At 43.3% G+C, this 142,856-nt stretch overlaps 4 protein-coding genes and 1 long non-coding RNA gene across 17 annotated transcripts; 2 read left to right on the forward strand and 3 right to left on the reverse strand.

Annotated features, from left to right (window-relative positions):
- Nucleotides 1-229: 229 nt before the first annotated feature.
- On the reverse strand, nt 230-21,689 carry C1QTNF2 (C1q and TNF related 2). Of its 3 annotated transcripts, none has more exons than XM_047731197.1 (3): nt 21,565-21,689; nt 4,673-4,925; nt 230-1,098 (listed from the first exon to the last, which is right to left on the reverse strand). In XM_047731197.1, exons 1-3 carry the CDS (start codon nt 21,682-21,684, stop codon nt 485-487), a joined length of 987 nt encoding a protein of 328 aa, XP_047587153.1. In that variant the 5' UTR covers nt 21,685-21,689; the 3' UTR covers nt 230-484. The 3 variants fall into 3 exon arrangements, with proteins under 3 accessions (XP_047587153.1, XP_047587154.1, XP_047587155.1); XM_047731198.1 differs by having other exon boundaries at nt 21,501-21,590; XM_047731199.1 differs by lacking the exon at nt 21,565-21,689 and adding an exon at nt 10,435-10,456.
- A 38-nt stretch (nt 21,690-21,727) lies between these two features.
- Nucleotides 21,728-27,826, forward strand: LOC125100771 (uncharacterized). The gene is made up of 2 exons (XR_007127649.1): nt 21,728-21,807; nt 26,335-27,826. It is a non-coding gene; the product is annotated as an uncharacterized LOC125100771 (long non-coding RNA).
- Nucleotides 27,827-36,909: 9,083 nt separating this feature from the next.
- On the reverse strand, nt 36,910-43,088 carry FAM200C (family with sequence similarity 200 member C). Its single transcript, XM_047731101.1, has 2 exons — nt 42,638-43,088; nt 36,910-39,319 (listed from the first exon to the last, which is right to left on the reverse strand). The coding sequence occupies exon 2, from the start codon at nt 39,268-39,270 to the stop codon at nt 37,486-37,488; it is 1,785 nt and encodes a 594-aa protein (XP_047587057.1). The 5' UTR covers nt 39,271-39,319; nt 42,638-43,088; the 3' UTR covers nt 36,910-37,485.
- A 1,487-nt stretch (nt 43,089-44,575) lies between these two features.
- SLU7 (SLU7 homolog, splicing factor) lies at nt 44,576-61,096 on the reverse strand. Of its 2 annotated transcripts, none has more exons than XM_047730863.1 (16): nt 60,942-61,096; nt 58,436-58,621; nt 57,017-57,170; nt 56,600-56,680; nt 56,144-56,308; nt 55,177-55,245; nt 51,308-51,355; nt 50,988-51,119; nt 50,618-50,715; nt 50,380-50,447; nt 50,106-50,245; nt 49,069-49,230; nt 47,183-47,287; nt 46,963-47,034; nt 46,735-46,851; nt 44,576-46,141 (listed from the first exon to the last, which is right to left on the reverse strand). In XM_047730863.1, exons 1-16 carry the CDS (start codon nt 61,076-61,078, stop codon nt 45,962-45,964), a joined length of 1,914 nt encoding a protein of 637 aa, XP_047586819.1. In that variant the 5' UTR covers nt 61,079-61,096; the 3' UTR covers nt 44,576-45,961. The 2 variants fall into 2 exon arrangements, with proteins under 2 accessions (XP_047586819.1, XP_047586820.1); XM_047730864.1 differs by having other exon boundaries at nt 60,932-61,057.
- A 3,321-nt stretch (nt 61,097-64,417) lies between these two features.
- On the forward strand, nt 64,418-71,639 carry PTTG1 (PTTG1 regulator of sister chromatid separation, securin). 10 transcript variants are annotated; one of them, XM_047731408.1, is made up of 6 exons: nt 64,418-64,521; nt 64,928-65,028; nt 65,366-65,550; nt 66,842-66,935; nt 70,615-70,773; nt 71,504-71,639. In XM_047731408.1, exons 2-6 carry the CDS (start codon nt 64,938-64,940, stop codon nt 71,578-71,580), a joined length of 606 nt encoding a protein of 201 aa, XP_047587364.1. In that variant the 5' UTR covers nt 64,418-64,521; nt 64,928-64,937; the 3' UTR covers nt 71,581-71,639. The 10 variants fall into 10 exon arrangements, with proteins under 10 accessions (XP_047587364.1, XP_047587368.1, XP_047587369.1 ...); XM_047731412.1 differs by having other exon boundaries at nt 64,422-64,521; nt 65,369-65,550; XM_047731413.1 differs by having other exon boundaries at nt 64,435-64,525; nt 65,369-65,550.
- Nucleotides 71,640-142,856: the final 71,217 nt, after the last annotated feature.

The following is a 142,856-nucleotide window of genomic DNA, read 5'->3' on the forward strand; positions in this document are numbered from 1 at the left end:
CTTCAGATTTGTAGACTTTATGTAAGCAGACTTAAAAAAAGATGAAATCTAAAAAAAAAAAAAAAGTCACTCTCTTCCTCATCTTCTTATTATTAAAGCAATAAATAATTTCTATTACATTTGACCATGGTACGTGCATCTCCATCCAGGCATGGTAATTATATGCTTTGATTATTTATTTGTAAATTGCATCTCCTACTAGAAGTCCCACAAGGACAGAGCCTCTGTCTTGTTCCCTGATGTACCTTCCAGAACACAGCATGGTGCCTGTCACATAGTAGATACTGAAAAAAAAATTAAAAGGAGTGAATGGATAGGTGGAAGGATGAACAAAAAAGCTTGGATTTAATGATGAAGGGGAAAATGGGCAGAGGAGGAATGTCCAAGGCTGGCAGTTCCCACACCCACCAGGCAGAGAGCTGAGGGGTCTTGTTCTAGAAGTCCAGGAGCTTGTTCCCTCCTTGGAGCCCCAGCACCCGCCTGTCTACACTTCATTGGGGTTGTCCTGGTCAGCGTAGATGAGGAAGCCTGTGAAGAGGCTGTCGGTCCAGTAAGGGTCATAGAAAAGCCCGTTCTGCTCTGAGTAGAAGATCTGCAGCCAGACCTCGTCACCCTGCTTCAGAGCCAGGATGGTGGAGCCTGAGGCCACATCGTGATTGCCGGTGTTGGCATCGAAGGTCCGGATGCGGTACTGGCCGTTGTGCACCAGACCGATGGCCAGGTGCTTGTTGGCCAGGGTGATGTCGTAGGTGAAGTAGTAGATTCCCGGCACGCTGCAGACGAACTTGCCACTGGACGCGTTGTAGTGGCCGCCCTCGTTCATCAGGATCTTGTCAAACTTGATGGGGAGCCGCTCCCTCGGGTAGCTCTTGGTCACTGCCACTGAAAAGGCTGACTTGGCGTGGCCGCTGCCGCAGCTGCAGGGGCCTGGGAGGCCCGGCTCCCCCTTCCTGCCCTTGGGCCCTTTCTTTCCTGGTGTGCCGTGCTTCCCTGGGGCACCACTGACCCCCTTGGGGCCGCGGGGGCCGGCCCGCCCAATGGCCCCGGCTTTGCCCTTTGGTCCTGGCTTTCCCCGGTTACCTGTCCGGCCAGGTAGACCTGGAAGACAGAGCAGCTGGTGTTAGGGAGGGACCTTCAGAGAACTAGGCAGAGGCCGTGGGCCTTGGCTTTCCATCCTTGGAGTGGGAGCCTTTGGGTAATGGAAAAGGCAAGAATGTTTTGGAGTCACATAGAAATGGGAGCAAATCCTGATGATGTAACCGGGGCACTTCTCCCCATCTTATCTGGAAAATGGGAATGGCGATACTTACCTTTCAGAACCACTGTGGGTCAGGACAAAAAGAATAACTTAAAAGAGTTTGCCCCCTTCCCTTTTCCTGTCTTCTTGGGAAGAGTCTGGTGTGTCTGTCAGATCAACCCTTTGACGGGCTGTGGTGGGAATGGCTTGACAAAAGAAGGGGAAGAAGCTTCTTGATGTCAACACACTGATCTTGGTACAAGCCCTGCCTAGTGCACGAGGTCCCTGTCCATATGGTAAGAGTTTCAGTGTAGCATTGCTCACAATAGCAAAACTAAGAATAACTAAATGCCCATCCAAAGGGAAAAACTAAAAAATTCTGCTCTGCCCATACTGTGCAATTCTATGCAGGAGTTAAAACAGTGAGGCAGATCTATGTGCGCTATATGAGGACTTCTCTCAAGTACGCTGTTAAGATGGAAAAGCAGGTGGCAGAATCTTTTTTGTTGAAAGGAAACCACACACTAACTAGTTCTATAACCATGAAGTTGCAGAGGAGAATGGCTGGCCCACAGTCAACACTCTGCGAATATAGTTGGCATATCCTACAGAACATTCCCCGAGTCACGTTTTCCTGTAGAATGCCCCTTGGTTTTTAATGCCTACATTTCATAAAATGTACATTTCTCTCAATATAATATTTTTTGGCCAATGATTATATAGTACACGTGTCTATTCATGTCCCCTAAATTCAATACAACCTTTTAAACGAAATAAGTGTGGGTAAGGATTTGAGTCACATCCAAACACAATGATATAACAGGTACAATTGGTAGACTGGTAGAATCAGGTGTAGATGTTTGAGAAGAGTGCTGAATGTCAGTCGAGGGCCTGCTTCTGAAGGTTGCTGGTGCTGAAAGTCATGCTGGCATTATTGTACACCAAGGCGACTCTGTGCTAGCCCCCAAATGAACGATCAGAAAGAAACGTTGTAGGCATCTTACATTCTAACAACGTACTTTGCTTCTTATGTGGATATAGGTAGGCACTTCACTGTGTTTTAGTTTTGAGTAAAGATGTAATGCATTTAAATTCTTCCTATTTTAAGAAATTGGGAAACAGATTCCCAAATAGCATTTTCTCACTGAACATCTAAGTGGCTGGCAAAGCCTGGTGTTACCACACACAAATGTAAATTATGTAGAAAAAGGCCAGGAAGGAGACACATCTAAGCAATTAATAGTAGTTACCTCTGGGAAGTGAGGAGAGGATGAGGAGGGTAGGAATTAAGGAGGTCTCTTGTTTTATTTGTATCGTTTGCATATATCGCAATAAGAATGTATTATGTATTACTTGTAATTAAAATTTTTTTAAATGCGGAAAAATTAAACTAAGATCACAAAGCCGTTCCATGAAAAAATGAAAAGAAGCAAACCTTATTGCCTTAATAGTGGCAGAAAGGACTGTGAGGAAGAATAAAAACGGAGTCATGGGGCACCTGGGTGGCTCAGTGGGTTAAAGCCTCTGCCTTCGGCTCAGGACATGATCCCAGGGTCCTGCGATCGAGCCCTGCATCAGGCTCTCTGCTCAGCAGGGAGCTGCTTTCTTCTCTCTCTCTGCCTGCCTCTCTGACTACTTGTGATCTCTCTGTCTCTGTCAAATAAATAAATAAAATATTAAAAAAAAAAAAGGAGTCATTTTGCACTGGAGTTTTATGGAGGAGATAGATAAAGGAATTTCTGAGGAAGTTCTACGGTGTGTAATGTGGTGTGCCTCTTTCCTGAGACTTTTTTGAGGAACTCCAGGTGAAGCTGATTTTACCTGTCAAGATTCTTCTGGAGACGGATCTGTATGTGTATGTGAGGGAGAGGATAGTTGGGTGGTTGCTACTGGTCCTAGGATGGCTCAGCTTTACTGGTCAGGACTCTGCACCTCTTTACACTGCCTTCCTTGCTGTGTTGTCCTAATTCTCAGCAGAGACTCCCTGCAGCACAGGAGAGATGGCCAAGAGCAGCCCCCAGCCTACATCCTCATACCTCTTGATCCAGGAGAAAAAGTCAATAGCAGAGATGCCCACTTACCTCTGGGACCTGCAAGATGAATGTCAGGGGAAGCTCTCTCCAGCCCTGCTTGGAGCCCAGGCCCAGACTGAAGCTACACTGGGGTCAGGGAATGCGATACCATGACACCCAGCGCCTGATACACTGTGAGACCTCCCCGAGTCAAAGCCGCCGTCATCATTGATATAGTTATTTGGGGAAGGAGGTGCCTTTGTAGGACTTGATTTGGTGTGGTGGGAAAAGGTCTGGATTTGGAGTCTGCTCCTGGCCTGTTCCATGAGCTCGGCATGTCAGTGAAGGGGTGACTACCATTTACTGTGTATCTACCTTGGGACTGAGGCTTCCCAGTCATATGTCATCTTTGTCATACCCGGTGAGGTAAGTTGCTGTCATCATCTCTATTGTAGAGATGAAGCAACTGAGGAATGGAGAGAAGGTAAATCATTTGCCAAAGCAGGTATGCAGGGCTGTGTCCCAAGTTCCGGTTCTCGCAGCCATGACGTGCTGCTCTCAGGGGACCCCCCCTTGACTCTCAGTTTCTCCATCTGTGGTATGGGGATAGAACCTCCTCACCAGTTGAGCAACATACTCATAATCACTTTGTCAACGTTAAAAGTCATTACGGCTCCCCTACTGCTTAAAATGTACACGTGGAGATGTTTGCTGACATCAAGGGCTCTGAGACATAAGGAATAACAGGCTGAAAGGGCCTGAAACGGAGACTATTTGGTCTGTCTTCTGGCTGTCTGGCTTCTCCTCCTTCAGGGAACTGCCCCTCATGACTTCCTGTGGTCAGACCCACTGGCGGGCCCATGACCCAGTCCTGGCAGGTGGTGGTACCTCGCCTCCATGGTCAAAAGCATTGGTCCGGGATCTGTATGTGATTTGGGAAGATTCGTCATCCTGAGATTTGCTCTATGGGTCAAGCCCATGAGGAGGTAGGAGCGAGCCCAGTGGTCGCCATTTCAAAACCCTTAGCCTTTGTGAGAACAAAACCAACACGAGAAGCAGAGACTTGACAACACATTTGAGCTTCCGGACCCAGACATTGAACTTCGCAGCTGCATGAGCCATTAAATTCCATTCAGGGCTATAAATTGAGTTTCTGTCACCTGCCACCAAAGGAATTCTGAGTAATATATCGGGAGACTTGCCTAAAGCAACTCAGCAAATCAATGCGGCAGCTAGGGAAGGAACATAAGATCTGGTACCTACTATTCCTTTCAGGAGAATACACGGCTCTGTTTTTTAAAGAGACATTAATTTGGTTTATAATGAAATGGGATTACTTTTAGTTTTTATAACTAAACTCCCTCTGTGTCAGAGGATGTCAACCCCAGGTAGGAACAGGAGGGGCTGGCGCTGGGCCTCTTACCTTCCTCTCCGTTGTCTCCCCGATCCCCGTCCTGGCCATCCTGGCCATCTTTTCCAGGAAAGCCCATTCTTCCTACCATTCCTGAGGGCCCTGGGGCTCCCGGGGGTCCAGGTGGGCCCTGGGGGCCAGGCAGGCTGCAGACAAGTTGAGGGGAGCCCTTTTGGAAGTCCCTGCGGGCAAAGGCTCCAAGCAGCGGGTCTGCTGCACAAGGGAGGGCACAGGCCAAGAGGACCCAAGGGATCATGGCGGTCACCTGTGGGAGGCAGAAGAGCTGTGAGCAGGCAAGTCCAGTCACTGGGTTGACTGGTGGGCAGGAGAAATGCAACCAGAGGAGGAGGAGGCAGCTGGGAGAAGTTCCATTATATTTCTCTCCTGCTCTCTCCTACGTCACATACAAGTAGCTGGACAGTGTCATCTTATCTTGAGGACATATTTGGGTGAACTGAGTCATGAACCTAGAATATACTTTGGAGAGGTCTTGAGGGTAAGGCCCTCATCACCACACTGTTGTCCTTCGGAGGAGCTGAAATGGAGGCAGGACCTAACAGCCCAGTCACACTGACTGGGAGGAGCCATGGGTGGAGAGAACCGAGCTACAATTTCATTCCAATATGTGGTACAAGTAGCCAGTTCCAGGGCAGAAAAACTTTGCACTGTCAGTGATGATTTGTGGCTCTTGCTGCTTCTGCAGGGGGGGTCAGGGGAGCACCAGGTGCGAACTGAGGCTTCAGTTCCAAGTCAAGTTGCCCCACACCCAAGCAGCCCCGGCTGCACCAGGAGCCACCTGGGGGCCAGGCACGGGCTTGGAGCGATCCATACATTACTAACTCACAGCATCCCTGCCAGACAGATACCGGGGAGGGAGGACAGGCTCAGAGACATGAGCAACAAGCCCAGCTCGTGCAAGCAGCAGGTGGCAGGGCTTGGGTTTGAACAAACTGGGCAGATTCAGAGTTTGTGTCCTTTTGCTGCTGGCAATAACACATACTTCTTTTTTAAGTGAAAAAAAAATTATTGAAACAATACACTTAACATTGTTTGTGAAGTCAAATAATACTCTAAGTCTTATAATGAAAAACTATGGTCTCCAGCCCCACCTCTCCTTAACCTCACACCCGACCCCACACCCTTTTAGTTATCTCCTCTGGCATTGATGTCCATTAATAGATAATATCCTAATAATGATTTTTTTTTATTTATCAAAAAAATTTTTAAAAAGATTTTATTTATTTATTTGAGTGAGAGACAGAAAGAGCAAGCACGAGTAGGGGGGAGGGTAGAAGGAGAGGGAGAAGGAGACTCTCTGCTGAGCAGGGAGCCCAAATCAGGGTTCAATCCCAGGGCCCCAGGATCATGACCTGAGCTGAGGGCAGATGCTTAACTGACTAAGCCACCCAGGTGCCCCTCGAAAAAACTTTTTAAATTAAGTATTAGGCTCCACACCCAAAGTGGGCTTGAACTCCTAATCCTGATAACAAGAGTCACATACTCTTTCTGCCAAGAAGACATCCAGATGGCCAACAGACACATGAAGAAGTGCTCCACATCACTCAGCATCAGGGAACTACAAATCAAAACCACAATGAGATATCATCTCATACCAGTCAGAATGGCTAAAATTAACCAGTCAGGAAACGACAGATGCTGGCGAGGATGTGGAGAAAGGTGAACCCTCCTACACTGTTGGTGGGAATGCAAGCTGGTGCAGCCACTCTGGAAAACAGCATGGAGGTTCCTCAAAAAGTTGAACACAGAGCTACCCTGTGACCCAGCAATTGCACTACTGGGTATTTACCCTAAAGATACAAATGTAGTGATCCGAAGGGGCACGTGTACCCGAATGTTTATAGCAGCCATGTCCACAATAGCCAAACTATGGAAAGAGCCTAGATGTCCAACAACAGATGAATGGATAAAGAAGATGTGGTATATATACACAATGGAATACTATGCAGCCATCAAAAGAAATGAAATCATGCCATTTGCGATGATGTGGATGGAACTAGAGGGTATTATGCTGAGTGAAATACGTCAATCAGAGAAAGACAATTATCATATGATCTCTCTGATATGAGGAATTTGAGAGGCGGGGCAGGGGGTCGTGTGGGTAGGGAAGGAAAAAAATGAAACAAGATGGCATCAGGAGGGAGACAAATCATAAGAGACTCTTAGGGTGCCTGGGTGGCTCAGTGCGTTAAGTCTCTGGCTTCGGCTCAAGTCATGATCTCAGGGTCCTGGGATTGAGTCCTGTGTCAGGCTCTCTGCTCAGCAGGGAGCCTGCTTCCCCGGCCCCCTCTGCCCCCCTCTCTGCCTCTCTCCTGCATTACATCTCCTGTTTTATGCATCCCATGTCTTTCTCTCTTTAATTAAAATTTTTTTTTAATTTTTTAAAAATACTTTATTTATTTCACAGACAGAGATCACAAGTAGGCAGAGAGGAAGGCAGAGGTTGCGGGGGGGAAGCAGGCCCCCTGCGGAGCAGAGAGCCCGATGCGGGGCTCGATCCCAGGACCCTGGGACTGTGGCTGAATCAGTCAGTAGAGTATGTGACTTTTTTTTTTTTTTTTGTATTTTGCTTTATTTATTTATTTATTTATTTATTTATTTATAATAAATAAAGCAGAGGCTTTAACCCACTGAGCGACCCAGGAGCCCCTAATTAAGAAAAAATTTTTAAGGCTTCAGTTTGGTGGCATATATCCTGTGACAGCTTCCTGAAAAGTAGTATGGGGAGTAATTAAAAAAAAAAGTTTCAAGTCTTTGGGCACCTGGGGCTCCTTGTTTAGCGGGGGAGCTGCTTCTCCCTCTGCCTGCTGCTCCCCTGCTTGTGCTGTCTCTCTCTGACAGATCAATAAAATAAAATCTTAAAAAAAATAAAGATGTATTTATTTATGAGAGAGACAGAGTGAGAGTATGGGGAGGGGCAGAGGGAGAGAATCTTAAGCAGACTGTCTGCTGAACACGGAGTCTGACACCGGGCTTAATCCCATGACCCGAGAGACCACAACTGGACCAGAAACCGAGTCGGACATTTAACTGACTAAGTCAGCATGGCTCCCTGAGATGATGCACTCCTAGACCCTCACTGTAAAGATGCAGACACTGAGGTCCAGAGCAGGAATAAGCAACTTGACCATGATCTCTCAACAAATTGGTTCAGTCACTTCACAATCAACAGCCTTTCTCTAAAGAATGAAACTTTCTAGGCGTGGAAAGTTTCTTGCCATGGGGAGAGCTCCAAAGGGTAGCTTGCTTTGTGACCCCGGGCAAGCCCTTTTCCCTCTCTGGGCCTCAGTTTTCCCACCTGAGCGAGAAGGGGTTGAACTAGGTCAGCAGTTCCCACATTGTGGTGTGGATCACCTCACCTGGAGGGCTTGTGCAAACCCAGATTGATGGGCCTCGCCCCCAGGGTTTATGATTCAGTCAGTCTGTGCTGGGGCTAAAAGATTTGCATTATTAGTGACTCTCTGAGTGATGCTGCTGCTGGAGGTGGTTCAGGGACCCACTTTGAGAACCATCAGCCTAGATGGTCGCTCAGGTTTCTTCATCTCGGATGCTGGGCCTTCCAGGCTTCGGCCTACCCTCTTGCAGATATGTAAGCCTTGCTGGCTCCACTCTGCCTGTGAGGCTTCTAGCTACCTAGCCAGAGCTTTCCAGCAATGGGTGCCAGGGTGCTGGCAGGTCTGGGTCCTGAAGTTCGAGTTTTGCCCCTGGACCTTCAACTTTGCTTTCCTTCAGACCTTGTTTTGCCCTGGTTCTGGAGCCTGTTCAGACTGCTGACTCTACCTCCCCTCCAACCCTCTCCAGCATCTCTACCCTTGGGAAGAGGTGACAGGGAGAGAAAATCAGGCCTTTCCTGTCAGGGAGACGAGGGAATGCCAGAGCACAGCACCGTCCTGGACCTAGGGGCCTGTTTGCGTTCCGGCACCAAGGCACCTTCTTTGGACCTTACGCAGTTTCTCAAGGTAAGTGTCATAGAGGTGCCCTGGCCAGGTAGTGCTGTCATAGAGGTAGCCCCTGGCCAGTGACTGCTTTCAATAAATAATATTACATCATATAGTAACACAATTAGTATCTTTTCAATTTCTTTGACCCTGATTAAGTGGAGAAAACAATTTCAATGTGGTGATAGTGTATCTTTAATGCCTCCCTAGTCCTTTTTACTATCCCTTTTTAGCCAAGAGCACTGTCATCTGTAGCAGTGCATACCCATTCTTAAAGCCCCCCGCCCCCAGCCCTAAATACTCACGGAGATCTTGGGAAGCCCCAGACAGGAATATGGTGCCAGGGGCCCAGGAAAGAGCATCTGCTATGACGTAAGGAAGGCCTATGGCCCCACATAAAGAAAGAGACTTGGATGGGGGCACAGGGGAGCTCTGGGCATCCAGTCCTCTGGAGAGGGGGGAAAACAAGACTTAGCAGGTGAGCGTAAGAGAGTGTTACAATTGAAACTTCTACTGGGTACCAGGACTCATGAAAGGCTGTATGCTAAAAGGAGTGGTCAGGCCAAAGCAAAAAACGGACAAAGGAACAGTGTGAGAGCCCTTTCCGTGATTCTTGGCACTCATATCAGATCAAGGATTTTAAAATGTGGCCCGTGTCACTGGGACGGAGATGGAGAACGGTCACTCCTCTGAAGCCTGTGTGAAAGGCTGAGATACTGGCTGGGTGGAAGGGGGAAGAGAGTATGGGAAGGGGCTGACTCCCTTCTTGCCTCCCTGGGAGGTGGAAGGTACCAGACATTCCCCGCAGGAGCCAGCCTGGGCCAGAGGGGTCTGGACAGAAAGGGAGGAGCCACAGCAGCAATAACCACACAAGGCAGACACCAGAAAGCCAGAAGCTGAGGGCAAGGCCTGGACTTGCCAGCGAAAAGAGAATGTGCGTGGCCCACTTCAAGGCTGTTACAGTCCAATATGGCGGCCCCAAGGAGCCGGCAAAAGGCCCCCACAAAAGAGGTAACTTTGATGTCTGCCAAGCCAAGGGAGCCAGAGCAGTCTCTGCCTAGACGCATGGGAGAGCCCTCCCGCTGCCTGTCCCCTTACCTCTCCTTCCTTCAACCTGGAAACAGGTGAGCTAAGAAAGGGGGCACATGGCCCTGCTAGCTTCCTATCTGGGCTGGGGGACAGGAGGAAGCCTCACCTTTGAATGAAGATTGAAGAAGTGATTCCCCGGGATTGGATGCCAGGGCCTGGGAGGTCCCTCCCTGGCTATATTACAAAGGGGCAGAGGAGGCAAAAATGTGTGTTTCTGGGGTCACCTGGGCTCCCCCTGGATGGCCTGAGTGACAGCAGAGGTGGTAGGTGGACCTGGAGAACGTGGTGAAGTATCATGTGCGTGATATACTTTTGAAGAATTGTGTCCTTGACCCTTCCAGGTACCAGGCATCTCCATCTCCATCCCTGGTCTGCTTGACAAGAGTCTTGGAAAACTGCCACTGCTCCTTGTGTGCTGTGATACATCTGGGTGCCCACAAGAGAAACTGACTCCTCAAAGCAGGTTGGAAATGGTCTGAAAAGTTGCCATCTGCAAACATTTTGGACCAGGGAGAGGGAGGAAGGAAGCGGGTGGGAATGGGTCTTCTAGGCAGAGGAGGTCCTGCAAACAGCTAGATGAAGAAAGGCAGGAAGGAGAGACAGCTAGATGAACAAGGAAGGAAGGAGAGGAAGCATCTGCTTCAGTTTATGAGCCCCCTTTTCTCTTCTGATGATCACTCTTGGCCACACAGCCCAGCAAGAGGGAGGAAGGTCTGCTGTCCCGCCTACCTCCGCTGGCACCAGCCTCTTTGGACAACAGGGGATTCTGCTCAGCGACAGCTGGCCCAGGGCAGACCCCAGCGGCTGGGTGGAGGCGCAGGGCTCTGGAACATGCACCGAGGAAGGGATTTCTCAGAGCTGGAGTCTGGCGGTTCCCGCAGTCTGAGCCAGGAACTGTTTTGGAAATAAAGGCGGGGAGACTAGATTCTGGAGGGAGAGAGAGGCTCCTTGCCTCCAGGGCACCTCCAAGAAAAACAAGGCTGTAAAAAATTCCTGCTCCCAGCTGGTGCCCCTGTTCTCCTGCCCTCCCAATTCTGGCCCCAGGCCAACTCTCCACACTATGGTGGTGAGACAAACTGGGTGTTGGGGGCTTGGAGGGGAGCCAGAGCCCCAAGTCGTCCATATAGGTTACCTCTACCAGGGTCTTTTAAATAAATTTAGAAATGGGTGGCTCAGTGGATTAAAGCCTCTGCCTTTGGCTCAGGTCCTGATCCCAGGGTCCTGGGATCGAGCTCCGCATCGCATCGGGCTCTCTGCTCAGTAGGGAGCCTGCTTCCCCCTCTCTCTCTCGGCCTGCCTCTCTGCCTACTTGTGATCTGCCTGTCAAATAAATAAATAAATAAATAAATAAATAAATTTAGAATGGCATACTTGGGGAGGTCCCCAAGGGACCAGCCCCTTTAGTTACAAAGAAACTGAGGCAGAGGCAAATGGACTTTACTAGATGCCTGCAATGTTCCAGGCACTGTATGAAGCTCTTTACATGAATTACTTTATTTGAAGTTTATAATAAACTCTATGAAGGTGGTAAACTTATTATGCTATTTTTCAGAGGAAGAAACAGGCTCTGCAAAGTGAAATGATTTACTTAAAGTTACACAATTGGAGCGATGGGGACCACATTCAAACCAGTGTCTGAGGGGATCTGAAGACCACACTTAATTAACTACACCTTGCGCTCTTCTCCTGGTATTTTTGTCCTGTTTTATACGAGAGGAAACTGAAGCTCAGGGAGGCTAATTTTCTCTTATTTACACAACTAGTTCGTGGCAGAAGTTATATTTGAACTTGGGTTTGGCTGACCCTAATGCCCAAACGCTTTCCATTATGTCAGCATTTCTTAGATTTTCATCTTAAATATTCTGAATCACAGAAGAGACTCTGAAGCATTTGCCAAAGCCACATGCAACAACAGAGAAATTTCTTTAATGTCAGTTTACACACACACGCGAGCGCACGCACACACACACACACACATACATACATGTATATATAATACATGACCTTGAAAATGTAGATGTGATATTTTTTCCTCCCTCAAGATACTTGAGTAAAGCGATGCTTAAGGAAAACCTCCTAACCTTTGAGAGGCCCACACTTGGCTTAGCCAAGGTGATGGGGTGGGGATGGGGGGCCCGTCCTGGGCCCCAACTTCCGCAAGCCCCTTTGGAGTGTTAACAGGGTGTCCCCCATTAACATCAGCAGAACCGAAAGACTAGGGTACACAAAGGCCATCTCCATCCCCAGCAGCTCATTCCTTGCTTTGACCCAGCAGGGCCCTCCTTCCCCCACATGTAGCCCCATGTGAAGCCAGAGGGACTGTTCAAACATAACTCAGCCACATCATTTCCTGGAGGGGCTTACTCCAGTTGTTGCTGGCCGTAAGGGCAGCAAACATTGGAAATCCTGACGTGGCCCACAAGGCCCTAAGTGACCCAGCCCCTGCTGCCACCACTGCACCCCTGCCAGCTCCCCCTGCATCTCTCTGCTCCCTCCCCCAGCCATGCTCCTTCAGGCCATGCTATTCCATTCTGCCAGCCTAAGAGCCCCACCCTCTTGGTTAGCTGGCTCTTTATCCACTGTGTTTCTGCTTAAAGGTCACTTCCTCCAAGGCCTTCCCTGAGGCGCCCTCTCCCACAGCTCTCCCTCCCTTTGGACCCCAGCTCCTTGTCTGCGCTTTCTAGCCCAATGATGCACCTCTATTCACTGGATTAGCTCGCTCCCCTGCCTACTGGGCCAGTTTTCTCTCCCATTAAAATGGAAGCCCAGTGGGGGCAGGGACTCCAGCAGACCTGCTGTAAGCCCACACCTTCCAACTTCCTTGACCACAGTGGGTGTGCAAGAAGCATTTGCCTCATTAATGAATGAGACATGCACTCTGCCCTCAAGAAAGTCCACACTGGCTCAGTGGGTTGAGGCCTCTGCCTTTCACTCGGGTCATGGTCCCGGGGTCCTGGGATCGAGCCCCATATCGGGCTCTCTGCTTGGCGGGGAGCCTGCTTCCTCCTCTCTCTCTGCCTGCCACTCTGCCTGCTTGTGATCTCTGTCTGTCAAAAAAATAAAATCTTAAAAAAAAAAAAAAAAAAAAAGGAAAGTCCACAATGAGGAGAACACAAGGCAATGGCCTAAATCAAAGGAATCCTTGGATCCAAATAAGTTTTCTCCAAAAAAAAAAAAGAACCAAAACAAAACAAGTATTCCCCCTTTTGAGGTTTTTCTAACTCAAAGAGGATCTAATTCTAATCCCTCCTTCCTTTTGGCCTTCTAGAGCACAGGATCCCCACTCCAGGCATGGCACTTACAGAGTATTTTATACGCAGTAGGTACTCCACAAATATCTGTCCAATTGATCAGAGGGGGGAAAAGTATTGATCCTTCCTCAGCTTTTCAAAAACTATCTTAGTTCCTGGGACACCTGGGTGGCTCAGTCGGTTAGGCATCCAACTCTCGATTTCAGCTCCGGTCATGATCTTGGGGTCATGAGACAGAGCTCTGTGTCAGGTTCCATGCTCAGCACGGAGTCTGCCCGAGATCGTCTCTCTCTCTCTCATTCTCTCTCCCCCTTTGCTGCTCCCCCTGTTTGCGCTGGCACACACGCATGCTCTCTCTCTCAAATAAATAAATAAACCTTAAAAGAACAAAACTATCTTATTTCCTAAATTCTTTCTGGTGGGAGTTGAATAAGAAGGCTGTGACAGTCTTCCTGCTGTAGGGGAAAAAATGTAGTTGATTAAACCTCCAAAATGAAGTCATGAGGTATTAAACTTGGAAGAAGATCTTCAGTCTGGTTTTAATCTGTCCAGTCCCTGGGCTTCTCATCTCTCAGTTAAGTAGCTAATGATTCATAAATACTCATGTCCTAGGAAGACACTGGGAGCTAATGAGCCCCAGCCTGCAGTCCACTGTCAGGGCAAGAGCCTTCCTCCTCCTATCTGCCCTTGGCCCTCAAGACACGGCCCCTGGTTCATTCCCAAGGACCCTCGGGCCAGACTGTGATGCAAGAAGGAAGAAGGAGCAGAAGTGGGGACACCAGTGTCTTGCTGACTACCCCTGAGTGTGGTCTGCTGGCAGAAACTCCAGAGCCACTTGTCCAGGCCGGATACTCTCTTCTGAGCCATCCTGCCTTGGAGACTAGAAGATCTCCCTTATGCTTAAATAAATCTGACTTGTTGGTTATCGGTGATGACACACTGGTAGGTAGGGTGGTGTTTAACTCTGTGATTAGGAGCCATGGGAAACCCACCCACTTAGTTTCCCCATCTAATGGAAATAATGGTTTAACCACCTCATGGAGTTTCTGTAGGAATAATGAGATAACCTACTGAAAGCTTCGAGCCCAGTGTGTGACTCAGTGACTGCTCAGCAGTTGGAGAGAGAGCTCTGCCTGAAATACCCACTAGCCCTCCCTCCTCCCCGTGAAGCCCACAGACCCTTGCCTGCCTCGTCCTTCAGGGCTCAGATCTAGTACCATTTCCTCAGAGGGAAATGTCTGGTCATGGGACCAAGAGTACCTAGCCCACTCCAGCTAGTTTGCTTTTCCTTCCCAAGCACTTGGACCGAGCTGTGATTATATAGGTATTGGTGTTTTGACCCACTAACAGTGTGCTTCCTCTGGCGCGGAAGGTCCAGTAAAGCAAGTCCCTGCCTATCTTGCTCTTGATCATGTCACCAGACCCCAGCACAGTACCACCCCCCACACAGGAGTGCTCAGCTCAGAGTTGTTCCTCAGCCTTGCACGAGATACCCCCTGTAATAAAAGGGTAACAGGATCAAAGCTTTCATTTGCTTTGTGCAGATGACAAAGCCACACTTGGCCAATGAGGGAGGCACAGCGAGATGACTGGTCTTGGACTGGAAGACGTGGGTCCCAGCGCTGGTTTTATAACTTGCTGGGTACGTGACTGTGGGGAAGTCATCTTTTACCCCAGCTTCCACATCTGCACCTATGAAATGGAGGTGGTAACACTCATTCTGTCTCCCTTCTAAGGCTGTTCTGAGACTCAAACAAGATAACCAACATTGTGAGCAAACAGGATACAAAAGTTTGTGCCTTGCTGGAAATTGTAATTGCCATCACTTGCCCCTGAACTAACAGCAAGCAGTCCTGACCTTCCACTAGGAGCCCCTGGAGTGTCTGGGGAGGCCGGTTCTGGCAGGGGGCTGCTGGGGATACCTGATTCTGACCCAGCCAGCAATTCTCCCAGACTTTGGAGTTAAAGGGGAAGAGCTGGTGGCTGGAATGGGGTACAGCTCTCTTGCAGATGAAGCTCCCTGAACATTCCCTTTGATGGGAGCGAGAATTCCATAATGAAAAACACCCCTTGCCCTCCCTGAATTCCAGGAAGTAGATTGGAAACAGCCCTCTCCAGCTTCTCTGAAAAGCTGACAGCCTGCCTGGAGGAGAGGGGCTGGCGACAGCTCCTCATGTAGGGCTCACAGAAAAGTCCCCTTTCCTGGGATTTGGAAACACTCGAGTAACCCAAGTCTAATACAGAAGATTAAAAGGCAAGGGGCCCACTTGCCAAGAGGTTTCAGAAACCATCCAATCTGCTGTTTTCTCCTACTACACTCCCTGCCTCTGGCTGGGTATAGAAAAAGAGGCCCAAGGACAAAGCGTGATCCAGTGAGATCAGCAAACACTCCTGAAGGCACATTGGAAGTTGCTATACCGTCCGCTATATACACCCAAACCTCGACCAACCGGCATGCGAGGTGCTATGCTGGACACGGGGCCCACCCCCCAAGGCCCCGGACGCTTTGTGTTGGATCCCAGCTGCTCGTGCAATGAGGCTCCCAGCCACCCAGCTTCGGAGCTGCCCACAGCTGTTTCTGCCACGGAGACGGAGGACTGCAGTGAGCCGGAAGAATGCAGCCGGTGTACCAGATGGGAGGGGAGGGAAGGAGGCCTGAGGGTGTTCAGAGCCCTGAATCCAGCTTGTCCCGGGGGCCAAACCCCAAGTGGCAGCCCAGAGGTCTGGGGAGCATGTTTGAGCAGCACCGTCCAAGAGCCACCGTTTGAAGTGGGTCTCATTGCCATGTTAAAAAGGTAAAAAGAAGCCGTGAAATTAATTTTAATATGTTACGTAGCCTTATCTCTCTCAAAGATCATTTCAACGTGTAATTAATGTAAAAATGATTAATGAGGCATTTTGCATTTGTTAATCAGCACTAAGTGCTGGCAACCCAGTGTGTACTTTCCCCTTGCAGCGCGTCTGCGTTCAGACCGGCCGTGTGGTGGCTGGGATTAGCTCTAAACCGAGCCACTTGAGTTGAACTAGCTGAACTCGCTGTGGGACCTTTTACAAATTACTTATTCTATTTCCCTCAGCCTTGTCCTCTCCAAAATGGGCACAACAATACTACTACTACTGCCTTGGAAGGTTGTTATGAGGACATAATGTCCCTAGACAAGATGTGGCCTGTGGTGAGGGGTACAAAAGCATGAGCTATCATTACTGCATTATTTCTTATCCTTCCAAAAATCAAACAGGATGATGGATGTTGAAAGTAAAGCACGATACAGAAATCAAGACCTTGTTCAAAACTGTAATTCTCACCACCGGCAGCTGAACTCATGAAGAGCAGTCCTGATCTCTGAGACCTGTGGCGTTTCAGGTGGAGGCCCCTGATGTCTTCTCTTTCTCCATTTTCATTTAAGCTAGGTTGCTTTGTGTTTCCGTCACTTCCCACCGAAAGCCAGGAGGCTTGATCTTTGCTCCGGGCCTGGCACTGCCTCCTGAGGGAAGGACGGGGGTGTCTGTCTTGGCCCCACACTGCTGAGACACCTGGTGTGTTCACGCTCCATAATGCACAGACAGGTCAATCAGTGGGACAGTGCTTAGCTCAGCCGGTGACAGGAGGCCACGTGGGATATCATGGGCTTGGTACCAAGGCTCGGCACGTGGATGCCCATAAATGGTGCCACTTATTGCCTCTGAGGCCAGACACTGGGATTCTGGAGATGAAATGATGTGGCTGCCACCCTCACAGGGCACATGATCAGGTTATACTGAGGGTCTAGCCTGGCCCACCCGGGTGCCCAGGATGGAAAGCAAGCCTTGAACTTCCTTTCTCTTTGAATCAGGCTCTCTTTCCAAAGAGCATCCAGGACCATGCAGAAGGCAAGGGAAGGGAACTGTGGGGTAAGACGATCCCTTGGAATCGTATAGAAGGGGCCACACTTAAAGACCCAGGAACTGAGGGAGGGAAGAAATTCTGAACTCTGAAGGGCTAGGGAGCAAAGGCTAAGTTTGCCTGGACTTCTCTGGGCTGCTGGTCTCCACGGAGCCTATTTTAGTCAGACCCTGACAGGCATTCAGGGTAACTCTAAGGATCTGACACAGGGCTGGCCTTCGAGAAGCACAGAGTTGGTCTTGTGCTTAGGATTCATCTTATAGATGTTTGACCTCTGCTATTGTACCCCTCTGGGCCTCAGTTTCCTTGTCTGTAAAATGGGAAAAAAACATATTGTAATGTCTTATTTAAGCCACCTGGATTTGAAATAGCATGATAGAAAAATATTTCTTCTTTCTCTTTACGCGTGGAATCTGAAATAACTCAACCCCCGCCTCCCAATTAAAAGTTTGTCAAGAACCTTGCAAGGCAGCATGACTTACAAGTCGTCAACTGTGCTTCCGCGAGAGCCACGAGACAATGCTAGTCTAGTAGGTAAGCAGAAGTACCTGCGATCCTCCAGCAGGCGAAGTGTAAAAGACACCAATTTGAATTATTTGAGGTCTTTACTCCCTGAGCAATTAAATTGCTCATACCTCCCTTATAGAATAATTGTGAATATCAAATGAGATGACATAGTAACCAGGCACCAGTAAGCACTCCGTAATGGTAGTGTTGTCCTGACATAATGATAATATGTGAAAACCATGTGAGATAGGATATAAGGGGAGGTTAAAGGATCAGACCTGGTTCTGCTGTTGCCTCATCTGTAAAATATGAGAAAGGTGAGCTGAGCGGTTGTGACAACAGCTTGTGTAAACAGCTCAAACGCAGTTTTAACAGCTGATAGGGGTTGACAGCAAGGCAACAAACGCTAAGGGGGCATTGTGTTTGTTTAAATTTGAAATTGTTGCCAAGGCAAAATGTGGGAGATTTTAAAGTCAAGATTTCCAGGCATAAGCAACGGAGTCTGCGGCTGGAGCCCGGTTCCCGCAAGGTGCAAAGCGCTCTCGCCAGCCCCCGGCCTCCCTGCCTTCTGCCTGAGCTCCAGGTCTCCACCCACTGAAAATACTGGTGGCTGGTCCATGCCTCTCCTGCCTTCTAGAACCTGAAGTCCGGAGTTGGAGCTGCACACTATTCCTGGCATCTAGAACCCAAGTCAGCTGTTCTGCAAACTCACCCTGGGGCACATTGAGGAGCCCCCGGAGCAGGAGCTGAGGCATACCCAGCACCCGCGGTGCCAGAGAGCTCCATGGGAGCCACGTATGGAGGGCGCGCCTGCCTGCCTCAGGCACAAAAGGAGGAGGAGGGAAGACGAGATGGACAGCACTGGCCCACTCACCGGAGAGAAGACTCCTGGGAACCTCGCTTCCAGCGAAGACGGTGCAGAGGCGAGTGACAGTGACCACAGTATGACAGAACTGTACCCACCCGAGTTGGTCACCAGAAAGGACTTTGGAGGGACTGAGCATGGGGGCAGCACCGATGACTGTTTGACAGAGGAGGTGAGAAGCGAAGGTATCCAAGAAAGAAGGGCCTTGGGGCCAGAGAAGAGATGGAAGCCGACCAGGAGCTGGTGTTCAAGCATTGGGAGAAGTAGTTGGGCTCACCAAAGAAGTTCAAAAGTCATCACCATAAACCTAAGAGCTTCACCTCTTTTAAACAGGTTAATAGAAGGTTGTTGAAAAAAGCAAAAGAATTTTTAAACAATCAAGATCTTTGGGTTTTCTTGAGAATCTAGGGGATCTGGCAACATTTGGCAAGGTGCGAATGGGCTGCCTCTTGAGGTGGAGTGTTAATGGGCTGAAATGTGTTCCCCCAAATTCATATGTTGAAGTCTTAATCCCCAAAACCTCAGAATGGGGCAATATTTGGAAGTTGGGGCTTTGAAGAGTAGAAAAGGGAAATAAAGTCATATGGGTGGGCCCTGGCATCCTCATAAAGCGATTAGGACACAACACACAGAGGGATGACCATGTGAGGGCCCAGCAAGAAGGTGGCCATCTGCAAGCCACGGAGAGAGGCCTCAGAAGGAACTAACCCCATTATCACCATAATGGTAGACTTCTAGCCCCTGGAACTCTAAGGGAATAACTTTCTGTTGTTTAAGTCACCAGGCTGTGGTACTTTGTTATGGCCTCCTTAACAGACCACGACGCAGAACCTATATTCCCCAATGTCCATAGCACTTACCACTCCCAGATGACATGCATTCTCGTTACTTTTGTGTCACACACAACCCCTGTCAGCATCTGAGTTGGCAATCCCTGACCCGGAGGGAAAGGATGTTCTCCACATATGATGTGTGTTCTTACTTCAAAGCTTCGACATTCATTTTCCCCTTTTGCTCTCCTCACAGTTCTGTAAGGCTGATACTATTGTCCTCACTTGGCTGGAGAGAAAACAGGGCTCAGAAAAGTGAAGTCATTTTTCCCAGGTCCAAGCTGGGAGGGGACCCAGGACTGTTGACTCAGGGTGCGGGGCTCCTGTCCCTCTGCCATGTGCTTGGGCATAGGACCCACAAACATAAAGCCTTAAAACACAGCAATGCACACATCCAAGGAGGCTTATTTTCTTGGAAAAAGATTTGACGTAGAATTCCTTTCAAAAGTAAATCTAGAATAGAATTTGAACTGAAATCTGCTTTATGCAGGAGTTCACCTCATGGAGGCAAAACCCGGTTGGCAAGCCTCTGACTGGGAGGAAGGGTGAGGGAGGCTGTGAGGGTGTATTCAGCCTATGCTGAACTTTCAGGAGCAGAAAGCAGCAGAGACTGGCACAGGAAGAAAGAAGGGTCAGTCCCCTGCGTCCAAGCAGCTGAGGAGGAGTAGCAAGATAGGGAAGAAGAGGGGGGTTTTCAGAGAAAGCAGTCACTTCCTGGGGGAACTCGCTGAATATTTGATGGAGGCAGAATAGCTTCTGAGAGGACCCCAGACTTGTGACACAAATCTCCATTTACTTGTGCAGTGACAAACTATGACACCGTTATGAGAACAAAGTCAGTCCAGACATGCAGACGGAAAGACGGCCAAGATACACCAACTGAAAAAGGCATGTTGCGGTATGGAATGCAAGGTATGATCTTTTTTAATTAAAAAGGACAACACACATTGGGGCGCCTGGGTGGCTCAGTGGGTTAAGCCTCTGCCTTTGGCTCAGGTCGTGATCTCAGGGTCCTGGGATCGAGCCCCGCATCGGGCTCTCTGTTCGGCAGGGAGCCTGCTTCCTCCTCTCTCTCTGCCTGCCTCTCTGCCTACTTGTGATCGCTCTCTGCCAAATAAATAAATAAAATCTTAAAAAAAAAAAAAAAAGGACAACACACACACACACACACACACACGGTAACTTCTGAAAAGACACAACTTCTTGATAAATGGGTTTCCTCTCAGAATTAGGAATAGGCTTTTACTTTTTACTTTATCCCTTCTTGTACTGTCTAAATTTCTTATGATGAGCACTGTTAATTTTATAGCATTTAAAACAAAAGGTGACCCTGAGCTTTAAGTATTAGAAGACAGGCAAAGCTAGTGCCCCTGCTAGGAGATGGAGAGAAGCCGGACTTCAGGAAGAAGCCAAGACCATGGTGCACCTGCTGTGTTAGAATGAAGGGTAGCAGTGATGTTCTAAGGGTGCTGGAAGGGCAATGTGGGCCTAGTGGATACAGTTACCAGATAACAGAATAAACCAGAAGAGAACTGTGTAAATGGGGGAGGGGGCAGACAGGGAGGAGAGGAGAGGACAGACTTTGAACAAGGCTAACTGAGCACCAGCCTTGGGTTGACATATATAGGATGTTGTTGCTATTGCTGCTGGTTCAGTGGGGGCAGGAACAGGGGGTCCCTGGGGGATGGTGGATCTATGGGGGTAGATTTTGAATGGTTCCAGGTAGGAGAGTTTTGTGATGGAAGAGCAGAGGAGGGTGGTGCAGGAGTTGTGCAAATGAGGACTGGGAGACCACTGGGGGTCACTGAGATACAGTCCTGGAATAGGGCAATGACGGCGGGGTTGGGGAAATATAAACAAAGTAACTAAGACAAGGCAAGTAGTTTTGGGGAAGGGAGTTGAAAGAATTGGCTGCAAACCTCAACTTGCCCTTAGTACCCTTTGAGCTCAGTTTGCCTGTTTAATAATATATTTAATTAAACAAGTGCTGTGAGAAGTAAATGAGATCACGCTCTCCGTAAATACGATCTAGGATTGTTAGCTCTGGTATTGGACTCAGACTCACCAGGGTTCAAATCCCTTTACCACCAGTTACTAGCTGTGCAACCTGAAGCAAGTCATTAACGTCTCTGAGCCTGGTTCCTCTTTGGCAGATGGGGATAACCTGTCGTCATGGAAATGAAACAACACACCAAATGGCTGGCAGAGCCTGTCACAAAATAGGCGCTCAATAAATGGTAGTGGTGTTCCTATCAACGGTGAAGCCACTTAGCACAGCGCCTGGCATACAGGGAGCACTCAGCACATGTTAACTCATGGTATAGTTCATAAGGCAGAGGTCGGGAGCTAGGAATCCCGGGGCTGGCCGGCCTGCAAAGAGGGTAAGTTTGCAGCACTCGACCTCCCACCCTCGCAGACCCCTGCCCCGGCCTCAGCACCAGCGAGCCCTCCCCTCCCACCTGCGCGCTCCCCCTCTGTGGGAGGGCGGCGGAGGCGCTGCGCGGGGAGCGCACGGACACTCACCCTCGCAGCCTCGGCCACGTCCAGGGGCTTCCGGAACCGCGAAGCTGTCGGCGGAGCTCGGCGTCCCGCCTCCTGCCGCGGCTGCTCTGCCGGCGCCCGCCCCAGGCATACTTTTCCCATCCCGTCATGGGCGGGAGCGCGCCGTCCCGGTCACGTGGGCCCGCCCGCGGCTCCGAGCGCTCCCTTCGGCCTCGGTTTGGAAAAAACTTCTGCGCTGGTGACGGCTTGAGCGTGTCAGTGCAGGTATCTGTGTGTAGAGCTTGTCAGCGTGTTTGAAGGTTTCCATGCACGAGAGTGATGCCTACCCAGGCGATTGCAAGGGTGTGGGTATTTGTGCGTGTGTCCGAAGAAACCTCTGAATTGCTTGCACGTGAGCATTCATCTCGCTTCCGACCAGAGGGTGCGTGTGGGCAGGACAGCTATAGCAGCGTAAATTCCCCGGGTACGGAATTTGCCTGTACTTGAGAGTGATTATGAATCGTGTGTGCATGTTTAGGGGTGTGTGTGTGTGTGTGTGCGCGCGCATTCCTAAGGCACGTGTCCAAACGTTCATCAGGGCTCCTGTATGCACATACACACACGTCCAAGATTGCTGCTGGCGGGGGGGGGGGGGGGGGGGGGGGGGGGCTGAAGTGCACTTCATTTGCTGGGTGTACACAACAGTGGCTGGATATCTGCGTGCTCCATACACGTTGAAATGTGCGTATGGGTGTGCACAACCACATACCAGTGTGTATGTGCATGATTTCTGGGTGGCATCTCTGTAGTGGCTCATTCTGGGTGTGTTTATATGTACATGTGCCTTGGTGTAGATTCCGTCCAGATGTGAGTGTGCACATATGAAATAGTGCCCTGCGTCCCAGTCCTCATATCCCTCCTCCCAGGAGGTAAAGCTTCCCCAGCTTCACTTACTCTCTGCCCCTGCCTCAAAGTCCCAGAATAGGCAGAGTTGCAAGAACCTGAACAGGTTGCAAGCAGACACTAGAAGAAAGAAAACCACAGAGGCTCGGCCTTAGCTTCTTCCTCCTCTTTCCACCGCTCTCTTCTATGAGCTTCCAGCATTTTACTCCGAGGCCAGAGCATCTGCCTAGCGGATGGTATATGACCCACATTCAGAATTTTAATGCAGATATGCATTTGAACTCTGCTGGTTCCACCACCTAAGTCCTTTACCTCATGGATGGTGTTTCATTTTCTGAAAAGTAGAGAGAGTAATGATTATATTATTGCGTTGTCTTTCCCCCTCGAAGGTGGGCCACTCCCCCATAAAGGTGTTTGGTAAGCCACTGAACTATGTAGAGAATTATTACTAATATTACATAAACAGTAGCTGAGGCTGAAAGTTAGCAGGCTCAATGGGTATTCATCCAACAAACATTTGATAAGCCTCAAAATGTTATCTGTCAGTCCCTGAGCCAGGTGCCGGCGATATGGAGGTAAACCGGAAATGTCTGGTGCCTGTCCTCGTGGAACTTGGAGTCTCATGGGGATGACACAAGTGGCTATAAGTGAAATGAGTATCACAGAAGAAGAAAACATTGGGTATGAAACTGGGTGTTCAGGGGAAGACCTGGTTCAAGCCCTGGGGGAGGGTTGGGACTTGTTTTGGTGTAGGGGAGTGTGAGCTCTAAATGCAGAGGAAAGATGACATGTGAAGTAGGGTTTAGTGTGTTGATTCATAGATGGCTGGAGAGGGGACTTCTGTCCGCCACTCCCTCTGGGTACCTTGGTCTGTTCCCAAATATGGTAGGAATGAAAAAGGTAAGGAAACCTTGCCTCGAATGCGTGGATGCCATTCACAACCTAAAGAGTTCCAGGAGAGAGTAGGAATCTCCATGTGTTACCCATGGGGGTCCACAGCCATAGAGTTTGAAATCCCTGACATGCTCTTGTTGGTAAGGAGATGGTTGAAGAGAAGTACAGGAAAGGGAAAAGAAGTACGGGAGAAGGACACCTGGGAAGCACTTAATACATGTTTAATGGCTGAATGAATGGGTGTGGATGTTCTTCCAGCTTTTGGGGGAGACCTGGAACTGAGGTCCCCTGAAACTGAGCAGAGTCCTTGGGGTCCTGTCCAGTGGTGATGGCTTCATGGAGTAGAAAATCCCAAATAATTGTGAAATGGCTGTTCTAGGAGCTGCAGGAGCTCCTTCAAGATGGAAAGGGGCTCAGAACTTCCTCGGTCTAGCCTGTTTCTGCCTTTAATTCACTCCACAAACATGTGTTACTTGTCTTGAGTGTGAGGACAAGGAGGTGAACATCTTGTTCACAGGGAATGAGAAGACAAATCAGTCTAAGAGGCATAATGCGGTAAGTGCTATCAGTAACATATAAAGTGTACAAAATGAGGATTTCCCTACTTGTTTGACTCAGCTTGATTCATTTTTAAAAAAGATTTTACTTATTTGTCAGAGAGAGATAGACCACAAGCAGGGGGAGCCGCAGGGAGAGGGAGAGGGAGAAGCAGGCTTCTTACTCAGCAGGGAGCCCAGTGAGGGTTTGATTCCAGGACCCTGGAATGATGACCTGAGTAGAAGGCAGACACGTAACTGACTGAGCCACCCAGGAACCCCTCAGTTCAATTCATTTCACGATGCCATTCGTGTCTAGAGATGAAGGACACCAAGACATTTATGGCCACAGAGAGCTGATAAGCCGGCAGGGGCAGCCACATGCTGGAGATGGCAGACTGGCTTGCTCCCCATCTGCCCAAACCTTTCTCCGTCTGCCTTCCTGTACTACAGAGGCTGAAAAACTAAAATCCCATTTCCCAAACTCCTTGCTGTTAGGGTTCCCGTCCTAATTTAGGGTTAGCCAGTCCTGTGTGCTTGTGCAAACCTGAATTCAACACTGAGTTAGGATAAACAACGGACTTTGGTGGAGAGGAGGCAGTAGCCAGGGAAAGGTCCATGGTGCTGCCGGTGACCTACAAGGGGCAAGATGACTCTAGAGTTTGGGCAGTAACTCCTGGTCCCGGCTTACACCTAAAATTATGTATTCCTGTAGCCAGAGAGTACGTCTGGTGACTCCTGGAACCTCAGCTTCCAGACTGTGGCAGAGACCGTATTCCCTTGGGCACGCAGAACACCACATGTTCTGGGAATCATTCTCGGAGGACCAGGCCAGGCCAGACATTGCTCTGCAAGTATTCTGAGTTCACTTGATTCTCTTTATTAATCCGTGTTTTCTCAAAATGGCTAGAACGATTTTGAACCTTCACATGAGCCCTGATACACTACGCTGTGATCTACAGATGTTGTGAGTGTCAGAGTCAGAGCAGGACACAAATGTGAGCAGAATAGCAGGGAGGACCTCCAGAGGCCCATCTCTGTTTCCTCTTTCCATTTCACCTCGACCCCATTCCAGTCCTATAAGCAACTTTCAAACCGATTAATCTATTGGTTAGATATCAAACAACAACTGTGCACAAGGCACTCTGTTTTTTGTTCCGGTCACGGCAGTGCACAAAACAAGGGAGCTCTCTGCCTCTGTGGTGCTCTTGAGGAGACAAGTGTCGAAGGAGCTCTGAAACTTAGAATTCTACACCGTGGTAAGAGTTACGAAGGAAAAGAAGAGGGAACTGTGGGAGAGAACAGCGGTGTGGAGTCTGTGAGAGACCTTACTTTCCTGGGAGGTCTGGGAAGATCTCTCGAGTAGGTAATGTTGAAGCTGTGTCACCAAGGATGAAAACGAGCCAGCCCTGCGAAGGTGGCAGAGGAGGAGGGCGAGAGGTGCGAGGCTGAAGGAGCAGTGTGTAAGGGCCACACTAGCCGTTCCCAACAGCTCCCTAATGCTCCCCTGGGTAATAGTCATAGCAGAGAGCCTCAGCCTCTTGGCGTTTCTGTAGCCTCACTAACCGGAAGTCCCCGTGATTTGACATGTTTCCAGCCACTTCTCTGATTTTTTTTCCTGTGTCAACATTTCTCATTCTCTGCATTATTGACGCTTGAGACTGTAAGTCTTCACTGGGGGGGACTCTCCTGGGTATTGCAGGACGGTTAGCAGGATCTTTTGGCCTTATTCTCCGGATGATGGCAGCAACCCCTTAGCCTCCATTTGTGACAACCAAAGATATCTCCAGACATTGCCAAATGTCCCAAGGTGGGCAAAATCGCCCTCCATTGAGAACCACTGCCCTATGGGTAGCCCTGTTTCGGTTGGGCTGGCTCCCAACTTCACCTTCACCTTTCACATGTCTGCACCTCCACTCAGGCAGTTCCCTCTAACCACTCTTCTGCCTCTCCACAAAGCCTTACCCATGTGTCTACTAGAAATTCACAGCTTTTATCTGCCCATTATCTCTCTGTCCACTGGGAAATTCCATCTGGGTGATTCTCATGTGTACTGGGTGGTAAGGAAAGAGTGGTCCATGTTGGTGCTCTGCCTGCCCTCTGGCTGCAGGAGTAGGGGTGTGTGGACCAGGCACCCCTTCCTTTTGTGCCCAGTTAAGGACCCAAATGGTGGGCATGAGATCCAAGCAGAGATCATCAGAATCTTCCCATGTGATTTCCATGAGATGGCACTTGCTTTTCTTCTGAATCTGTTAAGTGTAAAGAGAGAGCCCTGGGCTGCACTCACCATTCTTCCTGCCATTTGGAGAGAGCCTGCTTATGCGAGGAGCCAGTGACGTCAACATACAGATAGAAGCAGGTGCAAGAAACACTGACAGGTGGGAGAGAGAGAGTGCTCTGATCACATTATTGGAAATCTGTGCAGATACTTGCACTACAACATTCATGTTCTCATATTCATTTTCTCTCTGTTTTCAAGCCAGTGCGAGTTGTTCCTGTCAGTTACCCTGAGTTACCAAAGAGTCCTACAGTGTTATCCTTCAGTGCCCACTTCAAGTCTCTCCTCTTTCATGAAGAGCCTCTCAGTACAGAATCATTTGGAGAAAATGTTGTCCTTGAATTCCTAACTAGTGGTTTGCTGGAGACAGCCGCCCATGCTGTGCCTCTGTGCTTCTCTTTCCAATTCTGAGTCAAGGAACTTCATATTTGCGTCATAGTGGGAAAAATTACACTACAGAAATCAGCAAATGCTACAAATCAAGACTCTCTACCCCCAGCCGAGGCTCCAGCCTGTTCACCAGCACAGCACTGTCTGAATGCCATGTCAACTGGACCACCCACTCGGATATTAGTCATGTACCAATTTGTGACAGCTCTTGTTTTTTGAATGTGGTGAGGTGGGGAGGGCAAGGACCCCTGACCTACACTGCATCTGAATCTCCAAAGGAGGAAAGGTCCTGAGGAATAGTTTGGTCTGTGGTCTTCATTTTACACATGGAGAAAAAGAGGACAGACACCTTCAGTGACTTGGTAATTAGTTGTGAAGTCAAGGCAGAGAAAGTCCACAATCTTTTGACTTCCACCCATGATTAAAATGTAGGCCTTCCTGGCCTTCTTCTTTGTCCTTTTTCAGCCCTTCTTTTCTGCAATTTTGGCACAAAAGAGGGTTTAAAGTGATTGTTGAATCATTCCAAATAGCTAATGGCCAAGACCCAAATTGTCAATGCTTACTTTCAACAAGGGGCTTTGGGGCTGTGAAGTTCTCCAGGATGAGATCATTCCAGATGGGGTCTTCTTACTGTGGCAGCACTGGGGAGACAGCTGCTGAAAGAGAGGACTTGCTGTCCTTCCACAGAAAGATCGAGATGTTGGAGTGAGTGTTGGCTTCCCTGTGTATTATGTCACTTAGAATCAAACAAAATGATAGTTGAACTGCAAGGAAAGCTTGCAGACTATAAAAATTGAAAATACACAGTTTATGTTTGACATAGCTGTTCTGTTTCCACAACTTATTCTGGAAATGTGCATAAAGATATTCATTTCAACGGTGTTTGAACTAATAAAAGACTGGAAACAATCTGAATAGCTCGCCATCGGGAACTAATTAAATATGTACTTACACAGAGGCAAAACTCTATGTACTACTATAGAATTATCTGCAAGATACTTTGTTTAGTGAGAACGATAAGGAGTGGAACAGTGTGTATAGTTTGCTAGCATCCAAGTTAAAAAGAGGTGAGGAAAACACACAGGAGAACACATGACTGTATGAATATAATCTACCTCAAGTAAGATACACGAAACATCGTGACCCAAAAGGTTGTCTCTAGAGAGGAGAACTGGAAAATAGTCGTAAAAGAAGATTTATTATTCACTGTATGGGACAATTTGACTTTTAAAACATGGGAATCTCGTACTTATTCTATATCCCTCCCTCAATAATATAAAATAAAATAAAAGATTATACTGTGTTACAGTCCTTGGAAATTCTTCCTTTGCTCTGATGGATGAGTTGGATCTGCGGCTGTGCCAGAGCTGAGAGAGTTAAAATTACTAACCCTCCCCCTACAACTATATACTTTCTTAAAAAAGAAAAAATTCAGTCTGTTTGAGTCTTCCAAGTTTGGGATGACTATTTCTCCCATTTTATACAGCTGAAGGAACGGAGGCAGGGAAGCCGGCCATCTTCCCAAGCTTATGGGGCGAGCAGGATCCAGAGATGCCATGTGAGCTCAGCTCTTGTTCAGTCATAGGTTCTTCTGCGGGGGCCACGTGCAGCTGGGCGATGGCTTCCGCAAGCACAGGGTCTTTGTGGGAGGGAAAAGAAGAACCAGAGAGCTCGGAGAGGCTCCTTTGGCCCAAGGTCTCAGTAGAGTTAAAGCCCTGAGCCAGCAAGATTCCTAGCATGAACGAAGTCAGACCAAAACAGTTACCACTTATATTCAACAGGAAATGACCCAGAAAAGATCCAACCACTTTCCAGATGTAACTTGAAGGGCCTCAGTTGGAAGGACATTCTGGAATCTAATGCAAAACGCTCTTGAGGATGTTTCTCAAGCCGGTGTGGAGACCAGAAAGGAACAAGACATTTGATTTGAGGGAAATGCCCTGCTAAGAAAGTCTGAGCCTTCTGCTTTAGGGAATCAATGTTTGAGAGAGCAGCATAGGAATGAGTATAGAAACCAAGGCCTTGCCATGTTCTGCCAGCATAATGTGGGGAGGGGCTGTGAGAAATAAAGGACCTATCCCTGCCTTTTGTCTGGAAAGCAAAGCAGAAATCCTAGATTGAGGAGACGATGCACGATTAGACTGCATAAGTGAGATTTAGCTAGTGGCTAGAAAGACATTTTTTGTCTATCAGCTGTTGTACAGTGAGCAGAGACTAATTTGTCTAAATCTTGTATTTCGAAAGACCTCCAGATTTCTCTGAAGACACTTAGCTCTACAGGTCTCATCCACTTATTTTATGATTGGCATAATAAAAAAAATCATTATATGTGCTCCTGCTTGTGAAGAAAAAAGGTTACACATACACACACCTAACCTCTGGTTAGCAGAAAAGAGAGAACAGAGGCACTAGTTCAATGATATAAGAGAAAACAACCAATTCCGAGAGTGAGACATTCTTTCAAATGTCATACAAAATTAAAAGGTGTTTAATAAAATTAAGAAGATGTTTTGGGAGCAATTGGAGAAACCTTGAATATGATCTGGGTGTTAGTGTTAGGGAGTTACTGTCAGATGGATGCTGAAGTATGCAGAGGAGAAGAACACAGTGTTGGAACTCACTTTAACATGGTTCAGAACACGCGCGCGCGCACACACGGTTATTACGTTATACTCTCTTAGCTTCGAACTCTACTGGCTCTACGTCAAGGCTGGGACTGCTAATTCTTTCCCCTTTGCCAGCTGGTCTTCTGTTAGTCAGCCAATAGGGGCACTAGAGGGAGACTGGAAGTCTAGACTTGGCCAGGAACTTGCTCCTTTCTGTTTTGCTTCCTGTTACTGTCAGTGTCACCCAAACAACAGTTCCTCACGCTGGCAACGACAGAATTTTTTCCTGTGGGAGCAGCTGGTTCAAGTTTCCATTTTTTCCACAATCTCAGAACCAGCCTCATTATGCTTCTTCACACATACAGGTTTCAGCTGGCAGATGTCTTTCCTGTCCCAGCCCCATGGGTCCCTTTATCCGAGCTTTTATCCGAGCTCTTCTTTCTCCCAGCTTTTGGGCTGGTTACTGCTTTCTGCATTTACTACAGTATTTCCTTTGCCTTTCCAGTTTTCTAATGTCTGGTTAACAATTCTTTATATTAAATTCTGACTGTGAATGTAATTGGTAGAGTTTGTGCCCCCTGACTGAATCTTGACTGATGCAGAAATTGGTACCAGAAGTCACAGGAAACAGACCCTCAGAGATGAAATTTTTTAGGTGTTTGGATTTGTCTCTAGACCTGAGTGCACTATTGAGCTTCTTGTCATGGAAATGGGATGCTGGTAACCCATGCCACAGAGTGGCACTGATTAGTCAAATTATTGGCTGTAGATCATTCTGCTGAAGAACTTCCTGAGATCAAGTGGCTGACTGGGATAATGATGACTAGGAGGATTGTGGGTGGGATGCCTTCTTCTGTGGGCACTGGAGTGCTTACAGAAAGAAAATGACACACTCAGCTCTTGAAAGTCTCAGCTCAAGTCCTGGTTAGGGAGATTCTAAAAAGTATCTCAAATCTCTTGTAGCTGCAAATTCAGATGCAATATTTAACTGTGAGGGCTGCAGAATTTAAATGTAAATTGAATTCACAGCCTATGTCTCTCAGTCAAGTTGGGATGAGAACTGGGACAGTGTCTAATTCTAAGACTTGGAATGAAGACATCTGCATGGGCTTGGATGAAGCTAAAAATCTTAACCCCTAAATCACTCTGAGCCTTCCTTGCCTTCACCCTCCATGACTGAGATTAGGCTTCCTTTGCTTGAAGTCTTTATATTAACCTCACCTGAGGCAGACGCTTTTCAAGGAGATGCCTTTACTCTGCAAGATCTACTCTACTACCCCTTATTGCCACTAGACCCATAACTAGAGTCAGATTCAGCATATTACAAGGAAACAAGTTCAGAGTCTGATCCTGAAGAAAAGATTTTATAATTCAAAATAACTGCAAGATTTTTTTCTAATTTACATAGGCAGAAACCTGGTGAATATGTGTGGAATGGGATTCTGAGAGCATTAGACCCAAGAAGGCAGAAGATAAAAGGCCAGATTTACTGATATGGGTGTACTTATCAGGGATTCTCTATTTAATGTGTTAACCTATATTAAGAATTTGCTTATTTGGACTCAGTAGTGACCTACATATAAGAATCAGTTTGAGATTCCAGAACTTCCCCGGCATAATGTAGAGGAAGGAATGAAAAAATGTAGGGAGAGAGAAGTGTCGGAGTAGACATATTATGTGTGACCTTCAAACTTCTGCCACTACTGTCCACTACTACATGGTTCAAGAGGACCTAGTGGACACTCCTTCATTAAGGTAGCAAGCATTACTGATCAAGCATCAGTATTCTTGAGAATCTCTGCGATGGCTTTTCTCTTTAAGCTGGTGTAAAAGGTGCTGTCACCAATTCATTGCTGTTCATTAATTTCATCTGGATTGAAGAGTAGAGTAGCAGAGACTAAGCAGCAGTGCTTAGTCACTAGAAATAAGGGGAATGTGTTTAACATAATACACAGCAGGGACAAAATGGCCATCAAAATGTTTTGACCAGGGCGCCTGGGTGGCTCAGTGGGTTAAGCCGCTGCCTTCGGCTCAGGTCATGATCTCAGGGTCCTGGGATCGAGTCCCACATCGGGCTCTCTGCTCAGCGGGAAGCCTGCTTCCCTCTCTCTCTCTCTGCCTTCCTCTCCGTCTACTTGTGATCTCTCTCTGTCAAATAAATAAATAAAATCTTTAAAAAAAAAATGTTTTGACCCTCAGGGATCATTGACAGTAGCTGTTGATGGTTACTTGTATGTGTCAATTTGGCTGGGTCGCTGGGTGCCCAGATGTTTGGGTAAACATTATTCTGGGTGTTTCTGTTCTCAGATGAGATTAACATTCAGATGGTGGTGGACTTTGAGTAAAGCAGATTGCTCTCCAAAATGGGAGTGGGCCTCATCCAATTAGTTGTAGGCCTGAATAGAATAAAAAGACCAAGCTTCCCAAGCAAAAGGGGAATCTCTAGCAGACTGTCTTCAGACTGGATCTGCTTTCCTGCCTGTCCGGCTACTAGCCCACTCTGCAGATTTGGGACTTGCCAAGCTTCCATAATGATGCGAACCAGCTCCTTATACTAAATCTCTTCTATGTACATACACACATGTCCTATCGGTTCTTTTTCTCTGGAGAACCCTAATACAGTAGCTAGTTGGTACAGTGGACCTAGGAATAAAATAGATGGGAAGTCTATGAAATATTACTTGGTCTACACATTAGGAAAAACTCTAGGTCTGGTGTTCAGAAGTCTGACTAAAGTCACTACAGAGAGAGAGACTCTCCTCCGGTTTCTAGACCTAAGCCAGCTCTCATTCCCAGAACCCCTTGACTGAAGGATATGCTGAGTTCTCTTAAGAACTCCACAACACTGCCACAGTATTTACTATACACCGTCTTTCAAGACTTCCCCAGAGACCTGCAGTCTTTAATAGGGTGACTGTGTACCGAAAAAAACCCTTCAGATCTTTTGGACGTTAATAAGCACTGGCCCTGAACTGGCAGGAATTTCTGGGACTCTAAAACCGTATTCTGGTCCACCAGTTAAAGTGGGGGCTAATGGTGGTCAGGTGATGAATGGAATATTGACCCAAGTTAAAATTACAGAGAGCCCAGTAGGTCTGTGAACCCAGTGGTTACATCTCCAGTTCTTGAACGTCATTGCATTAGACATACTTAATTACTGGCAGATTCCCCAAATTTCCTCTCTGATCCATGGACTGAGAGTTATTGTTGTATAAAAGGGCCAAGGAGAAGCCCCTAGAAAATCCCTCCTTACCAAGCCAACAGTAATAACACATCCTTAGAGGAAATTGCAGAGATTAGTGCCACCACCATAGGCTTGGTATCTTCACATTTCCACTTAAATTTGTTTGTCCTGTGCCAAATGTCAATGCATCTGAGAATTACTACGGATTACTGTAAACTTACACAGGTGATGATTCCTCTTGCAACTGCTGCTCCAGATGTGCTATCTTTATGAGAGAAAATCAACATAATCTTTGGCGTTTCATGTACCATTAGTGATCTGGCAAATGCTGTTTATACCCTCTCTGTAACAATCTGCAATGGCCACCAGAAGCAGCTTGTTTCTACCTTGCAGAACTGAGACCGCCTTTATAGTTTTCCCTTAGGGCCACCTCAGCCTCCTGTCTGTCATAATCTGAGAGATCGTGATCATCTTGATGTGTGACAGTCCCATCACACTGGTCCACTTCACTGATGACATGTAGATTGGACCTGGTAGGAAGGTAGTGGCCAGTACTTCAGATGCCTTCGTAAAATGCACGGGAGGTGGGAGAGTGGGAGGTAAACTCCATAAAAATCCAGGGATGCATGCACCTTGATGAGATTTCTGATGTGCTCATGGTCCAGAGCATGTTGCTATAGTTCTTTCCAGGTGAAATGTAAGTTGCTGTACCTTGTATCACCTCCCACTGCGACAGATGCTTGATCCTTGGTGGGCTTTTTTGGCTTTTGGAGGCAACACATACCACGTTTGAGTGTATCACTCTGACCCATTTACCATAAGACTGCTGGTTTGAGTGGAGTGGAAAAGGCCCTGTAGCAAGTGTAGGGCTAGCTATTCTGCCCCCTGAAACTGAAGACCAGTAGATTCAATGACATGAAGTGTGGCAAATAAGGATTCCGTAAGGAGCCTCTGGCAAATGCTAATAGAAGTGAAGCAAATAGCTCTAGGGCTTGGGAGCAAATCCATACCCTCTTTTGAAGCTAACTGATTTTCCTTTTGGAAACAGCTCTGTTTCACAGCACTGGTTGCTGTGTGATTCAGCAAGCCGTAAACTGGAATGTGCACCGCAGCCCCCTCTCATCAAGCGGCAGTGGTATATAAGGGAGAGAGATCCAGTAGGTCTAGAACGCAGAAGCAAGCTGCCTGAGTAGGTGGCTCAAATTCTTTGACACCTACTCCTGTTACAAGTCTTCCTTTTTCTCAGTCTTTAACTTTGGCTGCATGAGGAGTTACTTTTGACCAGCGGACTAACAAGGAATTTAAGTCTGGTTTATAGTTTATTTTGCCCGCTAGGCTGTGCAGCTGGGAGCTGCAAAGTCTGCTGTAGCATTAGAATGTCAATCAGGTGCGTCTCTTAAAGATCCTAACGCAGGGAGTCTTCCAAAGAATTCTGAGCTGTACAACTGCTTGTCTGCTATGTCTGAACTGGGCACTACCCAGAAGTATGCATCGAAACTCTAGAGTTCAAGGGCAGTAACTAATGGTTGGATGATTGTTCAGGATTTGGGAAGAACAGATATGTACGACAAGTGACGAGGTCTGGAGCGAAGTATATAAACGGACCTCTCGGAATAGGCAGAGAATTGAAGGTTATTTTGCTCCTGGCTAATATTCACCAAAGGACACTGTACATCCATAAGAATGTACTTTATAAACATGCAACTATAGGTAACATAATTGACCATGGGCCCCAGCTGTTGCTCTCTGAAGTTCATCACACCTGTGCTGATTCATGCTTCCCAGCTGGGCTGCTTCCAGCAAATGACTGAGAGTAACAGGAATACTAAAGCGTATAGGGGTCACTTGTGATAGGTGGCCTTGGCTTGAGGACTCCTCGAAGGGCTTGCTGAACCTAAATTAAGACAGAGGAGGCTCTCAGTATCAGGACAAGATGACATACTTTGTAGCTAGCTATTAGTCAGCTTCTTTTTCTAGCCATCCTAATGACTGTTCAGTGGGTCCACGGACAAGAGTGGCCATGTTGGCAAGGACGGAGGCTTATACATAGGCTTAGCGACATAGACCTCCTTTCACCAAGACTGACCTACTTACTGAGTGCCTGACCTGCCAACAGCAGAGACCAGAGACCAGTACTGAGCCCTGATATGGGCACTTAGTGACAGGTTACTTACATTAGATCCCTTCTATCATGGAAAGGACAGCAATTTACTCTCACTGGAAAAGACACATTATCTGGGTATGGCTTTGCTGTTGGCACCTCTGTCAGCCTTACTGTCATGGAATAGCAAAGGAGTATGTGCTGACCTATCCACCCACTTCAAGTAGCCCTTGGTGGCTTAGAAAAACTAGTTGAGATGTCAAACATCCATATGCTCAAGTCAGTTTTGGAGAAAAAGCTCCTTGTATTTTCTCTTTCCCACCCTCATTTCCCAATGCTCCACCACAGTTCTGTTTGCCAATTTTGAGCCAGCAGCGGCTCAGGTGGGGCAGTTTTTCTTAAAAAAAAAAAAAAAAAAAAAGAAGAAAGATTTATTTATTTATTTTAGAGAGAAAGAGCACTAAATGCAGGGAGAAGGGCAGAAAGAGAGGGAGAATTCTCAAGCTGATTCCCCTCTGAGCACGGAGCCCCACATGGGGCAGGATCCCAGGAGCCCAAGATGATGACCTAAGCTAAAATCAAGAGCCTGCAGCTCAACTGGCTGAGCCACCTAGGCACCCCTCAGGTGGGGCATTTTTAATGTGAGCTACAAATACTTTTTCTAGAGATGTTTAAAATAAGGTATTTGGCAAAATCTATGTGGTTAAATTTATTTTCAACCAATCATGCATAGAGAGTGACATCTGCTGGTCATAAAGATTATGTCTTTATCCTGATTCTTTTTTGCAATTGACCAATAACCTTAATTATATGACCTTATAGAAAAAATATAAGACAATTATCTCTTTCTTGGGAGAAAAAGAAACCAACACAAGACTTGTAAGTGCCAATGTATGTACCATTGCGGGAAATTTTTTTAAACTAAAAACAACAACAACAACAAAAAACTAAGTTTCTTCTTCATTTTAGCAGATATTGCAGTCTCTGTAACTTGATCAGGGAAAATAAACTGCTGTAGAATTTGAGAAAATAAATTAAAAACCGTTGTAGAATTTGAAAATAAATTAAAAACTCAGCTATTCCCTTTAAAATTGCCTTTGGATTTTTGTTTCATAGCAGAAATGAATGAATTTAGTTTAAGAGAGAATTCTAGTGGACTTAATGAAAGACTGGCCATCAAAGGTCATTTGCTTCTGGCAGTGCATCCTAGTCCTGCTTTTTTGTATTGTTAGGTTGCATGCTTCATACATGCCTACATTGCTCCCATCCTTCTTCCTTCCTATCTCTAGATACACTCACATATGAAACTTTATACATACTCTTCCACATTTATTCCTACATTAGCTTTGGAAATTCTTCCCACTGCTTTTGATGTTAGATCATACTAGAAAAAAATTAGGACTTATATTTTATAAATACATTTTTAGATGAAAGCCACGTATTTATGTTTATTGATAAAAGTATTTTGATGGATGGTGATCAGGTCGAGTTTTGCGTAGACAATACAAACTTCAATTTGTAGTACTCAGGTGATAACTCTTAGTCAGATTCCATTCCCCTTCAGTCTTTTTTCCTCCAATTTTTCACTATTATAAAAATGCTGCAATTTCCCATTTTATAAATAAAATCAGGATATCCCTGACTCTTCCCAGAAAAATCCCCAATCAAAGGGCTATGATTAATCAACAAAGGAACTAAAATTAATACTACCATAATAAAAAATTAGGAATAGTAGGAAAGGAAATGAACATTTTATAAATTCAGTAATTACCTATTATCTAGAGGAGTCAGTATATAACTTCTAAAGCTGATAAATCAATACCGGCGTATGTGGGGATGCCTGGCTGGCTTAGTTGGTGGAGCACATGACTCTTGGTCTCCAGGTTGTGAGTTCGAGCCCCATACTGAGGGTAGCGTTTGCTTAATTAAAAAACTAAAAAACTGAAACACAGAACTGGCATATGTGTTTGGTATAAACACATTACTTAGAGATAAACAGAAAAGGTTAAGTAATTGGGCAGGAAAGGGACTGTGGCTTTTCATTATAGGACTCATATTTTAGCCTACCACTTCGATAAAATATTAAAGTTTTGAAATAAAAATGTAAATTTATTAATGTTTAAAAATATATTTTACCAAATCATTATCTAGAAAAAGTATATAAATTTAAATTCCCACAGGAAATTTTCTGATGGCTTCGATTTACCACAGTGACTTCATGTCAATTTATTTATTATTTATATTCTGGTCCACTCAAAAGCTTTGAACTAAGTTAGGAAAATTCACATAGCTTAAGATGTAAAATAAATGAGAAAATTGGGGTAAAGGGAAAATAAGATGAGAACAGAAGCCCAAAGAATCCAACAGAACTATCTGGAAGCTGGTTGAGAATGAAGGCCCAGACATGCTAAATCAGAATCTCTATGGCAAGGCTCTTTTTAGCAGCCCCAATGACCTGGAGTCCTGCTGTAATTTAAAAAAAGACAAAGAGTGACTAATAGGCTATTAGGACATTTATTAATGTCATGGTATTTAGAGCATGGGAGTGAGAGGACTGGATATTATAAGACTACTTCCAAAGAATACATTTAAAAGTAAATCTTATATAAACTAGAATCATCCCTTCTCCCACTATAACATTTCACAATCCTCTTCTGATCCCATTAATCTCACTCACAGAGATGTGGGGACTCAGTCTGTCGTTTTGTCCTTCAACTTTTACTTTTAACATGAAGATCCATTTTCTAGGAGATCTTCTCTTTTCGATGGGCTCCATTCCTAGCCTACTGTACCACTTAGCTGGATACTCTAGGGCTTATGTGTCTTTTTATGTATCATATCAGCAGGTTCAACAGATACTTTGAAGAATTCTATGTATCCACCAGGCGAGACTTCATCTTCTCTGTTGCCTGTGTTCTTATTACCAGAAGAACTGGGAAAATTAAAGTTACAGATGCTAAACTTTTTCTTGGGGTTTGGTAGACCGTAAATATAAAAGAGACACAATTATAGCTTAATTTTACAATGGAATTAAAAATATATTAAAAATTATACATTAAAAATGTATCGGCTCACAGTGACTTCTGCTGTAGCTGTAGCTTCTGTTCAATGATGTCTGAGAAACGAGGAACTTTTTTTGAAATAGCCACACGGATGTCATCATTCATGTTAAAGCAGCTTCTGGACTTTGTCTTAAAATGTAAAAGTGATGAAAATCCCAATTCACAAAGGTATGTAGTTGCAAATGGTATAAGGATTTCTAGAGCTGTCTTTGCCAGGCTTGGAAACACTGTGAATTGAGCACACCAGAAATCCTCAAGCTTCATTGTCTCAAATTCCATTAGGATTTGGCCACTAGCTCGCAATTCAGCAAGATCAGTTTTCATCAAATAACCATCATCGACAAAATCCAGATTAAAAAGAAACGGATCCAGTATCCACTTACTTGCCTCAGCAAGATCGCCGACAGAAAAGTACCCGTGGAAGAAGCTGCTCAGCTGTTGCAGGTGCAGTGGTATTTCAGCTGCAATGCTTGCTGCCTCGTTGTCTGAAACAATGATTTCTTCAAGAAAAGGAAAGTTGGTAAAATTTCTTTTCTCAAGTCGCTTTAGCCAAAATGGAAACTTCCTAACAAAAGCAGATAACTTTTCTCTGGCTGATACTGTGTTCATCCCGGTCCTTTGCATAGATGCACTAAGTTCATTCAGGTGTTTGAATAAATCTGCAAGGTACGCTAAGTGAACTTTAAACTCTTTATTTTCGAAGCCATCGACTAAATTACTGCTTTGGTGGTGGAGAAACTGATTTACTTCTTCATACATTTCAAAAATGTGGGTGAGTATCTGACCTCGGGAAAGCCATCTCATTTCAGTGTGGAAAAGGAGGACACTATACTCGATTCCAATTTCTTCAAAAAAAGCCTGAAAGAGGCGATGATTTGGAGCTCGTCCTTTGATGAAATTTATTACCCTCACCACAGTAAACAGAGCATCTCTCAGTTTTGTAGGCAAGGTCTTTGTGACAAGTTCATGAGGATTCAACAAACAATGTGTGATCACGATATGAGGTGCCTCCTTTTTCACACAAGCAACAAATTCTGAATTTGCTCCTAGCATAGAAGAGGCACCATCAGTACAAACAGAGCCACATACATCAAATGCTATCTTATGCTTCAGAAAGAAGTCTCTGAAGAGATTGAACACATCTTTTCCTTTCATTGTTAACTGCAATGGTTCACAGAATAGAAATTCTTCTATGATCTCTCTTTCTTTTATGTATCGTACAAATGCCATTAGCTGACTGCAGTCACCCATGTCTGTGGTCTCAGCAAGCTGAATACCCACTTTCAGAGGACTGGCTTGGATGTCTTCTAGAACTTGCTGTAAGATATCCTGGCTCATTTCATCAATTCTAGAATGGATCACATCATCTGATAAGGGTACCTGTTGAAGCTTCTTCTGTGCATCTGGGCCCAAAACTATTTGTGCTATTTCCAACGCACAAGGTTTCACTAGTTTTTCAGCTATTGTATGAGGATTCTTCTCCTTGGCACATAAATATGCAAACTGATAAGATGCTTGTAATAGGGCATCCTCGTGAGATGCAACTCCAAATGCTTTCAAGGTTTCACTCCGATCAGATGGTGCTGGCATATGTTTCAGGCTATTGAGATCATGCCCACCTACACCACCATGCTGTCTGTTAAAATGGTCAGACAATTTGGATGGTCTGAGGTCAGCGTTTGAAAATATCGAGTTACACAACACACACTGTGGGCGCTGAGTTCCATCAACCTCTGTTGTACAGGTGAACCAGTAACGAACATAGTCGTCATCCCATTTGCGTTTCTTCGACATGGCACCCCCAAATTCTCAGGCAGTATTCCAGAGATGCTGCAGAATTTTGCTTTGGGAGCAAAATATAACCCACACATTAAAAACCACGAGCTGACCGAATAAAAACAAAGCCACATCACATGCCATTTGTACAAGACACGTCCTGTAACACGTCAGTTGAAAGTAAACCATGAGAGCATGACGGTCCAACTTAGAACTATCAACTCACAGCTAATGCCCCAGAATAAATGACTTACCAGTAAGCTACATTTGGGAGATTTACACTCATGTAGGTGGTGAATACCTATAAAACCTCTATTGGTGAACTGAAGTTATGGATTAATTTGTTTTCAGTGATGTACGTTCCAAGCAAATCTGGTACATTTTGTATTCCCTAAAAGGGCATCTCAACTATACTACCCCCTCCTTCCATTCTCCGCCAGGGATGGAGACACATAGGCAGTTATGAACAAGTGAATAGAGAAGGGAGTAATTCACTAAATACTCTTAAGCAGGAGACATTTTGACGTAGTGGCCAGTTCATTTTCATAGTTAAGGATTAAACAGGTCTGTAATACTATCTGATCCTTGACTGGCTCTGATTCCAACGTAAGCAGACAATTTCAAGCGGGTTGGATTAAGTAGCCTTTGACACAGAAGGAGGATACAAATTTGGCTCAGAGCTTCCTTGCGGCTAAAGTGTAACACACTACCAAACCATGATTCATATTGTCCATACAGAGAAGCAAAACAGGTTGTTCAGGAGAAACACAAGTATTTTTGTTACTGAGACTTCAGAAAAATGTCTCTCATAGGACACCCTTAGTTACAATAGGAATTTCATGATGCTTTTTCATATAGCTACCCATCAATAAAAGCAGTCAAGAAAGAAGCCATAACAATGGAATGAAAATAAGCAGTATTCCCAAGATTAAATTTGTTTTAATCTGAGGACAGGGATTAGAAGGTAATGGTTCCTAGTTCAGCAAATGGAGGAATCAGTGAAATCTTTCGATAAAATGTAGATTCATCGTGCCCACTCCCAGAGATTCTGATTCCCTAGCTCTACAGCAGGGGTGCAGAATCTGTATTCTAGATAAACATTTTAGATAATTCTTATAAATGATAACTAGAACAGTAATCTTTAATAAGAGATGCTCATCATAATCACTGGGAACCTCTTTGAAATTATACATCTCCCTCCCTTAGAACTAATAAATCATCTTTTCTAGAAGGAGGACAAAAGACTCTAAATCTTGGGGCAACTGGCTGGCTTAGTTGGTACAGCATGGGACCCTTGATTTTGGGGTTGTGAGTTCGAGCCCCATATGGGGCAGAGATTACTTAAAAAAAAAAAAGGTTCTAAATCTTGTCCAGGTGGTTCTAATACATAGTCTAGTGCATAGTCAGATTTAGAAGAATGAAAACATACCCTTCAGGCCAACCCCTAGCTTGCTGATATACTAGGTTGCTAGTTAACGCATTTACTTAGGTTGCTAAGTAAATGCGTTAATGGGCTTTTAAGTTTCTGAGTTGGTAACAACCTCCTAAGAAAGTTGAGGGACAGAAAGAAAGCTATGCCTTTTACTTTTCTTCCTCCTTAGCAATGAGCAAAGGTATAACCCACAGGTAGGCTCAAATTTACCTTTGAAAACAATTCTATCTTCCAGTAAACAAGTGATCCCCTGTTTCCAAAGTTCTATACTACAGAATGTGGCAGAAATAATTTAACAGGGACACATTTAAGTCCAAATGCCCACTTTGGCCATAAAAAACCCTCACAATAAGTAAGGCAAGAATATTAACTTCAAATGCTAACTTTCTAGTGGCTCTGCCACAATTAACTAGCTATAAAATGAACTTCTATATAAGTTAGCAAGTTGACATACCATATGGCTGTCTGGTATGAGTCAGTTAAAAACTGGAAGGTATCTGCCCATCAAGAAAGATGATATGAAGTTTAAAAGTTGATCTTAAACTTTGTCAAGTGATGATGATAGGGCCAACTGTTTAGAACCTCTCCTGACTGATAGTGTAATTATAACACTGTCATAAAAAAATGCTTATCTTTCTATATTCTCTTATGTGTATTTACCATGTATGTTTTGGGGAGCAGAAGTGAATGAAAAAGCTTTGCTTTAGTCTCATTAGAAATTGTTACAGGACCAGTTAAGAGTCCATTCCAATTCACCCTGACTATGCTACTCAACTATGTTTTGATTGAAAATTTACCTGTTTTGAACAAAAGAATTTTTAGAAAAATTCATTTGTAGTAGTCCTCCTCATCCCCCTCAAAAAGGGAGAGTAGGTGGCAAGAATTTTCAAGATTCTCAAAGAGGAATTTATTGCCCAAGAGGCTTTCTTGTGTTTTAGAACCTCTCAATTTTCACTTGCTCCTTAGTAATCACAATATCCTAAAATATGTAAACATTAAAAAAGCATCATTGCATTAAAAAATTGTTGTTAATTGGGGCACCAGGGCGGCTCAGTCGGTTAAGCATCCGACTCTTGATCTCAGCTCAGGTCTTGATCTCAGAGTTGTGAGCTTGAACCCCACTTTGGGCTCCATGCTGGGTGTGGAGCCTGCTTAAAAAATGGGGAGAAAAAAAGAAAAAAGAAATTATTGTTAAACAGATGTGATAATGGTATGTTTGTGTGAAAAAAGTACTCATTTATTAGAGATACAGACTTAGTTGTTTACAAGTGAAATGACTTTTGTAATTTCCTTTGAAATACAGTATACACACAAACAAAGTGGAGTGGAGATAGGAGACGTAAGATGGGCCTTGAGTTGTTAACAAAGCTGAATGATTGTTGTTACATTACACCACTCACTATGTTTATGTTATATGGGAAAAAGTTCCATAGTAAACAGTAAAACCAACAAAATGCATTATCTTATAAAATAGACATAATTTGCTTGATTCCTTTGAGAGTTAAGATGCGGAGTTAAAGACGTGATATAACTAAGTAAAATGTTTTTGCAAGTTTATGAGGCATAAGGGTAGATAAGGATCACAAAAAGTATCACAACTGAGGAAAAGCCGGTTAAAAGTGAACATTCACATAACTGAAATCTCTGGGAAATGCTAACATATATATTTCGCAGTGACAACACCCAAATGCAGTTGTAAACCTAAGACTCCAAATCAAACCCAGTTCAACTTCTATCTCGCCACTACCTCTTCCAGTCCAAGGGAGGTGCGGGTGTCTGGGGGACGGAATTTCATCAACACACTCTGCAGTTAAAGGCAACGGCCAGGAGAAAACGGAACAGTAGCTGAGCAAACGCTCCAGAGGCAAACGCCTGGGATCCTGGCTTTGTCACCTGGAGGCTGGGTCCCTTCCAAGCCTCGATTTCTCAAGTGGGGAGGACAATAGTACCTACCTTAGAGGGTTGTTGGGAGCTTTAATTATGAAGCATGCATGTAAGGAACATGCAGCTCGTAACTGGTAGGACCTGTTGGTGTATTAAGGACCGCGCGTTTAGGAAGCGGTTCGGGCGAGCTACGCGCGCCGGCGGCCAGGAAAGAAGACTCCGCTCGGTCTCCACCCGCCCGTCTCCAAGCCTGGACGCAGGCCCAAAGGATGCTCGGGCTTCTTTCAGGAGCCCGTCTCCAGCTCCAGGTCGCTCTCCGATCGGGCTGGGGTCCAGCCACTAGGCGCCGGAACCAGTCAGGGCGGCGGCTCTTCAGGTCCGGTCCCCGAGCAGGAACCCACCCGGCGCAGGGAAACAGAAGAGTCCGCACCGACCTCCACCCTGGCCGCGCCGGGGTTCCATCCGGGTTCTCCGTGTGGCTTCCCGCCCGCAGACGGTACGAGGTGTCTCCCCACACGCAGGCGCATTAGCCGCCGGCTGAGGACTCAGCAGGCTTGAGTAAAGAGCATGCGCGTTGTTTCTCTCCATTTTTTTTTTTTTTTTTTTTTTTTAAATTGTGTACGTAGCAAGGAGGGTTTTTTTGTGTCTGCCAGAAAGAATGAATCGTAGAATCGAAGGAATGGAAGGTATGGCAAAGTCTACGTAGCTCTTCAGAACACTGAAATAAATTTTTAACACTCCAGTAATTAGCATTTTCTATGTGTGATTAAGGAGTTAAGAGAAGCAAGCTCATTGAACTCCCAGATTAAACACTGAAGCAAATGCGACAGGCTGTAAACTCCATGAAGATACTCAGAGTGAAGAGCGTCTAGAGCTTGTGTCTTCTTGTCCATGCAAGTCCTCTCTTTCCATAAATTAGAGCGTGAGGATGAATTTCCTCAGGATCATCACTTTAGAGAAAAGAGCTTCAATTTTAAAATTCATTTTAACATGATCTTAAAATTATAAATCCGTATTAGAGAGATTTTATTTTTAAAAGATTTTATTTTTTTGACAGATCACAAGTAGGTAGAGAGGGCAGGGTGGGGGAGAAGCAGGCTCCCTGCTGAGCAGAGAGCCCCATGCGGGACTCAATCCCAGGACCCTGGGACGATGACCTGAGCCGAAGGCAGCAGCTTAACCCACTGAGCCACCCAGGCACTGTTAGATTTTATAGGAAAAATCCCAAAGCAGAAACTAGAAAACGTTGCTGAAAGAAATTCAAGCATAAACCTCCTGCTCGTTGCGGGTGGCGGTGGAGGGGGTACTTCCTTCCAGAATTGTTACAAACTTAATGAAAGAACGATTTATTCATTTTTGTATAGTCAGTATTGTAGAAACATGCCACAAGGTTGGGGAAAGGGGCACTATCAAAGAATGTGGGACAGATGCATCATTATCAGATGTTGAGGGTGAACCTGGCCAACTGAGGCCTGCAAAAGACCAGTCTTCCTGGTCCAGAAAGCAGGGTCTTAAATACTAGAGACAGGAGTAGGATTTAAGAGTCAGAGATACTTGGCTTTATGTCCTGGCCCTAACACTTTTAACTGTCAGGACTTGAGCAAGCTACCTGGAATTGTTAAGCCCATGTGCTTTTTGTAAGATAGATAGGGGCATTATCCATTACACCATGAAGTTCTTTTTGCAGAGGTAACATACAAAAAATTACAGTACAGTTTCAGCACTCAAAAGGCAGCTATTATTAATAAACACAAAGTTCACATAATGAATAATGTTCCAGGTGTTATCTTTGTTTTCCAAAATGGAGAAATAAGACACGAGTTCAGATATTATAGAAGTCTTCCTAAAATCAGTAAATTAGATTTCGCTGAAGAGAGAACAGAGAGCCAGAAAAGTCGACACATTTTTTGAGTTAAAGGATCCTGAAATTTTCTAATTCAAAATCCCTTGCCATAAACTACTTTTCTGCCAAATATCTGAAATAATACTATAAACCACTCAGTTAAGTATTCTCAATTATATATCTTTATTAACAAAAGATAAATAAAATACAAAATAGACATTGTCAGACTTTATGTTGAACCACTCCATATTATGGTAGGAGTATGAAAACGTAAGTCATTGACTTTCTTGAAATAGGTAAGAATGAGCTCTCTTTGCATTGCTGTTTGAACTTCGTACTAGTACTAGTCTGAATCTAACTACAGTATCCATAGTACTTGACAATTTGATTGTTACTCTTACCAGCACAATTTCTTAGATGGTAACTTAATGTGGTATCCTAGTGGGTTTTGGTAGCTTAGAAGCCAGTGAGCTGTTAAAAGCCAATTACTTATGTCAGGGTTTGAAACAGGCTGTTTTCATGATCCCACTCTCACTGTATTATCTTCACAATGTTCTTAGAAGAGGCCTGAGGATCATGGTAGTCTGTTATTAATAGCCCTATAAGCTATCCTTTTAATTCTCTGAAGAAACCTTCAATTTCAGGTTTTGCTTTCTGCAATTTTTATACAATTACAAGCAATTTTTGCTTTCTGTAAAGATTAGGTACAATGGATACTCTACAATCTTCTAAAATTTAATATTCATGATCATTACATAAAGGCAATCACAATTAAAACAACAAATAGTACCACAAACCATACTCTATGATAGAGGAAAGGGTTTCTGTGTCTAAAGGCTCATGTCCAGAATGGTAAAAGACCTAGTACTGATCAGTGACTCGAAGATAACAAGAGTTATTTTTCCATTCAAAGACTAATCCATTTAGTTCTGGGTATAAAGTATAAGGAAATATTTTAAAAATCAAAATTTTATAACCAAATAGAAAACAGAATTATTACTATACAGACTGAAATGGGGGATAAAGTCATACATATATTCTAAAGGTTTCCTTTCAGTAACCCAACTTATTTTTAGCTTTAGACCAGGAAAACCTTAAAAGGCAAAAACAAACGATACTCAAATAACTACAACCATAGTTACTAGTAATTTGAAAAAACAAAACCGTGATTTTGAGAAAGAGTAACTCATCTGCCTTTAAAATGTGTACTAGCACTAGATAAAGGGCCATAAGAATTGAGGAAATAAAGTTAGAAACTTAAGAAATGTTGAGTAGAAGATGTTTTTGTTAGGTAGAGAGCCAAGGCCTCTTTGCACATCACCTAATATAAAACTGGAAGTAAAATCAAAATATACACTTAATGTACTTCCTCTTTGTTTTTGTTTCTTCAGTGTGTAAAGAAATGAATTTGCTATGAGACTTCTGGAGTCTTTATTAAAGTCAGGCGGCAAGAGTAGTAGTCATGGGTTTTTCCATCTACAATCATCAGCAAGAAGCTGAAAAGAATGTATCAGCTGTGTCTATCTTGGGTGACTGTCTATAACTAGTTACTACTGTCCAAGGAAGGAAGCCATGGGGTCATCTGGCCTCTGACGTTTCATTCTATAGGCTTCCATTTCCTCTTCAGTGGGTTCCCGAGTTTCATATATGCTGTTGTAAGGCCGCTTCCTCTCATCAATTTGCATGATCTCCTTGACATGAAGAAGGCGGGCCTCCTCTGCATTCAGTGCCTATAGTGAGAGGAAAAACATGAGAACCACAGCTCTACATCAGATGTCTTCTGTTCTAAAGTAGCAGAATACCAAAAGACCCCACTGAATATAAATTGTCATATCAAAAACCTAGATTGTCCAAAAGAGCTTAAAGTGTCAGCCCTCCTACTGTCAGGCTGTAACTAATCACTACTTGGCTGATACAGTATTTTCATATAGCACAAAACATTCTACCACATTTTCAATGTTAAAAAAAATTTACTTAATAACAAAGATTCAATGATATTGATTTCACTAACAGAAACTACCATTCTGACTTTTCCCAAAGACTTGTTGAAACTTACAAATTATAGACCTAAAAGGCAGTTCTTTCTGGGCAGTCAATAACTCTAAAATAACAGCTTTAAAAGCACATTTCTTCAGTATGTTAGTAATTTTTATCAAACATTCAAGAAACAGGGAATACTGAGATACACAAAACTCTCCTTTTGCACCCTAGACCTGATACAAGGTAACCTACAGAAATCACCCAGGCTTATTTCCTCATTTCTTAAGGTTGCCACGAGTAAAGAATACTGTCATCACTCTGACTATTTAGAGTTCACAGAGACCTTTTTCAATTTTTCATGTTTCTTTTCTTCATCATCACTCTCTGAACTGCTCTTTCGATGCTTCTTTTTCTTCTTCTTTTTCTTCTTTTTATCTTCTTTTAGTTTTTCCTGATGCATCTGACAGGGAGGGTTGAAATATATAGTGTTATTAATGCAAAAACAAAGCTCTGGCACAAATTTTAAAGTCAGCCTTCCAGGACTTAATTCAGGACAAATGATTAGACTTACCTCCATGAGGGTTTGAGGTTTTTTCACAGATTCTTCTCCAGTTATATCATTTATAATACATTCCTCTGAATTCTGTGGGAAAATATATTTGACTTATCATAGTTACTAATCACTGAAGAAAAAGTTAACATTTGAAACATGAGAAAACATACTTAATACAGATTCTGACTTAAGAGCTTTGGTTGTGTTACAGTTTAAGAACTAGAGGACAATTACTTACAGCAATCTCCTTGCCAGCTTCTCCAGTGCAATAGGAATACTTGAAAAAAGAGTGACAGCATTTGTATCCCCATCGGCCTTCTTTCCAGTAAGATCCCCAGATATGCTGCAGAGAGAGAGTTGTTACTTAAAAAGGAAACTGAAACTAGGGATTCTCATATACTGTTGATATGAGTACCAAATAATACAGCCCTTTAAAAGGTAATTTGGGAGGAAAACTATGGGGATTCCACGGCAAGCTAATAGGGAAAGGGTGGCCTGACCTCAGGTGTAAGAAGCAGCCATTAAATTACTAATGGTCTCGCTTTCCATTCCCAAAACTATAAAAAAAAATTTAGGATTATCTGATTTCTCTTCAAAAATTAAGAACTGGGAAATTCTGGGCCCACATTCCCACTTGGCAAGAACTGGCTGCTGGTGACCAGTGGATGTCCCTTTTATTTTTTTATTTATTATTTATTTTTTTAAAAAGATTTTTACTTATTTGACACAGAGAGAGACAGCGAGAGGGAACATAAGCAGAGGGAATGGGAGAGGAAGAAGCAGGCCAGCAGGGAGCCTGATGTGGGACTTGATCCCAGAACCCTGGGATCATGACCTGAGCTGAAGGCAGACGTTTAATGACTGAGCCACCCAGGTGCCCTGGATGCCCCTTTTAGACAGGATTTGTGTTCTGTGTGTGTGTGTGCCTGGCTCATTTTGCTCATATACATTTAGTGGCCTGGCTCCTATAGCTAGTTCAGTTTTTGACCTGACTTTGACAATTGTAGTTTGAGTACTTCAAGAGTATAGCAAATAACATACGTTTTATGATGTGAGACAGTAGAATTCATCATAAAAAGTATGAATTATGAATTTTCTGTGTCACAAATGTTGTCATAATTTTGAACTTATAACTATCTTGAACTATATCTTTGAAATATAACTATAACTTAGAACTAATCAAGCCTTTAGCTCTGAATTCCTGTTTATAGGAAATGCAGAAGATAGAGGAATAAATCCTATATCACTAGGAATCAGTCAAATACAGAATATGAACACAGTTTAAAAAATAACTGGCCTCATCTGTTTAAGAGTTGCCGTCATGAAAAAAGAGAGATATGACAGAGGAAGATAAAGAAAAAGAGATACAACAACCAAAATGAACTCTGATTGGATTCTGACGCAAGACAAAAACAAGCCACCTCTTTAAAGACATTTTTGTGTATATTTTAGTAATGTGATTAAGAACCAGAGATTAGATGATATGAAGGAGTTGTGTCAATTTTTAAAGTGTGATAGTTATGGAGGGGAATTTCCCTGATCTTAGAAGATGCATGATACAGTTTCTATGGGTGAAATATCATAATATCTGTGATTTTCAAATGTTTTAGTTAAAAAAATATAAATTTTATATATATATTATATTCACATGCATATATACACACACGTGCATGTACACGTCCCAAAGCATATATACCAACATGCAAAAATTTTCTGAATCTAAGTAGTAGCTATGTGGACGAACATAATAGTATTCTTCCACATTTTTTGTATTTTTGGAAAAATTTCATAAAACAAAATTAAAATGTTGGGACGCCTGGGTGGCTCAGTGGGTTAAGCCGCTGCCTTTGGCTCAGGTCTTGATCCCGGGGTCCTGGGATCGAGTCCCGCATCGGGCTCCTTGCTCGGCGGGGAGCCTGCCTCTCTCTCCACCTCTGCCTGCCTCTCTGCCTGCTTGTGTGCTTTCTCTCTCTCTGACAAATAAATAAAATCTTAAAAAAAAAATAAATAAAATGTAATAAAAAAAGAAAAGCACAACAATGATTTGCTACTGTTGTAGTAAGAAAATATGACCCAGAGCAAAATGCTAACAAGGACACCAAATAGTTCTGGTTTAGCACATACTGTGTGATTGTGGATCTTCACATCCTCCTCATACTTAGAGCAGGCGACAGCCCGCTCCTGTCCTTTGATGACTGTTCCATGTCTTGAATACTCCACATAGTCTTCAGTCTGAGCTAAAAGCAATTCAGCTGGAGGGGCATCCAAGTGTTCCTGGCCACCATACTAAAAGAACAGCGAACATTATTAAATACATTTTACAGCAAAGATTCACATTCTAATCTCTATTGATGGGGTTTATTTCCAATCAGAAACATTAAAGGAATAATCATTATGGCCTTTGTTATGCAAAATACAGTAAAAAAAAAAAAAAGCCACAAAAATCTTAGAGGGAAATAAAAGATGTCTCCAGCTGCTATTCATCTTCTGAGTGTGTAGATTACAAAATGGCCATTAATTTCTTTTATTCTCGTATGCATGCCCATTTGCCACATGACTTTGCTACTCTTCCCCTCAAGAGACAGCTTCTCCAACCTCTGAATCTGGGCCTGGCCATGTTATTTGTTCAGGCCTGTGGGAAACTGGCAAATGCGATGCAAGCAAAGCCCTGAAGAGCACTCGTGCACTGGGGCATCATGCTTTTTGTTACTAGTCTCTGGTACCAAGAATGCCTGCTGAAGCTGGACTGGCCTACTACAGGGTAAGAGCTCACATGGGGCAGAGATGAGCTGTTCCAGAGGTGGGCTCTTAGGATAATTAGCCTGCTAACTGCTAGAGACCAGAATGAGACCATTCTAGATCATCCAGCTTCAGATGAGCAGGCCCAGACCAGGAGACCCAGATGACATACAAAATTGTGAGAAATAACAAATGTTTATTTTAAACTACTAAGTTTTTCCATGGTTTGTTTTGCTGCAAAAGCTTCCTGATATGGATATACCGATAATGTATATAGTTGATCAAGTTAATAGGAGGGTAGAACTAGTCCTAACGAACTAAAAGAGCCTCTCTGTGTGTTGTATTCCACATGTAAATCAAATGGTGAACTGGTCATTTCTCGTTAATGAACATTCTTTTCTTTGCATTCTGATCAAAATTACCTTTTCCAAGATGCTTTCTTTCTGCTGTTCTTTGAAGTCTTCTTTTTTGACTTTGAAGGACTTGTACAGCAGCTCTAGTTTTGTAGGATCAGCCTGTAGATGCACTTCAGATCCCTTGTCATAGGCTTCCCAAGCAAACACTACAATAATCAAAAGCATCTTAATGACTTCTCAGCTATATTTATTGCATACTTATTGAAAACAAGCTTCTAAAAATGCCACCAAATTTCTTTAGAGCGGATATAAAACACCTTGACATAGAGTAAACACTTACACTGTGTCTGAGCCATTGAAATGGTGTCTCCTGTGTATCTTACAAAATTATCCCCTGCATAGCTCACTCTGTAAACACAAGTTACAAAACAAATTGCTTCAGAAATTGCTTTATTTAAGGAAAGTTTATTCTTTTCTGACCCAGCCACAGATGTTGTTCATTTTAACTCAGATTCAGTTTTACGATTAAAAACGCTCCTCCCCCACCATGAAATCTATACATTTAATTTGATACTTACTCATCTGGATTCTTCCCTGCGTTGGCATAGGGATTCTCTCTCATCGCTCTAGTTTTGGGATCATAGTAAGCAGAATTTGGATCTAAATTCCGCAAATACTAGAAGGGAAAATGTTTTAAGACTGCATTAATGTTTACGTCTGTCAAAAAAAGATTTCAGCAGACTAGGCAGAGGAATTAATCATGATCAATTACATGTGTGTATGCATTGGTGGGGTACAGATGAAGAGGAAAAAACAGAGTGATACTTAATCTTGGAATGATAGACTATATCAACCCATACAGTGCTCAGATACCAGATGAGTAGACAAAATCTGGGGTGGGAAGACAAACATTTTTTTTGGTGTATATGTTGAGTTGGCAAGGCTTACTTTTGCAATATCTTCTCGAATCCTGAGATTCCGGACAGTAATTCGCCTCTTAGAGTCAAAGTTCTGTCCAGGCATGTCAATATCGTCTGCATATTTATCTTCATCCTCATCTTCACTATTATGATCTTTTTCCTGAAGGAAGGGGAAAGAAGGAAAAACAAATTGTAAGAAAAAAACAGCAACATCTAGTTCCTGTTTTCCCTCTAACCAAACTCTTATTTACTTATATTTCTTAAAGCTATTATTATTATTGTTATTGTTATTAGCAGTCAGAAACTGAAAAATTTAATGTATACCCAGACAGGGCACATATTTATTACCGTCTGAGAATTTGGTTCCTCTTCTCCCCACTGGTGTTTTGGAGAATTCTGCATCATTCAAGAAGAAAAAAAATTTGTAATTTTATTCCATTGAATCTACTGATTATTTAACACTTTAAATATATAGGTAAAATATCATAAATTAAATCTAGCTGAACAAATCCTCCTATTTCTCATTGTAATCAGCATGTAAATTCTGAATACCAGTATGTCACTGTGAATAATTTTATCAGACTGTCTATAAAGCCAGAAAATTTCTAGAGAATTTTCAGTGATACAGGATTAGAATTGCACAAAGGTAGGAAGGACATTAAAATGACCAATGTATCCAATATATATTCATTTCTTATATGTTAACCTTCAGGCATATACCATTTTTGTCAAGCCTCACTGGAGTTTTTCTATCAAGTCTAAAAAGAAAATGTTACTAGAATCATGCAATAAGTATCTTTACAGCCAAAACAACTTTTGCAAAATCACGCAATGAGGAATCTACTCAAATGATATAATACTGTAATTTTTTTTTGAAGATTTTATTTATTTATTTGACAGAGAGAGAGAGAGAGAGATCACAAGAAGCCAGAGAGGCAGGCAGAGAGAGGGGGAAGCAGGCTCCCTGCCAAGCAGAGAGCCGGATGCAGGGCTGGATCCCAGGACCCTGGGATCATGACCTGAGCAGAAGGCAGAGGCTTAACCCAATGAGCCACCCAGGCACGCCACCGTACTGTAATTTAAGGAGAGTCTGAGATCCTAGTCACAAAGACATCCTTCCTTCATTAGCATTGGTCAGGATTTTCTCTAACTCCACAAAAGGCCTATAGCAAAGTAGTCAGCATCTTATCATGTCCTTTTAAAAGTCTTCAAAGTTAAAAAGACTACCTTAGAGCATTAGTGGGGGGATGTGTGTGTATATATATATATATATACACACACATATATATATTATATATATGTGTGCACATAAATTTGTATAGCTTTCCTGAATGGTACTTAAGTGATATGACATTAAAATTTTATTTTCATTTTTTATTTTTTTAAAGATTTTATTTATTTATTAGACAGAGATCACAAGTAGGCAGAGAGGCAGGCAGAGAGAGGAGGAAGCAGGCTCCCCGCTGAGCAGAGAGCCCGATGTGGGACTCGATCCCAGGACCCTGGGATCATGACCTGAGCAGAAGGCAGAGGCTTTAACACACTGAGCCACCCAGGCGCTGCATGACATTAAAATTTTAAATAAAAATACTCACTGCATCAATTACACATTAAGGAATTTGTCCTAAGGGAATATGTCAATTATATCAATCAATTATATAAAGTGGTATGTAAAACAATGTTATTTACAGTGTTGTATATAGTATCAAAAATCTGGGAAAAGTCAAATTAATAATAGACAATTGTTAATAAATTACTGCACTCAGTGAATACTGAACATCCATTAGAAGTGATTTTATCCAATTTGCAGGAAAAAAACAGAATTTGCTCCTTTTTTTTTGCAGTTATTGTTAAAAAAAGGGGAGAGAAAGGTGGGAATAATATTATTTGTTTTTGTTTGTGAAACTCTGAAAGGATCCACAAGAAAATAAAACAGATTATGGCGGGGTGAGGTTTAGAGATAAGGTAGATGGAGGCCAGGATGGGAGACTTTTTGCTGCATATCTTCTTAATAGATAACTGCACATCTTGAGTTTTGAACCATGTGAATTAATATAAAAATAGATAGGTCTATAATGACATTGAAAAAATGAGTTCGCTGCACTATATATTAATTGAAAGAGTAGGTGATAAATAAGTATGTAAAGATGAAATCCATGTTAAAAACGTGTTATAATTACACACATATAGATACATGTGGGGAGGCGGAGTGGGCCTGGAAAGGCCTACTTCAAAAGGTTAATAATTAACATAAAAGATACTTATTTTCTTCTTTATAATTTTCTATTTTTTCACTGAGTATGTACTATTTTCAGCATCAGAAATATATATATATATTTCTACTAATATAATATATATATATTTTATATTTTATTTTTTATTTTTTATGTATGGTCCAATGTGGGGCTTGAACTCACAACCCCGAGATCAAAAGTTGCACATTCTATTGACTAAGCCAGCCAGGCACCCCAGAAATGTTTTTTGTTCCCACAAGTTGCTAGTTCAACAAAAATCATTTATACTGCCATACAAAAAGTTCAATCTCTATAGTAGACTATTCTACTGCACGTAATTAATATTAATATCCAAGTACTGAAGTGGGCACAAATCATCAGTCTCCTATACACATTTAAGTATGCTTACCGGCGAAATAAATTAGACCAGGTTACAACAAACAATAGAGAATATAGTAGAATAAGAGAAACAGCATGTTTTCTTTTCTAGAGCTGGTAATAGTAACAGCTTCTAATTATCAAGTGTTTACTTACCTTGTGATATGATGCTAGGCCTCCTAGGCAGTAGGTGGTGGTGTCTCTACTTGAGATGATAAACAGGCTCAGAGAAATAAATTACTTTTTCTGTGACCATCTAACTAGCCAGGGACAGAGCTGTATTTTTTTTTTTTTTTTAAGATTTTATTTATTTGTCAGAGAGAGAGAGAGAGGACAGCGCGGGCGAGCACAGGCAGACAGAGGGGCAGGCAGAGGCAGAGGGAGAAGCAGGCTTCCCGCCAAGCTAGGAGCCTGATGTGGGACTCGATCCCAGGACACTGGGATCATGACCTGAGTTGAAGGCAGCTGCTTAACCAACTGAACCACCCAGGAGTCCCCAGAGCTGTATTTTGATATCACTCTGTTAACCTGTGCTGTGAACTTTCCTGTCAGGTGGCCTCAGTGACTGCTCAGTTGGTGATTACTTACTTAGGTCTGTTTGTAACTCATTTGCTGAGTCCCTTTTAGGAATTTAAACTCCAAATGTTTTACTTATTATTTATGTGTGCCATCAATTTGTTAAAAAGAAAACCTTTACTAAGCACAATATGCATTAACTATTAAGCTGTCATGAATAAAAAATTGGCAATACAGCCTTACTATAGATTTTTTTACTCAGCTATAAAATTACTATAGTTATTATGGGAAATGTAGAAGATACTAGTAAAAATACCAAGAAAAATTTACTAATTCTACAGTGAATGAGAATCAGTATTCTGGTTTTTTTTTCCTATGTGATATTACAATATTTTTTTCATATGTTATTTAAATCTAAGTGTTATCCATTCTTGTTACAAGTGTTGATAAAAGTCATTTAAGAACTATGCAACATTTGGGGCGCCTGGGTGGCTCAGTGGGTTAAGCCGCTGCCTTCGGCTCAGGTCATGATCTCAGGGTCCTGGGATCGAGTCCTGCATCGGGCTCTCTGCTCAGCAGGGAGCCTGCTCCTTCCTCTCTCTCCGCCTGCCTCTCTCTCTACTTGTGATCTCTCTCTGTCAAATAAATAAATAAAATCTTTAAAAAAAAAAAAAAAAAAGAACTATGCAACATTCTATTATACAGATGCAGGACAGTTTACTTCACCAACTCCTTACTCCTGTTTAGGCTATTTCAATTTCTTGCCATTTTAAAAAGTGTTACAATGAATATCTTTGCATATGTGATCTTTTTTTCTGATTACTAGGAAATTCTTTAGGATAAAAGGACCTACTGACTTAATTCCAGAAAATGTATATAAATATCTTATGGCAATATTCTTTCCAAAATGACTGCATCAAGGTATGTTCCCATGAATGTTATAGAAGTGCCAGTTTTAGTCTTTCCCCTCAATAGCACTTCTCTCTTCCTAAGTCTTTCCTAACTAGACAGATATAAAATGAATTCTTGTTTTTTCATTTTTTGTTTACTAAGAGTTTAATGTTTTTATGGACCATTTTTATTACTTACAGCCTGTTCCACTAATTTTCCCGAGGCTAATTCCTCTTGGAGTTTCTGGGCTTTCAGGGTTCGTTTTGCCTAACAAAAAAGGAAACATTTGAAATTTACTTTACAACATTCAAATGAACATTTAATTTTTATATACTTAAAATTAATAAATTTATTGTTTCCAGAAAGGTCAATAAACAAGGTTATCTCTTTGAGATTTCTTGTAACTCTAGATGTATAATTTCTAAGTAATAGGATTTACAAATTCCTGTTCGAGTCAGGCATTAATGTAAACTGAGCGAAAAAACACTAGTGATTAAACTGCAAAGAACAAGCCCTATCCAAAAGGGGCAGCTGTCACCTGGCCCCAGATGACTGATGTTTGCCTGATAGGCCCAGGATTACCACATATTCCACTGTTCAAGAATAGATGAAATTTACATTATATAAATCCCGTGATTTTTAAATGTAAACTCTATGTAAGGAAAAAAAAAGCAGCATTACTGTGGATTTGAAGGAATGGGGGAAAGCTGATAAAATCATAACAAAAAAACCTGAAGTTGAATTAAAATAAAATTCAATGTTCTGATATGTGTTATCCTGTTCTCCTTTCACTTCTCTCAAACGCTGTGTGAGACATCTGTAAAACGGCCCAGACAAGATGCAGTGTGTGGGGCCGGGAAAGAGTTCATAACCTTAAAAATCCAAAAGCCCTAGATACTAATCCGTTCTCATGCTTCCAATATCTTCTGCAGCCTCAGTTAGGGAGTTAAATAAAAAATACAAGAATCGAGTAAGAAGAAACTGCTGCCACTACGGTTAGCACACTTTATTTTCACTCTTCTCTTCTATCAGACCTACTACTACTATAATAACAACGCCACCATTTTTATATTGCTCGAACACTCAAAAACAGAGTCGCTTAATCAATGATACAGCAAAATGTACATTCTTTAAGGAGTGTGGGAAAGCAGGGAACTTTGCTCACCAGATCAACTTTGGCATATTCTTCCACAATTTTCATGTGTTCCTCTGGGTTGTAGCCATTCCACCGGTCCCTCTTCCCATCATAGTCAAACATCAGCTGAGGCTGGACATGTTCATCTGGAGCTATATTAGTACCTGTAAATTTTGCTCCAACTCGCCTAGGTCTCTGGGAAATAGAATAAAATCAAACCTTTCCCAAGTTCCTGTAGCCTAGAGGAAAATTTCAGGAAACCTTTACAAAGCAAGCATAAACATACCATAGGAGTTTGTGGTCTGTTCAATTATCAGTTACTCTCCCAGCAGAAAATTATGATGGTGCTAAACTAATCTCACTCAAATAAATTTTTATTTAACTTGTACCAAAATTTAGGTAACTTTAGAAAAATAGAATTAAGCTCTTTGATAGGAAAAAAGAGACTCTCTGATAAGTTTCTAGAATTCTCAAAGATGAACTTACCTCAAAGCAGTCTTTCTTTTTGTGTGTCATGGCCCCGCAATTTTCACATGCCCCCTTGCGGTACTTAGTAGTTATGGAATTCTGTAAATGGATATAAAGAAAAACAAAATGTTTTATTTCTGAATAAGTTAGAAATAATTTTGGTTCTCATTACTATATTGTCTAGTGAAGTGACTTACTCATTAAGAGTAAAACTACTTAAAGTCTCCATACTTTTATAAATGAGAAAGTTTAAGTATTTTAGCAACATAAAATGTAGAAAAGAAAACACAGAAACAAAAGTAGTATGTATTGTAAATTTTAATCCCAGGTAAAAGGTTCTATATTCTGATATAACTTGATTAAAGGTTCTTAAATTAAGTTCTTAAAATAAAATCTCCATTTTCATAAGGATATATATAAAAGTTGCTCACATACCTCTTTTACACCTCTCTTGTACCATTCTCCAGATGAGCTGTATTGCTTCTGTTTCTCTGGTTGTGGTCTCTGGTGCTTTAAAGTAGGTCTTTTTGACGGATCGATATACCATGGCACTGAAGAAATATACTGAGGTATATGAGGGTTGATGTCTCTGTAATTAAAAAAAAAATATTTTTTAAGAATAAAGTTTGTGGAGGCGCCTAGGTGGTTCAGTGGGTTAAGCCTCTGCCATCAGCTCAGGTCATGATCTCAGGGTCTTGGGATCAAGCCTGCATTGGGCTCTCTGCTCAGCAGGGAGCCTACTCTCTCTCTCTCTCTGCCTGCCTCTCTGCCTACTTGTGATCTCTCTGTCAAATAAATTAAAAAAAAAAGAAAAAAAGGAGTAAAGTTAAAAAAAAAAAGAATAAAGTTTGAGGGGTGCCTGGTGGTTCAGTTGTTAACCGACTGCCTTCGGCTCAGGTCATGATCCCAGGGTCTGGGATCAAGGTCTGCATTGGGCTCCCTGCTGGGTGGGAAGCCTGCTTCTCTCTCTCCCACTCCCCCTCCTTGTGTTCCCTCTCTCACTGTGTCTCTCTCTCCATCAATTAAATAAAAATCTTTAAAGAAAAAAAAAATAAAGTTTGAAAATAATTGGTATTACAATTACAAAGGTAGCCTATACAGATTGTAAAAACAGAGATAGTGTAGTGGGGGGGGTAGAATATGCTTGATATCTCTATAATATAGTAGAAAACAAAACAAAACAAAACAAAAAAACCTGAAGATAAGGAACGTAATTTGTTTTAAAGATTTTATTTATTTATTTGACAGAGAGAGAAGTCACAAGTAGGCAGAGCAGTAGGCAGAGAGAGGGGAAAGCAGGCTCTCCGCTAAGCAGAGAGCCCGATGGAGGGTTCGATCCCAGGACCTTGAGATCATGACCTGAGCAGAAGGCAAGGCCTAACCCACTGAGCCACCCAGGTGCCCCAAGGAATGTAATTTATTTTAGAGTGAAAACATTTCCAATATAGCAACTAAGAGTAGTGATAGAACTGAAGTCAGGAAAGAGATAAGGAAAATAGAGATATATGTTAGTAGATAAAACTTATACAAGATCAAGAAGCTAGTTAATAATGCCTAGAGTTGATTAAAAAAATCATGTAGACACATTATTTAGAGATATGGAGCTATCAACCAGAAAAACTCAAAATAGAAAGATTTAAAAGTAGTCACTTTTGCATAGTGGGACAGGGAGTGGGAAGACTTGAAAGGGATGACTGCTGTTCATTAGAAGTTCTTTAATGCATTTCTATTATTAAATCTTACATATACAAATCTGATAAAATAATAAAAACTGTCAAAGCAAAACATGAGAAATTACTAAGTAAACATAAATTTGAATTTTTAATGAACAGATCATGCAAACAATGTACTTACTTTCCTTCTTCATCAACTTCTGCTGGAGCATTACCCAGTTTTCGCTGTTCTTCTAGCTCCTTCTTCTTTCTCCAGTCCTCTCTGGTCATCTTCTTTGGTTCCTCTAGACTCATTTCTTTGGACCCCGACAGGGGGGCCGCATTAACTGCATCTACAGCTGCAGCTGACATGGTTATCTGGACCCCTCTATGAAAAGAAATATATATATATTAGTATAAACTAGGCCCTTATGAGTTCATTAGTGAAATTATCAAAAGTACACCCTAATAACACATACTGCAGTCTCACTTATACATAGTATTTCATATGTTCTTAAAGTATCTGTGAGGAAAGGTCTCTTTCCTTTCTACAAAAAGTCTCTATGTACCGTCTGCAGTTCCTTCCTCAACTCTAATTTACAAATGGAGAGAAGCATACACGTGTACTTTTCTTTTTTATTTAAAAAAATTTATTTGGCAGAGAGAGAGAGAGATCACAAGTAGGCAGAGAGGCAGGCAGAGAGAGAGGGGGAATCAGACTCCCTGCTGAGCAGAGAGCCCGATGCAGGGCTCGATCCCTGGATCCTGAGATCATGACCCGAGCCGAAGGCAGAGGCTTTAACCCACTGAGCCACCCAGGCATCCTGCATACATGTGTACTTAAAATTTCATAATACTCTTTCTCTCATTAACACTCCTGAATCTCTCTATGTATGTCTCAGGCTTTTCTAGCATGTTAACCATACATGAGTAAACAGTGTCCTATTTTCCTTAAAGATGAAATGCCTGAAGAATTATCTATATCCATTCTCTATTTTCCCATCTTCTACTTCCTTCCACAGTCACTCTAATTTAGCTTCCACCCCCTAGCTCTCTGAAGAATTAGCACTAAGTCATCAAGGATCAATGTGCTAAATCCACTAGATATTTTTCAGTTCTCTTCCTTCCCCTTTTAAAAATATTTTATTTTAAAGATTTTATTTATTTATTTTGGAGGGAGAGCATGAGCAGGGGAAAGGGCAGAGGGAGAAGCAGACTCTAGGGAGCCTGACATGGGGCTTTATCCCAGGACCCAGGGATCATGACCTGAGCCAAAAGCAGACACTTAACCGACTGAGCCACGCAGGTGACCCAAGATTTACTTATTTTAGAGGGAAAGAGAGCATGCATGTGGGTATGGGGGGGGGGGTGGGGAGAGGGAGAGATAGAGAAGCAGACTCCCTGCTGAGTGGGAAGATGGACAGACTGTGGCTCAATCCCACCACCCTGAGATGACAACATCAGCTGAAATCAAGAGTTGGGTGCTCAACCAATGGGCCATCCAGGTACCCCTGTTCCTTCCTTCTTGAAACATTCGTATCTCTTGGCTTAAGTAACACTATTATCTCTTGGTTTTTCTTGAATCTCTCCTGCTGCTCCTGTCTTCTTGACAAGTTCCTCTATTTCTGCCTATTTAATTTTGGATTCCACAAGGCTAGTCTCTTTCATCACTCTGGACTCCATCAGTAGAAAGCTCATCCATTTCTAAGGCTTTAATAGGCACTATATACCACTGTTGGCTCTCCAACCTATTTCTCGTCTCTAGATCTTTTATCTGTGCTTCAGATACATATATTCCAACTGCTTACTTCACAGCATCTCCATTTAGAGCATCTTAGAGACACCTGAACTAAACAAATCTTAATTCAAATTCATGAGCGTCTCCATGGAATGGCATCTCCATTCACTGTTTCCTCTCTTAATGAAAAATACCACTCATACCTTTACATATATGTTCCAGCTAATCTCCATAAATATTTCATCACTATTGCTTTTTTGGCCTTCTGAATAGCATTCAGATTTATTTACTTCTCTCTATTCTCAATGCTAACATTTTAATATAAATTATTACTTTTCCCTCCTTATTGGTTTCCTGTCCTTCTTTCCAATCAGTTCTCCAAACTGCAGTGTTATTTTTTCAGAACATAAATTTGATTATGTCATATCCCACTACACAAGCCTAAAATCTCAATACGGGGCAAAGATAAATACAATGCCAGCCTCATACATCACTTTAAGAGTTCCGGTAGTCATATTAAGATAGTAAAAAGCAGGTAAAATTACTTTACAATATTTTAACTTAATCCAATATAGCCAACATATTATTTTTAACATGCAATGAACATAAGAAAAAATAAAGTAAATCTTTAAAATCTGATACAAATTTTACACGTATTCAGACAAGCCATATATCAAGTGCTCAGGAGCCCCAAGTAGCTAATAGCTGGGAAGTTAAACTCCAATAACATCTGATAGCTGTTACTCTAAAAACCATTAAAAAGACACAGTCCTGGTTTGGCTTGGCACCAGTATAGTGTCTGAGGCCTAGGACGGTGGCTTTCTTCTCGGTTCCCAATCCCCGTTCCCTCCTCGACCTGGAATTCATCACTTCTGTAAGGATGTGTCTAAGAAATAGGAGCCTTTGTCCTACTTCCCAGAGTTTTCCAGCTTCATCTCCTCCCGATCCCCAAATTCCCACATATTCTTACCCAGTCGGGCCACAGGCCACCCCGAAATCACCCGACAAAAATGAAGTCAATCCGTCAATGTTTACTTCCTGCCTTTCAGTTCTCTCCCCGCAGCCACTGCGGTAGTTTCCGGGCGAGCGACACATGCGCACTAACATGGAGGCGGCCGGAGCGGAGGGGCGGGGGTGTCCTAGGCTCCCACGCGATGTTGTTATCGCGAGATCTCGAGTGCGTCTTTATTTACCTCGGGAAAGAGGAGGTTAGTTTGAGTAGATGCTTTTGTGTTCCCAGAGTTTGTACTGTTGTTACTTTTAGACTCGGAGAGCCTTAGGATGTGTTTTTTTTTGTTGTTGTTGTTTTTTGTTTGTTTTTTTGAAGTACCGAGAACGGACAACAGCTTAAGGCTCTCTACGGAACTATGAAATGAATGGGGAACCTCGTGACATATTAATTTAAAAAAAACACAGTTAAAACTAGCGTTAATTAGGCAGATACTGTGTAACACTTTGGAGACGTGGTGAGCAAAAAGAGTATTTCTTCGAGATTACATCATACAGAGTGAAACACTAAAATGATTATTCAAATAATTTAGTTGTAAAAAGTCTCTGTGAACGGAATACCAGATGCTATGAGAACGTCAGGCACTATTTGGTAATTGTGACATTCTGCACCGAAGTGATCTCGCGTTTTATCATTGGAAAAGAAATAGTACAAAACAATTTCTATTTTGGGAAAACAATAGTATCTATGACACCCCAAGCCTCCTTTGAAAGTACATGTGTGGGGACACGTGGGTGGTCAGTTGATGAAGCTCTGCTTTTAGGTCGGTCATCATCCCACTTCCTGAGATCGAGTCCCCCACTGGGCTCCTTGCTCAGTGTGGAGCCTGCTTCTCCCTCTGCCTGCCACTCCTCTTGCTTGTGCCTGTGCCCGTTGTCTCTCTCTCTCTGACAAATAAACAAAAATAAAGCAAAGGTATGGGGGCGCCTGGGTGGCTCATTCAGTTAAGTGTCTGCCTTCTGCTCAGATCATGATCCCAGAGTCCCGGGATCAAGCCCAGTCTGGTATGGGGCTCACTGCTTAGCAAGAAGTCTGCTTCTCCCTCTCCCTCTGCCTCCCACCCTCCCGCCCCCCGCCATGCTCATTCTTTCAGTCTCTCAACAATAAATAAAATCTTTATTTAAAAGTTTATGTATTAAGTAAGATAAAATACTGGAAAATAAGCAGTAATTTTCATAGAATTTCTTGTGTTTTTCTTCTTTGTGCTGTTGTCATTTAAAAAATTTTTAAGATATCAGGTATCTTATTTATTTGTTGAGAGAGAGAGAGAGAGTGAGCAGGGGGAGGGCAGAGGGACGGGGAGAGAATCCTCAAGCAGACTTCCCACTTGATTGCAGGGCTTGATCCTGGCACCTGGAAATCATGACCTGAGTTGAAATCAAGACTGTGTCGCTTAGCAGACTGACCCACCCAGGCACCCCAACATGTATTGCTTTTAAGAGTAAAAGCAAGGGTGCCCTGGGTGGCTCAATCAATTAAGTGTCTGCCTTCCCCTTCTGGAGTCCTGGAATGGAGCCCCATGTCAGGTTCCCTGCTCAGTGGGGAGTCAGATTCTCCCCATTCCTCTGCTCCTCCTCTCTCCGCCATCATGCTCTCTCTGCCATCATGCTCTCTCTCTCTCTCTAGTAAATATATATATATATAAAAAGTGAAAATAGCTCACATACTTGCCTCAATAAAAGCCTCTCATAATACAATATATGTTTTTTCTTATTAAAAATTTGCAGTGCCTAGAGCTCAGGAATGTAAATAACTAATTTTGATATTTACAGGGCAATAGGTGAAGGAACAGAGTCAGAGAATAGTTTGAAAGTGAGTAGTCTCTGAATCACCCACACTTTGTTTTCATCTCTTTAAACAATTTCTGAAATATGCTTGGAAGTGTTGAGGCCTGTTTTAAAACCTCAGTGGGTTAAAGCCTCTGCCTTCAGCTCAGGTCATGATCCCAGGGCCCTGAGCCCACATTGGGCTCTCTGCTCAGCAGGGAACCTGCTTCCCTTCCTCTCTCTCTGCCTGCCTCTCTGCCTTGTGATCTCTGTCTTTCAAATAAACAAAATAAAAAAAATAAATTCTATTAAAAAAAAAACCCACCAGGCGTAAGTCAGGGAACACATCTCACAGAGGAATCATATAATGTACTGGAAGAGAAGGAAATAGATTTGTAAGGCTGGGGTCCCCCATGGAGGATTTGGAGGAGAGCATAGGGAAGCAAGGGGTGAGTTTTAGATGGGTTGCTGTTTGTAAATCAGGATTAGAATAAACTGGGATTAATTAGCATCTAGGTGTTGTGATAAGTGGAGGGTGGTTACTAATTGGGTAATCTAGTAATAGTAGAGAGTAGTAAAGTGGGTCTGGGGCATCATTGGTGACAAAACAACAATCACTCAAAGAGGAGGTGGTTAAAGCATTTTTCAGTTTCTGTATGACCTTGGGAGACGCACTACTTACTGTTGTAAAGGGAAGTCTTAACTGGGGGAGATACAAATCTTGACCCAAAGACCTTAGGATATAGAGACTCCCCACTTCGGAGCTATAGGTGCTGTACAGATATGGTTTCAAAGTGAACACTTTCATGTGCTGATGATGCAATATAGTTGAAATATTTAGAGGGAGATACAGAGAGAAAGCAAGGAGAGGAGTGGGAATAAAAGGAAAAGGACAGGGAAGGGGCAATAAAGGTGTGCATGTTTTTTTTGTCCTTTTTGCCCTCTTGAGTTAGGATCTTTTCTTCTTGATGCCTAGCCCAGTGTCTAGCATTTAAACGATAGTCAATAAATATGTATTGAATGAATTAATCATTCAACCAATTTTGGTTCTGAAATACCAGGGAAGAAAGGCAAATAAACTAACATATATTGAGAAATGCGTCTATGCCAGGTGTGGTGCTAAATCTTTTGTGAAATAATGTAGGCTCAACTGCTCTCTCTCAACTTCCCTACAAGTTAGAATGTATCTAGTGACCTGTGGGGAGTAGGGATGGGATGATACAGATCAGTTTTGGTCTTTTGATTTTATTCCTTTACCTTGTATTTGTTTAATCTATTACCATTTACTACAGAAATAGAAAAAGGTCATTAACTTTTTCAAGCATTATTTCTCCCCCTATCTTGGAAATTGGAATTCCTTATCTATAATTTTATTATTCCCCAGATCTTTTCCTCGCCTTTGTGCACTCCGCCACCGGGCCCTTCCAGGCAGCTGTGATGAATGTATTGTTAAGATACAGAGGTTTAAAATAAGTCCCATTAAATGACCTAGAGGCAAAGGTGTCAGCAGGTTCGGTCTTTTTCTTCCCAGCAAGCAAACTACAAACTTCCGGGGAAAGCTTTCCCGGAGGTCCACGGGAGCCTGGGTTTCCGCCCCCCATGGGTTCTTCCCATTGGTTCTTCCTGGGAGCCTCCGCCCCACCCACGGTCCCGCCTCCTGGGAAGATGAACCAATAGGAGCGTGAGTTGTGGTTTAAACTCGGAGTACGGGGAACTCTCTGGAGGCCGAGTCTCGGATGAGTTTGGCTGTTGGTCCCGACGTGGGTGGACCGTGGGTTAGTGAGTGGCTGGGCGCGCGGGTCCCGCGAGGAGGAAGGTGGGCTGGGGGCTGGAAGCCGGAGGGCCTGGAGGTCGGGGTCTGGGGCTTCCCGGGGTCGTCTGCGTCGCCGAGCCGGGCTGAGCCACGGCCTCGTTCTGCGTGGGCAGTCCTCCATCTGATGAGTACCAGGACCTGTGCCAGCCCCAAACCGCCGAGTCTTCTGGAACTTAGAGCCTCCGGCGCAGGTTTCAAGAGTTAAGAGCTGGATTAAATGCCTGTTGGCTCAAGAACAGGCTAAGCTCGCTCCTTAGCTCTAGTTTTTGCGTGGACGTGCTCAGGGTAGAAAGTTTGGTCAGTGCTACACCTTCGCTTCTGTCTTCTTCCATAACCCCCGGGGTCTAATGTATGTTTCACACTCGCAGCTGGTCCAGAATGGCTACCCTGATCTTTGTTGATAAGGAAAATGGAGAACCAGGCACCCGTGTGGCTCCCAAGGACGGGCTGAAGCTGGGGTCGAGGCCTCGTAAGTAAACGGACTGCAACCCGAGTCCGGTATTGTCAATCAATTGTGGGCGTGTCCCGGAGCTGGGGGAGCATTCTGTGTACTTGACAGCTTGAGTTAGGTATTACCGAATACCACTATTGCAACGTGCTCCTGGGTCTCTCTTTCATGTTCAGCATCTCAGATAATTAAGGGGGTACAGAACCGAAGTACTGTTAGGCCTATGGCCATGCCACCGACAAAAGTGGAGGTTGAGTTTGGGGATGAGAATGAGGCCAGGTTGATTTTATACAGTCAGCCTTCAAGCTGCACCCGTGTTTATTGCCTGAATAATCTTATGGTAAGCCTTTTTCCTCAGCAGTCAAAGCTTTAGATGGGAGATCTCAGGTTTCAACACCACGGGTAGGCAAAATGTTTGATGCTCAAGCAGCCGTACCTAGAGTTGCCAGAAAGGCTTTGGGAACTGTCAACAGAGCCACAGAAAATTCAGTAAAGACTAGTGGACCTCTCAAACAGAAGCAGCCAACCTTCTCTGCCAAAAAGGTAAGTGTTGGCTACAAAGTCACTATTGAAAGACTTTAGTGCTTTTAACTCTTCAAGTGACTATAGGCATCCTACCTTGCTTTCCCTCTTGTGAATGCAAGGAAATGTAGGCTACCCAATATAGATTAACAGGAAGGAAGCATGGGAAGTTTACTCTCTTTGTGGTCTTCCTCTGTGCCGCAAGATCAGAAGTCTCAGAAGCAGCTGGTGAATATTTATGCCTCACCTGTTCTTAACTAGTATGGAGAAGATTGATTGATAGTATCTATGTATGGTCACAGAAAGGACTGAGAGGGAAGGTTCTTTGCGGGAGGTCATGGAGCTAATATAATAGCTTAGGAGTTACCATCCTCCTCCCAAAGGCCTCCTGGAGGAAGTACCAGGTACTCTGCTAGCTAGTTGTCCTTAGTGTGTGTGCACAAGCTAACATCCCAGACTGAGGAGACTTTGCTGTGAAAGATGACTCAGCACATAGATTTACGCTTCATTTGCTAAAATAAATGGTTTTATTATGTATTAGGAAAAAAGACCCCTAGTACTTTATATTAAAATAAGACTTGAGGTGTGGTTTAGAACAAGATATCTTTTTAAAAAACTAAGTTAAGAGAAACGTTAAGTTCAAGTGTTGGAAGGCTATGGCAACAATAATGAGAATGTGACACAGAACTGAAGTGTGGGAAACCCTGCTTTAAGGATTTCTGTAGGTATGCACATATGACATAAGGTTGGATCAGGAATGTGCAGGCTTCTGCTTTGGCCTACTATAGTACACTGCCTATCTGCCAATTTTAGATTAGGGAATTATCCAGGCTTCTAAACTGCTTAACTGTCTTTTGCTGAATCTTACTGAGTGTGTGTATTTCAACTTAATATTAACCAAGCAAATAATTAAGGGAGCACTGATGGGGAAACATAGATGGAAATCACACTTCCAAAACCCAAAAATGACTTCTAGGATTAGCTTCTGTGTGAGTCATGCTGTTTTCTCGGACAGGTTGAGTGACTGAGTTGATTAGCTCTGAATTAACTCTGCCTTCTTGGTGACTTATGCTGAGAGGTGTGGGTACCTAAATTTCAGACTTAACTCTTGAGCTATGCCACTAGAATTGCTGGCAGAATTGTATTGGTATGTAATTATGAGAACTAAGGATTATGGTTTTTTTAGAAGTCCGCATGAGATTGAAAAATTGGTGAAGCAGTCACATGTCTTGAAGAAGACTAAAGATCTTTTGTCCTAATCAGTTGACAAGGCTTGCCTTTCACTAATTCATATTTTCTTGGATGGTTTTAGGTGACCGAGAAGGCTGTCAAAGCAAAAAGCTCTGTTCCTGCCTCTGATGACACCTACCCAGAAATAGAAAAATTCTTTCCCTTCAATCCTTTAGGTAGTATTCTTTTGGTATTATAAAAATGCTTTAGTTTTGAGTTTCTCTTAGAATCCGATTCAGCTCTAATCTGATATGGATATGAATGTGAACTGTGACCCAAAACTGTAATAAGACTCTCTAAATCTGGGTTTCTTTCCACAAACGTACTTGTTGGCAGATTTATTTGTAAGGAACATCTTAGGTCAGAAGGGGAATTGGTACAAAGATGTGGAGAACATTGTTCCTGACCTCAAAAACATAAAGAAGATGTGTTCACTAACATTGAACAAGTCTAAATGGGACTTTTTTTTGGCAAGGCTTTTAGAAAGTGAGTTTTATGTTAAGTTGAACAGTGTCTGAGAAAAATCCACATAGTCCATGATAGCGTGTGCATTTTTACTCTGTCAGCCTGCTAATGTATCCGAAGTATTTCCTGTTATAGAAGCACCTTTTCAAGCTTTAATTTACTCCCACCGGAGGAGAGGCTACTGTATCCAGGCTTTGGATGCAGTGTTTAACAAGACAGGCCCACGCTGGTGGAGCCCATAATTTGGAGGGAAAGTCAAACATGAACAAATTCTCTCACTATAAGTGAGAAGGAGAAACCAGCCCATTAGGGGGAACTGAACCTCACCTGGAAGAGCAGGGAGGCTTTCTCTCAGGAAGTGCCATGATGTGGCCTTTTAAAGGGTAATAGGGGAGAGCTAGGTGAAGCAGGGAGGGGCCAGGCAAGAGCACCACACCAATGTGTGTGCAGAGATCCTGAGGTGGAGCAAAGGACTGGAGTGGTTCTGAGACAGAGGCAGAGGGAAGGACGACAGAGGTGAGACTGTGGGCAGGTCCTCCAGCGCCTTCTAGGTTTCTGAGCTGGCATTTTTGCCCTTTCATCCAAAGGGCATTTAGTCATTCTGTACATCCAGGTTGTCTCTGGCTTTATATAATGCATTTTATATAATACAATTCTGCAGTTTTCTTGAAATTGTATTGTTGTGAGTTTGTCAGGATAGCTGAGTCTCAGAAGGTATGTGATTAAGATTTGATAAAATGGAGTGCTTCCATGCTAATGATTACCATTCAGCCATTAAGGAAAATGAGGTAGATTTATGCATCTTGATCAGGAAGGAGGACTTCCATATGCTGTTTGAGGAAAGAGATACGGCCAAGTTGTCCTCCAAAATAGCATAAATTACTGAATTCATGTGCAGTGGCTGAGGATGCCTGCTTCTCTAATCTCTAACAGCAGATGTTTTAAACCTCTTATCAAAAGGGCAATGGATATCTTATTGTTTTAAATTGGGGAGCATGTATGTGTGGTGAGCATACTTGATTATTGACCTCCTATAGTTTGTTTTTTAATTTCCTGTTGGTATCTTTGTTTTCCTTTGATAATAGGTCTTCCTTTCCTTTTTCCTTTTCTGTAACAGCTTTTGTGGATAAAGGAAATTAACCCTAATATGTTGCAGACTTTTTCTCTCTGGAGTCTTTTGTCTGTTTATGGTTTCCTTTATAATTCAGTGTTTTTTGTTTTTTTTAAAGATTTTATTTATTTGTGAGACACCGAGCACAAGCAGGGGGAGGGGGCAGAAGAAGAGGGAGAACCGGACTCTCTGCTGAGCAGGGACCCCGAAGTGGGGCTTGATTCTGGGACTCTGGGATCCTGACCTGAGTCAAAGGCAGAGGCTTCACCAACTGAGCTGCTTGAGTACCCCATATAATTAACTGGTTTTAAATTAAATAGTTCCATATCACTCAATTCCTTCTTAACTTCTGGGTTTTAGTCAGTCTTTAAAAGAGCAGGCTAATTCCTAGTATTTAGGCTTTAAAGAACTTTCACACTTCAGAAAACTATGGTTCTCCTTCCGTCTTTGTTCTTTTGAGGAAATGCTAAACCCCTCAAAAAGAGGAAAAAATATTTAAATTCTATTTCTGTTACTGTCAAGAAAAATATGCTGTATTCTTTTTTTAATTAAAAATTTTTTTTGAAGTAATCTCTCAGCCCAGTATCGGGCTCGAACTGAGGCAGGTGCCCCCCAAAAATCTACTTTAATCCTAAGAAGTAAGGCACTTGGATTATAAGAAGGAGTGTGATTTAACCCAATAGTTCATATTTTTGTTGTGGGATTTTCACAACTCTTAAAAGCTAATGAAGACTCCAGAGAACCTTTGTGTGTCATTTATCAATTTTGATGCCTAATGCAGGATATTTAAATAAAAAAATGAATTCCTTAAAAAAAACAACACATTACATTAATGTAAGTAACTTTTTTCTAAGACCTAAAAATAACTTTTTTAAAACAGAAGAATTGTGTAGTTTTATATTTTTGAAAACTTGCTTAATTTGGTTTAGCATAAAGCACTGGGTTGTCCTCTGATTCTGCGTTCAATCTATTGTATCTCTTGTTTTGGTTGAAGTACATGAAAAAAATCTGGCCTCATACAGATACACAGTTAAGAAAGGGAAGAGCAGGGGCACCTGGGTGGCTCAGTGGGTTAAGCCTCTGCCTTCCAACTCAGGTTGTGATCTCAGGGTCCTGAGTTGGAGGCCCTCATAGGGCTCTCTGCTCAGCGGGGAGCCTGCTTCCTCCTCCCTCTCTCTCTGCCTGCCTCTCTGCCTACTTGTAATCTTTCTCTGTCAAATAAGTAAAATCTTAAAAAAAAAAGGGGGGGGGGGGAGAGCATTTCAATAGTCTTTTCAAATAAGTGTGGAGAGTTTTCTTTCCTACCAGACTAAAACCCAACAAGTGGCAGTTTCCAAATGTAGCGTTGCAATGTGTAATCTGAAACCTTATCAGTGAACATTTTGTACTCTGACAATAAGTGCTAAAATACATTGGGCTGTTCTGCACTTTGAATGTATCTTTTATTTTTGCATTTATCACACATTGATCATTTAGAAATAATGATTCACTGGGAACTGTAGCTCATCCAAATGTTGAAGTGTGTCATTATGCAGTATCAAACACACATTCATTAATGCCACCATGGATCTCATCAGAAAAGTGTATTAGGAAGTTGGCAAGCTAATGACTGCGGATAAGTTTTCCAGAATTCTTGTTTTATTTTTTTTCTTGGATTTGTGATCATTGGCAACGAATATCGTGTTTCTTGAAGTGATAGAACTTCTTTCATTCCTCTCAGAAAATGTGCTACAAATACCCAAGTCTGAGTAACCAGTTTGTCTTTCCATTGTTATTTCAACTAAATAGTGTTCCAGGAAAAAGGCCTCTAGTTTAGCTTGCAAACTGAATAATCATGCAACTCTTGTTTTCTTTGAGCTTACCTGGTACTTTGGTATGCAGCAGAGGTGCTTTATGGCATACTTATTTCATCATACAGAATACTAAAAAGACAACTGTTCTTCAGGGTTGAGAGCTAATAAAATTAATACTTCTTACTGCAGATGGTAAAGTGAGATGTGAAGCTGGCAATTTTTTACTACAAGTGAATGATATTGAGGAGTAGTGACTATAAAATATAGTTTATTCCCACTGCCTTGATTTGTGCCAAGGCACAGCAGTTCCATCCATCTTTGCTTTTGTACCATCGCTGCAAATGTCAACACAGCAGAAGAAGGTGTTAATGTTATTAAGCACAGAGTTTGACCTCATTGTTCCACTGAAAGTGTCTCAGACCCCCAAGGGGCCCCTGACCACTCTGAGAACCACTGCCTTGATAAAGTGCTTTGTCTTTGTGGCAGATTTTGAGAGTTTCGACCTGCCTGAAGAACACCAGATTGCACACCTCCCCTTGAATGGAGTGCCTCTCATGATCCTTGATGAGGAGAGAGAGCTTGAAAAGCTGTTACACCTGGGCCCCCCTTCACCTCTGAAGATACCCTCTCCACCATGGGAGTCTAGTAAGTGAACAAGTGCCCTTCTAGAAGGGCTGCGGATTATTTGTGTCATAATGCTTCCATTACTGTGGGGGCAGAATTGTGTAGAAGATTAGCCTATAAGTAATTTCTGTTTCAAACTTCAGAGATAAAGTTTCAGAATAATGAAAACTGCTTTCAGTTGTTATTGTTTTCAGTCCCAAATGCCCAGGTCAAATTAAGTCCTTCTGGAATCTGGACAGTTTAGATGCAGAAAATAAGAGTAAATTTAGGATACAGCTTCATAGCTTATAACTTGAAGTGTAATAAACTTGTTTGGAATGAGAATTCCAAGTTCTATCCAAAGCTAATCTAGGATCAAGACACCTGAGCACAATAGCACAGAACGGCAAAATCTTAGTACAAAGGTGGGAGGCCTCTGTATTTTTTCTATTTGTTCTGATGGGATAGCGTATACTATTTTATAAATTGCCATAGTGATATTGTTGGCTCTTGCTTGGGTCTCTCAGAGCAATGGAGTTTAAGGTATGTCTAAGATTTATTTCCTAATGAAGTTTAATTCTGGGGTTTTAGCCACATTTCAAGAATTGTTTGTGTGTGTGTGTGTGTGTGTTTCTGTGTCTAGCTGGGGTGGGGCTAGAGATTCATTAGACAAAGGGGAAAATAAGAATTTGTGAGTAAAATTGACAACCAATGTCTGTTGAGATGGACTGAAGCATTTGCAGATATTGAATAAGAAATTCCTGTTTTCTAGATCTGTTGCAGTCTCCAAGCGTTCTGTCGACCCTGGATGTTGAATTACCACCTGTTTGCTATGACTTAGATATTTAAATTACTTAGCATTTAATAGTTTGTATGTTTTGTATTAATAAAGCAACTCTTTAACAGACTCTTCCTAATCTCGCAGTTGGTATTCTTTGGAATTTGCTTAAAACGGTATGAAAATTATTGGAAGTGTTTGACAAGGAACTATAATCTGACAACAGAAGTATATCTCATTTGAAAACTTACCTTAAAACCCTTCGGTTTGTTTTAACAGCTTATTTTAGACACTACCACTGTTCTCCCCGAAACATATACCCTCAATGTGTACTTTACTGCCTTTCTGTGGCCATTAACTAGTGACAGTTATTAGATCTCTTAATTAGAAGAGCCACTTCTAGCTCATTAAATATCTATTGCTAAGCATTCTTTATTGCTGGTTCTATTTGGTTTCTAATGACTTTAATACTCACTATTTGGTAATCAGAATTTGAAAGGCTCTAAATCTTCTGAGAACTCTTCCACCCTGGGATCTTCAATTAGGTTCTTTCAAGAGCGCAACAGATAATTTACGGTTAGTAATAACCACTCTTCACCTATAGGAAACTCTGTTTAGTTGCTTACACTGTTTTGGGACCTCTTTTAAGTATTTAATAAGCATTATTGTGTTTCAAGTTTATGACCCTATTTTTCAGATGAGAACTGTGAAGTGCAGAAACTCATTGATATGCCAGAGACATGAAGAGCTATCACTTTGACTCCCAAGTTGGAGATTGGGATCAAAATATCAGAGATTATAAATGGTTGCTCATGGATTTTCTTTTTTGAAGGGCTGGGATGGAGGATATTAAAAAAAAAAATTGTGGCCACCATTTAAAATTCCAATGTATCCCATACCTTTGGTTTTGGAGCTTCTCTTGGTAAAGGAGATCTGGCAATAGTTGGCCCTTGTTTCAAATACTTGGATTGGCAGTGGAATGCTCGCTGCCTTTTAGGTGGGCTTTCTGTGCTATAGACCCTAAATGAAATAGCCCGAAGGGACAACTGAAGTGTCCTACTGTCTCTTTTCGCTCCAGCTCCCTTCACTCCCTTTACTTGCCTGGGCCATGGAGTCCGACTGAATTGATCCTTACTTAATACCAGCCTATGTAGAAAGCTTCTCTCCTGTAAGGTCTGTAGCATCTGTAGTCAGAATCTGAACCCTTTTCCATCGTTATCGCAATTGGTATTCTATGGAATTTGCTGGAAACTGAAAGCTAGCAGAAGTGTTTAACAGACTAGGGTCTGTAATCTGACAATCGTTTATCTTACTGAAAAACTTAGGGGCGCCTGTGTGGCTCAGTGAGTTAACTCTCTGCCTTCAGCTCAGGTCATGATCTCAGGATCCTGGGATCAAGCCCCACATCGGGCTCTCTGTTCAACAGGGAGCCTCCTTTCTCCCCCTCTGTCTCTGCCTGCTTCTCTGCCTACTTGTGATCTCTCTCTCTCTGTTAAATAAATAAATAAAATCTTAAAAAAAAAAAAGAAAAACTTAAAACCCTTTGGTTTATTTTAATGATTTATTTTATTTTGAGAGAGAGAGAGAGAGAGAGAGAGTGTGTGTGTGTGCAAGAGAGAGTGTGAGTGGGGAAGGGCAGAAGGAGAGGGAAAGAGAGAATCTTAAGCATGTTCCATGCCTAGCGCTGAGCCCGATGCAGCCTGATCTCATGACTCCGACCTGAAATCAAGAGTTGGACGCTTAACCGACTTAGCTACTCAGGTACCCCTTAATGGTTTATTGTAGAAGCTGCCACTTATCCCTGAAACCTAAACCCCTCAATGTGTACTTTATTGCCTCCATTGTTCAGAAGCAAACAAGGAAGTGGCAAGATAGGCATGAAATACTAGGAACACATACACTGATCTTGATCTTAAAAAATTTTTTCTTCAAAATATAACCGAATCAGTCTGAACTTCCGTAATTGGATTCCTAAAAGAGAAAATAAGACTATTAGGACACTTGGTTTTAAGGAAGAGTATTAGATCTGCCATCCTCAGATATAGAAGGGCCCTGTGAAAACAAAGTGTGATTGTGAGTGGTTTTCATACTCTGGGATAAATTTAGAAGCTTTGGAAAGGGGTCTCTTGTGGTAGAAGGAACAAAGGACTGAGAGCCTGGCCGCTAGTTAGTCCTTTACCAGCTAGTTAACTGTCCTTGGTGATCTCTCTTCATCTGCTATTAATCCAAATACAAAGTGTTTGGGGTGTCTGGGTGGCTCAGTCTGTCCGACTTGATTTCCACTTTGGATTTGGGCTCGGGTCATGATCCAGGGTGTTTGGGATCTAACCCCACGTCAGGTTCCACACTCAGCACAGAGTCTACTTGTCCTTCTCCCTCCCCCTCTATTCCTCTCCCCTTGTTCTCCCAGGTGTGGACTCTCTCTCAAATAAGTAAAATCTTAAAAGTGACTAATGTTGGTTTTGGCTTTGAGAACTTTAGACAGAAGCTTCTCCATTAATATAGGTAATTTTTATTCTGTGGGGATTGCTGCTATTTGTATACATTTTACTAAGTATCACGTGTTTGGCTTCATTACTTAAAGCTTACAAGAAGTCCTATTTGCAATTCTAGTCTGTCCAAGGGATAATTCTCTAAGTTGATTGTTTTTGGGGTAGGCAGTCCCATCACACCGGACCATAAGGGTGCTCTGATATATGAAAAGTACACCCATACCTACCGTATGCCTCCATTGACATTTTTCGGGCTTTGAATTCTGATGAACCCTCAATAGGAACACGAAGCTTTTTAAATATGTTAATGTAAATATTCTGTCAGACCAATTCTGAGCAATGGTACCAAGCCACAGAAGGGTTGGTACAACCATTAAAATTCCCAAGTTGACTTTGTTTTTTCCATTAGTTTAACCAATCATGTACACGGGCCTCTCTGTACTAGGGACCAGGGCTATGATGGTTAAGTGACACATTGCCCCTGCTTTTGGGCCTGTTGTCCAGTGGGGGACACTACAGGAAATGCTGTCAGGATACAGGAAAATGAATTCAGGGGTGGGAAGAACCAGCTGCTGGGGAAGCACTTTCCAGCCCAGTTTAGGGTAGGGCAGAGGAGGCTTCCTGAGGAGAAACCATGGATGGACACTTGAAGGAAGAAAAGTGCTCTGGCCTGAGGAAACAGCTTCTGCAAATGCCAGGAGGCAAGAGAACACAACTTGTCGAATGTTGAATGAAAACGAACTTCCCCATCCCCACTCCTGCCTTTATTTTTATTTTTTTCCTTTTTCTCCTTCAGGTTTGGGCAAGGTCTGTGGTTGGTAACAAGGAGTCTGGAGAGTTAAGCAGGGGCCACATGGCTTTGTAAACTCTGGCAAGGGGCTTAGCATCTGTCTTAGGGATGGGATGTTAGGGGCCATGGAAAGGTTTTAAAGAGGGGAGTGACAGGGTGAGGTTTGTATTTCAGAACCTCACTGTGGAGGCAGGGAGACTGCTCTGGAGTCTACCATAGCTGATGTTGATGAAATGACTTGAAGAGGTGACCATGGAGAATGGAATAAGGCTTCAGGAGGGATCCAGGAGTTGGACTTGGCAGGGCGGCAAATGGTGTGGAGATAGCACTGGGAAGAGTCAGTGATGCCCGGGAGCATCCCTCACAGGGGGCTCCCCAGTTGTGTTTACAAATGTGTTTTTTGCTGCATAGTTTATAATTGGAAAATATGATACAGATGCACACTGGAATTAAATATATTTATTAAAAGGGAGCTAGGGTGCCTGGGTGGCTCAGTTGGTTAAGCGACTGACTCTTGATTTTGGCTCAGGTCATGATCTCAGGGTTGTGAGATCAAGCCCTGTGTCAGGCTCTGTGCTCAGCACAAAGTTGACTTGAGATGCTCCCCTCCCTTTATGCCTCCTCACCACTTGCTTGTTCTCTCTCTCTCTCTGAAATAAATCTTTTTTAAAAAAAGGTATCTATATATGTGGCCGAGGAAAGATAACCATGGGACTTTTTTGTTGTCAAAAGTGGGTTACAGAACAGGATCTAGGATCACTTTTATTTAAATACACATATGAGACAGAAAAGCATAGTGACAAGAAGTGAAAAATGAGATTGTGGCTCAGCAACTTAGTTCCTCTGTGACCTTGGGTTTATCATTTAATCTCTCTGAACTTCTGTTTTTTCATTCGTGAGATCCTTGATTGAGTTTATCGTGAAAGGTTGTCAGGAAGAGTACGTGAGCTACTGCATGAACACAAAACCAGCTTGACTTGTAGTAAGCCTTTTAGTTTCAATTATGGTTAGGTTATTTGTGAGCATAAAAATATCCATAAAACCATACATTCATGCCTTACTGAGGTTATCTTGTGTGTGCATATGGGAGACCAGCTTAAACTTATAAAAACTTATATATTAACAGGATTACACCATTTAAAGAAAGAGAAAATACTCCTCCCTCTGGAGGCTGGAGAGATTGTCTGAGGTCATACTTTTTTTTTTTTTTTTTTTTAAAGATTTTATTTATAAGAAGAGCAAGGAGGGGGAGGAGCAGAGCGAGAGCAAGAAGTAGACTCCCTGCTCAGCAGCAACGTGGGGCTCAATCCTGTGGAGGCAAAGAAAAACAAGGCTGTACCCACCTTGAGTCTAGCCATAACATCGCCCTTCCCTCCAAAAAACTGAAGGAGGCTGAGGCTGAGGCGGAAGAAAATGGAAACAAAGTTAAACCTAAATCTCACTAACAAGAACACTTGATAGGAGAAATGTGACATTCCACCAGGAAACTCCCAATTGTCATGTTAGTGCCTCATCAGAGGGAGAAACGGCCTTGATTTGATAATAACTGGGCCTCCAATATCCTGACAGTCTTTTTTAACCTGATAGCCCTTCTGAACATCCCCTTTGTCCTCACCTACTGCTGAGCCAGCAGTCGTGGCCCAAATACCTACTGCCAAGTCCACCCCTACTCTGCCTTTAAAAGCTCTGACTGTAATTCAGTTTGGGCTCCAAGTCCCTACTCCGCTGTGTTGGGTATATTTGGGCCCAAGCTTAAGCTTGTCAAATAAACCCTCGTGTGATTGCATTGGTGTTGGCTCCTTGGTGGTCTCTCGGACACGAAAACTTGGGCATAACAAATCCCAGGACCCTGAGATCATGACTTGAGCCAAAGGCAGATGCTTCACCAACCCTGCCACCCAGGCACCCAGTAATTTTTTTTTTAAAGAAAAACATTTATCCCATTTGTCTTGATAACAGTCAAATGAATCCCCATGTTCTTGCCCATGGGCTTTATTGTGGAGTTGGGGGCATCGGGTTTGAGCCTTACCTTGAGCTCTTAAGGTTCAGGGATGCCTGAACACCCAGTTCGTGAGTTGGGATGGGCCTAGTGCAGCTGATTCTGAATTGGCCCGATAGGAGGCTGGCTGGGGTAGGAGACGGTGCTTTGGTGTTAGTGCCTTTCGAGATCTGAAGAGCCTTCCTGGGGCAGATCACCCAGTGGGGCCAGTCAGCATCCGTACAGATTCATGATCAACCAACTTTGTGTGTTGACCAGGGCATGCAACATTGCCTGGCAGTTTTACATGGATATCATTCTTCCACTTGGAGGCCACTGTATTCCTACCTCTCCACTCCTTAAACTTGAGTCTGTCTGCTACCACCCCTGCCTCTCAGCTGCTGAACCTCCCCCTAGTAGAGGCTGCAGGAGCCCACAGTCAGGAATGTCCTCTTCTTGCTGCCATTTATTCTACAACATCTTGCAACGGATGTCCTGTCTGGCTCACATCCCCTTGTCCCCTCTTTGGTTATCTCCCCCTCCTACTCTCTTGTGTGTGTTTTGAGGAGGGACTCCAGCCTCTGCAGTCTCCCTTTTGTACCTAAAACTCCTTCTTGGTCTCCATCTCTTTCTAATGACAAACTCCCTGTGTGATCTTCTGCAGTCCTGCGGTTTGAAATCCCACCTCTCTGCTGCATTGCCATCTCTGACCCAGCTCTCTCCCCTAAACTCTGTAGTTGCTTATTAGATCTCAAGTCTCCTCTGTCCAAACTGGAGCTCTAGTTTTTCCCCTCTCCAGTCTGCACCTTGCTAGCCTTCAATACCTTAATAAATGGTGTTTACTCCTGCCACAAACCTGGGGCTATCCTTGTCACCTCCATCCTTCCCCACATCCATCCCCATTGCAAGCCTGATAATTCTGCCTCTGGTATATATTCCTGGTTTGTTCACTGCTTCCCACCCCTCAAATGCAAACTGTAATTTCTCATGATGACCAAAGCCCTCTAACTGGCAGTTCTGCTTCCACTCATGCCCCTTCCAACCCATTCACCATTGCCAGAGTGAATCGTATTTTGTTCACTATTATTTTTTAAATTAACATATAATGTATTTTTGCTTCAGGGGTACAGGTCTGTGAATCATCTCTTTTACACAATTCCCAGCACTTACCATAGCACATACCCTCCCTAGTGTCCGTAATCCAGACACCCAACCCCCTCCCCCACCAGCAACCCTCAGTTTGTTTCCTGAGATTAAAGAGTCTCTTATGATTTGTCTCCCTCCTGATCCCATCTTGTTTCATTTTTTCTCTCCCCACCCCACATGACCTCTTGCCCTGCCTCTCAAATTCCTCATATCAGAGAGAGCATATGATAATTGTCTTTCTCTGATTGACTTATTTTGCTTAGCATAATACCCTCTAGTTCCTTTCACATTGCAAATGGCAAGATTTCGGTTTTTTTTTTTTTTTTTTTTTTTTTTTTTTTTTTTTTTTTTATGGCTGCATAGTATTGCATTGTATATATATACCACATCTTCTTTATCCATTCATCTGTTGATGGACATCTAGGTTCTTTCCATAGTTTGGCTATTGTGGACATTGCTGCTATAAAATTCAGGTACATGTGCCCCTTCAGTTCACTACATTTGTATCTTTAGGGTAAATACCCAGTAGTGCAATTGTTGGATCATAGGGTAGCTTTTCTTTCGACTTTTTTAGGAACCTCCATACTGTTTTCCAGAGTGGCTGCATCAGCTTGCATTCCCAACAGTGTAGGAGGGTTCCCCGTTCTCCACATCCTCACCAACATTTGTCATTTCCTAACTGGTTAATTTTAACCATTCTGACTGGTGTGAGGTGGTGTCTCCTTGTGGTTTTGATTTGTATTTCCCTGATGCCAAGTGATGTTGAGCACTTTTTCATGCGTCCGTTGACCATCTGGATGTCTTTGGTGAAATGTCTGTTCATGTCTTCTGCCCATTTCTTGATTGGATTATTTGTTCTTTGGGAGTTGAGTTTGGTAAGTTCTTTATAGATTTTGGATACTAGCCTTTTATCTGATATGTCATTTGCGAACATCTTCTCCTATTCTGTCAGTTGTCTTTTGGTTTTGTTGACTGTTTCCTTTGCTGTGCAAAAACTTTTGATCGTAATGAAGTTCGAGTGGTTCATTTTTGCCCTCGCTTCCCTTGCCTTTGGTGATGTTTCTAGGAAGAAGTTGTTGCGGCTGAGGTCGAAGAGGTTGCTGCCTGTGTTCTCCTCAAGGATTTTGATGGATTCCTTTCTCACATTCAGGTCTTTCATCCATTTTGAGTCTGTTTTTGTGTGTGATGTAAGGAAATGGTATGGTTTCGTTCTTCTGCATGTGGCTGTACAATTTTCCCAACACCATTTGTTGAAGAGACTGTCTTTTTTCCATTGGACATTCTTTCCTGCTTTGTTGAAGGTGAGTTGACCATAGAGTTGAGGGTCAATTTTTGGGCTCTCTATTCTGTTCCATTGATCTATGTGTCTGTTTTTGTGCCAGTACCAAACTGTCTTGATGATGACAGCTTTGTAATAAAGCTTGCAGTCTGGAATTGTGATGCTGCAAACTTTGGTTTTCTTTTTCAACATTCCTCTGGCTATTGGGGGTCTTTTCTGGTTCCATATAAATGTTAGGATTCTTTTTTCTGTTTCTTTGAGAAAAATTGATGGTATTTTGATAGGGATTGCATTAAATGTGTAGACTGCTTTAGGTAGCATAGACAGTTTCACAATATTTGCTCTTCTAATCCATGAGCATGGAATGTTTTTCCATTTGTGTCTTCCTCAATTTATTTCATGAGTACTTTATAGTTTTCTGAGTACAGATTCTTTGCCTCTTTGGTTAGATTTATTCCTAGGTATCTTATGCTTTTGGGTGCAATTGTAAATGGGATTGACTCCTTAATTTCTCTTTCTTCTGTCTTGTTGGTATATAGAAATGCAACTGATTTCTGTGCCTTGATTTTATATCCTGACACTTTACTGAATTCCTATATGAGTTCTAGAAGTTTTGGAGTGGAGTCTTTTGGGTTTTCCACATAAAGTATCATGTCATCTGCAAAGGGTGAGAGTTTGACTTCTTTGCCAATTCAGATGCCTTTTATTTCTTTTTGTTGTCTGATTGCTGTGGCTAGCACTTCTAGTACTATGTTGAATAGCAGTGGTGATAGTGGACAGCCCTGCTGTGTTCCTGACCTTAGGGAAATAGCTCTCAGTTTTTCTGCATTGAGAATGATACTGGCTGTGGGTTTTTCATAGGTGTCTTTGATAATATTGAGGTATGTACCCTCTATCCCTACACTTTGAAGAATTTTGATCAAGAAAGGATGCTGTACTTTGTCAAGTGCTTTTTCAGCATCTATTGAGAGTATCATATGGTTCTTGTTCTTTCTTTTATTAATGTATCATATTGATTGACTTGTGGATGTTGAACCAACCTTGCAGCTAGGAATATATCCCACTTGGTTGTGGTGAATAATCCTTTTAATGTAGTGTTGGATCCTATTGGCTAGTATTTTGGTGTGAATTTTCACATCTCTGTTCATCAAGGATGTTGGTCTGTAATTCTTCTTTTTAATGGGGTCTTTGTCTGGTTTTGGGATCAAGGTGATGCTGGCCTCATAAAATGAGTTTGGAAGTTTTCCTTCCATTTATATTTTTTGGAAAAGTTTCAGGAGAATAGGTATTCATTCTTCTTTAAATGTTTGGTAGAATTCCCCTGGGAAGCCATCTGGCCTGGGCTCTTGTTTTTTGGGAGATTTTTGATGACTGCTTCAATCTCCTTACTGGTTATAGATCTGTTCAGGTTTTCTATTTCTTCCTGGTTCAGTTTTGGTAGCTTATATGTCTCTAAGAATGCATTCATTTTTTCCAGATTGACAAATTTGCTGGTGTATAGTTGCTCATAATATGTTCTTATAATTGTTTGTATTTCTTTGGTGTTGGTTGTAATCTCTCCTCTTTCATTCATGATTTTATTAATTTGGGTTCTTTCTCTTTTCTTTTTGATAAGTCTGGCCAGGGCTCTATCAGTTTTATTAATTCTTTCAGAGAATCAGTTCCTAGTTTCCTTGATTTGTTCTACTGTTCTTTTGGTTTCTATTTCATTGATTTCTGCTCTGATCTTTCTTATTTCTCTCCTGCTGGGTTTAGGCTTTCTTTGTTGTTCTTTCACCAGCTCCTTTAGGTGTAGGGTTAGGTTGTGTACTTGAGACCTTTGTTGTTTCTTGAGAAAGGCTTATATCGCATGTATTTTCCTCTCAGGACTGCCTTTGCTGTGTCCCACAGATTTTGAACAGTCGTGTTTTCATTTTCATTTGTTTCCATGAATTTTAAAAAATTCTTCTTTAATTTCCTGGTTGACCCATTCATTCTTTAGTAGGATGCTCTTTAGCCTCCATGTATTTGAGTTCTTTCCAACTTTCCTTTTGTGGTTGAGCTCTAGTTTCAGAACACTGTGGTCTGAAAATATGCAGGGGATGATCCGTCTTTTGGTACTGGTTGAGACTTGATTTGTGACTCAGGATGTGATCAGTTCTGGAGAATGTTCCGTGTGCACTAGAGAAGAATGTGTATTCTGTTGCTTTGGGATGGAATGTTCTGAATATATCTGTGATGTCCATCTTGTCCGGTGTATCATTTAAAGCCTTTATTTCCTTGTTGATCTTTTGCTTAGATGATCTGTCCATTTCAGTGAGGGGTGTGTTGAAGTCCCCTACTGTTCTTGTTTTATTGTTGATGTGTTTCTTTGATTTTGTTATTAATTGGTTTTATAGTTTGCTGTTCCCATGTGAGGGGCATAGATATTTAAAATTATTATATCTTATTGGACAGACCTTTAAGTATGATATGATGTCCTTCCTTATCTCCTATTATAGTTTTTGGCTTAAAATCTAATTTATCTGGTATAAGGATTGCCACTCCAGCTTTCTTTTGATGTTCATTAGCATGGTAAATTGTTTTTCACCCCCTCACTTTCAATCTGAAGGGGTCTTTGGGTCTAAAATGAGTTTTTTGTAGACAGCATATTGATGGGTCTTGTTTTTTTTAAACCATTCTGATACCTGTGTCTCTTGGTTGGGGCATTTAGCCCATTTACATTCAGGGTAACTATTGAAAGATATGAATTTAGTGCTATTATATTGCCTGTAAGGTGACTTTTACTGTATATTGTCTCCGTTCCTTTCTTGTCTGTTACTTTGAGGCTCTCTCTTTGCTTAGAGGACCCCTTTCAATATTTCCTGTAAGGCTGGTTTGGTGTTTGCAAATTCTTTTAGTTTTTGTTTGTCCTGGAAGCTCTTTATCTCTTCTTCTATTTCAATGACAGTGTAGCTGGATATAGTATTCTTGGCTACATATTTTTCTCATTTAGGGCTCTGAATATATCATGTCAGTCCTTTCTGACTTGCCAGGTCTCTGTGGATAGGTCTGCTGCCAATCTAATATTTCTACCATTGTATGTTACAGACCTCTTGTCCCAAGCTACTTTCAGGATTTTCTCTTTGTCACTGATACTTGTAAGTTTTACTGTTAGATGACAGGTGTGGACCTATTTTTACTGATTTTGAGGGGTATTCTCTTTACCTCCTGGATTTTGATGCTTGTTCCCTTCTCCAAATTAGAGAAATTCTCTGCTATCATTTGCTACAATATACCTTCTGCCCCCCTCTCTTTCTTCTTCTTCTGGGATCCCATTTATTCTAATATTGTTCCATCTTATGGTATCACTTATCTCTCGAATTCTCCCCTCATGGTCCAATAGTTGTTTGCCTCTCTTTTGCTCAGCTTCTTCATTCTCCATCATTTGGTCTTCTATCACTAATTCTCTTCTTCATTTATCCTAGCAGTAAGAGCCTCCATTTTTGATTGCACTTCATTAATAGCTTTTTAAATTTCAACTTGGTTAGATTTTAGTTCTTTTATTTCTCCAGAAAGGGATTTTATTTCTCCAGAAAGGGATTCTCTAGTTTGTTCCATGCTTTTTTTGAGCCCAGCTAGGACCTTGATAATCTTCATTCTGAACCCTAGTTCTGACATATTACTAATGTCCGTATTGATTAGGTCCCTAGCCATTGGTATGGCCTCTTGCTGTTTTTTTTGTGGTGAGTTTTTCCAATTTGTCATTTTATCCAGATAAGAATACATGAATGAGAGCAAAATACTAAAAGGTAGCAATGACCCCAGAAAAATATACAATAACCAAATCAGAAGAGACCTGAAATTGGGGAGAGGATAAAGGAGGGGAAAAAAAAAAAAAAAAAATATATATATATATATATATATATATATATATATAATATATATGTGTGTGTATATGTGTATATATGCATATACATTTTCATATGCATATATATATATATATATATATATATCTACATATATATGTGTGTATATATATGATAGACTGTTGAGTAGAACAGAGCCACATACTTGGTTTTGGGTTATTTTGGTCTGTTAGAAGAAACTGCCTCCCCCATTTTTTTTTTAAGATTTTATTTACTTATTTGACAGAGAGAGATCACAAATAGGCAGAGAGGCAGGCAGAGGGAGAGGAGGAAGCAGGCTCCCTGCTGAGCAGAGAGCCCAATGCAGGGCTCGATCCCAGGACCTTGAGATCATGACCTGAGCTGAAGGTAGAGGCTTGACCCACTGAGCCACCCAGGTACCCCATGCCTCCCAAATTTTTAATGAAAGAAACACATATATCTACAAAAATAGGGGTAAACATGATGAAGGGATGGAATATGACTGTAAAGATGAAAATTAAAAAAGATTCTAGAAAAGGAATTGATAAGTTGGCTAAAAAAAAAAAAGAGGGAAGAATGTGATCATGCTGCAGACCAGAACAAAACCATGTGCTAGATTTAGGGTATATTTTGATCTATTAGAAGAAACTATACCCAAATTTTAAAGAAATAAAAACACATGTATACAAAAAATAAGTCATATATAATATGACTTTAACAATGAAAATTAAAAAAGATTTTTAAAAAGGTATTGATAAGATAAAATAGTTAAAAATGTTAAAATATGAAAGAGGAAAAATTAAAAAAAATAGAATAGGAGAAAAGAAAATTAAAAAAATTTAATTAACCTTGAAAGCCTAAAGAATCATGGGGAAAAATCCATGAATTCTATGTGTTGCTTTTCCCTAGCTCAGGAGTTCTGCAGTTCTCATTGATTAGTAAACTTGGTCTTGGCTGGATGTTCTTACTGATCTCCTGGCGGAGGGGCCTGTTGCCATGATTCTCAAATGTCTGCCTAAGGCGGAATTGCACCACCCTTGCCAGGGGCCAGGCTAAGTAATTTGCCCGGTTTTGCTCTCGCTAGCTTTTGTTCCCTGAATGTTTTCTGTACAGCTTTGGAGGCTGGGAATGAAAATGGCGGCCTCCTAGTCTCCGGCCGCCGGGAGGGCAGAGAGCTTGGGACCCCACCCCTCAGTGTGCCCTCAAAGATAAAGCAGTGAATCCTTCCCGTCTCCATGGTTTCCAGCTGCACTCTGAGCCCACCTGGCCTGTGGAAACACCAAGTGTTTCTATCTCTGGTGCATGGCCCTGTTTGGAGTCTCCAAACCCAGCAGATTTCTGCCACACTGCTCCTATGCCACTCCTCCCAGTGGAACAAGGAGAGGGTCTCCCCGGATCTGCCACTTGTGGGGTCCCTGCTGGAAGAGTGGTGGTTCAACTGTGCTTTGGATCATGGTTTAAGGCAATCTGGAGCTGAGAGGCAGGAGGAGAGGAGAACTCACTCCTTGCTTCTGTCTTTGCAGCTGGCTTCCCGCTCGGATACCTGGGAGCTCCGTCACACTCAGACAGCTTTGGTCTGACTTTTTATTTTTTTAAGATTTAGTTATTAGAGAGAGAGAGAACACAGTGTGAGGAGGAGCAGAGGGAGAAGGAGACAGATAATCTCAAGCAGACTCTGTGTGGAGCCCAATGCAGGGCTCAGTCCCACAACTCTGATATCATGACCCAAGCTGAAACCAAGAGTTAGGCAGTTAACTGACTGAGCCATGTAGGCACCCTAGAGTGACATATTATTTATTTTTTAAAGATTGTATTTGAGAGAGAGCACAAATGGTGGGGGGAGGGGTAGAGGGAGAAGCAGGGTCCCTGCTGAGCAGGGAGCCAGCAGTGGGGCTTGATCCCAGGACCTGAGATCATGACCTGAGCCACCCAGGTGCCCCAGAGTGACATTATAATATTTTATTTAAAAAAAAAAATAGCATGTGTGTGCGAGGAGTGGGGACGGGCAGAGGGGGAGGGAGAAGTGGACTCCCCACTGAGCAGGTAGCCCGATGCAGGGCTTGATCCCAGGACCCCGAGATAATGACTTGAGCCAAAGGCAGATGCTTAACGGACTGAGCCACACAGGTACCCCCCCACCTCTCCCCCCCGAGTGACATTTTAAATGCAACTCTTTTTGTCCCCTGCTTGAAGCCTTCTAGTAGATTCTTACTGGGCCTTGGGTAGCAGGTGAACTCTTCTCCTCAGCCTATGAGGCCTTGAATGATCTGGGCCCTGCCTGGTGCTTGGTTGTCTCCTGTTCCAGTCTCCCTCTCCCTGTCTTCTAGTTCCTGAGGCACTACTCCTGTCCCTGGTGCAGCTCCTGCTGGAGGCATGCATCCCTCTTGCCTCCTGAATTGCATTTTTTCTGATTCTTCTAACCATTGCTGACTGCATCTGAGGGGGCAGGGGCAGCTCTGAAGCAGAGGGAGTGCATTGCTTCCCTTCATCTGTGCCACCTGGTCTGTCCTCTTGTTCCTCACCTGAGCAGTCACCCAGTCCTGCCACTTCCCCCGCTTGCATATTTCAGAAGGGTTTGATTCTTTCCTTTGCTACTGGTATTCCCCTTCGGGCCACCATTTCTCCCCTGGGATCTTCTAACAGCTTTTCACACCTGCTTTCATAGGATTTCCCCAAAGCTATTCTCCATGTGCAGCCAGGGTGAGTGTTCCCATTCAGCAAATGTGATGGTGTCATTTTCTTTTAATTTCAGATGTAGTTCTCAACTCTAAAAGCTTGATTTTTTTTTTAATATTCCATGTTTCTGCCTAACTTTGAACATATGGAATATAGTTATCTCTGTTTTAAATGCTCTCGTCTACTAATTCTAACATCTGTTGTCAGATCTGTGTCAGTTTCAATTGTTTTGGCTTTTCACCCCCTTATTTTCCTACTGTGTACTATGCCTGGCAATTTTTATTGGATGCCAGAAGAATTTTACCTTTTTTTTTGTGCTGGGTATTTTTATATTTCTGTACACTTTTTTTTTTTTTTAAGATTTTATTTATCTGACTGTGCAAGAGAGCACAAGCAAGAGGAGGAGGCAGAGGGAGAGGCAGTCTCCCTGCTGAGCAGGGAGTCCTGACATGGTGCTCCATCCCAGGACCCTGAGACCACAACCTGAGTCAAAAGCAGACCCTCAACCTACTGAGCCTCCCAGGTGCCCCTTATGTAAACATTCCCAAACCTTTTTCTGGGATGTAGTTAAGTTGCTCGGAAACAATTTGATTCATTTGAGTCTTACTTTTAAGTTTGTTAGGCAACACAAGGGCTAATTTTCCCCCTTCTATTGAGGTCATGCTTTATTTAAAGAAAAACATATTCTTCCATTTATCTTTACAATGGTCAAATGAATCCGTATCTTATAGATGAGCAAACTGAGGCTCCCAAAATTTAAGTGGCACAACTGGTAGGTTGTAGGAGTCTAGAATCAAACTCATGTCTGTCTAGCCCCAGGAGCCAGGCTTTTTTTGGTTATCGTTGTTCCCAGCTTTGGGATCTAATTGACATACAACATTGTATAAGGTGCTGATTTGGTACATGTGCATAGTTAGCTAACACTTTCATTATATCATGTAATTACCATTTTTTGGTGATAAGAACATTTGGGATCTATTTTTAGCAAGTTACAATTATATAATGCAATATTGTTAACTATAATCACCATGCTACACATTACATCTCCAGAACTTACTGATGTTATAATTGGAAGTTTGGGGGCACCTGGGTGGCTCAGTTGGTTAAGTGTCTGACTCTTGATTTTGGCTTAGGTTGTGATACCAGGGTTATGAGATGGGCGTTGGGCTCTGTGCTGAGCGCGGAGCGTGCTTTAGATTGTCTTCCCCTGCTCCTCCCCACCCTATCCTCCAGCTTGTGCTCTGTCTCTTTTTTAAAGAGTTATTTACTTTAGAGAGAGAGAGAGAGCATGCACACATACATGCTTGCGTGATCTGGGGAGGGGCAGAGGGAGAGAGAGAGAAGCAGACTCCAGGCTGAGCACAGAGCCCAGCTTGGGGCTTCATCTCATGACCCGGAGATCATGACCAGAGCCAAAGCCAAGAGTTGGTGGCTCAACTCATCGGGACACCAGGCACCCCTCTCTCTCTCTCTCAAGAAAGAAGAAAAATGGAAGTTTTTGCCCTTTGACCAGCATCTCCCCATTTCCTTCACCCCACAGCCCCTGGTAACCAGTATTCCATTCTGAAATTGACTTTTTTAAGATTCCATATGTAAATGAGATCATATAGTATTTGTCTTCCTGATTTGTTTCACTTTGCATAATGCCCTCAAGGTCCATCTGTGTTGTTGCACATGGTAGATTTCCTTCTTTCTCATGCCTGCATAGTACTTCATTGTATGTGTATACACACCATATCTTCTTTTCCCATTCCTCTGTTGATGAACGCTTATATTGTTCCCACATCTTGGCTCTTGTGAATAGTGCCACAATAACATGGGAGTGCAGGTATCTCTTCGAGATGCCGTGTTCATGGTCTTTGGATCTATACCCAGAAGTGGGCTTGCTCGATCATATGGTGGTTCTCTCTTTTTTTTTTTTTTTTTTTTTGAGGAATGAAGTAAGACTCTTAAAATTCTGTCCACTGTTCAAGGATTGGGAGGTTTTCTAGCCTGGCTATTGGGAGCAGACAGCCTTCCCAGTGCTCTGTGAGCTCTGGTGCTCTTCCCTCTAGCTCTCAGGTGGTTTCCTCACCTGCAAGCAATGAGGCCCTACAGGAGACTGCAGATTCCCAGGGTCATCTCAGTGCAGTGCTCTCCTCTCCAGTGTTCTGGCCGGCTGACTAGCTACATGGTCTTCCCTGACTCTGTCTCTTCAGCTCAAAGAGTTGGCTTGCTCTTCTTTCTTCCCCACTCTGGCCTGGAAATGTTCAGACCAGTGAGCTGGGCCATATCATAGGGGGCTCACCTCATTTATTTCCCGTTCCTCAGGGACCACTGTCCTTTGTTGCCCAATATCAATTCTCCTGGAAACCATGTTTCATATGTTGTTTTTCAGTTGTTTTGGGCAGGAAGGTAAATTGGTCCTTGTTCTGCCAGCTTGGCTGGCATTGAAAGTTCCCTCCAGGTGTGATTTACCTTTTGTTTTGAGTTCAGGTAAAATTCACATAACACAGAATTCACCATTAAAAAATTTCAACCATTTTGAAGTGTACAACTCAGTGGCTTTTAAGTCATTCACAGTATTGTACAAACATGACCACTACCTACTTTCAGAACATTTTCATCCTTCCCCCCAAGAAAACCTGTACCCATCAAGCAGCCATTCCTCATTTCATTTTTGAACGGTGCCGCACTGCCCTTAGGAGAAAGCTCATGTGACTCCCAGTGCTGCCCAGTGGCTCCTAGGGCGATGAAGTGTGATTCTTCCCCAGGAAAGCTTTTCTGATTTGCTGGCTCACACCTATCCACCCTTTTGCTCTCCACTGAGCTACTTCTCTGACCAGAAGCCTTTCCTGATACCCCAAAGAGTGGGCTGGGTTCCTTCCTATTTGCTCCACTCCAGACACTGAAACTCCTCCTATCACGTCACCTGCTAAGCTGTGTCTGCCTGTTTGTCTGTCTCTTCTGCTGTACTGGGGGCCACCTCGGGTCGGCCCTGTTTGCTCTTGTATTCCTGGCGATGGTAGGTTCTCAGGTATTTACCGAAATGAAGGAATGTGTCATCTGTCCCTGGGGACCCAGGTTCTAGAGGCCCAGTGACTGCACCAAGCTCACTGTTAGCATCATGCAGAGTCAGGGCTAGGGACTTTGCCTTTATCCCAGGTCCCCTCAGAGAGAGAGAGGCAGGGGTAGAGCACAAGCCCATAGGGCCAGCTTCTCGCCTCCCCTGCTGGGCAGCTCCCATCCTGTTTGTGTTCTCCTAGCACTGCCTGCCTGTGTGCAGAGAAGGTCCAAATCGACAGGGTGGAAATGGGAGCTGGTTTTCTTTCTTCAGTAACTGCTACCACTGGGGTTTGTTCAGCTTCTCCTCCCTGCTGGGTGGTGGGGAGGAGCATCTTATTAGATTCCATAGCTTTCTGGTTCCTCTTGGTTAAAATCAGTTTCTGACTTGGAATGTAAGCCTCTGTCTTGTTCATTTTAAAACTTCAGTCTCAGACTCCTCGCAAGCTCTTCTACCCCCTGCATGGGCTAGAGCTGGGACTGGAGACTGTGTGGTGAACACACCTCCCCTCCCCCCTGCAGATATTGGGCTTGCGTGGGCCTCCTGCAGCCCAACGCCAGGGAGGACAGCTGGAGGGAGAAACGACTGTGCTCGTGTGACAGGCCACGTGTTGGTTATAGGCAGTGTCCTGGCTTCGGTCTGGGTGTTGAGCTCTGTGTGGGGCTGGTGGCCTCCACTCTGGGTAGAGGTGTGTGTGGTCGTGTGTTTCCATATGGCTGGGGATTCCCGCCCCTCTGAGAATAGCAGCCATGCCTCCTCCGTACTTTTCCTGGGTGGGGCTTCCTACTGCTTTGTCCAGGGCGCCCTCCCTTAATAACCACTGGGGTCCTTTTCATACCCTTTGAGGGCCATAGAGAGCAGGATGGAGTGTAGGTTTCTTGGGCACACCATATTCGAGGATCTTCAGGCCCTAAAGTGTTGGGCTACTCCAGCAGGGGAGAAATCTTGGGACAAGGAGTGGCCACCAATATTTAAGCTCAAGTCCCCACAGGCCAATGATCCTCCCTTTCTCTCCATTGTTTGGTAAGAAGACTGAAAAGGAACCATATTCTTAGGCTTCCAGAATGCTCCCCTTGGAGCCCTGTCTCACAGTGCTTGGCTCCATGGGTGGCTCCAGGTGGGCCCACAGTTTCTGCAGCTCAGCAGACATGCCTCTGGGGGACAAAGGACCATTCTCCTCTTCTTGCAGGTCCCGGTCCTCAGGTGTGGTTCATCTGGAGCCAATCTTGGCCACAGGAGGGGGAGGAAACCTGTTCTCCTATGGTGGACGTGTCTTCCCTGCAGACATCAAAAGCTGACCACTCCATTTCCTAGGCCTCTGTCCTCTCCTGGTGGCTGGTTCTGCCCCTCAAAGCAAGCACAGAGCTAGCTTTAGGACAGGCTGTACGAGGTGACTTTTGGGGAGGCCTTAGCCACATGCGCTCAAGTAACAGGAGCAATCAGAGGCCCATCTTTCAGTCCTCTGCTCTGAAGGGTGCTTGATCTTTGCAGCCTTCAAGCCCACAGCCCTGCCTGGGACAGTTTGTGGGACTGATTACAGCAGGAAGTCAGACAGCAAAGTGGCTGCCAGTATGCCTGTATGCACAGGCTCCCGGGAGGATCTGTGACTACACTCCTTATGAAGAGGCCTCTTTTTCTGTGAGAAGAGGCCGGATTGACGAGCCACTTCTCTAAGAACACAGTGGAACAGCCTGCAGGCTCTGCCTTCCTCTGGTGCCTCAGGAGTGGGAGGGGGTTTCCATGGTGATGGCACGTACTGTCCCTCCCCTCCATCTTGCAGGGCCACTGCAGAGGTGGGAGCTGCCTGCCATTGGTATGCTGTTCAGAGCCTAGGCCACAGCTGGCTTTGGCTTCCTGCACCCTTGCACTGACCCGGGAAGGGACACAGCCCATTGGGGGCACTATGGGAGACTAACCTGGAGGTGTGAGGGGAGAGCACATAGTTAGGAAGCATCTTCATCTTCCTAGAAAGATCAAAAGCTAGTTGAATGCAGTGTTCTGCATTGGTAGGTTGAAAACTGGGCATGTAACTAGAGCAGTAAAACAAATCATCTTTCTGTCCTACATTGTAGGTGGAGGCAGAGGGCGGAGGGTGGTGTGGAGAGATGCTGAAGGAGATAGTTGGGTAAAGAGAGACAGGGAGAGCAGGTACTTTGTTATTTAAAACTGTGTGTATAAGATGACTTAATAAGCTCTTATTTTTATTGTTTCAAAATCTGCACAATCCAATTCCCTTCATTCATACAGAAAATGCTGAATGGTCCCTAAGTGCCAGGCACTGTTCTTAAGTACTAAGGATATAGCAGTAAACAAAACAGATAAAAATCTCTGCCCTCAGCCAGAAACCACCTATCTACAAAATAATAGTAAGGTCTACTATAGGCTAGAAAGTGGTGGGTGCCATGGAAAGATAAAGTAGAGAAGGAGGAATGAATGTCCTGTGGGTGAGGGGATGGATGGGTGGGTTGGGATTTTAAATAGTTTATGGAGGTCCTCATTGAGAAGGTAATTTTGAACAAAGATTTGAAGGAGGTGAGAAAGAAAGGCTGAGAATACCCAGGGGTAGGACTATCCAGGCATAAGAGGGAGCTGGTACAAAGGTCCTGAGGTAGGAATGGACTTGGTATGTTCGAAGAATGGCTGAAAGGTCAGTGGGGCTGGAGCATAATGAGTAATAGGGGGTTAGGAGACAGTGCAGGTAGGCAGGGGCCTAATCATAAGGACATTGAAGGCCATAAAAGTGACTTTGGATTTTAAGTGTAAGTCCCTGGGCGGGGGTGGTCAAAAGATTATTGAGAATAGGGTAGTGCTGAGCTGGGAAGATGGAGACTTTGGTGCTTGAAGGTCAGATTATGGAGAGTTTGAAGCTATTGTTAGTGAGAATGTCTAGCAAATGACCACAGGAATGAGGGACAGGCAGATGGAGGACAAGCTCATGGGAGAATTGCCCAGTAATTTTGAAAGCGGAGTTCTGAAAGGAAGAAACAGAATGAAGGAGTGGTATTAGAATGGTACTGAGCCAGAAGCCAAAATCTCCAAGGTGGGAAGGGAGTGACCCAGGTCTTCACAACAAGACAGACTAATGGATGGTATAGTCTGATGACATGAGGTTTCAAGCTGGGTTTTGGGGCAGAGAAAGGGACAGTGGCCTGGAAGCAGCAGTGAGGATCCCTGGTGGTGGTGGATGGGGCACCCTCTTCACTGATGCTGACGGGAGGCCGGGGATGGGGTGGTAGCTGGGAGCCAAGGTTCCCTCGAGGTGTGCTGGGTGTCTTAGTATACGGCTGTGTAGAACTACTTATCTCAGTGAAACCCAAGCGGGAGTATCATTGTTCAATACTAGGTTTCTTAGTCTGTTGAATTTGAGTCAGGATCTTTTAGAAGTTCTTTTCCCTAGAAATGGAATAATAGGAATTAACAGTTTATACTTCTTGGTCTTTAGATTGAGGCATCTAAGATTAAAACAGCCCCTCTTTAGTGCTTGTAGGATTCTGTTTTGAGGTTCATCATCTCCCTGACAGGCTGCGTCCAGGGCATGGAGGAAGAAAAAGTCGACTGAGACGACATGCAAATGCCAGAAAAAGAACAAGAATGGAGGAAAAAAGGAAGCAAAAGCAGTTGAGATGTCCACGGGAGTGCTTTGAGTGGAATGAGCTCCCTGCAGAAGTGACTCTCAGGAAGGCAGGGCCCTTGGCTCATTTGCCCTATAGAGAGTGGTGGTTTTCCGACAGCAGCCCGAGACCCCAGGGGTCCCAAAGGCCCTTTCAGGGGTGCACGAGGTCAAGACTATTTCAGTAATAATACTAAGATGTTATTTGCCCTTTGCATTCCTGTTCTCTTATAAGTGGACAGTGGAGTTTGGCAGAAGCTGCATGACGTGAGGTATCCCAGCAGACTGAATGCAGAAGAAGATAGAGAATCTAGCTATCTTTTAAAAAAAGTCAGGTCATAAAGAAATCCAAAAAAATAGTGATGGTCTTCTCACTAAATATTTTTTTAAATCTGGGAAAATAGTGATTTTTTTTCATAAAAAATATAATATTAGGAGGGTTTGCAATGTTTAAATCAATAAGTAAATATTTTTTAAATTCCCATTTTAATTTCTGCCATGTCCACAACAGCCCCAATATAGAAAGAGCCCAGATGTCCATCGATAGATGAATAAAGCAGATGTATAATTGTATATAATATTGTATTTAATGGTATATTACTCAGCCATCAACAAGAATGAAATCTTGCCATTTTCAGCAATGTGGATGGAACTAGAAGGTATGCTAAGTGAAATAAGTCAGTCAGAGAAAGAAAATTCCATATGATTTCACTCATGTGTAATTTAAGAAACAAACAGATGAACATAGAGAAAGGGAAGGAAAAATAAGATAAAAACAGAGAGGGAGGGGCGCCTGGGTGGCTCAGTGGGTTAAAGCCTCTGCCTTCAGTTCAAGCCATCATCCCAGGGTCCTGGGATCGAGCCCCGAATCAGGCTCTCTGCTCGGCAGGAAGCCTGCTTCCCTTCCTCTCTCTCTCTGCCTGCCTCTCTGCCTACTTGTGATCTCTATCAAATAAATAAATAAAATCTTAAAAAAAAAAAAAAACAACAGAGAGGGAGACAAACCATAGAGACTGAACTCTAGGAAATAAACTGGGCTGCTGGAGTGGAGCTGGGTGGGGAGATGGGATAACTGGGTAATGGGCATTAAAGAGGGCACATGATTTAATGAGCACTGGGTGTTGTAGGCAACTGATAAATCACTAATTTCTACCCCTGAAACTAATAATATACTATATGTTAACTAAATTGAATTTAAATAAAAATTAAAATTTTCTAATACTATAAATATTGAGAGCCATAATCCTTGTAAACAAAAGCTCTTTGTTGTCCTTAATAATTTCTTTTTTTAGAGAGAGAGAGAGATAGATAGAGTGAGAGCTGGTGGGAGGGGCAGAGAGAGAGAATCTTATGCAGGCTCCAAGCCCAGCAAGGAGCTGGATATAGGCGCTTGATCTCAAGATCCTGAGATCATGACCTGAGCTGAAATCAAGAGTTGGATGCTTAACTGACTGAGCAGGTGCTGCTGGCTCTTAATAATTTTTAAGCGTAAAGGAGTCCTGAGTTTGATAACTTGTGGTTTAGTAGATAAGAGACCAGGCTCTGGAGTTAGTGCACTTGGGTGTGATCTCAGGCTTTGTGATTGTAGGTGAGTTACTTAATCTCTCTGAGAATTGGTTTCCTTCTCTGTAAAGTAGGCTACCTCAATACAGTTATTATGAACAGCAAATAGAATAATCTATTATTAGTACTTTGCATAGTATTGGACACAGAATTATCATTTCATAAAATTACTATTTCATTATATAATGGATCAAATATTTATTACATGCATGACTGTGCTAACTCCTGAGAAGGATGTAAAATGCACAAGTGATGGCTTTTACTCTGGGGAGGGGTTGCCACCCATCGGGGAGAGAGTTCCAGATTTGTGGTTGGCACCCTTGGATTTAATTTCCAGTCCTGTCCTTGAGTAAGGACCTGACCTTGAGTGAGTCACTTCCTGTGAGGTAAAGTCAGATAAAAAAGTCATCCACACGGGTCCACTGAGGAGACAGTAACGTCCCACTTGTGTCTTTCAGGCATCACTGCCTCCTGCCTCAGTTTAACACTTGACTTTGTCCTTCTCCTTGAAAATTAGGCTAAATCCTCTGCTTTGCATTTCCGGAATCCGCTTTTTCTCCTGAGATAGTGTAACCACGCCGCTAGAGGGCGCCCCCTGCCTTCTTATTCCGTCCTTGCTGCTTTTTCTAATTTGGAGATGTTTAGCCGAGTTCGGCGGCAAGTGCAGATTTTGTCTTCAGGACAGTCTCAGCTTGGTGAGTGTGGTAAGTTTTATCTGAAAATCTTGACTCTGTTTTTTATCAGTCGATATTTCCCGAGGCCTCTCGAAATAAACCCGGGGGCGAGGGGCTGGTGGAAGGGGTACTGTTGGGTATTCCAGCATCACCAGGCAGCGCCGGGCGTCTGCTCCAACGCCAGGACCAGGCTCGCTGCTTCACGGAATCATCCGGGGGGATCTCGGAGCAACACCCAGGGGTGGTTTTAGATGCTGGGCAGCCTGGCTCTGACTGATTAGGTAATTCGCGTCCGACCATTGGGATGGAACTCGTTCACGTACTCTGGAAAGGGGAGTGGCTCCAGAGGTGGGACTGATGAGTTTCCCAGAGAAGGGTGCTGATGACGGAGGAGGGCGAGAGCGGCGCTGGAGCGAGGGAGGTCTGAGCCTGGTGGGAAGCGGGATTCGGACCGAAGACGGCGACTGGAGACGGTTTGGTGAGGCAGGGCCGTGACGCCTCCTGCAGCCGAGATCTGCCCGAGGGGCTCATCAGCCCCTCCCTCACAGTAGCGAGCGATCCTCCTGTTCTAGGACGGTGGGTCTCAGTCTTAGCTCACATAAAACCCTCTTCACCATCCTGACGTGAAATTCAAAGGCAGCCCAGAGCTATGTTTACAAGTATGCTTATGTAGAATACACAGGAGAGGCTCAGGACCGCCGAGTTTCTGGCTTGCCTCTGCGCACACACCCCGGAAAACAGAAAACTGGCCGCACAATTTCCGAGCTGTCCACCAGGGGGCGGCACACCCCTTCTGTTGCTGTTAGCGGCGCCCGGGGACCGCGGTAATCGCGTCCCAATAGACTCCTCCCAGGGTGGCGGGATGGTCTCCCCCAGGGCCCCTAAGGGGTGAGGGCGGGGTTATACACACAGGAAGTCGCAGAGCGTGGGGCCCAACCTCAAGTGAGCGTGGTAGATTTCTAGTCACCTGAATACGATTAGAATCCTATGCTTAAAAGTTGTAGTTATTGTCATTTGCTTAAACAGTGATTATGAAGTAACACATTTGTTTTATTTTCATTGAAATTTTCGAGGTTACTTTGTATCAGAGCAAGTGATCCGTATTCACTGAATATTTTTCTTTAAATCGATTCAACTTTTCTTTAACCTAAATACATATGCTTAAATGGAAACTTTAAATTAATGTATAAATGGAAAACTTGTATCATCTAGCATAATTATAGGGTAACCTATAAAGAACAACATAAAGCAGTGTTGCTACATTCTTGGTGATTCTTGGTTTCCCACCAAAGGTCCATTCTCTCTTTGTAAAAAGGGAATGTAGTAAGTATTAAAGAGCTGTTGCAGTCATATTCGCACTGAGCTGAGACTCTCCTCGATCAGGACTAAAAGAGAAGTCAAGGGATATTTTTCTCATTAGTTAAGAGAATCCACATTATTTAAAGCTTTTCTCTTGTGAGTCTCTAAAATCATCTCCCATACAACAGAGGACAAAATGTCTCTCACTCTGGGACACTGGTTTAGCAGGTGGCTTTCTGGACTTAGGGTCCTGGGACTCCTCACTGGCTGCGTGTTCTGCCCATGTCACTTACCTTCTCCGGTTCTTTATGTCCTCACCTGTAACTTGAGAAGGTTAGAAGAGACCTCTGCAGTTCTTCTGGACCCGATGGTTGAAGACTCCTTGAAACCCCATGCTCACTGGAAGGTGGGAGCATTCTTCCGCTTTGTAAAGCTTAGACATTTTGATGAAGGGCACTGGAGAAACTCAAGGGTTCTCACAAACCCCAACCAGCACCCTCTCTCTGAAAAGGCAATTTAGCTTAACAGAGCAGAGCCGCTAAGAGCTGAGTCTCTGGAATCCACAAGACCTGGATATAAATCCTTGCTCTCTCTGTCTCCTCCTAGTTTTGCAACCTTAATCAAGCTACTTCTTTGGCCTTACTTCCCTAATATAAAATAGGGATGGTAATAGTATTTATCCTTGGTGTGAAGATGAAATTATAATATGTATGTCAGGACTTACTATAGTGCCTGGCCCATATGTTAGCAGTTATTCCTGTGTGTTGTAATTCCTAAGACTTTTTAAAAAATGAATTGGTAAATCCTAGAAATAAGCCATCGGGGGATGCTGTTTGGTGGCCCTGTTCCCAGTATTTTTAAACTGATAAAATGAAATGAATATTATAGGCACCCGCAAAAGGAAGGCTTTGTCCCACAGAGGTGAATGTGAATGTACAAGGTTGTCCCACCAACACATGGCCTTGAAAGTAATGTGGGGGCCAGGCGTATCTGTGTGGGTTTAGGACTTAAAAAAAAATTAAAAGTTTGTTGTTGTTTTAAATCGCTAGCTGAGCAACTTGTGGCTTTCCAGGCTACAGGCTTCCTGGATCTCTGACTGTCCTCCAGGTACAAGGTGCCTGCAAGTGTGTGGATAGGATGGGAGAGTGGGGGGAAACAGTAGAGGGCCAGGGTTTACCCTTGATCTGCCCTACCACTAACACAGGCCTGTGGTAGGCCAGATGGGGGTGGGCAGGGTGGCTGGGGGCAGGGGGTGGGCAGGGGGTGGGCAGAGTGGCTGGGAACCTGAGGTTTGAAAGACCAGCACTGCCCAGGCTCAGGAACACCTATCTGTGAGCTCTTGCTACCCCTTCCGGGACATTCCAGACCAGGGAGAATTCTCTCTCAATGAAGATACCTTGTTGGCATGATCATGTGTGCTACTTAAAGCAGAGAAAATTCTGTTATTTAATCTGTGGACCTGGGTTTTTATTCTGACTTAACCACTAATGAGATCTGTGACCTTTCTGAACATTTCTGTTTCTTCCATTCCTTATTTGCAAATTGAAAGATTAGGTCATACCAGTGGTTATAGAGTTACGATGTGCGTGTGTGTGTGTGGAGTGGGGGGTAGGTCACAGAGGCTTTGACAAGCTGATGATAATTAGACTTCCTCTCCAGAAGAATATATGTCCTCACACGTTTTATATAAAATTCAGGGTGTTTTAAGACTCCCCTGGGAATCCATCCTTGGAGTCCAACTTGCCAGCCACTAAGTCTGTGCTTTATTCAGCTTACAAGCTTCTGTGAAGCCCATGCCTTCCAAGTTGACTTTCCTACAGAGCCCAAACTCAGTGAAGGTTCTGTCCATTTGTAAACATGTGCTTAGCACATTGTGCTGTTAGCCCAGCAAGGCCGTGGAGAGATGTGCCACCCGGGCCTCTGCTCGTGGCCATGAAGGTCATTCCTGGCACAGCGCATCCCAGCTGACTGCCATGCCTTCTCCTCGTTCACATAAAGGTGGGATGTGGGCCAGCAGCAGACTTTGCGACATATGCTTGGACACCAAAACATCAGCTCCACCCGAGGGCTTGCTTTCCCGTCGTGAGTTCCGTGGGCAGTGTTCACTGGAGGCCAGGGAGAAGGGTTGTTGAAAGGCCAGAAATATACACTTAAAACTCAGGTGACACTGAGCTCCTTGAATTAGGACTCTTGTGGAAAATCCAGACTCATCTGGATTTGTTGGAGTTCTTAGTTGCAGGGAACGGAAACCAATTCTCTGACTTAAGCAGAAAAGGAATTTATTGAAAGCACATTGGGTGGTTCACAGAAACGTCAGGCAAGCTACAGATCAGGCACGAGATAAAGGGCAGTGACAAGGGAGGTCAGGTGTCCATCACAACAGCAGTCCGTGTGATGACGCAGCCCCAGTCTGGCATAGATGCCACTGTCCTCAAGCAAACCAGGCTTATGCTGCTGCCCCTGGGAGCATGGGATGGAAGATGTTGTCACCACCGCAGTAAAATGAATTCTCCAGGGCCTTGCTTCACTGCAGATACACATCTCATTGGCTAAACCTGGGTCACGTGCTTAACTGTCCCAGCTGCAAGGGACACTGGGAAAGCCAGTGACTGACATTTCCCATTTCTGTAGTGGGAGGTGCTCTCTGCTTCCCACTGAGACCAGGAAGGGGGAGGGGCCCCCCAAATAATTGAAGGCAACTCTCCAACATCAACAGACATTCTGCAGAAACAGAAAACAGCCAGAGCTAGCTTCACTAAAAAAAGATTCTTAGAGGCTACAAAGTGTTTCAGGAAACCAAGGACAAGAGGGAAGCCAGACCTTTGGAATGGCCTGGAACCAGGTACTTGAAAATCAGACCTCTTTCTCCAGCTCTCCCCTCTGCTTCTGCAGGTTGCTCCTTCATTTTCTCTCTCTTCATTCTGACATTTAATTTTTCAGTCCAGGAGGCAGGATCTTGTGGAAAAAATGGGGTTTTTAGAGCCCCCTCCTATGCTCTAAGGGTCCCTCCCAGGAAGGAGAACGAGGCATTCACTACAAGAGGTGGTTTCCACCCCCTCACACCTTCATTCTGGCCTCTGAGGATGGGTGTGTGCTGTTCTGTATGGCCTTCACCCACTGTGCAGGTTGCTTGAGGTAACTTGAACATGTGTGTCTCTCTGAGGCTGTGGTTAGATATCTTCCTTGGTTTACTGATGGAGGGTCTGGGGTCTTAGAAGTTAAGTGACTCGAGATTCTGACTGTCCTGTGAACGAGCTGGTCCACATCCAGAGCGTGGAAGCCTGCTCAGCATGTGGGTAAACTCTCAGCAGATGTTATGTCCCTGGGATCTCTTCTTCCAAAGCATTTTTCTTTCCTGTTTTTTTTTTTTTTTTCTTTCTCTTTCTTGGCTCCCCTGTCCCTTCTTCATTCATTCCCCCTCCTCCACCCCCTCCCAGCCAACATATGTACTGAAGGCCTTCTGTGTGCCTGGTACTGTTCTCGGTATTGAGAACTCCTCTCTGCCCAAGGCAATAGAAGGCAAGTGCAGAAGAGCATTTCTGCCAGGTAGAAGGGCTCCAAAGGAGGTGACCAGGAGTGGCGAGTGGTGGGGCTGATTCTGCGGGAGGGCTGCTTCGAAGTGGTGGTCAGGTGAGGTGCCTTTGGGGTGGTGATTATGAACTGAGAAAGGAAGGATGAGAGGGAAGAGCATGTGGAACGGCCCTGAGGTGAGAACAAGCTGGAAGGAAGGAAGGAAAGTAAGCCTTGTGGTTGGTGCAGGACAGGGTGAGTGTGACGGGACATAAAAGTGCGGGAGAGGGGGGAAGGCCGAGGCCACATCAGGAAAGGCTCTGTGACAACATGGTTGATCTGAGTGCGAGGGGTTGGGAAGCCGTGGGTGCCATTTCAGCAGGGCCCTGTTGCCATCTCATTGACAGTAAAAGAGAATTGCTTTTAACAGAGAACCACAAACTGAGGGGCCTTCTACAACCACAAGACAACCCAACTGGTCTGTACTCTTTAGCAAGGTCAAGGTCATGAAAAACAAAGAAGGGCTGAGGGACATTTTCACATTAAAGAGATGCGCCTGTCAAACTTACTGTTTGATCCTGGACCAGTAATTTTTTTTTTCGTTAACTTCTTTGTTGGCTTATTAGCTGTAACTCTTAGTGTGTGGCTGTTTTTCTTCTTTTTTTTTCCCAGTGGCTGCTTTAGAATTTACAGTCTGCTTCTGAAATGCATCACGGCCCACTTGTAGGTGATAAGCTATCACTTGATACTTCATGTACAGCGTGAGAAGCTTGGGGAGTCTGCTTGCATTTCTCTTATTGTCATGAGTTTGTACTTTCTCCTATGTTATAAACCCCATATTCCAATGTCATTATTTTTGTTTGAACAATTAGCTCTTAAAGAGACTGAAATCAGAAAACATGCTTTCTCCCCTCTTCACTCCCTGTGATGCCCCACGTTGCCGGCTGGGGTCTCCTCTCCTGTGGGCTGAACTTCTTTATTTCTTGACATGTGGATCTGCAGCTGATGAACGCTTTCAGCTTTTGTAATGTCTGAAAAAGTCTATATTGTAGGATTCCAGGGTGACAGGTTTTGTTTTTTTCTTTCTTTCAGAGTTTTAAAGACGAAGCTCTACTGCTTCTCCTCTTGCGTATTTTTCAATGAGGAGAAATCTGTTATTCTTACCCCTGTTGCTCTGCGCCCAACGGCTTTTCTTTTTAATAGCTATTTTCCCCACCCCCAAACCGCCCCCATGTCACTGATTTTGAACAATTAGATTATGATGTTTTCTTTGTGTTTCTCCTGTGTGGGGTTTGCTAGCTTCTTGGATCTCTGGGTTTATAGTTTTTATCAAATTTAGGAAGTTCTCATCCATTATTTTTTCAAATAGTCTTTTTTTTTTTTTTAAGTTTTATTTTATTTGAGAGAGAGAGAGCTCAAGCCAGGGGAGAGGCAGAGGGAGAGAGACAAGCAGACTCCCCACTGAGCAGGGAGTGTAACGTGAGACTCAATCCCAGGACCCTGAGATCATGACTTGAGTTGAAGTCAAAGACACTTAACCGACTGAGCCACCCAGGCGTCCCTCAAATGGTCTTTTCTTTCTGTTCCCCCAGCCCCTTCTTTGGGGCTGCAATTATGTACGTATTAAGCCTCTGAAGTTGTCTCATAGCTCAGTGATGCTTCTTTTCATTTTCTCCTGGTCTTTTGCTTTGTGTATTTCCATTTTGTGTAGTTTACTGGGTCTTCGATTTTACTAATATTTTTTCCACAATTTCTAATCTGCTTTTTTTCCTTTTTAAAAAGATTTTATTTGTTTATTTGACAGACAGAGATCACAAGTAGGCAGAGAAGCAGGCTTCTTGCTGAGCAGAGAGCCCGATGTGGGGCTGGATCCCAGGATCCTGAGATCATGACCTGAGCTGAAGGCAGAGGCTTTAACCCACTGAGCCACCCAGGCACCCCCTCCCTTTTTTTTTTCCTTTTTGACAAACAATTTTATATCTAAAATCAGTATTAACTCCATGTCAAAACAAACCGTATTGAAGGGTGAAGAATTCCAATGAAGATCTTAAAAATATGTATTATGACTTTTTGGAACTGCCAAAAATTATGGTGATAAAAGTTTTCATATAAAATTAGAAGCTTTATTGCTCTTTAACTACAAAAGCAGAAACAATGTGCCCATATGCATGATTTTGCCTAAACCATTCCTCAAAGTTGGACTCAAAAACATCCTTCTTTTAAAGATTCAGGAGGAGAAATACTTCTAATAGCCCTCCTGGATGATCATTATATTTTAATTTTAGCACACAGTTTCTTATGTCTTTAACAACTTCCTCTGGTGTTAATTGAGGTCCATTTCCAAGAGCAATACCTGAATTGTTTTATCTACTAATCTGTATCAAAATATTTCATCACTGCTTTGCTATTATATAACTAATCCTAAAGAAGAAGCACTATTATATAACAGGGAAATATCTCTGAATGCCAATTTCCCTTGATTCTAGTTCGGATTCTTTCATTAAGTAGTTATGAAACTTTGAGGGAATCCATTAAACTCTTTTGCCTTTTTTGCACTCGTTTGCTTAAAACAATGAGTTTTAAGCATATGTCTTGATTACTTTTTTAGCAAGGGTAGGACTGTGGAGAAAGAGTAGGAGGAAAAAAGCAATGTCTAAAGACAAATATGATTCTCCAGAAAAATACTCATTTTTTCTAATCTGCTCTTATTCCCTTCCAGTATACCTTTCAGACACAGTTTTCAAGTCTAGAAGTTTGATTTGAGTCTTTTAAAAATATATTCTCTGACTCTACTTAACTCTGAATATATAGACAATGGTAGGTGACTTAATGCCTTTGCTAATTCTAACATATGTGTTGGTTCTAGACCAATTTCAACTAATTGATCTTTCTCCTTGGTATGGGTCTTGTTTCCCTGATTATTTGCATGCCTGATAACTTGTTATTGGATGCCAGACATTGTGAATTTTAACTTTTTGGGTGCTGGATAGTTTTCTTTTCCTATAAGAAATTTCTTGAACTTTGTTCCAGGATGCAGTTACTTAGAAATAGTTTAATCCTTTCAGATCTTTTTAGGAGATGTTAGACCAGATTGGCATCTAGTCTAGGGTTAACCATAGCTCTCTACTAAGGCAAGACCCTTCTTATTACTCTCCCTATGCCCAGAGAATTAAGATATTTCCCAATCTGCTTGTGGGGCCAGGTGCTAGTTTTGCTGATGCCAAGTGAATGACAGATACCCTTCACTTGAATCCTTTCTGTGGTTCTTCCCCCAACCTTGAATAGGTTTCTCACATACCTGCCAGGATCAGTACTCTCTTGAACACTCAAGCAGGACCCTGTGTGGAACTCTGGGTCTCTCTCTGTGCCACCACCTTCTTGCTGGCACTTTGTCTCGTGACTTCTCACAACTGTGGACTTCAAGGACTTTCAGATCTGTCTTCTCAACTTGAGGTGTTCCCTGGGTTGTGCCTCCCCATGTCATGACCTGGAAAGTCTCATAATGTAGTGAGCTGGGGCAATTGTGGGACTTCCCTCAATAGTTTCCCATTTTTGAGGCATCACTGACTTTCATTGCCTTATACCCAGGATCTCAGAAACCTTTGTTTCATATATTTTGTTTGGTTTTCACTTGTTTCATGTGGGAGGGTAAATCTTGTCCCAGTTACTCCATCGTGGCCAGCAGTAGGTGTTCTTCTGTTGGTTTGGCATTATTTAAGATAAGTTTAAAAAAAATTCTAGTTACTGTGTATATGGAAAGAATAGAAGCAGGAGACATATGGTTGAGGGAGAAAGAATGGTCATTTGGAATTGGCTGGTGACAGTGAAGCTGGAGAGATGCAGTTGCCTTGGCGATTTGTTTCATAAATAGAATTTCCAAGACTGGCTGGTGGATTAGATGGGCAGCAATGGGTGTGAGGCTTGGTGTGAGGGAAACAAAGGAATCAAGATGGTTTTCGCATCCCACCTTCCTGACCTGTTGCCTGCTGGGGTTTAAATTAAGCTCTTAATTCAAATCAGCAATATGGTATTTCAAGGATATAGTTCCTAAAGCCAAGTGGTATCATCCAGGTGGTATTTCTTCATGGGAAAGCTGGATGTTCATGAAGACTTGGTAAACTGGTAGGCCACTTCATATCTATATATACTCAAATGCATGACATGGTCAATGACCACAGAATGAAATCGTTGGTACTTGGGAAAAATATTTGCTCTCAATTTGTATAGACTTCCCGAGTTTCTGCTTGTCAAAGATTACATCTAGGTTGGGTAAAACCTCCCTGTTACCTGCGATTTCCAGAGCTAATATTCTTTTTGGGGAAGGAAACACATGGCATCTGTTGAAAAAGGCTTTGCTGTGGGGATCATGATTAAGAATGTACTACATGAGTCAGTGATGGGGCTTTTCTTTTCATAACCTTTTAAGGGATAAATCTAGTTTGGTCAAAAGTTGTAGCAGAGTACAATGGTACCCTGGTCCTCAGCCAGTAATGTTGGACCAGGCATTTGACCCCAAAGTAGCCAATTAATGGGTTTGTAGCAGCCTGTGATGCACGCTGGTGTGAAAAGATGGGCTAGGCCATTGGGGTCTCTCTTTACTGAGAGTGTTGATATAAGAACTATGTGAGAGAGCTGACTTTGTAAGGAACCTAGGCTGGTCCTAATGTGGCTGATGGATGTTATGCCTTTTAGGGCATACTCAGTCACCTGAGATCCTTGCCATGCCCATCCCCAGAGCTCAGCTCCAGAGGTGCTGATTCCATGGTTCTGGGTTGGAGCTTGGGAACTGTCCAGTGTTTTAATTCACTCCATGGGGGATTCTGATGTAGCTGTCTGGTCCAGGACAACATTTTTCTTCTTTTTAAAATTAATTTGTTTCCTGTAACTTAGCTTCTTCACTTAAAAATACTTTCAAACTTAAAGAAAAGTTCCAAGAATAGTTGTAAGAAATTCTCTGTACTCATTAACCAGATTGACTGGCTGTAAACATTTTGCTACATTTGCTTCTCTCTCTTGCTCTCTCTCCACACAAAAGACACACATTTTTTCCCCCTGAACTAAAAGTAGTGTGCATATCTCAAGCCCCTTTATTCCTAGATCCTTCAGAATGTATTTCCTGAGAGGAAGGCTATTCTCTTACACAACCATAGTAGAGTGACCAAATTCAGGAAATCTAACATTGATACAATACTATTCTCTCCTCTTCAGTTGTTATTCTGATCTCATCAGTTATCCTGAGTGTGTCTTTATCTGGCCTGGGAGCCTACCCAGGGTCATGAATTCCACTCGATTGTCATGTCTCTTTAATGTCCCAAGGATCACATTTTGAGAAACACTGCTGTAAAGTCAGTTGGCAGGGGAAGGAGAGAGAGTCAATTCCCTGAAAAGAGCTGAATCACAGGGGTGGCAGGGCCGAGACATGAGGGCAAGGACTCCTGCTCTGCCTCCTTGGATCCAGGGCAGTGTCTGTGGAAGGCTCCAGCTCTTCCTGCTGCCGCACTGCAGGTCTTAGATCTGCCTCCATGACCAGCCTTAATTCCCTTGCACTTTCTCCCCTACTTCCACAGTAAAGGCAAGGAAGTACCTCTCCATTATGTGCAATTGAGAGTAGGAAAGGAAAAGAGAAAATGAACGGGAAGGAAGAGAGTGGGAGAGAGAAGTAGAACAAGAGACTACATCAAGCTGTCCTGTTGGTAGACCCACAAAGTACAAGATGACCTTGGGCAAGCTATACCATATTTTCAAGCATCAGAACCAACTTGAAGATAAAATTAGTTCTTACTTTCTGTGTCCTGAGGGTGAGAAAATGATTGTAGGAATCTTGGGAGCTATTAATGTCAAATGGAGGGATGGGAGAAGTCTGTAGACAAGGTTCTGTACTTATGAATGTCCCACCTCATCACACCACCAAGCTACCCACCTTCACGTGGATTTTGCATGACTTTTATTCTGTTTTGTTTTTAGAGGGAGTGAAAGAAGGAACTCAGTGCACATGACAGTGATGGGGCTAAAAAAAAATCCCTATTTAGAAATCTGATATAAAAGCAAAGTCATCATTTTCAAATCCACTTGGTTCCAACTCATTGGCCTGACTAGTGTTTCTGCACAGGCTTTGAGGGGAATCTCCCAGGGCCATGCCCCAGAGGCAATCCTTCTAACTGTGCAAACTGGGGCTGCAGGGGCATGGTCTGGGCTATGTCGTGATGGTGCTAAGAAATAAATGCCCAGGGAGTGATACCTATGCATGGAGTCCTAACACTTTCCAAAGTGATCTGGTCCCACTGTGGTCTCCTTTCTGCTCACTGACCACCTCCCACTCTCCATCCTGCGATATTGTACCTCTATGCTTCTATGCTGTGGAGGCCTTCCACATTCAGTGACCATTATGTTTGCTGTCTACCCTGGAATATTCTTTCTTGGCTCTTTGTCCTCTTAAATCCTACTTCTCATTCTGTTCTCAGCTTTGAAATGATTTCCTAAGCCTTCACTGACCCCCAGCTTAGAGAAGGTGCCCCTTCTTGAAATCTCAATATCGCATGAATTCTTCTATCCTAGCATGGTTGTGATTGACTGTTAACCTGCCTGGACTCCACAGTAGATTTTTAAGACTGTAAGATCAAGCTCTGTATTTTCTTTCTTTATTTTTTTAAATCTTTTATTTTAATTCCAGTTAACATACAGTGTTATATTAGTTTCAGGTGTACAATTTCGTGATTCAACAATTCCACACATCACCTGGAAGCGCTGTGCTTTCTCAACGGTTATATTTCTGGTTCATGGCATAGTACTTAATGCACTTAAGTGCTCAATAAATATTTATTGGATGAATTAAAATCCTCTGAACAGTTTGGAAATTAAAACAGAAAGAGTGAATGTGTTTGGCAACATTTATACATACTCACACGGGTCCCCCACTTCTACCTCCACCCACTATGGAAAACTCAGATATATTGCATTAACTAAAACTCTGGAGTTTGTCTTCAGCTTCTTCCTCATCTTCCCCAGCTAAATATCCAGACCCTACATAGTCCACATCCTGGGTCTCTAAGGTTTCATCTTCTCCTTTTCATCCTCACTGCCGCTGCCCTCATTATCCCCTTGTTAGGTCAAGAAATTCCATTGCTCCTCAACGCCCAGTATCAGTTTGTTTTGGAAGCTCCTCATCACAGCCTTTGAAACCTTACCCTAATGGGCCCACTGGTCTCTCGGGGTGCAGGTCCCCACACTGGGCTCTTGCCTGCTCCTTGGCTGCCTGGTACCTTGCTCTCTTAATTCCTGCTGCTTCCGCAGCAAGGAATTCCCACCTCCCACACCCACTGAACCTGCTTACCTATCTGGCAAGGCTGAGATTGGATTCTGTTTCTAAGTCTTAAGTGTGAGAATACCCTTCTCTATCTGAATTGGTTTTGTTCCTGAGTTCAGACAGTGTGTTTGGGTAGGGCATGGAGGGGTTATCCAAAACGAAGAGGTTCCGGACTTTGGGAGAGCAAGAAGCTATAGTCAAATAGAGAAAGAAACCTGTCGAGCAGTGGCCTATGCTCCTTGCCATTTACTAAGAACTGGGGCTGTGCATTTTTTTAAAGAGATTTTATTTATTTATGGGAGAGTGAGCAAGCACAAGCACGGGGGAGGGGAGGGGTAGAGGGAGAAACAGACTCTTTCCTGAGTGGGGAGCCCAGTATGGGGCTTGATCCTGGGACTCCAGGATCATGACCCTCGCCACCCACGGGTAGAGGCTTAACTGACTGAACCACCCAGATACCCCTGGGGCTGTTGTTTCACCTGCTGGGTCTCTTTTGTTCTTCACAACAATGGCTTAGAGTGAGGTGGGGGGCTTGGGGAGGAGCAGGCTCTTTATCCTCATCTTACAGATGAAGAAACAGAAGTTCAAGGAGGTGACCTGATTTCCCCACATTTGCCCAGTGGTAGATCTTCGGCACTGCTCAGCTCTACTCTGCGTCCCTCCAGGGCACGAGCTGGTGACCGCATTGCCCTACTGAGGGGAGGAGCCAGCCTCGGGGTTCTCCCAGTGGCTTGTGCACACAGCATGTTGCCTTGCACATAATAAATGCTCCACAGTCTTTGAAATGAAGGAATTCTCTCTGATTGGTGTTGACAGAGTATGATCTTTCATTATCTTGTATCATTAATATTGATAACAATATGGCATATAAGTGTGACCCTTTGGTTTATTTAAATAGAAGTTCTGCACATGAGTAATAAAAAAAATTAAACAGTACAAGAGCATATAGAATGGAAATGAGGCTTTGTTCCGTCTCATTCAGGCCGCCTAGTCTAATCCCCAGAGGCAACCACTGGTAACAGTTTCTTGTTTATCCTTCTGAAAATATTCCATGTATAAATCAGCATATGTGAATATAGATTTCTTTAAAAGAAACACAAGTGGGAGTCTACTATGCCTTGCTCTGCATCTTGATTTTTTTCATTTAGAAATGGGTTCTGGAGAATGTTCTATTTCACACATACAGATTGGCTACATTCACTTGAAGGGCACCTCGTATTCTGTAGAATGAATGTGCCCATGACTGAGTTAATGCACACTGTGTTGATGGGAATTTAGGTTATTTCCCCTATTTTGTTCTTTCAAACAATGTTGCGAAGGGTACCTTGCGCACCTTTCTTTACCCTCGCGGTGAGTGATCTCTATCCCCTCACATGTATATATGTCCCATTATGGGGTAACTCTTGGCAATGGCTACACTTTTAAAAATAGGAGACCAAGGCGCAGAAGTTTTGAACAATCTTTTCAGATGAAAGGAGAGAGGAAGGGAGGAGGTCAGAAGCCCCTACATTTTCAGAACAGGGTCAGACAAGAAGAGTGTATGCGTGGAATGATTATGGTGTGCCCCCTCTACCCGTTAGTGAAATTCACCATTAATATAACAAAAGAGTTCAGATGTTTCCCTATAGGGCCTGGGCCCACCTCAACGCTTTTGTTCAACTTTCTATTGCTTTTAAATCATTCCTTTTTTGATGTCCCTGATTTTTCTGAGTCCCTAGTTAGGGGCTTAGCCTGCCTCCAGCACTGGCTGGAATGAGAGATGGAGCTACAGGGGGAACAGGGGGTCCCAGGCCTTGGGATCAGCCAGGGCCAGTGCTCAGAGTGGAACTGAGCCTGAATTCACAGCCCTCGCCCAGCCTCTAGCTCTATGGAAAAACACACTGAGACTCATATGTCATGCGGCTGTCAGCAAATAATTGATATCATCTTAACACAGGCCTCCTAATTCTCAGGCTGGTGGCATTTTTTAAGTAAGCGAAACCACCTATAAATAAGTGTAACCCTAAGGCTTCATTTTTATTTCACAAGTGCGAACAGCATCAGGAGATTCATAAGCCTGTTCTAGGTCAGTGGCACGTTCAATGTCGGCTGCTCTCTGCTCTGAAAGGATGCATTGCTGGAGACGGACACATAATTTATGCTGTCCTGTTGGGAGATGTGGAGAGTGACAGTCACTGGGTCCTGGGGGCCTGATGTGTGCTGACACCACCCACCTCTCCGGCACTCTGATGGCCCGGAGGATGACTGTCCCCACTGCCTCTCAAACAACATTTCAAGGGTGGCTATGGCATTCTCTCTCTTGTGCCCTGTCCACGAGGCTTTGAGAGTCCCAGCCACTGCAATGATCACGGTAAGATCTGAGCTGGCAACACTTCCTGTTGAAAGAACCATGTAAGTTAAACTTGCCAGAGACCATGCACGGCAGCTTGGGCAGCCGCTGGGAGTCCCTTGGGGACAAAGAGCCTTTTGGGAGCACTTTGGATTTTCTGAGCCTATGACCCTCCTATTTATTGTTTTCTTCATTCTGGGCCGGGCGCAGACAGTATGGGGTGGTGCGTAAGGGCAAGCTCAAGACTGAGGAATATCTGGGTTCGAATTGTGTCTGCACTGCATGCTAGTGCAGCCTCGAGTGAGTTACTTCTCATCCTCGAGCACTTCTCTGGAGTCTGTGTGCACGTGTGAAAATGCAGCTAAGGATTTTGGATTTTGGTGATAAATGAGTGGCTTTCTTGGATTTCACTTGCATTAAAAAGGCCACTGGCCTGACCGGAACTCTGAGCTGAAGCTTCGTAGGTAAAAGCATGGTTCTGGAACCAGGGCCCTCGTTTTTGGATCCATGCTGTGGATTCTTTTCCCCCATGCCCCCGCCCCGCTCCACAACTAAGTGACCTTTGACAAATCACTGCACTGCTCTGAGTTCCCTCAGTCCTAAAAGGGGGTAACAACTGTGCTCACTTAACTCACAGGTTACTATGAGGATTGTTTGAGATGTGCACAAGGTGACCCAAGCAAATCACACAAACTATGCCCTATGGTTAGATGCAAAGGGGTTGTTTTGAAAGACTTGACTGTATCTACAACTTCTCTGTTCCCTTCACCGAATACAGTGTGTCTTTCCTTTTTCCTATACTCTAATATCCTTTAATTTTTAAAAATATGTGTATAATAAAAGATGCTCACACATGTGTACAGTTCACAGTCATTCACTTAACACATATTCTTTAAGCTTGTCCTGTGTGCCACTTGCTGTGTTCAGATGACAGCCACCATGCTAAACAAGAAAGCCGTGTCATATGCTGGAAGGCGATAAATGCTGTGGGCAAATGGTGGCAGCTGCATACGGGAGAGAGCACTGGGGTGTGTGTGTGTTATTCAAAATGCGGGGGGATTCCTTGGACAAATCTTGAGATTTGATCAGAACCATGATACAATGAGTGGTGGAGACACAACGGAGTTCTGAGGAACAGTAGGGAGGCTTTTGCCACTCACAGGATTGGACAGGGGTGGAAGTAGAAAATCAGGTCCCAGAGCTGGGAGGTGTTGTGGGTATAGATCTCACTGGGCTGTGTAGACCATTGGGAGGATTTTTTTTTTTTTAAAGATTTTATTTATTCATTTGACAGAGAGGTCACAAGCAGGCAGAGAGGCAGGCAGAGAGAGAGGAGGAAGCAGTCTCCCCACCGAGCAGAGAGCCCGATGCGGGGCTCGATCCCAGGACTCTGAGATCATGACCCGAGCCGAAGGCAGCGGCTTAACCCACTGAGCCACCCAGGCGCCCCCATTGGGAGGATTTTAATTTTTGCTCTGAATCAGGTTCCACTGAAGGTTTTTGAATAGAAGAGTGATACAATCTGACGTAACTTTAGAACAATATTTCTAAAAAGTTACTCTTCAGCATTGGTCATTGAAATAAAGACTGGAAACAACTTAGATGACAATTAGTGAGGTGTCAGTCACATAAATGCAGCTATAGAAAAGAAAGCTCATTATGTATGAGTAGGATCCATGCTATGGACTGAATGTTTGTGTCCCCCCACCCCAGTTCTGTAACAGCTGTCCAAATTGACTGAGATATTACGGTGTCTAAGATGTGTTGGAAAGTGAAAAAGTGCAAAGTGCAGTGTTTTGTGTCTTGTATACATACAGAGATCACTGTATTTGCATTAAGATACAGAAGAACCTGACAGTCCCTGGGAATGTAGAGCCTCTGGAGAATGGAGCGAGTAGAATACTTCTTCCTTTCTATGCTTTGTCCCTTGAATTTTGAACCATGTGAATATATTGCCTCTTCAAAAAACAATGATCAAAAGTAAAGAGTGCAACTGCTTGTACCCAGTCAGATGATAGAGTTTGAGGTTAAGAGGTTAAGATCTGCCCCTTCTCTGTTCCAGTGCTAATCCCTGAGAAAACCCATGATGTGTATTTTTTCACATCTTTCTCTTTGTTTAAATATAAATATATAAAACATGTAAACACATCTATGTTTTCTTCTTGAAATGAGGAAACCAATAAGAAATGGGATTATGTTACATCCATTAAGCAACTCGCTTTTCCCCCTGCTTCTCAAAACCCTCTGGGCCCAGCCAATAAATTTAACACTTGTTATTATCACTTTTTTTTTTTTTTTTTTTTTTAGTGCAGGAGCATTATATGAACGTGCCATGGTTTACTTAGAAGCCCCTACTTGGCACACATCGAAGTGGTTTTGTATGAGCATGCTTGTGTGTACCTCTTCTGACAGTAAACTACTTTCAGATTCCCCATCTCGGCTGTTTGGGGAGTCTTATGGGGTCAGGGTGCCAGTAACCTTCTTCCCTCTTGTGACAGTTTGCAGGAGGTCCTATGAAAAGCTGGGCTCGGGTCCAGCTCTGCCGCTCCCCAACTCATTGTGTAATTTTGTGCACGTCTTTCCCTAGCTCTGGGTCTCAGTCTTCCCAACTGTCAAAGAGGAGAATTGGACTTGGTGAACCCGAAGGGCCTTTCTGTTTCTAGGATCTTCATGGCATTGCAAGTTCCACTAGAAGAGGGACCTTGTTTGTTTTATTTGCTATCGTTTCTTGAATATTAAGCACATAGTAGACCTTTAATGGATATTTGTTGAACAAACGAATGAATGATTCTTTTTCTTGTTTAAGGTCATGAAGATCAATCATAGCAGACGGGAGTGAGCTCTTGTTTCTTTTTTTCCTCTACATCACACTGCCTCCCCTCAAATACCCTTGACCTTTACATCTCGTAACCACATGATCTTTTGTTCTTCTCCCCATACTCATGTGATGTGTGTTTCACTGTCAATGTGTCTTTTACATATTAAGTCAGGGTCCTAATCTTAGTGCCATCATTTATTACCTGTGTGTCCCTGGGGCAATTTGGCCCTGTTTCCTCCTCTAAAAATAGGAATGGGAGTTTAGTAACTACCAGGCAGATGTGCTTTGAGGTAAATTATTCAAAAGAATATGTGCGAATTGCCCAGCAAAGTGCCTGGTGGACAGGGGGTGCTAAGTAAATGGCAACAATGGTGGTTTGAGCAGGGTATAACCTCAATGGTGGGCATTTCCCCTTGACGAGTGAGGCTTGGTGTCTGTTGGATGGGAGACGCTGGCTTAGGGGCTGTGGTGGTTCAAAGCTGTGTGATAACATGACCTGCCCTTCAAGTAGCTCATCACAAAATCCCAGAGACATTGATTTCATAGTGAAATTTTATCAAAATGGTTAAATATATTGTTGCAAATCATATTTCTTGTTCTCTCTTCTTGTGTGGTTACTGTGTTAAAAGACACAGACACCATGGATTTTTATGCATTTGACTTGGTTTCTGTGCTTTTCTTATTCCAAATGCCTGGACCATTTTCAAGTCGTGTTGTTGGTTTTGGAAGTTAGCTTAGAAATTGGGGTCGGTTGAAATAGTTGAGGCAGAAAAGGCTGAGGACAGCTGAAAGCTTATTTTCTTTCACTTTCTTCACAGAGAGTCTGAGACTCCATCAAATTCTGAGGTAGAGAGTGGCTACAGCATGGGTCAGGTTCCAGAAAAAGAAATGCAAAAGATGATTCATCTCTGAAAAGTGAATCAGTTAGAGCTTCTTATGTGCAAACTACAGAAGGCCAGACCAAACTGGCTTAAATAACAGTTCATTGCTTCATATAACTGAGTTGTTGAATAGTAGGCGAGCCTCAGGTTAGGCCTGATCCAGGGACTCCAGCAGCACTATCCCCAGGACTTTTCTTTAGTGATGGCTTCATTTTCAGCTCTTACCTGGGGCTTTCTGGCAGTTCCAGACTCCTTCTATGAAAGCCACATGGCTGGGGCAGTCTCAGCCTCCCATTCGTAGAGTTCATGGTCTAGTGGGAGAGAGAGAAGGTCTCTTTTGAGACTCTTCACAAGCATCAGATTGCTTCTCTCTCATTGGCTGAATGTGTCCTACATCCTTTCCTGAGCCAATCATCATTGTTACCACACAGTGATTTAAGCCAATCAGTGAGCACCTTTGGAGCGGAGTATAGGATTAATTCCACTCGAAATGATAGGGTTGACAACAGGGGAGAAGTGATTTCATAAAAGAGATCTGGAATAGTGTCTGGAAGGGAAATGGATGCTAGGCAGCCAGTACATAATAACCGTCAATGAGAATAATCAAGCATTCATTTATGGAGTACCCAACTGTGTGTTGGCCTTGGTTCTGAAGATTTTACACATATCAATTCTCTTAGTGCTAATGAACACCCTATAAGATACTACAATGTTTTCATCCCTACGAAAAGACAACAGAGGTCAAAGAGATCAAGTAAGTTGACCCCTTGGTAAGTGTAAGTGAAAAAATTCAACCGGAGCGGTCTGGGTCTGGACCCCTTTCTTCAACGTTACACCACAGTTTTTAACCAGACCCAGACTGGGACTGAAAGTAATTCTCCACAAAATCATTTCCTTAATACCATTTGCTGTAAATGATATTTTGTTTTGGGTGGTTTTTTTTTTTTTTTTTTTTTTGAAGAAAGATGATGATGTTCCTATATTTCTCTGGATCATTTCATGTAGTTGAAAGCTTTTGGATAGTTTCGGGGTTCTTCTGTGCTTTTTGGAGTACATGGGAAAGAAAATACTTTTTTGTTTAAAATAACTCTTACATTTTACTTTGATCTATAAATGTTTACTCCCTGTTAATGCGTTGGATATATGTTTCTAGCCTTTTATCTGTAATTTTTTACTAGCAGCATGGCTAGGGGTGTTTTCCCCAGCCAAAGCTTTGAAGGGAGTGGAGCAGAAAGGTTTGCAGAGGAGAAGCAGCTTGCTGGGAAGATGTTTATGAACCCCTGCTTTCTGACCTCCTTTCCTTTTTCCCTTCTCCTCCTTCCTTTTTCTCTCACTCAAACTAATATTTCCCCGCCTTTTTATAAAGGTAGTACACTTGGATTTTTTTTCTTTTTCTTTTTTTTTAAGTAGAAGTACCGAAGAGAATGTCAGAAAGATCTCACATAGTCACATCTTCTATAAATAACTACTCTTACCTTTTTGGTGTGTTACTTTCACTTTTTCTTGCAGAAATTAGATGACAACAAACATTTTATGGTATTTTTTCCCTTTTGAAACATTTTTAAAAAATGTTATCAATAATTCCTTATCATAAAAAAAAAAGAATTCTTTATCATCATTTTAAATAGAGTAGATAATGCTTATTTGGTAGATGCACCATAATTGGTTTGATCAGTTCTCTATTTTGGAGGATAAGATTTGCTGCCAGTATTTGGATGTTAAAGCAGTTTTACTCATGAGCATTGCCTGGCAAAATCTTTGCTACATTATTGATGACTTCCTTCATTTGCTGGGTCCGAGCTTGTCAGTGCTCCTGCATTTGTCTCCTGCTGGTGGTGGGCACACTCTGTTTCTCTTCTGGGCCTGCTGTGGTGTTCCCACCTCTAGGGAGTCTTGACTGTCCACTCCCACATTTTCAGTTCAGGAGCAGACTCTCCAGATGCAGGAATGCAGTTGGCATTATCATTGTTTTCCTGCTTGTTTTTCTAACAGGGTAGTATGCTCTCTTTCCCCGGAGCAAAGTTTCAGAGAGCTGTCTGGGAGTCCGGCTCATAGAAGGTCCACCCGAGAAATACTGAGATATTTAGTAGGTGAACTTCTTGCTCTGTCATTTTCAGGGTCTGTTATGGACCATGTATTATGTTTAGCACTTTATTGATTTTTAAAATTTAAGTTTTTTTTATTTTAAAGATTTTATTTATTTGACAGAGAGAGATCACAAGTGGGCAGAGAGGCAGGCAGAGAGAGAGAGAGAGGAGGAAGCAGGCTCCCCGCAGAGCGGAGAGTCCGATGCGGGACTCGATCCCAGGACCCTGAGATCATGACATGAGCCGAAGGCAGAGGCTTAAGCACTGAGCCACCCAGGTGCCCCCTAAAATTTAAGTTTTTAACCCTGCTGTGTCAGGTAGGAGTTATTCCTGATTGTGTCGGAAGTTAATTAGAGGTTGAGTTAGTTTTTCTCAACTGGAGTCTGATGTTTGGCTCTCTCTACTACTCCTTGTTGCCTTTACAGGTGTTAGCCTTGTTGGAGGGACCGGTTATTCACACACGAGAAGATAAAACATTAGACAGGGCATTCGTGCCAGACAGTACTGTGCTATGATGGTAGGAGGGGGAAGCTGGGCTGCTGCTTGTTATGCCTTGTACACAGCACCTGAGCCAAAGGGCGCTTGGCTACATGGACTTTTCCTTCTGAGAGCGGCAGTCCACCAGGCACAGCTAACCTTCACTTTAACCTGCAGAGACAGGGGTCTGAATCCTGACTGTGGGTTCCAGCTGAACTATAAGCTGATTGAGGTACCAACTCTAACCCTTACCCCAACAGAAGCTGTATCTTTGGGGGATTTCCTGGGTTCAAGAACCCTAAGCATCTTAGCTACTGAGTGGGCTGGAAACACAACCATCACCATGACATTTGGGGGTATTTTCTTTCATAGCTCTCTATGTCACAATTTCCCCATATTGGATCAAAGAGTCGGAGGGCCAAAGACCTCAGGTGGAGACATGCTTATGGTACTCATGGGCATGTTTTTGAGGGTCATCTCTCCAGTTTGACATTTTTGTACCCCTGGGCCCACACAGTGATATTTAAGGTGCATAGTGGCAAGATTATCAGGTTTCCTGTCTGTGCATTGTGAAACATGGAGCAAAGCCATTACTTAAATATGGAACCAGATAACACACCAGCGACTCTGGACAATATGTGTGTATATGCGCTTGTCAGTGGCTCGTTGGGGAAAAACTGGTGCCAAAATTCAAAAAGAAACTCACATAAATCAGAATTAACAACTGTTTAATTAAATGCCTCCTTAACATAACATCATAACTTTTTTTTTTTTAAAGATTTTATTTATTTATTTGACAGAGAGAAATCACAAGTAAGCAGAGAGGCAGGCAGAGAGAGAGGAGGAAGCAGGCTCCCTGCTGAGCAGAAAGCCCGATGTGGGGCTCAAACCCAGGACCTGGGATCATGACCTGAGCCGAAGGCAGCGGCTTAACCCACTGAGCCACCCAGGCGCCCCAACATCATAACTTTTTATGAACTTTATGAACTTTACCTCAACTTGTATATTAACATTCATTTCAGTTAATACAATATTATGCAAAATCAAGGCCTGCCTCTATGTGATATTAACTGTGGGATATGGATGCATTTGGAAATGTCTAATACAATGGTAGAGGTTGGGGGCAGTGAATGAATTATTCAAAAGGAAGGGTGGCCCAGCTTGGATTTAGAATAAAACAATGCAAGGCTCAAAACTTTTTGTACTGATGTTGTTCCCATTGCTCTCCAAGTAAAGGGGTAGAAAGTGGCTCCGACTCAATAATCCTATTAATTTTTATATTTGTGGGTGACCGTAAAGAGCATAGTGTGGCATTTGGTTAGACTGAGACTCCAAATCAGGAAAGGCAGTGTCCTTGTCCGGCAGGAAGATTCACACCCATCCCATAAGTCCCTTCCTCTTATCACTGCCTTTCTAACTCTGTACCTGGGAAGGAGCATCCATCATGTGTACATTCTCATTTGTGAGATGGAGATGGTAAGACCCATTTAATGAGCATTAAATGAGATGATGTAGGAAAAGTACTTAGCTCTTTGCCTGGCATATAGGTTCCATGAATGGTATTTAAGTTCGCCTCCACTTTACCTGCCCCCAACAAAATAAAACAAAAATGATATAATCAATGTTGACCATAAAAGGATGAGGCTAAATTTCTTATTGCCCATGAAAACCTGGCTCAAGATTTTAAGTCTGTTCTTACTGAAGCAGCAGACACAAGATGGAGATGCCTACTGCTGGCGGCACATAGACGCTAAATCTTGCCCCTTGCATATTTCTGGAAAACTGTACCAGATGGGCCCCAGGTATCATGAGGGAGCCATTAGGAATGCAGAAGTCAGGTTAACCAATTGGAATGGGGTAATGGACTTGGTAGCAGAAACCATCCAGGCTTGGGTTCTTCCTCTTCCTTCCGTTTGAGTCTAGTCCCAGTCAATGGTGAAGGGAAGGACAAATTCCTCTCTACCCAGGTGTTCCAGCAGATTAAGAATGAAATTTACATGACACAGATTAATAGGAAAAAAAAAACCCATAAAGTTTTATAATACATGCATGGAGGCCCAATAGTGAATCAGAGACAAAGAAATGATCAAGGTAGGCAGTTTTTATACTTTTTAGGCAAAGAGGCAATAAATTGGGGAGGAATTGGCAAGACAAAGCAGACTTAACTCTGGGAGCTGCAATCAGAATTTGGGCTACGGTAGTAAATTAGTGAAAGGTAGCAGGGTTATTTATACAGACTTCTGAGCTCTAAATTTCCTCTCTCTGGTGATAAGGTTGTCTCTCTACCTCCTGGTACAGGGAGGGTGTCTTTCACGTGGGAGATTTATTTCCTACTCTCAAGGGGGACAGAGAAGGAAGGGTCTGAGTGTTCGCCTTACACAGGCTGTCCCTCAGTAACTTATTTAAAATCACCAATATGCCAAAGTGGCCCATTTTGGGGGAGCCTGCCCTTGGTCCCTACGCTGGATCCAAATGACCTCACATTTCATCTGAAGATAATCACCAATTGACGTTACACACTCTTAGCTTTTTATAAGAGTTTCACAAGTAGGTCATCAACTCCTTAATTCAATGTGGGTTTGGTTAAGAGTACTTTTAACTTTTCTGGTTGGCTTATCCTTCCTCCCTCCTATCCATCCAGTATTTCAGCAAATACTGAACAGTGCCTAAAAGTCAGCTCAGAGATGACTCAGCTGCCTGGCACCTGGCCCACATCCCTAAGCTGTTCCCTTTCCCAGAGAGAGAGTCTCGCATTAGCAAACGGGTTTGATGTTGACCCTCTTGAGAGGCACTGTAAGGTGGTGATGGCATTTAGGGAATGGAGGAGGGGAAGCCTTGGTCCAGGCCTGGCTCTGCTAACTTTTAGCTATGTGAGCTGGGGTAAGTCTTTAACTCTTTCTGAGCCTCAGTTTCCTCTTTTCTAATCAGGGTATAACAATATCCACATTTTGGGGTTATTGGGAGGATTGAGTAAGAACCTGCATGCGTGTAATGTATAGTTGTGTGGCATATAGTAAGTGCTCAATAAATATTTACTTTTTAAAAAGTTACCTATAATAGAAATTCAAAAAAACCTTTGGGAGTCCAGCAATGGGAGCAGTGAACACCTTCTGGGGAGGTCAGGGTATGACTAACTCTACCTGGAAGCAAAAACCTTTGAACTGGCTCTTTTCTGTCCATAAGTAAATTTCCAGTGTAGGGAGGTCCTGCTGCTCTTCTTTGGGAACACTTCTTTGCAGTTGCACATCCCAAGGCTGGTCCAGTTTGGGGAGAGGAGCAGCAAAGGGCACCCACAGAAGCAGCTACTGATTGCATGGCTTTGGGCAAGTCGCCCTAACCTCATCACAGGTAAAATTCCCTTATCAGTGATACAGGGCTCATACTACTGGCTACCTGACATGCTTGCTATGGGATCTGGAAGGACCATGCATGTGAAACATTTAGCAGAGTGCCTGGTGCAGGCTAAGTGCCCATTAAAAATTAGCTCTTATTGTTATCCTTAGCTGAGTGAGACACAAGACTGCTTTGTCTCTCCACATTTTGGAGAAGAGGACTGGGAGAGAAATTTCTGGGTCTGCTGGCTGCCACTTCAAGCAGCCTATTTACACTTGAAAGCATCCATTTGTTCAAATGGTGAGCAAATCCAGGCCCTCTGTAGCCACTAAAGAGAAAGAACTTTCTGCCTAGTCCTCTTTCTGATTCTTTTTTTCTCTTTTTCTTTCTTTCTTTTAAAATAAATGCCTGCACACATGTTATTTATTTATTTTTGGTTAACGTTAAATTGAGGTTTTGACCGAAACTCAGCCTGCACATACTTGAAAAGCCATCAGGCTTGTTGGGCCACGGATAAAGGTCTTGGGATTTCCCCACGGGGCTGCGGAGAGTACAGACAGGAAGCCCGGGACCGAGCGCCTGACCAGAACTTCCTCGGGGGAGGCTGGAGCAGAGCACGGCATCCTGCTCAGAACTCTCCAGAGCGCACGGGCCAGAGCACTGCTCTGCTCCCAGGGGCCCACTGGAAGAGGGACCCCAGCCCCGACTGGTGGGTCCAGACCCAGTGGACAGCAGGAGGCTGAAGCCTGCCCCAGGGAGAGGCTGACTGACACTGTCATGCTGGAACCTTCCATTCTGGCCCAACTTCTCCCCCCACAAATCAACCCCCCTCCTCTTGCGCTGAGGAGGGAATTGAGAAGGGACTTTCCAGAGAGTGTTTGCGTGCAGGGTGTGGAAATGGAATAAAAACATATGCAAATAGGCCTCTGCGTGCCTTCCTCTACTCCAGTGAGCAAGAGCCTTTCTCCAGAAAGATGCTCTTGCTCCAAGACACTTGACAGCTCTCTTCCTTCCCTGGACGGCGGTGCCAGCTCTGAGCGGAGTGGTGAAACCTGGGTAGGAAGCCATGCCAAAGGGGAGGTCTTGATGGACAGGGGGAAGAAGCAAAATGAGGAGGGGGGGAACCGGGCATTGAATTGGAAAAGATAAAGTAAAATGAAATTTTAGGAGCTCTCTGTGAGTATGAGCTGGGAAAAATAATCATTGCAAGCTGATTTATTATGTACTTATCTTCTGTCTGAGAGGCAGCAGGCTTTGGACAGTGGATTATTGCAGAGTAAATGGCACATTAAAGATATAATCAAGATGTTTAAAGCATATTGAATGACATCAGAGTTAAAATAGGTGAGACTCTTGTCATGGTCTATACATATAAAAATGTCAGTGGATTGGATATATTTCCAGTGCTTTAGTTAAAATGTAGCTCCATTTCCAAAAGGAAAATGTTTTTAACCTTTTGTTAGTTTCAGGGTGGGGTAGGGTGGGGTTGGGAAGTGGGATAGGACCTATACGGATCATGAAACAATATGCTTTAAGCCCCATGTGTGGACTGTGGCCTCTGTCTAGCAAGTCATCAACTTTCTTGCAATGACAGTAGCATGCAAATATTGCACGGTACCTATGAGGTACTTTGGGGGCTTAGGGAGTGGGGGATTATTGCTGCTGTATTTTGTTTGTAGTTTCCTATTCTTGATCTCATTGTCTTTGGATATAAAAGTTTTTCTTTAATCTTTTTACATTACTGAACTTGACTTGTATATTATTTGGGCAAGTAGTGTAGCTCCTCTTTCCTGAAAGCTTAATTATTGTATTATTGTATTTTTTTGTCATTTGGGACCCTCACATTCAGTGCCCATTATTTCATTAGCTTGCTCGGGCTGGCACTTGGTTTTGCCCCAAACCCTTCTCATGGCAGCGCTGGGCTGGCCTTTGCCCCCAAGTTGTTGATTCTGGGTTTTTGAACAGAACAAATTTCTCTTCAGGTGTTTGTTTTTAATACAAACCACCTCACTGTCCTTATGCATTGTAGTCGTCAGGACAGAGTAGCAGGGATACAAGAAACTTCATGGTTGGATCTCACCGAGGGAGAGGAAGGTAGAAAACTTGATGTTAGGGTTTGCTCAGATCGTTTAGAATTGCTTGGATTGTTAGTGTGTGGGGCAGGTGGAGTTGGCGTCTTCTGTAGGATTCCACCAGGCCCAGGTATGGGGTGGGGTGCGCTGGTGGGAAGGCCAGTGATGCTGGTTGGTCATCCTGTCTCTGAATTCCTATCCCCCACTTTTTCTGAGGGCCCTTTGGGAATTCAGTGTAGTCTCATCTTCTCAGTGTAGGCCTTTGGATTAAATCTGTAGCAAATACTTATTTTCTTCGGCTGTCAGCAATTTATAATCTTGGGTGTGGTCCCTCAAAGCCAGCTATGGGGCACTTTTTGGATTCAAAGGTGATTCTTCCCACTAGATGGTGTATAATCTGGCAAAAATTCCTTATTTTGGTCCTAGCCTCCATCTTAATAATAACAAATTAAAAAAAATTCTTTAGCGGGGCGCCTGGGTGGCTCCGTGGGTTAAAGCCTCTGCCTTCAGCTCGGGTCATGATCCCAGGGCCCTGGGATTGAGCCCCCAATCGGGCAGGCTCTCTGCTCAGCGGGGAGCCTGCTTACCTTCCTCTCTCTCTGCCTGCCTCTCTGCCTATTTGTGATCTCAGTCTGTCAAATAAATAAATAAATAAATCTTTAAAAAAAATTCTTTAGCAATAACTAATGAAGTATTTTTGTGATTTACAGTTTGCAAAGCATTTTCGTAGGTCGTGTAATTCTTCCATAAAATTCGTAGGTTGGTAGAGATAAGTAGAATTAGCACATAATGGGAGCTTATTAAATATTTGTTGAATGAAGGAATTATACCCATTAAATTGCTAAGAAAATCAAGACTCAAAGAGGTCAAGTGACCTACTCAGGGTGCCACTGCCCAGGAGGGATTCAAACTCACATCTTCTGACTTTTTTCCATTCCAGACCAGCTCTGATAATAGTGTTTTATATGCTATTTGTTGTCCTTTCTCCAGGAAAGTATCCTTGATTCTCTAAAAAAAAAAAAAAAAAAAAATTCTGGGAAAATATAAATGGATGGTTGCTATATTATAGAAGGGGTGATCGTACCTACACCTCCGTGCAGCTGTTTCTTAGGTCCCTTACTCTTCCAGAAATGCATATCCTTAAGGACATGACTATCTGGATACATACTTTATTGGAATATATAACACAATGTCATGACAAAACAACTTTCCTGGATTTTTTCTTGGACTTTTTTCTATTTCTTGGACTTTGAGGCATTACACCGCATAGATGGCAAAGGAAGATAGCACCGGAGTTTTGGATGTGGAGCTGAACGATTTTCTCTATCTTTGTGTCTTGGAGTACTTGGAGTACTATCATTTTGGCTGGGGGCTGGTGTTCAGGGACCAGCAATTGTCTGACCTATCGTGGTTGCTACAAGCTTCTCCCACTGCCGGAGGGAATGTCACTCTGAGTAGCTCAGATATTAGAATAATAAGAAAAGAGCCCCTTACTGTACCAAAGCCAAGACTTCAGCTGTGGGGTTGTGCGCATGCACCAGTAACATTCCTTCTGCTTGCCAGGGACTTCCTTCAACCCCGTGATACCAGGAGCAGAGAGAAGGAAGAAATTCCCTCCTAAGTCTAAAGCTAATTAGAGAGGAACGCCAGTGGGTATCCGCCTAAGGGCCTTTCCCTTTGACTTCTGTAACTGGAGACTCAAAATGTTGGCTAAGAAATTTCTCTCGGAGGAAAGCTGCAAAAACCATTTGGATGACTTCTTTACTGAGCTGGTACTCCTCCCTCCTTCAACGCACAGCACAGCGGTATCACCACCTAGGTGGTCTCAGACTTGCCAGTCTGTTTCTTACTGGTTTCTGTGCCTTGTTTAGGAAAGCCTTTTTCAAGTGAGGGCTGTAAGAATTTATTCTGACACTTACAAAACTTTATAGTTTTAGTTGTTATCGCATTATTTATTTAGAGTTGGCTCTTTTATCCATCTGAAGTCTATTTTTGATATGGTGAGACAGAGCTGATGTTAATTTTTTCCTTTATGGATGTCAGTTTTTCCCCTCTGCTTTTTTTTTTTTTAATAACTTTTTAACTTTGGGAGTTCTAGAATTATAGAGAAGTTGCATAGATAGTACAGAGAGTTCCTATATATCCCTCTCAGCTGCTTTTTGATTTGAAAGGATATTTTTGCCTGGTCCTAAATTCCCACATATACACAGATGTCTTTCTAGAATCTCACTTTTATTCTATTGATGTGCTTGCTATTTCTGTCCCAATATCACATGTTTAATTAATATTATTTCTAGAGAGTTCATAGCTTTTGGTAGGGAATCTGGGATCTCACAGGGCTTTTAAGGGGTCATATCCAGACTTCAGGCAAGAGGGGCATTAGTAACCCTGTTTATGGATGTTGCTGCTGCTGAGGGGACTGGGCCGGGAAGGAGTAGATGCATTTTGCTCGCACATAGGGAAGAGGTCATCATTATTGACCTGCCTCTTATACAGAATTCCCTATTCTCTGAGCACAAGCCTTGGACACGATGGCAAGGTTGAGGATCTGAAGTAGGGTTTGACTTTTGGGGACGGGTAATTTTTTTTTTTTTTAAAGAATATTTGATGGAGAGAGCACAAGCAGGGGGAGCAGGAAGCAGAGGAAGAAGCAGACTCTCCACTGAGCAAGGACCCCAATGTGGGACCTAATCCCAGGACCCTGGGATCATGACCTAAGCCAAAGGCAGATGCTTAACTGACTGAGCCACCCAGGTGCCCGGCGGACTGGTAAATTCTTGGCTGTGGGACTATCCTGTGTGTTATAGGATGTTGAGCAACATCCCTGGCCTCTACCCACCAGATGCCATTAGCACCCTTGACTACTCAAGACAATCAAAATTTTTTGCAGACATTGTAAGTATGCCTAGGTGTCACCACTGCCCCTCCCCAGTTGAGAAGCACCACTCTGAAGTCAAGCTGACTGACAGTTAACCCTGGCCCTACTAAACCCTGTTGAGTAGCCATGCACCTCCATTTCCTTCTATATACACTGCAGATGTAAATCATAATGGAGCCTGTCTGCTAGGATGGTCCTGAGGACCAATGGAACAAATACACGTGAAGCACTCAGAACAGGCCCTGGTAGGACAGCCCCTGATTCTATGTTAGCTATTACTATTATTTAAAAAAGTCCTTTATATTTGATCTCACTCCTAATAACCACCCAGACTTCCCATTTTTCTACCCCCTCCATATCTTCCCCACCCGTGGAGCAACTGTGTTGAAATCAACGATATTTGCCAAAAAAATCACATCTTTGTTAATGAAATGGAACTCTATTTTCAGAGCTCCATAACTGCTAATTAATCAGCTCCCATGATAAACTCATCTGAGCTGCGTGTGAATTTTATTTGCAGCTACAGAAGAGCAATTCCAGTTAGTTAACAGGCTTTTAAGTGACAATCCAGCTCTGTGAGCAGCAGAAAAGCCCAGAAATGATTTTCTAAGCGAGGTGGTAATGACAGTGGGAAGAGAGAAATCTCTGCTCAAGAGAAGACTGACATCATACTGTTTGCTATTAAGCTTGCCCGAGAACCTGTCTTGTGGGGATGATTATTTTTAGTGTTTAAGAAGATCTGGCTGATGGAGGGTGGGGTATGGGCTGTCTCTACCTTAGTCCAAAGGACTCACTTCCTCTAGTGAAACCAGGATTTTGTTTGAAGAGGACAGAGAGGAATGTCCAGCCTGGGCTGCAGGGACAGTGGGCCGGACAAGGCTCATTAGTTTGATGCCCTTGGTGAGGCATGGTTAATTCACTTTGCCAGGGCAGCTGGCTGACTGGGAGCCCAGGTCCTGAAGTTGAAATGATTAGGAGGAACATTCCAGTTCTTTTAACTCACTGACTGCGCTGCCTTGGGCAAGTCACATAACCTTTTCTCCTCTATGAAGTGATTTTTTTTTTTTTTTAATTTGACAGAGAGATCACAAGCAGGCAGAGAGGCGGAAGCAGGCTCCCCGAGAGAGCAGAGAGCCCGATGCGGGGCTCGATCCCAAGACTCCGAGATCATGACCTGAGCCGAAGGCAGCGGCTTAACCCACTGAGCCACCCAGGCGCCCCCTCTATGAGGTGATTTTGATTGTAGTGTCTACCTCGTAGCTTTGTTGGGAATTTTAAATGAGACAATTCGGGGCACCTGGGTGGCTCAGTCGTTAAGCATCTGCCTTCAGCTCAGGTCATGATCCCAGGGTCCTGGAATCAAGCCCCGAATCTGGCTCCCTGCTCGGTGGGAGGCCTGCTTCTCCCTCTCCCACTCCCCCTGGTGTGTTCCCTCTCTTGCTGTCAAACAAATAAATAAAATCTTTTTTTTTTTTTTTTAAAAGAGACAACCCATTCAGCTCTGTGGCTGGCCCGTAAGCACTTCCTACATCTGAGCTATTATGATAATTGTTACGATGACTATTTATTTGAGTGTCCTTCATGAGCCGGGCACTGTGCAAGGGGTGGGGGGTACATCCAGGGCAAATGTGACATTCTGTGCCTCTACAGGGAAATACGCCCTAGAAATTGGAGGGTTTTGACTAGTGAACCTTGAAAGCTGGGGAAGTGGGAGGGAGTCAGAGAAGTCTTCAGATATGGTACCTTAGTAACCACAAAGGTAGGGACCCTAGACATAGGCAGAGTCTGTACACAGGGGACAGATAATCAAGGTCATGGACACAGGGGCATGGAGCTTTGAATTCTTTTCCACCAAAATAGGAAAAATTACCAAATTTGAAGTGGATAGGCTGGAAGACCAGAGAGAAAAGAATTGTCCACTTTTGATGGTGATGAATCCAGCCCTCAGACAGTTTCTGTAGACTTGAAGCATATTTTGTATTGGGCTAGGTGTCATGTGCTTCCTGGATGGCTGGGCCCCAGAGCCTAGAGGGGCTGAGCGCCTGATACACAGCTGTGATCATTTGTTTGCTGAATTGTGTTCTGGTAAGTCTCTCTTCTCATTGCAAGAACTTTCCTCATGGTCATCAGTGGATTTTGTTTTACAAAGAGGACTAGGGAAGTTCAGTGCTAGAAGATAACCCCGTAGTTTCTTACTGGCAAAGACTTGTTGACCCTGTTTCTTTAATATTGCCACGTGTGTTCCAGCTTTCCTCCTAAGCCTATGAGCAGAGATCTAAATGAGATAATTATGCAGACTATTTAAAAACTTTTTAAAAATAAAGTGCTATGAAGGAACTTTTTTTTTATAGTGAGCATATAAAGCAATTTGGATGCGTCTCCTTTACACCTTTTGGGAGTGAATTGGAAGACAAGGATTAATTTAGCTTTGAAAGGATTTTATATTTGTAAAGTTATAATAGATTAGTAGCTCTTCTAAAAGCCTCACATACTGAAAATGTATTCCTTTTTTCTAACCCTATATAGCAAGAGCCGAATGCCACAGTAGAAATTTTGTTTGACAAGATTATACTTGTGACTACTTTTGGGTTAGCTTTTATTTTCCCTCAAACAGTAGGGAAAAGATGTAAGAGAGAAGGGGATGAATTCTTGGAAATAGAAGTGAATAACTCTACTATCATAATGCACCAAGACCAAGTCAGGTGAGAGATTTCTTTTCATAAGATAAATTATACATTTACCCAATGGAGTTACACAGTGGAACTCTCTCTCAGAAAAGAATTTAACTTTTTATTGATTGACTACAGCTTCAGTTTTCCTGAGTTCTACACTGGGGAAATGCTCATATTGGAACAGTAGTGTTGATAAGTGTAGAGGGTCAATGGTTAAAAATCCTTTGTATTGTTTTTGGTTTTTATTTTCTGACTACAAATCTCATGAAGTTGACAAAATGGCTCACAGTGCAGAGTACATTCTGGTAAATAGGAGGCAATTACTTTTCTGAGTTTCTCTGTCCTCTTCTGCATTGTGGCTGAGAAATGATTCTGGCTGTATAGTTTAAGTTCATTTTGACCTGGCTCGTGAGCAGCCCAGGAGGGAACTACTGCTTTGCTGGGAATGTAGATTGAGGAATCTGAGACTGGACGGTCTGGGTGACTTGGTCCAGGTGGAGCTTCTGATATCCCCTGTTCATGCCATGTAGTGACTGTTCAGGGTACTTGTGGGGAGGTTGTCTGGAAGTTATGGTGGTCTTCAGAGTGAGAACGTGTGGGGACAAGAGACGATCTTTCCATGGGCAGAGAGAAGGAAGAAGTCGTTAATTATAAGAAAAGCCTAGAGTTTATTACAAAATAATTATTCAAGAAATGTTTTCTAATCATCAACCATGTGCAGTGCACTGCTGTTATGGGGTGGGGCTAAAGAGATTGAGAATTTCATGCCTGTCTCTGAGAATGTCACAGTCTCACAAGACTTGCACTGATGGATTCAAGACCTTGCAGCCTCCAGTGTTAAATTGCGTGATGGATAGGCAGGACTATTTCTTGCCCTCTTCCCAACTTCTGCCATACCAGCCCAGAATGTTTAAACAGTGCAATGGGGATCCCATTGCTTCCCTGCTTCTTCTGTCTTCTATTAGGGTGAACTCCAAATTCCTGAGCAAGGCTGATGTGAAAGGCTGCCTGGGCCACCCTTCCTTACTTCCATGCCATCCCTAATCTTGTTATTGGCCCCAGGAGAGGGACCCCTGCCAGTCCCCACTTGTGCCCAGTCACATCCTATCTCAGAGTGTTTGAATATTCTGTTCCCTCTGCCCGAACAACCCTTTCACCTGCTCCTCCCTAGACCACAGCCTGTTCATCCTTCAGAATTTCTTCTTCTTTATTTAAGTTTTTAAGTTTTTTAAGTAGTCTCTAAACCCAACATGGGGCTCAAACTCACAACCCCAAGATCAAGAGTTGCATGCTCTACTGACTAAGCCAGCCAGGTGTCCCCAGGTTTCTTCTTAATGTCACTTCTTCCTAACCACCAGGTGCTTCATAGGACCTTGTGCCTTTCAACTGGTGGCACTGCTCACATTTGAGCTCACTTGTTTTGTATGATTGTTGTTGAGAGCTTGGTCTCTCTTGTTATTTGGTGATCTCCATGGGGTCAAAGGCAAGGGCCATGCTCCTCTTGCTCCCTGCTGTATCTCCAGCATTTGTCCCAGGGCTTAGCTTACATGGAGCAGGAGCTCCATAAATCATTGACAATGAATGACTGAATGAATGTTGTGGAAGGAGAGATTCCCCTGGACTGATGCAGTTGTCCTTTCAAAGCAAATGGTCTCTCCTACTAGGGCACTTGGCATGTTGTACTAAATGTCCTGTTTGTCTACCCTCATGTACCTATAAGCTCCTAGAGGGTAGGGGCTGGATCATAACGATCTTCTTATCTCCAGAGTTTGGCTCACATAGACACTCAATGATGGTTTGTGGGATGAAGGATGCATCGTGAGTGAATGAATTATCTGGGTTTTAAAACATGCTTGAGGATAAGGGGAAGGTGGAAGAAGGGTGAATTGAGGCATCCAAAACAGCAGTAAGAGCTGGGATGCAAACAAGATTAGGGTAAAGAAAAAAAGCTGAAAACCCAAATTGGAAAAGTCCTGGGTGGTCACCAGACATGGCTTGACAGGATATAATTGTATGTAGTTGGGAGGGCTGGGGCAGGGAGGGCACTTAGAATTTCACCAGCTGAATTTAGTAGCTTGTATGATGTGTGTCTTCAGCTTGCTCTCCGCCTCATCCACTTCAGCCATTCAACAAATACTCATCAAGCACCTATTCCATGCATTACCAATGGGGGAAATAGGACCCCAGAGCATGGGAATTGGCTCTTTGGGAGGCAGCTGGGGGTTGTGGTGAAAAAAATCTGTTTTTAATGTATGAAGCATAGACATATGTATAATACATAAACAGTATATAGTCTCTTCGTGGTATTAAAGTTTCATAGTGGGGGTGATTAGGAAAATATATCTAAAAAGGCTCTTTCAGGGGAAGATAATGAAAATGAGTTCTCAGGTTGAGAACTGACTCTGTACCAGGCATGAGTCTGGTCAAAGTGCACACTCCCATGGAGTTTTCATTCTCTGAAGCAGATAGGTAACAAAGAAGTAACCAGAACTCTCCCAGAATAAGAAACATTATGAAGAAGAAAAACAGTGCAAGGGGATGGAGCCCATGGGAATGAGGGTGGGCATGTCTGTGGTTATATTAGCTTGGGAGTCGGGTGATCCTGATGATGTGACGCTTGGTCTGAAAGAAGGGAGAGGTGAACAGAGAAAATATTTGGAGGAAGAGCATTCCAGGAAAAGGCAATAGCCTGGGGGCTGGGTGGTAATCAAAACAGCAAGGAAGCCACTTGGGAGTGAGTGGATGAGTGGGGGAAGGTTGGTAGGAAATGAACCTGAAGATGGGAGGGGCCAGATCTCACAGGCCCACAGACCAAGCTCTGAGTGGGAAGGAAGCCTTTGGAGAGCTTTATTCAGGGAAGTGGCATAATCTGATTTACTGGCTGATAAGATTCCTCTGGCTGCCCTTTGGGGGTGGACTGTAGAGGCAGGAATGGAATGGGGCAGCAAGGAGGTGGTTGCTGGGGTATAGGGGGTAGGTGATAGGGTCTTGGGTACAGGTGAGGGCTTAGGGTCCTGTGTGCTATGAAGAAGAGCTCTCAGGATTTGTGGAAGGTTGAATAGGGTGTGTGAGAGAAATGGGTCAGATATGCCACAGTTTTAGCCTGGGTCCCTGAGTTCCATTTACTGAGCCAGGGTGGACTATGGGAAGAGGTGTCTTCCTAGGGGCACTCTTAGAGTGAGGTCTCCCTTCCACCCGTTGCTGGCCCCTCCTATGGTTCCTTATTTTTCATCTCTATACCTCCTTGCCACCTTATTTTCTTTTATGGAAGAAACTTTGTTAAAATTTTAATTTTTAATTTTTTAAATTTCTCCAAGAGGCAGGCAGTGGGGCAGAATGGTTAAAAGTGTTAGTTTTGGGGTGCTTGGGTGGCCCAGTCGGTTAAGCATCTGACTCTTGGTTTTGGCTCACATCATGATTTCAGTCAAGGTCAGGAGATTTGATCCCCCTGTTGTGCTCTATGCTCAGCACAGAGCCTATTTGAGATTCTCTCCCTTTCCCTCTGCTCTAAGCCCCCACTTCCCCCTACACCCCAACTCTCTCTCAAATAATAAAATGAATAAAATCTTAAAAAAAAAAGCATGCCCTAGGGTGAGTGTTTTAACCACTTACCTTCTAGCCCTACTTCCCTTTTTCTTCCTCTTCTTCCTCCTTAATTTTTTTTTTTCTTGTCAAGTAGAGATGGCAACAGTATCTATTTCCTATGGCTTGTGAGAGTTAAGTGAGATTTGCATGCGAAGTGCCTTGTGTGGGTCTGGCAAGCAGTTGTCAATTGGCAGTTACTACGTTGCATGGCATTAGATTTTTGTGTTGCTGGCTCTCCTGTCTTAGTGTCATCCATGTTGGAGCATGTTAGGGTGAGGGTATCATTTCTCCCCCTTCCTTGTCTTGGTTTTCCTTTACATAAAAGGGGGAAGAAAGACCCAAGAGCTGAAGCAGTGGAGTCCCTCCAGTGCAGGTACATACATTGCTCTCTGCATTGTATTCTAAGTGTAAAAGGCTACATTTAGTTGAGGATGATGGAGAAGCCATTGCAATCCATCCAGGGAAGCAACTGCCCAGTGGATCATTCTGAGCAGGAGGAATTGATGCTATAGTGTGAGTAGTACAAGACCTGTATAGTAATCACCAAATTGTGTGGATCCAACCAGAGTAAAAAATGCTTGGAGTTTTGGCTTAGGGCCATGGATGAATGAAGCATGAAGCCTGGCATGGAACAGTATACGTTTAGGCATACGTGTAGCACAGCAACTGATCTAGACAGATGTAAGTAGAAGCAGAGGTGAGAATATGTGGCTGCCTCTTTCCTCCTCTGTATTTGTGACAGACTTTGTTAATCCATCACATCATTCATTCCTGATTCTGATATAAAACTACCATTTATTGAATGTTTACAGCATTCCAGGCACTGTGTTCTAGAAACATTACCTGGCTTAATCTCAGCAATTCAGTGACCTAGATCTATTGTTATCCTGATAGTACGGTGAGAAAAGTGAGTCTCAGAGAGGTCAGTAATTTGTCTGGGATCACACAGCTGGCCAGTGGCAGAGCTGGGAATACAACCCTGGAGGCCAACTCAAAACCCTGTTCTCCAATTATTTTGTATTACTACCTCTAGTTATGCCCAGATGTCACCTCAGAATTCTTCACCCTGGAAAATTCATTCTTATCTGCTTCATAAAGATTTTGAGATTCAGGTTCATATTACAGTTGACATTCATTTGTTTTTTTCATTCATTCATTCATTCATTCACTAATTAACTATAGTTTTGTGCATCTACCATATGCCAGGCATAGTTTTAGGCCCCAAGGATTCAGTAGTGAGTAAGATGTAATCTGTGCTCAGGGCTCTACTTAGTGGAAGAATCACTTCTTGTTTAGGATTCTCAGTGGGTAGGAAGACTCAAAATTTGTGTGATTTGGGACTAACCTAGTGCTTCCTTCCCCGCACTGAACTGGAAAGTAGCCTAATTGATGATGGAAATCAGCAACAATCTGAAAAATGAATTATGATGCCCCAGCATGCACCCTGGACCAAAACTGGGCAAGTCACCACCTTTTTCTGACTTGATTGATTAAGCTCTTTGATCTTGGGCCTCAGTTATAATTCATGGTCAAGCAATACTTCCTCATGCATTGTTTATTTTGCTCCTTCCAGCACCTGATTGGAAGGATGAGGTCTCTGATGTGCAGAGAAGTTATGTGACTTGCCTACTTGTTACAGTGATAGGAGAAAAGCTGGGACTAAACTCAGTTCCAACTTTTAGCTCCTTGTTTCTATTATCTCCTCATGCTAACCTCTTAATGTCTTTAGACTTTCAGTTTCCCAACCTATAAAATAAGGAAATTAAGCCACATGATCTCTAAAACTAACTTCCTTCTTTCCTTCCTTAGCTCTGGGGTACCTACCATGATCTGGACATTATACTAAAGCAAGAAGTAATATTATGGAAAATGTACACACACACACACACACACACACACACACCCATCAAGAAAGTTAAAAGACAACCCACAGAATGGGAAAAAATGTTTCCAAATCTCATTTTTGGGACTTGTATCCAGAATACAGAAGGAATTGTTATAACTCCATAAAAAAGATGACCCACTTAAGAAATTGGCAAAGGATCTGAAAACACATTTTTTTTCAGAGAAGACATACAAATGGCCAATAAGCACGTGAAAAGATACCCAACATCATTAACCATCAGGGAAATGCAAATCAAAACCACAGTGAGCTACCACTTCACACCCAGTAGGGTGGCTATGATCAAAAGAAAGAGAATAACAAATATTGGTAAGGATGTGGAGAAACTGAAACTCCTATACTGCTGGCAGAGTTGTAAACAGTGCGGCCACTTTGGAAAACAGTCTGGCATTTCCTCAAAAGGTCAACCAGAGAGTTACCATATGACCCAGGAATTCTACTCCTAGGTATTTACCCAAGACACATGAAAACACATGTGTTCACAGGAGCTTTATGCATAATAGGCAAAAAATGGGAACAACCAAAATGCCCATCAATTGATGGCTAGGTATACAAAATGTGGCCTATCCATTCAATGGAACATTATCCATTCATAGAAAGGAAATGAAGTACTCATGCACGCTGAAACACAGATAAACTTTGAAAACATCATGCTAAGTACAGAAGTCAGCCACAAAAAGTCACACATTGTATGATACCATTTATTTAAAATGCACAGAATATGTAAATCTTTAGAGGCAGAAAATAGATTAGTGATTGCCTAGGGCTGGAGAAAATGGGGAGTGGCTGCTAATGGATATTGGGTTTATTTGGGGGCTGATGAAAGTGTTCTAACAATTATGTTGATGATTGCATTCTCTGTGAATATCCTAAAAACCAATGTATGGCACACTTTAAATAAGTAATAGTATGGTATATGAATTATATCTCGATAAAGCTATTATATATATGTTAAAAACCCTAGCATGGTCTCTGCCCTTGTGGAAAACAATCTTGCTGGGAAGATAAATATTAATCAAATAATTATACAGAGAGATTTATAGTTACAAATTATGGTAAGTGCTATGAAGGGAACGAACTGGATATTATGAAAGAGAATAGCAGGAGGCTAATGGGGGTTAGCAGAGAGGTATTAGAAAAACTGTAACATTCAGGTGCTCCAGCAGAGATCCCCAAATAGCACTGGTTTACATGAGGCAAATGTTTAATTCTCACTGGTGCAGTAGCACAGGTGTAAGCAGTCTAGGGCTCACATGGAAACCCTACCATTTTTAAGGATCTTCTAATGTGCTGCTCTTTTTCTCCCTTGGAGGGGCTCTCCACCATGTCTACAGTCTAAGCAGGGAGGAAGGAGTAAAAGGGCACAGGAAGGCTCACCACTACTGCTCAGAGCCAGAACTCAGTCACACAAGACTGGGAGGTACTGGGTGTTCACGTGCCCAGACTAAATTCTGGGGTTCTATTACTGTGAAAGGAGGGGAAAACAGAGGTTGGGTGAACAGTTAGCAGTCTCTGCCGCAAATAGCCTCTCTGAGGAAGTGACGTTGAAGGTGAAAACCTAAGGGTGAGTTGGTGTTAAAGAGAGGGAAGAATTTTCCAGGCAAAGGCGACGACGTGTGTTAGGGACAGGAGGCAGGAAAGAACAGCTATATAGTGTTTAATGCTGTTTAATGATGCACATGTCTACCACACCCATCCGTCCCAATGCTTAGAACTTATGAGTGCCATGACTTGACCTGGGTTCACCTGCTTTTTCTCTCTCGTATCTTATAGGGCTGGGGCTGGCCAGGACTGCAAGGAGGGGGGCTTCGTGCAGACTCCAGAAGGCCGGTGTGTATCCTCAGCTTTGAGAACTGAATTCCATGGGTTGTGTCAGTGTCAGACCTGTGAAGTTCAGTTCTTCAGCTGGGATATCTCTTTCATCGTGGATCAGGGATCCTGCAGACAACAGACCCGAGGGTGGCTGAAGAATTTGGAGACTGAAGACAGAAGGGCAAAGTCTCAGACTCTGAAAGAATGGGGAGGGAGGCTCATGGGCAAAACACTCATTTAATCGTGAGAAAACTCGAGTTCTATGCTGAGCAGAGTTCCAGGTAGCTAAATGAATGCTCTCTGTAAGTCATTCTTGCTACGGCTACTGCCACTACTAGTTTACATTTATTGATGACTTATGGTGATCCAGGTGCTGTACTAGGTGCTTTACATGCTGTTAGAGGAGACTCTTGGGGAAAATCACCAGTGAAGCCTGCGACACCTAGCACTGCCTTGTGGTGGTATTTTTCCCTCTTCACGGGATGAGACAGAATTAACAGAATGTGACAGTCATTCTTTAGCATGGACTGCGGAGAGAAATAGTATCTTTTAAAGATGAGAATCATGGGTACATCCCTCTTACAGTCCCCATGTCCCTTTATTTGAATCTCTACTTCTTTACCTTCTATAAATATGTTATGGTTATATTGTGTCTTTATATCCCAAACCAGGCAAAAAGGGGTAGCAGTTAGATTTTACCAGAATCCCTAGTTTCTCCCAGGGAAAAGGGGATACAGAGGTTTTGAAGGCTCCCTCCACTTGCTGGTGTGGTTAGCTATATTTTGTGGGTCAAGCCCTTCTGTCGTCTTCCTCTGTTACCAAGTTAGTTTGGTCTATTCTGAGGCTCAGGTTTGCTATGATGATGATGACAATTTCTACCTTTAGACAGAGGACTGGGACTGTATAATTAATATCTGGATGTTCATTAGGTTTTAAACCTGGTGGAGAATAAGCACTGTGTTTCATCTCTTGGAAACTCATCTTTGATTCATCTCTGTCTGTTGGTGGGCTGAAATGTCCATCCCTTTATAGCTTGCAGAATCAAAGTGTGGTCTGGCCCAGAGAGGAGAGGCAGGCACAAAGCATGCACACTCTCATACTGGCCTCTCAGTCACACTGGGTGCCTCCCACATGTTGGGCTTTGTGCTCAGGGCACTTTTGGTATTCACACCAAGTCTCGTTTGGAAAATAGGCACAAATTAGCAAAAGGATATTGTATAAAAATGTGTAACTACATTCTACGGATGCAAAGGGGTGCTTGGTTCTTATGAAAGCCCCCTGGCATGGGTGTGGAGCCTGTGTGTACTCTCTGGGGTCTACCGATGGTATCAAGAAACTTCCCCACCCCCTCACCCTGCCCACTTCTGCCCTTTGCTTACTAGACCCTTAGTCAGTGACTCATTCTTGGACCAGAACACTGGTGGAGCTCAACTGTGACCAGAGATCAGTGTTCTTAGACTTAGACTGCTGGACAAAATCCAGAATTTACACTAGAACCTCTACATGCTCTGGGTTTCAGACCATCTCTACCGTGAGCACTGACTTAGACCCAGAACTCTGATTTACTACAAATGTCTCATCCTTACTAGAGATGAGCTCTTCTTAAAGCAAACTTGAGAAAAGAAATATGGAACACACACACGTGTGTGTGCACATGCAGGCACTGAGAAATGATAGCACAGAAGGTTTGTGAATAATGGGTAAATGTTCACTATACATAAGACTCTTTCATTTCCTAATTTGTATTAGGATTCCATTAAGTAATACATAGCCTGAGGAATTTTGAGGTTGTATTTGCTTTATTAAAACATATTTTGTGTAAGTAGAAAAAGCAGGTCACAAAATAACTTAGATGATATTCAATTTATGTAAAATTATAAATTTGTCTAGGAACATGTGCATTGAATACTATACATGAGTTTATTAACAGGGATCCTCTCTGGGATGGTGGGAATGGAGATGTGTTTTCTATTCTTTGTATTTTTCTCTACTTGATTCTTATACTGAGCATATTTAATTAAAACAATAAAGTAATTGGTAAACAACATGTGTTGGAGAGGATGTGGAGAAAGGGGAGCCCTCTTACACTGTTGGTGCGAATGCAAGTTGGTGCAGCCACTTTGCAAAACAGTGTGGAGATTCCTTAAGAAATTAAAAATAGAGCTACCCTATGACCCTGCAATTGCACTACTGGGTATTTAGCCAAAGATCCAGATGTAGTGAAAAGAAGGGCCATCTGTACCCCAGTGTTCATAGCAGCAATGGCCACAGTCGCCAAACTATGGGAAGAACCAAGATGCTCTTCAACGGACGAATGGATAAGGAAGATGTGGTCCAGATATACAATGGAGCATTATGCCTCCATCAGGAAGGATGAATACCCAATTTTGTATCAACATGGACGGGACTGGAGGAGATTATGCTGAGTGAAATAAGTCAAGCAGAGAGAATCAATTATCATACGGTTTCACTTACTTGTGAAGCATAAGGAATAACATGGGAGATGGAGAGGAGAAGTGAGTTGGGGGAAATTGGAAGGGGAGACAAACTATGAGAGATTGTGGACTCTGAGAAACAAACAGGGTTTTGGAGGGGAGGAGGTGTGGAGTTGGGTGAGACTGGTGGTGGGTATTAAGGAGGGCACGTATTGCATGGAGCACTAGGTGTGGTGCATAAACAATTAATTTTGGAACACTGAAAAATTAAAAAAAAAACCAATAAAGTTATTGAAGGAAATTTCACGCACAATTATGATGAATCTAGACAGCCCTAGCGCTGTGCATCTGTTGGAAGCTGTGTTGCAGAGGTGTGCCATGGAAGAGTGGAGAGAGGTTGCTGATGTGTTCAGTGAAGAAGGTAAGCATAGTCCCATATATAATGTGATTTTTTTTTTCAAGAGGAACTCTGTGTGTGTGCATGCGCGTGTGTGCACATATGTGTGAGTTCAATGGATTGTGGGTGGAAAGGTAACTGGTGTTTTTTTTCCTCTGTGTAATTTATGCTTTTCTGCCAAAATAAGGAAAAAAAAAAAAGGAACCCTCAATGTAGGTGCTGCTTTCCAAGAATCCATCCACAGTGTAAACCAGTGGTTTTCAAAGTGTGTTTCCTGGACGAGCGACATTAGTATCATCTGAAAACTTGTTAGAAATGTAAATCCTCAAGCTCCACCCAAGATCTACTAAAGAAGAAACTCTAGGAGTGGGGGTGCAGCTTGTTTTAACAAGCCCCTTGGCTGACCGATGCACACTGAGGGTCTTGAATTGTGGGTGTCAGTCAAGGGACATCCCTACTCTGCTCCACTGAAACACAGCTGATGCTGACATGGAAGATGCCGTCCCATTCCTGCAAGTGTGTATACAGGTATTCTGCAAAACTTACCTCTGAGAGAGGAATAGCAGGACCGAAAAACCTCAAGATCCTTACCAGTGCTCTTTCCAGGAGTGAGTAGATCTCTCTGTTTTTAAGCTACAAAATTTAAATGCATGAGATCACCTGAAGAGGCAGTTGATTAAGGCAGATTTCTGGGTCATTCCCCTGACCTATACACTTGGCATCTCCAGGGTACTGCCATTTTAACTATCACCCCAAAGGGCTCTGGACATTCTAGGAAAACTGAGCTTTTAAAGGCTTTTTAAACTAACTGTCTTTTCTTTCTTTCTTTCTTTCTTTCTTTCTTTCTTTCTTTCTTTCTTTCTTTCTTTTCTTTCTTTCTTTCCTTTTCTTTCTTTCTTTTTCTTTCTTTCTTCTTCCTTCCTTCCTTCCTCTCTCTCCTTCCTTCCTTCCTTCCCCTTCTTTCTCTCTTTCTCTCTTTCTTTCTTTCTCTCTCTCTCTCTCCTATGTATCTTATGTTTCTTCTTCCCATTTTCTCCTTTCCCTCCTGCTCTGATTGATGGGATCTCAGAAGCAGATTCATCATTCTTTCTGCTTTGTGCTCGGGAGAGAACAGGTCAGATGCTCCTGGAGAGGTGCCTTGGGAGTAATAATGATAATGGAAGTATTGATTGGTCATCCTCACATAATGGGGGAAGGTCATGATTTATCAGCTCACGTTGATGAGATACAGTGGGAAGCTGGACACACTGCTCAGTAGTTGCTGCCTATTTGTGCTTTCCGGCTGTGGAGACATGTGATGCACTAACACAATGGCTCCCCACATCCTCCCAGAAGTCAAGTCTCAGTTTGTTAAGGTGAAGATCCCTATTTAGGGTTCTCTGGAAAAGTGGTATCTCTTTATATAAATGGTAGGTAGATAGATTTTATAAGGTATCCGCTCCCACTGATTATGGAGAAGGGCAATTCCCAAGATCTACAAGGTGAGTCAGCAAGCTGGAGACCAAGGAGTCCAAGTGTGGAGGTCTAAGAACCATGAGAACCAAGGTGTAGTTCTAGTCTAAAGGCTGCAGGCTTAAGATTCAAGGAACCAGGCTTTCAGTTTGAGTCTGAAAGCAGGGAGAAACCAATGCTTGAGTTCAAGGAGTCAAGGGGGAAGGAATGATCTCTTACTCCCAGGAGGTCAGCATTTTTGTTTCATTCAGACTTTTTTTTTAAGGTTTTATTTTTATTTATTTGGGATAGAGAGGGAGAGAGTACAAGCAGGGTGCAGAGGGAGAGGGAGGAGCCAGACTCCCTGCTGAGCATGGAGCCTGATGCGGGACTTGATCTCAGGACCCTAGGATCATGACCTGAGCTGAAGGTTGATGCTTAACTGAGCCATCCAGACCCTTTATTCAGGGTTTCAACCAATTGGATGAGGCCCACCCACATTAGGGAGGAGATCTGCTTTTCTTAGTCTACAAATCCCAGTGTCATCACGTCTATAAACCTTCTCAAAGACACACGCAGGATAATGTTTGACCAAGTATCTGGGCACCCTGTGGCTCAGTTAAGTAGACACATAAAATTAACATTCACAACTTCTTTTTCATATATATTTTTTCCACATCTAGACTCTCTTGATCTCTTTTTTTGATAGTATTTCAAGAAAGGTAGCTCAAAGCTTGGATGTCTGGGTGCTTAGAGAGTCTGGAAAAATGCTCTGGGGGGCGGGGGGAAACCAGGCATCTTGCCCAGTTGTCCTTTGCTTTTCATAGCACAAAGGTGTTTTGGGAACAGTTTTTGAAGGAACTCCTATCTTGCTCCTATCTCCTGGGGCAGCTCTTTGAAGCAGAAGAGCTAACTTTGATTATTCTTGAGAAAGCACAGACAATATAATTACAACTTTCCTGTAGTAGGTGTTTACAGGGCTCCAGGTGCCTTATATAAAAGGAGAGATATTATCTCTACTTTCTAGAGGAGAAAGCTGAAGCTCAGGGAGGTTATATACTTTGCTTAAATTTCAGACACTGTTTAGTGTCATAGTCAAGATGTTAAGGCTGTCTAATCAGAGCCTATGTTCTTTTTATCAAAGTTTGAACTGGGCTTTACAGTTTAGGAAACACTTGAACACGCATCATCTTTGTGGAGCACAGCTTTCCCCAGTGAAGTAGATATAGTCATAATTTTAGAGATGGGAAAACGTTTCCAAAAGGTTATATAACTTTTCTGCTCACTATGCCATACAGCTAGTAACTGGTGAAGCTGAGCCTCAAATCCAAAATCTCTATAATAAAAAGATATTTTTTTTACCTAAAAAATTCATAGGAATACACATAAACTTGGAAGAAAGAAAAGAAAAAAATCCCCTGCCTCTGTTTCACCAATGGGGCTAAAAGGAGACCAGTGTACATGGAGGTCCACTCTGGCTTACTCCTTTGCCTCTGGCTTACTCCTTTGCCTCTGGCTTTGGTAAGCAGGAGTGAGCCCTTATATAGGACCAGTTTCACCCTTTGGCACACAGTCAAACTTTAAAATATGTCAAAATTACATTGTTGGTAGCTTTTAAGAAACCATAATATATTTTTGCTCTGGGTCCTGTGATGTTTCTAAGACTGGTCAGATTCCATTTGTCTCTGGGCAACAAATATGTTTCTTTGTTTTAAAAATGAAATTATTTTTCTTATCAAATAAATAATATGAGTTTACTGCAAAGAATTTTGAACTTGCAAAACAACCATAAAAAATTTGTAATGAACAATGATTATGGTCCCCCCCCCACCCCGGGGGGCAATTTGTAAAGTGCAGAAAATCATAAAGGAGAAAAAAGTTATAAACAAGCTCAGAGATTACCATTTTGGGTTATTTCTTTTCATTTTCACTGTTTTTAAAAATACAATTTGGATCATCCCTTCTATGTAGCTTGTGTGTCTGTGTGTTCTGTTTTTTATTTTACATTTTATCATAAGCCTTTCCCCATGTCTTTTGGTCTTTACAGTGCATCTTAAATGGCTGCATATGTAGTTCATGGAATGAATGTGCCTTTGTTTACATGATCATTTCTCTATTACTGGACATTTAGACTCTGCACCCCCTGACTCCAAATCTCTCACTTTAATTTATCTATCTATCTATCTATCTATCTATGCTACGTATCTGTCTCTATTTCCTTTTAGCTTTTAGCTAACATTGATTCAGGGGTTGATGGCATTAGGAGTGTAAAAAAAAGCCTAGTAGTTTATTCACGAATACATAATGAAACTAGGGTTCAGGATTTAATATGGGCCAAGCTCTGTTTCAAGACTTTGAATACTTTCTCATTAATGCCTCTGCCTCTTAACATAGTAGATACAGTTATTATTACTATTACTATTATTACTATACAGTTATTATTACTATTACTATACTATATACTACTATACAGTTATAGTAGATACTATAACTGTATCTGTAGATACAGTTATTAACTATACAGTTATTATTACTATTAACCTCTCCTTAACATAGAGGTTAAGATTAAGTATCAGAAAGGACACCTGGGTGGTGCAGTCAGTTAAGTGTCTGACTCTTGTTTTGGCTCAGGTCATGATCTCATGGATGGTGAAGTAGTGCCCCACCTTGCTCCATGCTCAGAGGGGAGTCTTCTTGAAGATTCTCTCCCTCTGCCTCTTCCCCCACACTCCCCAAAAGATAAATAAATCTTTTGAAAAAAAAGTATCAGAAGGCACTCATTTATTTTGAGCGAGACATCTAGGTCACAGAGCCTTATGCAAATAGGCATTTGTTTTTTCTCATCTAGTCTGAATATGGACATTTATTAGCATTGGGTTGGAGGCTCAGTGACATCAAGACTGCTGTCACTGCAGTCTTGCTCTCCCATGCCTCTTGGTTTTAAAATGGCTGTGAAGGCTCTGGACATCACATCTCACCTGAAGGTAGGATGAGAGTGAAAGAGTTGGTGCTGACCAACCACTTCTGCCCCTTTTATCAGCAAAGCACATTTTCTTCCCAGACTTCCTTCCTCCGCCCAAGGGAATTCCACTCATGATTCATTGTGTAATGTGACGGCTGCCGATTGCAGAAGAGGTTGAAACATTTCCAACCTGTGGAGTAGAAGTTCACTAGAAGAAAGGGATTTGGTAAGGACAATTGGGTCAGCCAACCAACAGTAGTCAACTGTTGTCAACACAACATACTTGCCAAGGTTAAGTGTTTGTCTTATATGACCCAAGAGCCTATTTCATACAGGGACTAACACCCATCAACTGGGAATTGCTGTTCTCACATCTCTGGCCCAGACCGGAAGGGGCTCAGAGCCTGCCAAACTTCATCTCTCACTGAATATGACACCATCTAACACATGCTAACATGTTTCATCAATATTAGTGTCACTGCAAAGTGCCGTTAAAAATAGAAGTGGTTTCATACATTATTTATCTGCAGTGTGTCCACCGAGTCATTCTTTTGCTGAAGAGCTGTCTCCTTGGCATTTATAAACTGAGTAACAAATCTACAGCTCACTGGGTTTGTATCCTCAGGCTGTGGTAGAAGGAGAGAAGGATCCATGAGTTCAGGCTGAAAAAAGTTGCTGCATCCCCCTTCAGCCCTGGCCACAATGACTAGATGCCTGGTTGCAGGTGAGCTGTGTGAACAGGGCATATTCTGCAGATGATGGCTACACCCCGCTTCATGAAAATACAGCCTTAATGAATGCGTAGGGGGCCTCCCAAAGTGTCTATCATTGACACCTGTCAGTTGTGGTGAGTCCTAGAGCAGAAGTCCAAAGTAGCAGTTCACACGAGTGTTGTGTTCAGGGCCAGGGCGAGGGTGAGTGACATGCCTGTGAGGCCAAATTTAAGGAGCTGCTCACCTTCTCGCAGTCTCGCGGCACCTCCCCCGCCCCCTGGCTTTGTTCCACCCTCACCAGTTGCTGTAATTTAGAAATCGGAAAAATACACAACAAAGAATTTTTGATCATTTCTTTGTGCTGGGTACTCTTCTAGTCACTATACGGTGACACAGTAATGAATAAAATTGTCATTACTGCCCTTATGGTACTAACATTGTTGTCAAGGAGAGATTTTGTATAGGAATTGAGGTTTCTGGCTTCTTGAAGTATCAGAACTGGCAACTCTGGATGGGCTTTTTCTTCATGGCAGCCATCACTGGGATCCAGGGAGCTGGAATTTCCTTTTTCAGACGTGGCATGAGCTCTGTAGTTCACCCTGCTCCCCACCACTCCCTAGTGTCATTTGATTTTCAGTGTTTCCTTGGAGAGCGTACCATTATTATTATTATTATTGCCATATTGCAGATGAGGAGACTGAGGCTCAAAGAGGTAAAGAGTCTGCCTGAGGTTTTCTAGCTATAGATGGTGGAGTGGGATCTGAGCCCATTTCTATGCGACGTCAGAGGTTGCGGATTATGCTCCTGTGCAGAGCAGTGATTCAGGAGACAGGAACACAGAAATATCACCGAGCAAAACATTCAGCCCATATAAGATCAAATTAGAGAGGTGTGTTAGCAGGAAACAGATGGCACCCTCAAATTAGGATAACTCAAGCACAGTTTCATAAAGAAGCTATTTACAAAGGCGTGGGCAGGGTGTAGGGAAACCACAAGGCATAGCTCAGAACCTCAGATTAGTAATAGCAGGGCTCCGTTACCTCTGCTATGGCAGATGACGGGGTGTGTTACTGGGATTGGGGAAATAGGACTATTCACGGAGAACTCCAAATGAAGCCAGCACTTGGGGACCCAAAAGGGAGGAAACTTGGAGAATAAACATCCCAATCTCATGAAGTGCTCTCTACTTCTTCCTGTTTCTCTCCTGCCAGTGCCAGACCCAACTGGAAGTCAGAGGGCAGGTCAGCCTCTGGGGGCACAAAGCTGGATGGGGAAGAGAGCCGAGTAGCTCGGGAGGAGCAAATGAAGGCATCTAGCACAAGGGGCAAGCCAAAGCCAGTTATGAAGTTAA

This window comes from Lutra lutra, chromosome 5 (assembly GCF_902655055.1).
Source record: "Lutra lutra chromosome 5, mLutLut1.2, whole genome shotgun sequence".
Classification (NCBI taxonomy): Eukaryota; Metazoa; Chordata; class Mammalia; order Carnivora; family Mustelidae; genus Lutra; species Lutra lutra.

Bases quoted from the DNA above. Each gene is read 5' to 3' on its own strand.
- C1QTNF2 (XM_047731197.1), bottom strand. From the start codon at position 21,684: ATGGGAAAAGTATGCCTGGGGCGGGCGCCGGCAGAGCAGCCGCGGCAG. The intron at 4,926-21,564 runs GTGAGTGTCCGT...TGCCTCCCACAG, and splicing joins ACGTGGCCGAGGCTGCGAGG to GTGACCGCCATGATCCCTTG. The intron at 1,099-4,672 runs GTAAGAGGCCCA...TCTGTCTTCCAG, and splicing joins GGGAGACAACGGAGAGGAAG to GTCTACCTGGCCGGACAGGT.
- FAM200C (XM_047731101.1), bottom strand. From the start codon at position 39,270: ATGTCGAAGAAACGCAAATGGGATGACGACTATGTTCGTTACTGGTTC.
- SLU7 (XM_047730863.1), bottom strand. From the start codon at position 61,078: ATGTTAGTGCGCATGTGTCGCTCGCCCGGAAACTACCGCAGTGGCTGC. The intron at 55,246-56,143 runs GTGAGCAAAGTT...CTTTTTTGTTAG, and splicing joins AATATGCCAAAGTTGATCTG to GCAAAACGAACCCTGAAAGC. The intron at 46,852-46,962 runs GTAAGTCTAATC...CCTCCCTGTCAG, and splicing joins AACCTCAAACCCTCATGGAG to ATGCATCAGGAAAAACTAAA.
- PTTG1 (XM_047731406.1), top strand. From the start codon at position 64,483: ATGAGTTTGGCTGTTGGTCCCGACGTGGGTGGACCGTGGGTTAGTGAG. The intron at 64,563-64,927 runs GTGGGCTGGGGG...TCACACTCGCAG, and splicing joins CGGGTCCCGCGAGGAGGAAG to CTGGTCCAGAATGGCTACCC. The intron at 65,551-66,841 runs GTAAGTGTTGGC...GGATGGTTTTAG, and splicing joins CAACCTTCTCTGCCAAAAAG to GTGACCGAGAAGGCTGTCAA.